Source organism: Telopea speciosissima, chromosome 1 (genome assembly GCF_018873765.1).
Source record: "Telopea speciosissima isolate NSW1024214 ecotype Mountain lineage chromosome 1, Tspe_v1, whole genome shotgun sequence".
In the NCBI taxonomy this organism is placed as follows: domain Eukaryota; kingdom Viridiplantae; phylum Streptophyta; class Magnoliopsida; order Proteales; family Proteaceae; genus Telopea; species Telopea speciosissima.
This window is the reverse complement of record NC_057916.1, coordinates 11345955-11455853: the sequence shown is the minus strand read 5'-3', so window position 1 is coordinate 11455853 and position 109899 is coordinate 11345955. Positions and strand designations below refer to the sequence as shown.

The 109899-nt window shown below is 38.8% G+C and overlaps 7 protein-coding genes and 1 pseudogene across 11 annotated transcripts; 7 read left to right on the top strand and 1 right to left on the bottom strand.

Annotated features, from left to right (window-relative positions):
• The first annotated feature begins 1330 nt into the window (after positions 1–1330).
• On the top strand, positions 1331–20356 carry LOC122648617 (protein RETARDED ROOT GROWTH-LIKE). Of its 2 annotated transcripts, none has more exons than XR_006331105.1 (7): positions 1331–1816; positions 1895–2006; positions 13686–13845; positions 14468–14616; positions 14711–14862; positions 19882–20006; positions 20124–20356. XR_006331105.1 is itself a non-coding variant. In XM_043841828.1 (7 exons), exons 1-7 carry the CDS (start codon positions 1398–1400, stop codon positions 20262–20264), a joined length of 1248 nt encoding a protein of 415 aa, XP_043697763.1. In that variant the 5' UTR covers positions 1332–1397; the 3' UTR covers positions 20265–20356. The 2 variants fall into 2 exon arrangements, 1 of the variants encoding a protein (XP_043697763.1); XM_043841828.1 differs by having other exon boundaries at positions 1332–1816; positions 19892–20006.
• A 10583-nt stretch (positions 20357–30939) lies between these two features.
• On the top strand, positions 30940–34327 carry LOC122648778 (L-ascorbate peroxidase, cytosolic-like). 2 transcript variants are annotated; one of them, XM_043841999.1, is made up of 10 exons: positions 30940–31003; positions 31252–31382; positions 31485–31659; positions 31757–31822; positions 33405–33453; positions 33535–33617; positions 33718–33797; positions 33876–33978; positions 34083–34141; positions 34281–34327. In XM_043841999.1, the coding sequence occupies exons 2-10, from the start codon at positions 31264–31266 to the stop codon at positions 34294–34296; spliced, it is 750 nt and encodes a 249-aa protein (XP_043697934.1). In that variant the 5' UTR covers positions 30940–31003; positions 31252–31263; the 3' UTR covers positions 34297–34327. The 2 variants fall into 2 exon arrangements, with proteins under 2 accessions (XP_043697934.1, XP_043697935.1); XM_043842000.1 differs by having other exon boundaries at positions 31249–31382.
• A 5030-nt stretch (positions 34328–39357) lies between these two features.
• On the top strand, positions 39358–46993 carry LOC122659887 (mitogen-activated protein kinase 3-like). 2 transcript variants are annotated; one of them, XM_043855045.1, is made up of 6 exons: positions 39358–39582; positions 39679–39808; positions 41511–41648; positions 41781–42113; positions 42934–43117; positions 46737–46993. In XM_043855045.1, exons 1-6 carry the CDS (start codon positions 39365–39367, stop codon positions 46910–46912), a joined length of 1179 nt encoding a protein of 392 aa, XP_043710980.1. In that variant the 5' UTR covers positions 39358–39364; the 3' UTR covers positions 46913–46993. The 2 variants fall into 2 exon arrangements, with proteins under 2 accessions (XP_043710980.1, XP_043710988.1); XM_043855053.1 differs by lacking the exon at positions 42934–43117.
• Positions 46994–50786: 3793 nt separating this feature from the next.
• LOC122659901 (mitogen-activated protein kinase 3-like) lies at positions 50787–60538 on the top strand. The gene is made up of 6 exons (XM_043855065.1): positions 50787–51112; positions 51237–51366; positions 52900–53037; positions 53166–53498; positions 54115–54298; positions 59807–60538. Exons 1-6 carry the CDS (start codon positions 50913–50915, stop codon positions 59980–59982), a joined length of 1161 nt encoding a protein of 386 aa, XP_043711000.1. The 5' UTR covers positions 50787–50912; the 3' UTR covers positions 59983–60538.
• Positions 60539–64169: 3631 nt separating this feature from the next.
• Positions 64170–79170, top strand: LOC122659907 (probable LRR receptor-like serine/threonine-protein kinase At1g67720). The gene is made up of 15 exons (XM_043855076.1): positions 64170–64350; positions 66963–67494; positions 67671–68176; positions 68377–68509; positions 68636–68707; positions 68790–68858; positions 68941–69012; positions 69636–69695; positions 73277–73431; positions 73529–73770; positions 74285–74411; positions 74683–74751; positions 74854–75040; positions 78283–78418; positions 78715–79170. The coding sequence occupies exons 1-15, from the start codon at positions 64272–64274 to the stop codon at positions 79048–79050; spliced, it is 2775 nt and encodes a 924-aa protein (XP_043711011.1). The 5' UTR covers positions 64170–64271; the 3' UTR covers positions 79051–79170.
• Positions 79171–80825: 1655 nt separating this feature from the next.
• On the top strand, positions 80826–83105 carry LOC122659355 (annotated as a pseudogene).
• A 4348-nt stretch (positions 83106–87453) lies between these two features.
• Positions 87454–88080, bottom strand: LOC122659287 (F-box/kelch-repeat protein At3g06240-like). The gene has a single exon (XM_043854436.1). It carries the CDS (start codon positions 88078–88080, stop codon positions 87454–87456), a length of 627 nt encoding a protein of 208 aa, XP_043710371.1.
• A 7010-nt stretch (positions 88081–95090) lies between these two features.
• On the top strand, positions 95091–108598 carry LOC122648975 (nuclear transcription factor Y subunit B-10-like). 2 transcript variants are annotated; one of them, XM_043842307.1, is made up of 6 exons: positions 95091–95384; positions 95473–95602; positions 95798–95803; positions 95939–96013; positions 96145–96195; positions 108161–108598. In XM_043842307.1, the coding sequence occupies exons 1-6, from the start codon at positions 95170–95172 to the stop codon at positions 108197–108199; spliced, it is 516 nt and encodes a 171-aa protein (XP_043698242.1). In that variant the 5' UTR covers positions 95091–95169; the 3' UTR covers positions 108200–108598. The 2 variants fall into 2 exon arrangements, with proteins under 2 accessions (XP_043698242.1, XP_043698241.1); XM_043842306.1 differs by having other exon boundaries at positions 95093–95384; positions 108155–108598.
• Positions 108599–109899: the final 1301 nt, after the last annotated feature.

Genomic DNA, 109899 nt, shown 5'->3' with positions numbered 1-109899 from the left:
CATGAAACTTGGATGAAACTTTTGATAACACTCCCAATATCCCAATGTATTTGAAAGAAACGTGGTTGACTACCTTTTCAACCATATGATTAGGCCTGTCCCATTATAGGGTCCACCATGTATGGAGCTTGTTTATATTGAAGAACAAAAACTTATTGGATTTCAATAAAATAAATATACAATCTAATTGAAGAAGAAGAAAAAAAAAGTATGATATACAATCCTATTAAGGAAAAAATATCCTTAAAGCATTATAATTATTTATACGAAACTTATCAATTTGGATTTCAATCAGTGACTAGATTATAATTATGGGAAAGGGTTTCCTACACGGACAATGTGTGCAGTTTCATGCCTTGGGGAGGAATATTATGGGACAACATTAAAAATAAGGGGTATATTTTACATTTTACAACTATTGGTGCTATAATAGTCTACGTTTTATGAGCGGTGCCCACATGTAATTTTGAAATCAAGCTAGCGTTGTGCAAATCTTTTACTCTATAATTATTTATTCAAAACTTATCAATTTGGATATCAGTCAACAACTAGATGACGACATGAATAATCAAAAAACTTGAAATATTTTTTTGCTTGGAAATTGCAATCAATCATTAGTCTCAATTTCTATTTCATGGATTAACAATATAGATGATCAAATGCATACACATGAAAATATTGCTTGAGACGGGGGAATCAAGCACATTAAATGTTTTATTTATTCTTTTATATGTGGATGTATTTTATTATCACTAACTGGGTAAGTTTTAATCTTACCTTTTTGCCCCTTGTCTTATTCCCAAAAATTGTTTAACACAAAATCCGGGTTCTTGGGTCTATCGATGGATGGCCAAATGCTCCAGGCCTCCAATCACCTTTGGATCCTTGGGTCAATGGCTGAAAAAACTCCGATTCTATCAAGTCTATACTTTATACTCCAGAGTAGTAAGGTTGTCAACTTAGGGCTGGAACTGAAACATGTCATTTAAATTTGAATCTAAAATAATTTCGTGTGGGAAGTGAAATTTCATTCGATTCAATTTTAGCTTACACTGAACCAAACCAAATGAAGTGTAACTCGTATAAATCGAATCCGAATTGCACATAAGCCATACAAAACATTACAATTAAACCGAATCCAACTAACCAAAAATCCAAAGCGAACCGATTATCACCCTAAAGCGATTAAAGGGTTCAGTCCTTCAGGATAATAAGGTAGCTTGACCGCTTGATTTCATTGGGCTCCACCAATGAATCCCTGTCCGTCCGTCCTTCCCGCTATGCGCAATCCTCCCTGTTCTACGCACCTCCCGCTTCTTTTTTTCTCGATTGTTAAATGTTACTCTCGTAGCAGAGAAGAGAAGAGAAGAGGTGGAAGCGGAAGCTAAGATGTTTGAATGAAAATGTGGCGAAGCCGTTCGATCGACCAGCATTTGAGGACAATGGTGTTTCGATTATCTTCTCCTTCTTTCTCATCAACGGCTTCGGCTCTCACTAGACAATTCTCCTGCGCAAACCCTTGTTTTGTAGCTCCAAGCTCTCTTCACTGTCTATCCCTTACAAAAACCCTAAATTTCCAGCGAAGTGTTCTTTCTTTGATACTAAAGCATAGAAATCGTAGTTTCAGTTCCAATCGCCTCGGTGTCCTTGTCGTTCGATGCCTCTCCTCGACTTCTTCCACGCACTCATTGGACTGGAACGAACCAGTTTCCTGCTCGGAGGTTGGCGATGGATACGACAGTAATGTAAACGAGGACGTAAACGAGGTGGATACGAGGTCATCCATTCCTGTTAGAGCTTATTTCTTCTCCACAAGGTTGATCTTTTTCCCATCTTGATGATTAGCTTTTATATGCTATTATTCTCTTCAAGCTTTATGGTGATGTTGATGCAGTGTTGATCTAAGAAGACTTGTTGACCAGAACAAAGCTAATTTCATTCCACCTACTTCCCGTATGACCAATTATGTGGTCCTTAGATTTCGAGGCACTAAACTCGATACAAATGTGAGTCTTCCGTCTTCTTATTTTAAAGTTTAAACCCCTTCTTGCAACTCCTTAGAAAGATTCTGTTGTTGTTTATATCATTTGGAAACAGTTACCTGATGAATTGCCATCGAGTTATGTCAGGTTCTCTATGAAAATCTCGAAGGAATTTGTCTATTTTGCTTGATCTTGTGTTGTTTACTCAAAAAATTCTTGTATAAGAGGGAGCAGGAAACATATTGTGCTCTCATAAGATAGGAGGACAACATATGAATGGTGGTAATGGTATGCGTAATAATAATGTTAGAAATTATGGAGACAAGAGTTTGATACAGAAAGAAGCAAAATCCAGATGAGTTCCTGTCTGGTCCCTGGTGTGGGAGAAGGAAATAACAAAAAGAGAAGGGGACGACGGATACACAATAGTAGGAAGGTCTTACTATTGCTATCATGCATATGTCGCCTCCTACATTATAAATGGAAAGAGTTTGACTCTTCAATGAAGCAAAATATAGATGTGTTGCTATGTTGCTTGGGAGGAAAGAAATAAGAAAGAGAGAGAATGTGGGAAGGGATCAAACACTACCAGGAAGGTCTTACCATTGCCAACATTCATATTTCATCCCCCTATATCATGGAAGAAAAGAATTTGACACTGAAATGAATCAAAACACAGATGTGTTGCTATCTGGTTTGGGGGAAAGAAATAACAAAGAGAGAGGAGGGAGGGGGGTTGAATGAAACACTGGTATGTGCTCTTTCGATTCAAGACCTGGTTTGTGAGGGATCAGTTATATTTGTTTAAGCTGAAAATTTCAATTATAATCAGGATATACATCCCTAGTTGCAACTTTTATACCTTGAACAGCTTGTTGAACATTCTAATAAGCTAAAAAGTTATCTTTTCAGTAGACAAGTTTGACCATTGACTCTCACGATTCCATGTTCAACACCTCTAAGCATTTAGTGGTTACCACATAGATAACAGGAGAGACAGTTGGCCACCTTGATCTCTAAGCATTTAGTGGTTACCCTTTTAGATCTTTATAGCCTAATTCAAGGGTGCCTCTTTGGGATCTTTTTCCCAAGGGCTTGTATTATGTGGAACTTGGTTCATTTTCTATATGCCAGACCATTTTGAAGGCCTAAAATATGTATTTCTTAGGAGATTAAGAACAACTAAATGTGCCAAGTGCCAACTCAAAAGCCAGCAGACAAAGAAAAATGTTTTTCTAAGGTAAGGGAAGAATTCAGCTCCATTTTTTTGATTGTGATGTCATGATGACCCCTTCTCATTTTCCCTACATTGCACTTTGTGTTGTAAGTTGTGCAAGTATGTGGTGTTCAGGGTTCGAGTAATCGAAATTGGAATTGGAATCGCATTGGTTGAATTGATATTGGTTGAGGCTGTTTGCTATTCTGTCTGATACATCAATACCAAGAAATTAGCTGAGGGAACCCAAGTCTTTCATGTGAAAATGTTGATGTAGAAAAGATTTTACCTCTGCAATACTTGATGCATCATCACCAGATACAATGATGTCATCAACATAAACCACTAACACAATTGCCTTAAACCCGACGATGAACAAAGACCAAGCGATCGGAATAACATTATGAGAAACCATATTTAGTAACAATTGAGCTAAATTTGTCAAACCAAGCTCTAGGTAACTGTTTCAACCCATAAATAGCTTTGTGTAGCTTGCATACTTTATATGAATCCTCTCCCTTAGCAACATACCCTGGAGGTTGCTCCATGTACACTTCCTCATGCTGATCACCATATAGAAAGACATTATTGATATCCAACTGATAAAGAGGTCAGTCATGATTGACAACTAAGGATATAAGAATGCGGACCGAATAAAGGCGAGCAATTGGTGAAAAGTCCACACCATATGTCTGAGTAACCCTTGGCAACCAAACGAGCCTTGAGCCGTTCTATTGAGCTATCTGGATTGTACTTAATCGTGTACACCCAACGACACCGTACATTGTCCTTGCTGGGAGGTAAATCTACCAGAGTCCATGTATGTCGAGAAAGTAAAGCATCCATTTCTGTTTCCATAGTCACTCTACACCCAAAATGAGATAAAGCTTCTTGATAAGTCTGAGAAGTGGAGTTAGTAGATATGGATAAGGCAAGACTATGTTGAGGCGATGGAAAGTGAGAAATAAAAGCATAATTTTCAATTAGGATAAGCAATCAAGGACTTTTGTGTGCAAGAAGTAAGAACGAGTACCTTTGCGAAGAGCCAATGGTAAGTCAGGTGGAACCTTGGTTGGAGGAGCAGATTGAGGGGAGGGCTGACACAGTAGATGACATTGTTTTTTTACGCCGCTGATACACCTACAAAGGTGGAGGAGCAGATACACCTGGAACGTTAGCAAAAGGCACATGAACTGGCAGAGGTGGGGCACAAATACTATCATTCTTAATAGAAGAAGCAGGGATGTGAGGAACAAAATGTGGAGTATTTTCAAAAAAGGTAACATTAGCGCTAACAAATTGCCAATGAATAAGAAGGTCATAACATTTATACCCTTTCTGGGTCCTAGAATAACCAGGAAAAATGCATTTTACAGCCTTGGGAGACAACTTATTTACTTGGAGTTGTAAAATAAGAGCAAAACAGACACACCCAAAAACCCCAGGGTGACAAAGAAAATAACGGGGTTTGGGGAAACACGATAGAGAAAGGAGAATGGTTATCTAGGACAGAGGAAGGCATCCAAATATCCAATTGATCAGTAACATGCAATGAGAATGGTATTACACCAAAAATGTTTTGAAACATTCATATGAATAAGCATAGGGTGGGCAATCTCCAATAAGTGCCTATTTTTTTGTTCAACAACCCCATTTTGTTGTGGGGTATATGAATAACTTGTTTGGTGAATCATATCGTGATCAAAACAAAATTCTGAAATCTCACGTTGAGTGTACTCAAGTGCATTATCAGAATGGAATACCTTATAGAAACATCAAATTGGGTCTTTATTTCATATAATGCTCTTTAAAAACAGACGAATACTTGGATTGATCTTTCAACAAATACACCCAAGTGAGCCTGGGATGATTATCCACATATGTAACAAAATAAGTAAAACCTAGTCTGTTTCGGACACGACACGGACCCAGATTTCCGAATGAACTAAAGAAAATAAAGGCTGACTTCTAGTTACACAACGAGTAGGAAAAGATTACTGATGATGTTTGCCAAGTGCACAGGCTTGATACTCCAGACGAGACGCATATTTACAACTGGGAACCATATGCTGAAGCTTCAATAGAGATAGATGTGTCCCAACGGAAAATGCCATTGTCGAGGAGACAGGACACCAATAGTCGTAGCAGCAATGGTAGAAGGCCAGTGCCTTTGAGATAGTAAAGTCCAACCTGTTCAATCCTGCCACCAATCGCCCTCCTTGTCTGAAGATCCTGTAAAACACAATTGGAAGGAAAAAAGGTGACTGAGCAATTAAGAGATTTGGTCAGTTGACTAATAGATAACAAACTTGACGGTAACTGGGGTACGTAAAGAACTAAGGATAAAGTCATGGATGAGGTAGGGGAAACCGTACCATGACCAGTGACATTGGTAGAGGATCCATTAGCTAGGATGATAGGAGAAGAGTTAGAAACTGTTGATAAGGAAGAAAATAATTTGAGTTTATCAATCATAGTAGAGGCACCAAAATTAATGATCCATGAAGTGGTATTAGTGGATGTAAGTAGAGATGATATACCTGTGTGGGCCAGACTTGTTGTGGATGAAGAGTTATTGGTAGATGGCTGAAGATTTTGTAAAAGGTTTACTAAGTGATTGTAGTCATCTCGAGACATGGAGCTTGAAGAAGTACCTCTAGATGAAGATGTAGGATTGGAGTTGCTAGAAGACACTTCCGTAATACTGCCATCAGGTACAACAAAATTAGCTAATGGTGGAACCCACTTTGGTCAGCCATGTTTAGCCCAGCATGTCTAGTGTGATTGGGCTTCCTACAAATGTACAGAGTCTGAAAGGACGGTCACTCTGCTGACCACCTATACCTCTGCCTCCATGTCCACGTCCCTCAGGAGCCACGCCTTCTCCCTCAGCCATGGCCAACAACAATGGCTGAGTTCTCTCTAGGAGAGGGAGATATATCAGTGCATGAAGGGGTAATAATGCGTTAAATGCGTGCAAAAGGCTCATTAAGGGAGGGCACCTTTTCCCCCAGCTAGTAACTGACTCTTAAATGACTGATAATCAGGACTCAATCCAGCCATAGACTTAACTTAGAACTCTTCTCGCTGGAGTTGTATCTGTTCTAGATTGGTAGTAAGGGGCTGATGTATATTGAGTTCCTCTCAGATACCTGTAAGAGCATTAAAATATTCATTCAAAGACCTATCCCCCTATTTGAGATTGTTAATGTATATGGTAGGACCAACTCAATATTAGTGTATATGGTTGTTAGGCACCGACTTTGACTTTTGTGTAGAGTTATTTATTATCTCTTGTACTGAACTCTTGTATATATACCCTACAATACAATGAATGAAATACGTAAAGTTTTCACAATCGAACATGGTATCAGAGCCATGGTTACCCTCTGTGTCCAGAGAGCTCCAGCCCCTCTCTGCCCCTTCTACCTCAACTGTCGTCTCAACCATCTTCAAGCCCCTCTCTGCCACTTCCACCTTCAATATCGTCTCAACCATTTTCTCTTTCCACATGCAGTCTCGTCCACCAAGCACTTCCACTACCAACACCTGCCACTGCCATCCTTCAACCCATTGTCTATTATCATCGTCTTGCCTTCGACTGTCCATTGAGTCCCGATTTGGGATTTGTCTTGTCTTGATGCCATCCTTGTTTGGCATCCGCCTACCAACTGTCTGTCCTTTGAATCCCTGTCTTGGGATTCCTTGTTTGGGATCCTTCTGCCCGTCATCTTGTCGTCAAAGCTCTGCTTCCATAAAGCGGTCTTTCTGCCATCCCTGTTTGGGATCGCCTGTTCATCGTCTGCCATTATCGGCCATGCTCCTTTGGAGTTGCACCACCATCCTGCAGGGATCTGAATTTTGCACGGTTCTAGCTGCTGCCCCTACACGGATCTTAGTCTTGCACGGCTCTGTCCGTTGCTGTCTCCAACGCCGTCATCAGCAGTTATCCTGATGCTCTGTCCTGTCCAAAGCCATGAATATAGCAATCCAACGTCCACCGCTGAGCACCACCACCTACACCAACGTCCACTTTTCAAACAACCTGAAACCTTTGTCAAGCCCATCTGTTCTCAGTCGAACCACTGTCTTCATTAAAAAAAAAAAAAAAAATGTCGCCGCTGGCCTGTCCTTCCCGCTGCCCCTTTGTGCTTCAAGCCCACACACATCATCCCTGTGTATCCGCCGCTCCTCAGTCTTGCCTGGACCCTTGCACTACCCATGTTCGAGCACAACCTCTTTCTCTTCCCACTAGTCGCTGCCCTTGCATCTTGTTTTCTGCCCACCCACCTTACGGCCGCTGCTTGTACTCTGCTCACAAGTCCCATTTGTTCGTCGTTAAACCACTGTCTCTCATATCCACATCATCCTTCATTAAATAAATAAATAATAAATAAATCAGTTGCACCCTGCTACTCCACCATCAAATACCATCCTTGCCATCACCATTTGCACCGTCATAAACCACCGATGCCTCGAATCAATCTTTAGCTTCACCACAAGGCATCATCCGCCCCGTTGTGTCCATCTCGCCGTTTCTCCGCCTCGTATCGACCCCAACAATGCGATTCTCACCTTCATCTCGCATCCCTACCCCATCGCCAAACCCAAAATTGCACTCCTCCTATCCACCTCAATCCTGGTGCCATTAATTGAAGACAGCTCCACCGCCCACTACTGCAACCTCGTGCAACACCTGTGAATTAATTCTTCCATATTAAATGTGACATCAAGTCTTCCCCATCCCACTTAGTCAACAAGGCACCAAATTCAACCATACCTATTAAATCTCCCATCATCCATTTTGTCTTATTGTTTGTTAATTCAGCTAAATGGCCCACATCCTCTCATTCCCCATTTTTGTTGTCAACAAGGGCGCCGCTTTAGATTGTCTTCCATCTACTGCTTTTATTCCCACCTCCTTCCCCTGTCGACTCACGTTCTTTAAGTCTCGTTTTTTCCCCCCATGAAAGCATTGCATCTTTTCTCATCTGTCCTTCATCTTGATTGTCTCTTCTTCTTTAGTATTCCACCCACCCTGTTTCTTTTCTCTATTTTTTTTGCCGCTCATGTTTATTCGATGGCACTGCTCTGTTTCACACGGCCTATGCCTCTCCTGCAGCTCTTGTTAAACAACCACGGTCTCATGGTCTCTCTGTCCATTCTCGCGTTCTGCTTTCTCTATTAAAAAAAAAAATTCATCTGAAATAGGGGGTTATACTGGCAACCACCACCTGCATCAGCAACTTTTATTCGGTCTCCAGTCCATCAACATTATTTTTCGTCAAGGCACACGTCATTTGTGGATGGTCACCATTTGTCAATTCTTTTTCCAAATCTCGCCTATGCGTCTTCAGTTTCTATTATCGAAACTTCACATGGTTTTCAACCATGTTGAGTTTGAGGGGGGGGGGTGTTAATGTATATGGTAGGACCAACTCAATATTAGTGTATATGGTTGTTAGGCACCGACTTTGACTTTTGTATAGAGTTATTTATTATCTATTGTACTGAACTCTTGTATATATACCCTACACTATAATGAATGAAATACGCAGAGTTTTCACAATCTAACAAAGATTAAACAACTTATCATATAAGTCATAGACAGAAGAGATATTCTTTTCTTGAGAGAAGGTATGCTTCAAATCATCCCATACTCCTATAGCAATAGGATGAAACATGACGTTGGTTGCAATAGATGGATCCATGTTATTCCATAACCATGTAAGAACAATATCATTCTCCTGCATCCATTCCTCATATGCTATGCTCTATCGCTGGACTCTTTGCTTTATTTATAAACAAATAGTCATAGATACAACCAAATAAGGAAACATAACAGAAGTAGGAAACTACCTAAGCAAAGCAATCTAGCTAAACTACTCTCACGATAAGGACACTCCCCCTATTGTGGGTATGGTCTATCACAACTACCATTAACAAGGTGAAAGGGCCCAACAGTGGTCTACGCCTCCTATAGGACCACAATTTAACAGGCTACTCTAGCCGATTCAAACAACTCTGGGGTGGGTGGGAGACGCAGAGGAAGGGGAAGCCAAGGAAGAGGGAGATGGTTGGGCGGGAGACACAGGGGGAAAAAGGGGGAGCTGAGGGTAGTGGTAGGTTTAAGGGTCAGACTATTGCTGAGGAGAGCCTAAGAGACCAAAAAGGAAGTGGGGAAGAGGAATTAAAGAATCTCATAGAGTTGCAGAGATTTGCAGTTGGAGAGTTGACAAGATTTGCGGCTGGATTACTTCACCCTCCTAGACTCCGATTAGCCTCCTTGGTGTGCGGAGAGTTTCAGAGACTGCGACCATGGCTGACATAGAGTTGCGTACGGGTCTTTTGGTTGTACCGAGTTTTTCTGAAGAGGTTTGGAGCTGCAGAGGCTGGTTCCGGCTGTCGAACGAAGGAGGAGCTACGATGGTCGGTGGTGGGTTGACAATAAAGTCGGAGGAGCCTATGGGGAGAAAATGTCATTGTAGTGGTACTCTCTCTCTTTGGGTTTTGTAACTGTATTTTTTTATTTGTTTCTTTCACTAATTCATATGTGATCCAATTAAGTGGATCGTTGGAGGCATAATTTGCTGATCCAGACCGAACTGGATCGGAATCAGATTAGAATTGCCGGAGCTGGATCCCGACGCTGATTCCAGTTTTTTAAACCCTGGTGGTGTTATAATATTGACGAGTTGATAGGGTTGGAATGCGGTTAAGGAAGTGTGGTTGGGGGCTGATGCTTTTTCCCTTTCAAGGATTCAAAATTATGAATGGAAAGAAAAACTACAACTCAACTAGGGTTACTGCAAGCAACAACTAGCACTAGAAACTCAAAAGGATCAACCACAAGGAAAACTAAGGTCTAAACAAAGGGGGGGGAATGGACAGATGGGAAAAGAGGGATGGGGGATAAGATGAGTAATGAGAAAAAAAAAGGGAAAAAGACAAATGAAAGGTGGAAAGTAAAAGAGAAATGAAGGATGAAAGTAAGAGGAAAGAGGCACAGCCCAGTAACTCAAGGAGAATCTCAGCTAGATAGGGTCTGCTACATGGATTCTTGCCCTCCAGTAGGCTTTATTCAAGGTCATATTAGGTACAAGACCTAAACTATGCATGTCCCTCTGCACAACTTCTCCTATGGTCATATTAGGCCTGCCCTAGTTCTTTTAGCTCCTTCAATCGAGATTATATCACTCCTCCTTACTAGGGCGTCTGTGGGCCTCCTTTGAACATGATCATACTACTTCAAACAACTCTCTCGGAGCTTGTCATTGATCAGGGCAACTCCCAAGTCAGCTCTAATATGATCATTCCTTACTTTATTCTTCCTAGTTTTTCTGCACATCCATCTTAACATCCTCACCTCAGCTACATATGTCTTCTCAATATGACACTTCTTAACTCCCCAACATTTTGCCGCATACATCATAGCCGGTCGAACAACTGTCCTATAGAACTTTCCTTTAAGCTTTAAAGGAATGCGATGGTCATATAACACTCCGGACACACCTCTCCACTTCATCCATCCCACTTTAATTCTCTGTGATACATCATTGTCTATATCACCGTCTTTAGATTGACCCCAGATATCTAAAATAGTTGCTTTGCGGTATCTCCCTTTCCTCAATTCGTACTATGTCAGTGTCAATCATAGTATGACTAAAATTACACATCATATACTCCATCTTCGTTCTGCTAATCTTAAAGCCTCTTGTTTCCACGGTTGATCTCCATCGCTCTAACTTAGCGTTAATCTTTGCTTTTGTCTTATGCACCAAAACAATTTCATCGGTGAAGAGCATACACCACGGGACCTCGTCTTCAATGCTCTTAGTTAGGTTGTCCATGATAAGTGCAGATAGATGGGGGCTTAAGGTTGATCCCTGATGTAACTCAATCGTAATTTGGGATTCCTTGCCCTGACCTCCCACAGATCTCACAATAGTCACCACGCCCTCGTTCATATCTTTAATAACACCCACATATTTACTCGATACCCCTCTCTTCACTAGAACATGCTGGATTAAATCTCTAGGGACTCAGTCATAGGCTTTTTCTAGGTCAATAAAGACCATATGGAGGTCTTGCTTGCTTCTCAATAGGTATATAGCCTCTGTCGTGGATCTACCTGATATAAAACCAAATTGGTTCACCGAGATATGAGTCTATCTCCTCAAACGGGCTTCAATAACCTTCTCCTAAAGTTTCATAGTGTGACTTGTTAGCTTTATGCTTCTATAGTTATTGCAGCTTTGGATATCACCTTTATTTTTGTAGATTGGGACTACGATGCTTCTCCATTCATCTGGAATCTTCCTTATGCTCATAATCCTGTTAAACAGATGATGTCAAAACCAAACCGAAATCGAATACTGAACCCGAGCCAAATTAAACGAACCGAATAAATTCGGTTTGTTTCGGTTATGGTATATGAGCATTTAATTCGGTTTGGTTCGGTTATGGTTTTAGTTTAAAAATCATCGGTTTGAACCGAAATCGAACCAAATACCACACTTAAATCCATAACCCTATATATATATATTTTTAATGGTGTTGCCTTTCCTTTTGGAACTATAATTTTGATGTGTTTCTTTGACTTTATTGATTGGTAAGCTGAAAGATAAGATCTGACAGTGAAGAACTCACTTGGGATTCTTATTTATTTATTAATATTTCTGGTTCCTATAAGGTTTTGTGAGCATTTTATTTATACAAATGAAGTTTCTTGAGTAACATAGCAAGGCGGCAACAATTGACAGCCTAGCAGAATGGAACCGTATTGAAGAACCGAATTGGAATCGTATTGGAGAACCGAATTAGACTCGAATTGAAATACCGAGCAGGTTCGGATTCAGTTTCCACTCGGTTCTTGGTTCGGTTTTGGAGCACATCATCAACGTATGGAACCAAGTCGAATGACTGACACCGAACCGATTGACACCCTTAATATTACCCCACAACCTCCTAGGGTTTTCCACACTTCTATTGGGATCTCATCTGGAGCTGGTGTCTTGCATGCATTCATTTTTCTTAAGGCTTCTTTAACTTCCGCTGCACTAACCTTTCACACATATCTATCAACCACTAGTACAAGAACTTAATTTCAACTCTCTAAAAAGCAATCTCTGTACTCCATTTACCCTTTTTAGCTGTTCCCATTCTGTTATATAGGCTTCAACTCTTTGAGATTTAGATATCCTTCACTTACTGATTTCTAAGTACAGTATGACTTGCTAACACTATAAAACATAATTTGGGAACTAAGAAATCCAGTAAGTTGCTGAAAGCCAAATTTTAAGCGAAGTCTGAATCTCACAATTTTGACTCCAAGGTTGAGAATTAGATCTGTGGATGATAATTACTTGTACATTGTCTTAAAGAACTAACCTCTCAGACTGATGAGGGAATTGAATCTAAGGCTCTGCAAGAGAGAGAGATGTTATGCTTTAATAGAATCACCTTTGTCTACAGACTCTACATTCTGGAGAACACATATAGGACATCTCGTCTCCAGATTCTCCACTATTCCAGAAGTTCTAGATATTCAACTGAGCCACCATAAAGGTGCAGCTTGATGAATTTGAAACCTGGAATTTGAGGGATCTAGGTATGGATAACTACCAGAATAGAGAAATTCAAATAGGTGATCAGATTCCAATCTTTTATATTGCTATTAAAGGAAAAGTTTCAAAGCTCCTCAATGGATGTCCAGTGGGCAATTCTAATTGTGACTAGCTCGATAAGGTAATGTATGGAGTGATCAGTGAGAAGCAGTCCGAAAAATTATATACTCTCCTCGCGATCCATAAGACTTCAACGTGAGTGCTACTCCAGTGGATTTTGCCCCTCTTTCCCTAAGAGGATTGATGAACATTATTATTTTTTACAGTAAATTGGAGCTCTCATAATTTTGTTCTTAGTACTTAAAAAATAACTGATAATATTTTGGAAGATGGTGAAGAAATGAGAAAATAAAAAAATGACATAGGATTAAGTTTTGGTTAGATTCTTAGGATGCTTCTGCAGGTTTGGATGTCCTTCAGTTCCTTTGAGTGCATGGCATGATTTTAATATGTTGACTAATTAGCTGATACATTGGTATTAGAATGTAGAAACTATAACAATTAAAAATCCATACACAACTTTTTTCTTGCAACATTTCAGGCTTTCTTCAGCTTGTCATATTTGTGTTATCTTTGAACAGAACATAGCCGACCCCATTTAGTTGGGATAAGGCTGAGTTGAGTTTTGTTCATATAGAGCATCACATCTGGGTAGATTTTCCTTTGATTTCTGATATCAATGCTGAATGCTATGGTTATGCATTTAATTTTGTTGCAATATTATCTAGAAGCATACAATATCACATACTGGCTTCCTATTAATTTTAAGTACAATGTAGTTGACTGTATACCATGAACCTGCTGATTTTGCCCATGCCATCCGAAATGCCTACTTTATTCGCATTTGAGTTCCTATTTCAGGGATCAGAGGCTAGCTTAAGTGGGAGTGACTGCTGCTACATGGTGGTTTTTCAGTATGGATCTATAGTGTTATTTAATGTTTTTGATCATGATGTTGATGGGTATCTGAAGATCGTAGAAAGGCATGCTTCAGGATTGCTTCCAGAAATGCGAAAGGATGGTGAGCTCTTATATTAGATGGTTTAATTAACTGACATGTTTTCTTGACTTGACTTTCAGTTTACATTTTTAAGGGGGTGAAGTTGTACATATGGTTTTGCATGATCTTGTGGTCAGACTGTGGAGTTGGCTACAGCTCCTGTTGGCATATATTTTCCCCTTGTACTGGTCTTGACATTTGCATCTAACAATTAATCTTTGCAACTGGCCGTGGTGGCATTCTTTTCTTTCCTTATATATATTACCTCCATCATGCAGTGTATTCATGATCTTATCTATGAGGAAAATCTGATATCCATATTCTTGACATGTATGTGTTATATAACAGTAGTATTACGTGTTTAACTATTTATAACTTCTGGGTGAATAGGTCAGTTTCTTTCTAATTTTTTTTGTTAAGCATTGGAGGTACTAGAATAAAATCCTGCTGACCTTTTTTCTGTCAGAAATCCAGGACTTTTGGATGCTCTTGGTTGAATCAAAATGTCGTTTATCGTCTCAATAATATTATCATCCATGGATTTGTTTGAGTGTCTTTACTTCCATAACAAGCATGAAGCCCACAACTGACACATTCTTGAAGTGACTGTGTATTAACTTGGTTTTCATCCTTGAAATTGTAGAGTATGAGGTGAGGGAGAAGCCAACTTTAAAAACATGGATGCAAGGTGGGTTGGACTACATAATGTTGCAGCATTTGAACATTGATGGAATTCGTACTATTGGTAGTGTGCTTGGTCAAAGTATTGCACTTGATTACTATGTTCGCCAGGTATATACCTATTTGATCTTTTTGTTTTTAATCAGCAAAATATTTCTTTTATTCAAGTGTCTAAACCTGTTTGTAACCTTGTTTCCTTTTTTAGGTTGATGGAATAGTTGCTGAGTTTACTGACATAAATCGTGGGATGGAAAAAACTGGCACCTTTACAATGGAAAGGAAAAAACTTTTTCAACTAGTGGGAAAGGCAAATTCGAACCTAGCTGATGTGATTCTTAAACTTGGGCTTTTCGAGAGGTACCCTCCGTTGTACTGGTGTTGTCTAAAGACTTATTATCACATGTTTCCTAGACTTAGTGAAACCCTAGTTGGATAAGTACGAATAAAAACTAGAATTTCTTGTGCTTGGTTATTTCTGGTGTGGAGTTTTCTTCGTTGTGTATGGTGATCTGCCCTTGCTGTTGCTGGTCTGCGCGTGGCTGCTATACCCCTTACTGTTGCTATTCGTGGGTGTTTTCTTGTCCGGTTTTCTTTGTACAAGCTATTAATATTACTGCTGTTTCGGTTGATGAAGATTGATCATCTCTTTTGTTATTGCTACTGCTGCTGCTATTATTGAAGGATTTTCATAAAGTATCTGGTGTTGCTTGGGTTATTGAACCGATCTATGCCCTCAAAATTGTTTTCTTGCTCGCTGCCTGGATGATTCTTTGATTTGGAGATAAGTTTCTATTCATTCATTGTTTTTAAAGGTTGAATCTTTACTGCATATTTGGGATTGATCTGTTCAATACTGACTTGGATTGGAGGGTTTTTTTTTTCCTTTCTGTGATCTGATATTCTGGTCATCATAAAGATCCATTAGTTGTAGTTTTTTATTCATTATTTTCTTGAATTAGTTATTTTTCCATTGGCACGCGAATATGTTTTTAGCCTGATCAGAGAGCTGGTTGTTAAGATATCTTGATTCTTCCCTGCGGTACTGCTATATTGGAGGTTCACTCCCTGCAGTTGTTGCTGGATTGCAGTTTCATTCTCTATACTTGACTTGCGGTTGTTGAGTAGGGTTTATTTTTTGGTGTACAATTGATTTTCTGCTCATTGTTAATCGTAGTTGCTGATCTGCCAGTGGATTCTAGTTTCTACCAAACCTTGTGGATATCTTCTACTGCTTGCAAGGCTGCAACATGATCAGATTGCTGTCTGTGATATCCTTGGAGACTATTTTTTTTATCAGCTGATGTTAGTAATATATGTGTGATCAGATTTGACTTTTGAGACTACTTCTCTGCAATTGGATATTCTGGCTTGATATTGTTCTTCCACTGCTGGTTTTCTTGGTGTTCATTAGCCTCCAATATGGTATGGTTTATTTGAGTTGGTGTTGGTCGTTGCTTCAATATTGGGATTCCACAAGTTCTTTGGATGATTCATCCCTTGAATTATTTGTCCAAGTGTAGTGCTACACATAGGGGGGAGAATATGGTTATGCTGGAAGAATTTTTTTCCTGTTGCATTGGTCTGCCTGTCTTCTTATGAAAAATTTACCCCGTGTCTTCCTCGTGAAGATTAGTTGTTTGCCTCCTCTTTGGAGATTATTTCTGTCTTCTTATTGAAGATGATATGTTTTTGTGGATTTCTTCTTATCGAAGATTTCTTATCTGCTTGGAGTTCTTCTTGTTGAAGATTTCTCTCTAATGTTTTGTTTGTCTGAAGTTCTTCTAAGATTTCAGATTTCTGGCCTGTAGCTATGATTTGTTCATCTTTCACTGTTGCTATTTTCTGGCTTACAACGCTGATTTGTTCATCTCCTACTGCTGCTGATTTCTGGCCTACGACTGATATTTTTTGCCGCTTATTTTGTGATCTGGATTTCTTCACGAAGATTAGTTCTTTGTTGCTGCTGCTGGTGGCTGGTATGTTTATGAAGTGTTGCGATTGGAAGAAGAGTTCTCATGTTGTTTTGTTATTTGATGTCCACTGACTTCTATGATGTTAAAGTTTGGCTCTGAAGTTGCTTGAGGGGGAGTAATACGAAATTGGTCTCGAACCCGGGGAAGAACCAGTGGGAGATTAATTGCAACAAGATTGGTGATATAGGGATGAACAAAATGAATATCATAACTCTTTTTTCTTTTTACACATGGAAGCAAAAATAAGAAGCATATGACTTGGGCATCCCACCTAAGCCTTGATCAGCATCATACTGACCTACAACAACAACAAATCAGCCTTATCCCAACTAAATGGGGTTGGCTACATGGATTCTTGCCCTCCAATCAGCTCTACTTGAGATCATACTTGATACAAGGCTTAAGCTATGCATGCCTTTCCTCACTTCTCCTAAGGTCATTTTAGGTCTGCCCCTGCTCTTTTAGTTCTTTCAATCTGAATCACAACACTCCTCCGTATTAGAGCATCCAAAGGCCTCCGTTGAACATGGCCATGCCACCTTAAACGACTTTCTCGTAGCTTATCATGTAACGGAGCTACTCCCCAATTAGCTCTAATATGATTATTCCTTAGTTTATCCTTCCTAGTTTTGCCACTCATCCATCTCGACATCCTCATCTTTGCTACTTTGAGTTTATCTATATGATGCTTCTTAACTACTGAACATTTTGCACCATACATCATAGCCAATCATCTGACTGTCCTATAAAATTTTCCTTTTTAAGTTTTAAAGTAATACACCGATCACACAATACTCCGGACACACTTCGCACTTCACCCATCCTATTTTAATTCTTTGTGAAACATCATCCTCTACATCACCTTCTTTATTTATGATTGAGCCCAAATACCTAAAATAATCACTTTGCAGAATATCTCTCTCATCAATTTTCACCACCTCATTATCCGTTTTAGTGTAACCAAAGTTATGCACCATATACTCCATCTTTGTTCTACTTATCTTAAAACCTTTTGATTCCAAGGTTGACCTCCATAACTCCAACTTGGCGTTACTCCTTGCTCTTGTCTCATCCACCAAAAGAAAGTCATCAACTAAAAGCATACACCAAAGAACCTCATTTTGAATGTCTCTAGTTAAATCATCCATGATAAGCGCAAATAAATAAGGGCTTAAAATTGGTCCTTCTTGTAACCCAATTGTAATTGGGAATTTACTACCTTGGCCCCTCACAGTTTTTACACTTGTCACCCTACCATCATACATATCTTTAGTTTTGTCCACATATTTACTTGAAACACTTCTCTTCTCTAATACTTGCTAGATTAACTCTCTAGGGACTCTGTCATAAGCTTTTTTTAGGTTAAAGACCATATGGAAATCCTTCTTGCAATCTCTAAATCTTTCCATAGGTCTCCTAAGTAAGTAAATAGCTTCTGTCGTGGATCTCTCTAGAATAAAACCAAATTGGTTCTCCGTAATAGTTGTTTCTTGTCTCAGGTGGGCTTTAATAACCCTCTCCCATAATTTCATTGTATGACTCATTAGTTTTATACCTCTATAATTATTGCAGCTCTGAATATCACCTTTATTTTGTAAATTGGAACCATGATGGTTCTCCTCCATTCATCTGGCATTTTCCTTGTCTTCATAACCATATTAAACAGCTTGGTTAGCCAAAATAATCAGAGATTCCTAAGCTCTCCCATACTTCTATTGGGACCTCATTTGGGCCTTCGGCCTTGCCTATTTTCATCCTCCTTAAAGCTTCATTAACTTCAAACACCCTAATTTTTCGTATATATCTACGACATGTGGAGTCTTGATGGGTAATGTAGTCTTCTGGAACACTATTACTCGAGGTGTCTTCGTTTAGTAGGCTGCAAAAATAACCTTCCCTTCTCTTCTTAATGTCCCCATCTCTTATTAGTACATTACCATCTTTTTATTTAATACATCTAACATGGTTGAGATCTCTACTCTTCCTTTCGCTCACTTTTACTATCTATAATCCCACAATCTTCTTAGCTTCATTTCTAGCAAATTTATACCTTTGTAGATTCTCTACATCCTTAGTCCTTTGCCATGTCTTAAAACTAGTTTTCTTAGTCTTAATGGCTACTTGAACCTCATCATCCCATCACCAAGTCTCTCTAGAGGAATGATGTTTTCCTTTCGATTTGGCTAGGACATCTTTAGCGACCACAAGTAGTCATCCAATTCCACATCGTATTAGTGTCTCTCTCAAGTCTCAAGTCCCACTTTCCTTGTTTAACCACTTCATTAGTAAAAGATTTCAAAGTACCTCCTTTTAAGCTCCACCACCTTATCCTATGGCAAATAAGCTAATCTTTCTTACGATTTTGTGTAGTGAAGCACATATCCATAACCACTAACTTATGTTATGTAGTTAGGTTCTCCCCTGGTAGAACCTTACAGTCCTTACATAACAATCTATCGGACTTCCTAGTTAGGAAGAAATCCATTTGGCTATTATGATGTCCACTTTTGGAGGTAACTAAATGCTCATCTCTTTTTTCGAAGCAAGTGTTTGCAATGGTAAATCATAAGCCACATCAAAATCTAAAATTGAGATCCCCTCCTCATTCTTCTCTCCACACCTTCATAGCTTCTACGATTTTTCCCAACATGTCCATTCAGATCTCCCCCTATAATAATCTTTTCTCCTTGACTAAAACCTTGCACTGATCCATCCATGTGTTCCCAAAATTGTAACTTGCTACTTTCATCCAATCTTACTTGAGTTGCATAAGCGCTAATTATATTGACAAACTCTTTCTCCAACACAAACTTGATGGATATAATCCCATCTCCGAATCTTTTAACATTCACCACATCATTCTTTAAATCTTTATCCACTACTATGTCCACTCTACTTCTATTGCTTTTATCCTCCTTATACCAAAGTTTAAAGTCGTCCAACTCCTTTGATTTCTTACCCTTCCATCTAGTCTCTTGTATATAGGCTATGTTAATCCTTCTTCTCCTCATAACATCCATCATTCTAGACTCGTACTTGTTAAAGATCCAATGTTCCAAGATACTAATCTAATCTTACGCTTTTGGACTAGCTTCTTTACCCACATTCATCCACGGTGCGAGAACCACTGCTTACTTGTCACCTCATCTGGGCACCGACACAGCGCGTCGCTTAGAGGCTACACCCTAGCTAACCCTTGCTCACTTTTCACTACACCCAGGTCATAGTGTAGCACATCGCTTTTTCAGCATCACACCGACCTGAAAAAACATGTATTTAGATCATGTGTGTTAAATTAGTAACATCCCAACAAGATATTGTTCCAGCTAATTTAATCAAACTTTTATGTGCTTTCAATATTTCATTGGTTTATGTGGCCTTTTAACTAACATATAAACTTTTGGCTTTTGCAGATCAGACATCGCTTGGAAAGATGCTAAGTATGCTCAAATATGGGAGTATCTTCGAGATGAATTTGAATTAACTCAGAGATTTGCAAGCCTTGATTTTAAGTTGAAATTTGTGGAGGTAACATGGTGTTTAAAGCTATTTTTTTGCTTGCTTCTATTCAATTAGACGGTTTACTGTACACAATATTTTCTAATAATGCTTATTCTGTTGAAATTATTTGATATTTCTTTGCAGCATAATATTCGTTTTTTGCAAGAAATTCTTCAAAACAGGAAATCAGATTTTCTGGAGTGGCTTATCATCATATTGATTGGTGCTGAGATTCTCATCTCTGTTTATGATATTGCACATAAATCAGCAATTACTTCGCTTTAGCGCTTCAAGATGCTTAAAAGCAAATTGAATACTGAATTGGATTAAAGGTTAGAAGTGCAGCATTTTCACTTTGTATCAGATTTTTGCTTCTTTTTGCAGCTTCCTTTGCATGTCTTTTTTACACTTTGTCAATGTAGTGAAACCAGGACCTGAAACCAGTACCTGCGATAAAATGGAGAGAGAGAGAGAGAACGATGGGAGAAATCTGAACCACGATAGATTCAGTACGTCTGTTGTGGTCCTCTTGATTTATTTATAGGGGGAATTTCCTAGATCTACTAGATTAAAAAAATATTTACAAAATCAGAAGCTGTAAATTATGTTTTACATTTATAAGTTACTTAATTTAAAAAGATTTACCAAACCTCCATTTGAGTAAAAAAAGTTAAATGAATAACCCGAAATGCCCCCAACATCCTTCTCTCTCTCCTTCTTCTTCTCCGATGGAACCAACCACTCTCTCCTGCAACCACTCCCTTGATCCCCCTCCCCTGCAATCCCGCCCCACCCTTCTCCTTGCAAACCCGCCCTGTACCACCACCTCCACCGCCAGCCACCCCTAAGATTTCATCTTCGTCTTCATCCTCCTCTCCTTCTCCTTCTACTTGGAGCTCTGCTTCTGCAACAGAGAAGACAAAATCATCTGCACTACTGATCAGAGCTTTAGTCTCTTCAAAGTCACTTCATTTTAATTTCTAGAGCAAGCTAAGGTTTTGATGTTATCAGGAGAGAAGGCCAAGATTAGAAGAGAAAGGAAGGAAGAAATGAAGAGTGGAGAGAGAGAGAGAGAGGAGAGATGAAGATAGAGGAAGAAATGAAGAGTGGGAATTGATTGGTTTGTATGATAGCTGAGCAGCTGTGAATAAGAAGGAAGAAAAAAGTTAGTCTTCTCTCTCTCTCTCTCTCTCTTTCTCTCACACACACCCACACAAGAGATACACAAGTGACAAGTCTATGCTACAGAGGTATTTGGTTCATCGGTGACTCTTCTAAATGGGTCCGGAGTTTTGTTTGTGAGTGGAGACAGTAAGATAGAGGAAGACCCTATTTGGATTGACTTAAAATGTGAGCCATTGGTTGTGGAGGATGGATTTGTGGTTGGCGTGGATTTGGTTTTACATTTTTTTGTTGGAAGGGCACGTCAGAAATCACGGTGATGTCTTCTGCAACAGAGAAGACAAAATCAACTGCACTAATGAAGACAAAGATGAAATCTTAGGGGTGGCTGGCGGTAGAGGTGGTGGTACAGGGCGGGTTTGCAAGGAGAAGGGTGGGGCGGGATTGCAGGGGAGGGGGATCAAGGGAGTGGTTGCAGGAGAGAGTGGTTGGTTCCATCGGAGAAGAATAAGAAGGAGAGAGAGAAGGATGTTGGGGGCATTTTTGGTTATTCATTTAACTTCTTTTACTCACATGGGGGTTTGGTAAATCTTTTTAAATCAAGTAACTTATAAATGTAAAACATAATTTACAGCTACTGGTTTTGCAAATCTTTTTTTAATCTAGTAGATCTAGGAAATTCCCCCTTATTTATAATGTCAGCTACTAGACTCTTAGTAGGTTTCGGAAACCTACCAAGAGTCAATGTCTAATTGCAAGCAATACAACTAAAGGAGCTAAACCAACAATAAAAGACTAACTAAACTATATGTATAAATACATATCATGATAGGGACACTCCCCTTAATGTGACTAATTACAGAAGATGAAACGAAGATACTGCAGTAAATCTTAAGACTCCCCCATCAAGCTGGAGTATATATCAAAGGCTCCAGCTTGGAACAACAAGAATAAATATTAACTGCAGAACCTGTCGTGAACATGTGTAGCAGTTGTAGACGCCGGTGTGCACAAAGAGAACTTCATTCTGGTAGCAATATCAACTCAAACACACAAATAATCAGCAAGAATAGTAGAGAAATTTTGTGTCAAATAAACGCAGTTAGCAACAAACTAAATAAGCGGTAGTGAACACCAACCGCAATCCAAAATTTCATAGCAGTAGCAACAACATCTTTAGCCCTTCTCCAGGAAGGTAGGTAGTAAGTAGTAATCTCCATAAAAAAGACAGACAAAACTATAAATACTAAGGTATTCAAAAGAATACCAAAAACCCAAAAATAGGGTAGCAATGATGTGATTAGTAAAGATCACATGATTAGTGATCTGATTGGTAAAGATCGTATGTTCTTATGAGCCCCAAATAGAGGTCACAGATAAAATTGCAACAGAGATTGTTGCGAACCACTGGTAAAAGTGTAGTATAGGTTACTGCGAACCAAGTAGCAGCATAAGGTTGTTGGGAACCACAAGTAGCAGTATAAGGTTGCTGGGAACCAGAAGTAGCGGCATAAGATTGGTGGGAACCAAATAACACATAAGGTTGTTGGGAACCAGAACTAGCAACATAAGATTGCCTAGAACCAAATAACACATCTTAAGGTTGTTGGGACCAAATAATACAGCATAAGGTTGATGGTATCAGAAGTAAGAATCTTGTTGCTGAATGCCACAAATAACGATCTTCATAAGACAAAATTGTTGTTGAGGACACAATTGATGATACAACAACAACAACAACTCAGCCTTGTCCTAACAGGGTTGGTTACATGGAACCTCGCAACGACAAAAGATTAATAAAAGAAGAAAGAAAAGAACATAACAGCAATAGCGGCACAACTCAGCATTATTCTAACTAAATGGGATTAGCTACATGGTTCTTTACCCTCCAATCAGCTCTATTCGAGATCATACTTGAAACAAGACCTAAGCTATGCCTATCTTTTCTCCCAGAGTCCCAAGGTCATTTTGGGCTTGCCCCTAGCTCTTTTAGTACCTTCAATCTGAATCAAGTCACTCCTCCGAACTGTAGCATCCGAAGGCCTCCATTGAATCCAAGGTACCGCAGGCACCTCAGACAACTCTCTCGAATCCTATCTTGAATCGAGACAATTCCCCCTATCATGACTAATTACAAAGATGAAACCAAGGTACCGCAGGGCATCTTAACAGTCAATTATCAGTATCCTCTTGTAGACTCTTATACAGAGAATGTTTTGGTGCTCAAAGCCTCAAAGTTTCATTTTAATTTATTAATTTGTAAATATTTGAGATTTTAAAGAATAAAAACCCAAGGAGAGGGGGGAAAAGCACTTGCATTAAACATTCCTTGTAGTAATGGGAGGTATGTTTCTTTCTTTAGATCTTTTTTGCTTCTTTTTTTTGGGGGGGGGGGGGGGTAAGGGTGGGGAGTGGGGCATAATGAAGAAAATGACCTGACATTCAAGTAATATTCGTCCCCTCCCCCACCCCCCCCCCAAAAAAAAAAAAAAAAGACTTGACATTCAAGTAATATTAACTTGCCAAGGCCCCTCCCCCCGAAAAAAAAAAAGAGAGAATGAGCCATCCAGTAAGTATGCATCAATAATAGTTGGATTTTTTTTTTGGTTTCATAAGCTTTGTAGCATATTAAAAGGAAAAAGAATTGTGTCTGGGAGCGTGGCCTACGCCAGCACTCCCATGTGTCTCTCTTTCCTCAGTCCTCACCATGTAAAAAGACATCTCTGTCCTTTGTTTGGGGGAGGAGAGAGATAGACACAGGGAGCCATGCTCTCGGATAGAACCACTTCGCATATTAAAATTACCATAGCCAATTTCAATGGCTACAAGAGATCTTGACTTACCAGATTCCCTTTTTTTTTGGGTTAAATTACATATGGAAAAGTTATGGATGACCCAGGTAATTGATGTTTTGAAATTGCACCTGACAGCAAATGCCTTTAGTTTCAAGATGGTGCTGTCAATTCTGGCCATTGGATGGACAGGTCAAGGTCCGGCTAGGGCTTGTGTCAAATTTCAGCTCAAATTCAACCATTACCCTCCCTTGTGATGGGATTATATCCGCCATTAGGTATGTCCATGCTCCTTTATAGTCATGGATTTTTTGGTGGTTTAATTTTCCCTGGTTTACTCGAATTGAGCTGAAAGTTGAAATGTGGGAAAGGGACTTTGGGGTCAACTCATCCATAAAATTTGGGCCCATCGGAGTTGTCACATGACAGGTATTTGATTTCAGGTATGATTTCGTAGATCACTTAAGGTGCCCCATAACAATTCCGGATAGATAGTATTTCTCAGTTGCTGTTGCTTGCTCTATTTATTGGGGGGTGTTGTTATTATTAATGTCTTTTCCGTCACTACTTTTTGAGTAGACTATAAAGTATTCCTTTTCTCTTTTGGCTTGATGGAATTCCTGTTTCCATCTTGTTTCTCCATTTGTACAGTTTTTAGTTCTCTGATAATAATACGTTTGGTATTGCCTATGAAAATTACGTACAATTTTACCTCTAGAATGACCATTTTTTGTGGATAAATTGGTGAATGTTGCAGAGAGAGTTATTGGAAGGCGTTTGACTTGGAGAGTAGCTTCTGGGTATTTTGTGATCAATGTATTCCAATAGCGTTGAAAAGTAAAATTTAGTTTGATAATTATGCCAAAAGGTGAATTTTATGCGAGTTGTCAGACCAACTATGCTTTGTGTAAGTAAATCCTGGGTAAGAAAGAAACAGCATATAATATAGGGCAAAGGTTCCTTGAACAGTCCGTTTAGACTTTAGATATGCTTATATGAACAAAAATCTGCCACAGCATTTTGGATGGGCCCTCAATTTTGTAGCCAGATTGATTCTAAGTCCTCTGCATACAAGTCAAGTTTTGGAACAAATGAATATAGCTGTTACTTCTAGGGGCCATGGTTATAGTAAGGGATTTTTTAGCCTATGTATTTTGTCCATTAGAAAATTTAGAATGAAATTTAAGCTTTATGGACTTAAGGGTCCATTAAAACATGAATATGCTTGGCCTAAGAGAGTGAAGATTGGTGAAGTCCATTAAAACATGAATGTGCTTGGCCCAAGAGAGTGAAGATTGTTGAAAAACCGAAGTCCCCAAATCAAAGTCTTCCACATTGGAATCTAGTTGTTTTTATGGTTTGATTCGAATTCGGCTCTAAAAACAATTAAGGGAAAGATTTCCTTAGCTTTGCGGCAAAGGAATCGTACAACCATCAATGTTTGTCGAATGATCGAAAAATATCTTCCACTGTTAGCATGATATCCTATGGACAACATTTGAACCCATTGGTTAAGGGATACTCCTTTTTCCATGGGTGTGGCGAAACTTTGTCAGATACATATATTCTTCATAGCTGAGACCAAAATTGGACCAATAAGTGATCAGTCTTGTCAATTGTTTTTGGGAAAGATAATGCCATTTGATCACGTTGTCGCACCTGAAACCCTAGAAATGAATAGGGGTGTGGTGGTCATTTTGTGTGCCCTATGTGTCAGGAGTTTAATTATTGTCAATCTTGTCAATTGTTTTTGGGAAAGATAATGCCATTTGATCACGTTGTCGCACCCCTGAAACCCTAGAAATGGATAGGGGTGTGGTGGTCATTTTGTGTGTCCTATGTGTCAGGAGTTTAATTATTGATTGGGGTTCTCAATTGACATCTTTGTATTAAGGATATAAGAAGTGCTAGCACCATACATATGTTATGGAGTGGATGGCTGCGATCCTGTATTGGGCCCACCATCCAAGGTGTGATCTGCGCATCCTGTAATGCAAAGGTTTCTTTTTTAGATTTGATAGGTATAATGCAAAGGTTACTAGCCAGGAAATGGAATTGTAGACACCATAGCTAGGGAAAAGTTCTCTTACCCAAAAAGGAGAAAAAAAAAAAAGTGGAAAGTTTTCTCTTTCCCAAAAAAGAAAAAAAGTGAAGTTTTCCATCACTCTTGTAGAAGGAAGAATCCCTACTTTCAAGTGATTCCTTTTTATCCATTTTCAACCAATGATAGTTCTGACATTGATACACAAAAATGTTCTTAGCAAACTTTCCAATTGACATCAATTAGGATTTCCGAGATTATAGTGGGACCCTAAATTGTGTGTGTTTTTTCTCCAACACCAAACCTATATACAAGAATTCCATAAAACACTTCCCAGGGAATGCTTCATAGATTTGTTACAACTACCAACTGAGATATATTTCTTAAACTGGCATGGAAGCACCTCATAAGCTGTGAAATAAATGATAACAACACGTTACACCTTGGCCCAACTATTGGAGTAAGCTAATTACATATAAGAATAAAAAATTTAAACTTGTAATGTAATTATTGAGGTTAAATATCTATTAACATATAGGGCTCATGTTCTCTGTGCTGCAGCGCAGGCTGCGCTCAGACACATGGGCCTGCCACTCAAGGGGGCAGGGTGGTCATTGCGCCATCCCCATGTGTCTGGGAGCAGCCTGCCCCCCCCGCAGAGAACATTCTCCCTAACATATATATTCACTTTCTTGCCTTCTCGTCATTTTTTTTTTTCCTTGATTCAAAATATATTGAATGAAAATCCTTAATTAGGTAGTATATTTATTGAATTTATTCTTAATAAATTAAAGCAAATCCTTGGAGAACACCTTGCTTTTCTTCATTCCCCAATGTTTCTAATTTAAACATTAAAAATTAATGGTGTTTAAATGGAATCAATAGAAAAAAATTATAAAATCTAACATATATGTATTGGATTCCACCAAAAAGAGGGAAAACAAAATGAGGGAAAGAAGATGCAATCGCCTTAACTTAATTTTAACTTGATTTTATATTAAAGATGACAATTGGTTTTCAAAATGCTGTACCAGGCAACAAAATCCAATGGTTAATAAAGTTTTCATCCTCACCCTAAGTGGGTCCACCTTTTAATGGGTTGTTTAATTTCACTACTTTTATAATTTCCTTGCAACCATATAGAGCCTACGTGAAAACTCCATTTCTCTTAGCCTTAGAAAGGCGCAATTATTAATAATGAATTTCACTCGTTGATCACCCACAAGTCCATAAATGATATAATGATTAAGATTAGGGGTGTCAATAATGCCCGGTTGGCCCGAACCTGCCCTGAGCCCGGCCCGAACCCGACCCTGATTTATTAGTCTGAAGGGCGGGTTAGGGTTGAGTTTTAGTCTGACCCTGGCAAGGTCGGGTCGGGTTCGGGATAAGACCTCGGGTTTGGCCCGGCCCGGCCCTGTATTAGTTATAGGTATATATATTATTAATGAAAAGACAAAAAAACCATGGCTAAGCCCTACATCGTATTTCATTTTTTCACTTTTCCTCTAGATCCCTTAACTCCGTAAGGGAGAAAAGCTGCCGCTCCTGCGACTCCTGCCTTCCTCTTCCTCCTTCCCTCTCTCTCGTTATCTCGTCGAGCCTTCAAGTGCCGTCACTCCTTTGCAACCTGCAAATCATTAAACAAGGTATGGCTTCTTCTTTGTCCCTCTATCTCTCTCGTTATCTGGTCTCTCTCCCACTCTCTATGATTTAGGGTTTTTTTTCAACAAGTTATGGCTTCTTCTCTGTCCCTCTATCTCTTTCGTTATCTCGTCTCTCTCCCACTCTTAATTTTTGACTTTTTGCGCTCTCATGATTAACCGGAGTTGTGTTTGATTGCTTCTTTGTAGTGATTTTTTTTTTCTTTGGGTGGGTATTGCCTGTAGTGATTGAAATCCGAAGTTTATTCTCTGTTTTGATGTTTATATATTTTGCATTTGTTTCTATTAAGTTTTTGGGTTAAACGTGTGGCGGAACAAGGTTGATCTATAGGAAGAAGCTGCTTGGCTTTGGTGATGGTTGTTGCCTTTAGTTTTTTCATTTTTTGGATTTTCTTTTTCTTTATCATGTGATTTTTGTTTTGCAGGTTTTGCCGTTTGAATGGAGATTTATTTAATGAAGAGCAAGCTTTGGATTCCTATTATGGCTTCAGATCGAATTCTGATCTATCCCCTGGAACAATTTGGCGTTGCTCTTGTGAATCTTTCCAACGCTGGATGAGTGGAGACGGTTGATGGTGGTGGAGTTTTTTTACTAGGTATATTTTTCATCGGTTGCGCAACATTGTAACCCTTGGTTGTGTGATCTGCTGTTTTTGGGTTGATTCTTCCATGTTGCTTTGCTTTTTATTTTTGTATGAATTAGGCCTAGTATGAATATCAATAGTTGAATCAAATGTTGCAGTGTTGTAATTTGGTCTTCTTCTTACTCTGTTCAATCATTGAAGTGATGTTTACAATCTGATCAACTTTGGCATAGTAAAAATTACAGGCATAAGAAAAACCATTTCCAAAAAAAAACAAATTAAAGTCAAGGTCAGTTCAGGGACAGGGTCAATCAGGGCCAACCCGACCCTGCCCGACCCTACCAGGGTCAATCTGGGCAGGGCCGGGTTAGGTAAAACCCTGGCAGGGTCGGGTCAGGGTTGAGGGTTTCTTGGCCCTGCCAAGGTTAGGTCAGGGCCAGGGTTTAGGCAGGCCCGGCCCAACCCGACCCATTGACACCCCTAATTAAGATAGTGGATCTATGTGTCATTCGCATGCAATGATATCTCCTATACTGATCTAGTAGATGCACAGGAGGAGGTGCCTCAAGATTCGTACATGTGGGCTCACATGGTCAAGGGGAAGGAGAGTGTCATGAGGAAAGAGAGTGTGAAAACGATACACATCGCATGTATATTATTTCCCCTAGTAAATATGACTATATTCTCTCATCGCAAAAAGATGTATAAAAGATAAATGACGACATTGAATACAGTCCTCCTGAGTTCTGAACCATTGGAATTGAACTTAATTCAATCCAACCTCCCCCCCCCTGGTTGTTCTAAAAGCCCTCATGATCTCAATCCAGATGAAATTTGTTGATATTAAAATTATTTCCATATTTAGTAATTACAAAATAAAATAAATTTTAGTAATCACATTTAAAATGATTTGGAACTAATGCACAATAATTCAGGTAATGATTACAAATTTTGTTTTTATGGATATATTAATTTCATTTCTTTTTTTTTTATTTTTTATTCTCTTTTGTTAACTAGACAGCGTACGTTTCTCTCACCTTAATAATACCTAGTTTTTCCATTAATAATATATTTCACTTGTTGATCACCCACATGTTCATGAATGATAAAATAATTAGGGTAGGAGATCTACATCCCACTCACACGCAATGACGTCTCCCCCGCCAAGCCAATAGACGCATAAAGGGGTGTCTCATGATTTGTTTATATAGGGCACACATGTTCTGGGAGGAAAGAGAGTGTCTGCAAACTATGCATATTACATGTATTCGTTCTTCTTAATAATCATAACTATATTCTTTCATCACTTAAGAAATATAAAAGAGAAATGACAACATTGAGTACGATACTTTGGAGTTTTGAACCATTGTATTCAAACTTAATTCAATCTCTTCCCTCCATTTGTTGACTTACAAGCTCTCATGGTCCCAATCCAATGGATGAAATTTGTTGATATTAAAATTCTTGACATATTTAATAATTAGATCTTCCAACGTAATTTTTATTTTATTTTTAAATTTAAAGTCAATTGATTGTAAAATAAAATAAAATATAATAATCAAATTTAAGATGATATAGAATTAATGCACAATCATTTAGGTAATGATTAAAAAAATCCCTTTTTTTTTTTATGAATTATTTAATTTCTTTTCCTTCTTATTTTCCTTGGTTGATCACTCACAAATCCATGAATGATATAATAATTAAGAAATGAAATCTATATTCCACTCATATAAAATTACGTCTCACATTTGAACCAATAGATGCACAAGAGAGGAGTGTCCCATGATTCGTATACATGAGATATACACAATAAAAAATAAAAAAGAGTGTCAAGAAGAAAGAGAATGTAAAAAACATAAAAGAGATATAACGACATTGAATATGATCGTTGTAAGTTTTGACTATCATATTTTAATTCAATTTAATCTTTCCCCTCCATTAGTTAATCCATAAGCCATCATGATCCCAATCCAACGGATGAAATTTCTGGACAGCAACCGTCATTGTTCGTACTAAAAACAATATTTCCAAATAAAAATAATTTTCTTTCCATCCCTTTTGTTTATCTTTTAGTAATAAGTGTATCTTTCTTCCTTTAATTATGAGTATAATTTTCAAATGAAGTGTATCTTTCTGCCTTTAACTATGCCATTAAAGGACGTATTTTTCTCTCCTCATCTAAGCATTTGTTTCTCAGATAAATACATGCGCGGCCGCCTCTGATGTTGACGTGGACAAATGACCACTTCTTAGCCACTGGTTCCCCGCCTTTGGTGATACCCTTTACCAAGCCCTCCAATATCTGTTCCCCACGTGTCCTTCTTACAGTCTTTGGCTCTAAGCGCCGGTCATGGAAGGAATCATTCCAAAGTCCCACGCGTTCACACCTAAGAATACGATTACCACAAATCGTGAAAAGACATAAATACCTTCTCTAGACGGGCACGAAAAAATATCGTATTCTTAAAATAGTCACTTGATGCTTTTCTTCGTCTGGTGATTGGTGCAATAGGGATTTCTCTGCGGTTCATACCGTTTAGGATTTTTTCAGTAATGGAATTAAATTTCATCGCCACCAAACACGAGGAATGCTAACCACAGATCCGATAGTCAAGCAAGATCTGAACCGTTCAATGACCGAGAAATTAATATGATCCAACGGATCATATGCAGTTCCTAGAAACTTCTCAACCCAAAACCCTTTATATACTCCTCGCCATTTGCAAAGCAGGAGAGCTTGTGTTCTACTCGTGCCATTCGCTTTTACATTTGAGTGCTCTGGGTTCGTTTTCTGTCTGTTCTTCTTCAAGTCTCGAAGGTCTGCAACTCTCACCATTTGCGCATTTTCAGATTTCGTATAACTTGTCTTAGCTCTATTTATAGCTTTATTTCTTTTCCTGAAAAAAAGATACAGATCTGTATTTTAGATCGTTGTTTTATGTAATTCGTTTTCGTTTCTTCTCATTTCGATCGACCGATGCAGATGTTGATCGTGTTTTTTTGGCTGATTTGCTTACTATTGATTGATTTTTCTACCTCATTTCCTGTTTTTTTGATAAATGGTAGGAAATCGACGCTATGGGAAAGGCATACCCAACAGTGAGTGAGGAATACAAGAAGGCCGTTGAGAAATGCAGGAGGAAGCTCAGAGGAGTCATCGCTGAGAAGAACTGTGCTCCGATTGTTGTTCGATTGGCGTAAGTGACTTCACGTTGATCTGTAAACCTTTTGCGTGTGAGTTTGCGCACAGAGTTTCTTCGGGGAAGAGAGTAGTGGTTTATTATGTTCTGATGTTTCAGATGGCACTCCGCTGGGACCTTTGATGTTAAAACAAAGACGGGAGGTCCATTTGGAACCATCAAGCACGCACAGGAGCTTGCTCACGGGGCGAACAACGGTCTTGACATTGCTGTCAGGCTTCTTGAACCTATTGAGAAGCAGTTCCCGATCCTCTCGTATGCAGATTTCGTTCAGGTACTGCTGTTGTTGTTGTTCTTAGTATTGTTTCCTTTATTCACCTTCTGTCCCTTACTCTGGTTTGTTTTTTCCCCCTGCACTTAACTACTCGTAGTTGGCTGGAGTTGTTGCTGTGGAAGTGACTGGAGGACCTGAGATTCCTTTCCATCCCGGGAGAGAGGTGAGGGATGCTTCCTTCTGAAATTCCCATTTTCTGATTTGTGATCCCTAATTATGTCGATTCATCTTGATTTAAATAGTTTTAACATTAACTATAAAAAATTATATCATTGATCTCATTTTGCTTAAATCGTATCATTGATGTCGTTATGCTTAGATCGTATCGTTGATTATATTATTATTGCATTTGATTTTTCGTTTTATCATGAGTGGTTCTTGATGATATTGAACTTGATTCCCTACTCTGTCTCAATGAAAAACGTAGCAGAATGGACGTTCTGCCAGAGATTGCAAGCGTCCCTAATCTGTAGCCGACTGTTTGAGTCGAGTTTAAATTCGATTGTGTTATTCTTAAGGATATTGAACGAAATGAGCTCAGTAGGTCTTTGTGATTTATGTTTTGTAATTTTAAGAGAGAAGAGCGGAGCCCATGCCCACATGCTTTTCATGATTATAGTGACCGCAGACCATTTCAAATGCTACCTATATTGGCGGCGTGGGCACTCTAAGATACAAGTGGGTCATATTGCCTCTCTGGTAGGGAATTGGGTTTGATATCACTCGATAGCGCCTCTCTCTCTCCCCTAATGGTGATACAGATCCAGGGGATGCTTAACTGCTCTACAATAGATTATTGTAATGCCTGAAAAGTTTTACCGTTTTATAATGATGCGTATGATGACAAACCTCTTATTCTCCAAAATTGAATGAATGTATGTGATCTCTTCTCTGTCAGAATTTTTCTTTTCTCCCAACTCCTTCAAAAGCATTGTACTGTTTATATGTTCTACAGGTATCTTATTTCTTTTAAAATTTGTTTTATGAGTGGACTAAAATTCATTTGTATGGGATGGAAAGTATAAGCTTCTTCTACAGACCATCACATGGTAGATTTACATAGGCAGTTAAGGAAGCATCCGCAGAGGAAACAGTAGGCCTTGTCCTTGATATATCCAAAAGAAACATAAAATATTGTTCTACGGTACATGAAAAATAGTAGTTAAGATGGGGTGAAATTTTATGGTTGTTCTCAGCACAAATGAAGTTAGTGTACTGGCAAAATAGAGCATTGAAATCCAGGACCACATACTTGCAGCTACAGAGAAGCTGAATGGTATTCATGTAGGGCTTATATGATTGATTCTGAAATTTAAGACTTTTGAGATTTTTATATTTGGAACATCCATATTATCTTTTCGATGCCTGCACTAGATAGATGGACCATGAATTCCCATTTGGACTGGCAGTTCGGAAAACCTTATGGGTTGAGCTCATTGATCTTGGGTTTTGGCTGGTGTATTGTGCCTCAGAGATTTTGGATTGGGCTCAAGTAGAGAGTTTACTCCTCCCTCTTGTCTTAGTTATTTGCCTGACCTCAAATAGATTTTATAGAATCTACGTTGAAGATTGGACGTTGTTAATTTGGAGATTTTTATAAGATGCCTTGCCTGTACCTTTTGGCCTTTGCAGTGCTCTTTTTTGTGGTTAATATTTTATTTTGAGATACTTGTTGAGATGCTGGCAGTAATGTTATTATTGGTTTTTGTATTATAATAAGCATTATTTTGTTTTCCAAATTCCAGGACAAGCCTGAGCCACCCCCAGAAGGGCGTCTGCCTGATGCTACAAAGGGTTGGTTTGAATTTTATAAAGAGTTCTCTGAATTCAGATATTGAGGTTGGTTTGTTTCTAAGGCTTTTGTAACCATTTCAGGTGCGGACCATTTGAGGGATGTCTTTGGACACATGGGTCTTGGCGACAAGGAGATTGTTGCTCTTTCTGGTGCCCATACTCTGGTTAGGCCAAAAATATTTGGTTATTTCTCTCGTTGTTGCTGTTCACTTAGTTGTTTTCTCTGGGAGTTTGAATCTCTAAAGTGGTTCTGGTGTGCTGTAGGGAAGATGCCACAAGGAGCGCTCTGGGTTCGAAGGACCTTGGACTGCTAACCCGCTTGTATTTGACAACTCCTACTTCACGTAAGCTATACCCATTCATCCGCATCTCTTGAATTTTTTTTCTTTTTCCAATTGAATTCATGTTTTGGGTTTCCCCAGGGAACTGATTACTGGGGAGAAGGCAGGCCTTCTGCAGTTGCCAACAGATAAGGTCCTTGTAGAAGATCCATCCTTCCGCCCCTATGTTGAAAAATATGCTAAGGTACGTTCTTTAATGGATTTGTGTGTTTTAATAAGTTAATTTAAAAGATGACTGAATTTGTGGGAATGAATTAAAAAGTTTGTGTTGATTTGGAATGAGTGCAGGATGAGGATGCATTCTTTGCTGACTATACCGAAGCCCATCTTAATCTTTCTGAGCTTGGGTGAGGCTGAGTTACTATGCTTTTTCTTTGTTTAATTAATTATGTTCTTGTTTCATGGAAGGTTCTTGTATTTTTTATGCTCCTCCATTAGTCTTATAAGTCGCTGTGACTAATTGATGTTTTCTGTCCATGTTTCCAGATTTGCTGATGCGTAGTCAGAGAAAGCTTCGGTTTAATCCTGGATTAGCTAGATTAGGTAGTTGGGTGAAAATGTTGGGTGTTTTGGATCATTTGGTACTATCTTTTTTGAGGATGTTGGTGAATCAGATATTTGCTGTATCTTCGCAATTATCACTTTAAACAGTGACAGTATTATCGTATTATCATAGTATCATATTAGTCTGTTTTTTTCTGAAATACTATGAATCCTCGTTTTGATGATCCAAAGTCTCTTAACGAATTTGAAACCGATTGGTGTTTTGTCAAATAATTTAGGTTCTATTTTCTGTCCCTGTTTAATCTTTTACTAAAGGTTCGTCATGTTGGTGCAAATGTGTGAGACATCCATTCAAACCTTAAAAGACTTGTGCACCACCAGTGTTTCTATCATTGGTGGACTTAGTTTTTATGGTTTCTTTTCTTTTCGGTAGGCAGTCTGTCATCGACAGCCTGGATGATTATAAATCTTTGAAACCATAGATCGGCTGGCTTTTAATCTCTCTTGGTAGGGTACGAAATTGAAGATACATGATTCAAAGTTTGACAAGAAGAGTACAAAATCCTCAAGAATGAATAATGTAGATGAGTTGTTGTCGTGATGAAGAATAGGCAACAAAATCCTCAGTCTCGGATTTAACGATAGTTTTTTCATGCCCTTCGGAGATTATCTCTAACAGTAATTCCCGAATCACTAAAAAGCTTCACTGATTCCTACCAAAAAAAAAAAAAAAGGGCTTAGTTGATTGGTGATTCAAAAGCTACTGTAGTAAAGATAGCAAGCAAAGGATGTTTCACAATCGGATTTTTATTGTCTACGGTTCTGACACCCAATGGTTCCTATGATTCTCTCATCCGACACGTGTATCCAATGGTGGATTTTAAAAAAGGTAAAACGATTCCCAAAACCTTTTCAGTAACCCCTTCCCTCTCGCCTTCTCTCTCCATTCCTCCCAAACCGGTGAAATCGAACCCCTTTTGAACCATTGTGTTTAAGGCTCTTCTTGGTCAGCAACCTCCTGCGAAGGCGGTACTTGGTCTGAAACCTCTGGCAAAGTCCAAGGTCGTTGATGGTCTGCAACCACGATTCAAATTATTGAACCACTTGTGATATAACTGAAATTGGACAGCAACCTTTAACACAGCAATGAGTTTCAAGAGATATCAAAGTGATGATGGGGCTGAGTTGTGTAACAGTTAGCTGTTTTGGTATGATTCCTCCTATCTCAATTTCTATTGAATCATAAATGAAATTATGTTGTTTGGTATGATAATTTCACGTTATTTATGAGAAATTGAAATATTGAAATAGCTAAGGATCTGTTTCAATATTGAGATATTGAAATCAAGGTCAAGTCTATTCAAGGGTTTTTTGAACTGTATCGATCGGTTTTCAAAACTAAGGGGCATATTCTAAGGTTTTTGGGACTGGTTACAATCAATTCCAATTCCAATTCCAATTCCAATCCATCCTCAATTTTGATTTTAAAATCTTTGGTGGGGGAGTGAGGATGTAGTAGTCAAAAATTAAATCACCCGAAATCAAGGTTAAAGTAAATGATATTGACAATGAGATCAGAATTTGGTTAAATTGCAATTGACCGGAATTGGTTAAAAAACCAAGCAGTTGATTCGATTCCAATTTATGGAAATCAACGTCGCTGAAAACAAAAAGTTATCACATTTCTAATCTGTCTTGGCATGCTTAAATTTTTGAATTTTCTCCTGGTCACTACTGTCTCTTCATCCCACTCTTCCACAATAGAGATTAACGATGGAAGTCAAGCTCAAGTCTTCAGCGTAGGATTTGGCTCAATTGTGTGTGGTGTAAGCGTTCTTTAGACGCTGCCAAAAGAAGGCCCTTCCTTCCCTGCCTCGTACGTAATATTGCCTTTGCGGTTGTTGAAGTGAGATTATTGACTTTCTGTCTGCCTCTGGGGGAGGTGAGGAGGGATGTGTTACATTCACATGAAAGGGTTTGGCATTACATGGGTGACAAATGTTACTTAGATAGACACTGTAGATTCCCCTAAATGATTGCAACAAAAATTTGGGAGACCGTGTGGCACCTGCGCATGTACGGCCAATGAGAGAAGGCACAAAGGCATCTTGGGGGTGAGATTTTTGGTTTTCACATGGGACGGAGTGGTCATTTTGCTCCCCCATTGTATCTGGACGTGAACAATACATTCCCAAACAGATTTTTCTCCCAAAAATTTTATCTAAAAAAAAATAAAAATAGAAGATTACAATCTAATTTTCCCATTTTAAATCGCCTAGCGCACATCTTTTCCCCTTGTCTTTATCATTGCTCTACGCTGAATTTTGCTCGTCAATTTCCTTTTTGGAATTGAAAATCTTTTTTATCCTTTGAATTAAAAGACTTTTGAAAATAAAACGAGAGCAATCAAAAGACAATTACAACTTCTCAGATCATCACTTTAGGTACAACAAGATAGTAAGATACACCATAAAATCAAAGATTAACAAGAAAAAGCTGGTAAAAAAAAATTTGACCACCATTTTTCATGTACAAATACTACTTCAAGTAATTGTTCAAAAAAGCAGTAACTAGTGCAAATTTCCACTTTCATAATATCTTAAGAGGGATGGATTGGGAGTCTGTTCTAACCTTTGGTATTTTTTGCACAAAGTGGCTGTCCTCTTATTTGAACCCATGTCTTCATGCCTCAAGTTAGCAGCTTTAACTATCATACCTTGCAATGGTTCTTACAAGTTGCTAATGAATCTAGAGGTATTTTTTTTTAATAGAAACAATCATAAAGTTATTGTTGGTGGGTCCAATCTAAAACCTTAAGGTATTAGTTAGTGGAGAGTACACTTCAAATATATGAAACTATAATTCTATAACTCTTAACATCTCAACACTTCCGTTCATGTGAACTTCGACATTCCTAACTTTACATGTGAATAAACAACTTATAAATGATAACAAATGACATGAGCTTTGGTATCATGCAGGAGAGTTTAACCAAAAACCTCAAGGTATTAAATGGAAAAAGCTCTTTAAGTAAATAAAAGCACCAAGAACTTGAAACTGCCTCCTGGTTCTCATCTTCCCTCCCTCCCTCATACAATAGATACCTAAAAAAAAATAAAAAAATCCAACATCTCATTACTTAGGAATAAATATTTTGATCAAAAGAGAGCAAAAAACTTTTTAAGATGTTAATCAATTAATTCACTGTTTTCAATATATAAAGAAAATGGAAAAGAAAAAAACATATTTTTTTTTTTTTTTTTTTTTTTTTTTTGTATTATCCATTCTTTAAAAAATAATGAACTTTCATCAAAGATCTATGATATATCTTTTTATTTTTTCCTTTTAGTAGAATATCCATCATATGATATTATGCCATATCGGGTCTAAGGTGACATGGATTTTATTCCTTTACATGTTTTGCTTTTTTACTATTATTTTTTTTAATATTCTTTACTTTTTCTGTTACTTATTATTTTTAGTACTATTAAGATATTAAGTCATGGCAACTGCCTAGCTGGTATAAAACAAAAAAAGTAAAAGCTATCATGGAGAGTACCCTGTGGATGAATTGGTCACTGAGTTAATTATATCTTTCACTACTTTTAAGATTTGACACTAATAGAAGAATGAGAGGCTATCTTTATTTTCTTGACCAGTGACTTGTGGATCTCTTTTGTCAAAGACAACAAGAACATATAATACATCACAACTTCAAGTTATTTATTTATGGAGAAATTTTTCCTCCACCCTCTCCCATCCTAGAGTTTACAATCTCATCCTAGGGTTTTGGCATTTTCCAAAATATCCTTTGGATGCTTTCTCCCGTTCATTCCACACCCACGGTAGATAGATTCTCATACACTGTGGGTGGAGGAAAACTTTGTCCTTTATTTATAATAAACAAATGAAAACATTTATTTTAGGATCGAGTTTTTCTCCACCCACAATAAATGGGAATCCATTCACTGCGGGTGTGGAGTGGCAGGAGAAGGCATCGCGAAGGTGTTTTAAAAAAATACCAAAACCCTAGAGGGATTTGTGAACCCTAGGATGGTGTTGTGAATGTTGCATACAAAAAATTAATAGGGTCTTGTTTGATGTAATCAAGATTGGATTCATCAAACTGGCATCAAGACGAATTTGCCCTTTGACTCAAATCTTTGAGGCTCCCATGTTCACTAGGGAGTTTCCTCTGGACGGGTAGCCCCACGGGGGGAAACGGAGTTGAACTCAGGACCTTTAGCTTCCTTAGGCCTCGTCCCTTGCCAACTGCGCTGCCCCTTGGGGTTACCTATAACATATCTTTTTGTTTCCAATAAGGTAAATCCTATCATTTCACATGCTTAATTGAAATCAATATTGATTTGGTTTTGATTCATGGACGGAAAATGCAGAATATTCAAAAAAACTGTTGACGAAGCTGACTATTGATCACCTGGTCACTGCGGACCGTCGGGTTAGAGGTGGCTATAGCATCAACTGTCCAATCTCATTCTTTCTTTGTTTTCTCTAAAAGATAAGGGGCGCTTTCTCTGTGCCGCAGCGTAGGCTGCGCCTAGGCACATGGGGGTGGGCGCAATGACCACCCTGCCCCTTAAGTGGCAAACCCATGGGCCTCAGCGCAGCATGCACTACTGTACAGAGAACATTCCCCCGTAAGATTTTCAGAAATAATTTGAAAGTAACTAATATTATGTCAAGTAGTATAAATTATTTAAGACAATAAGAAAGAAAAGGGGAAAATCCCTTTAAATAAAGTAATGAGCGAATACTGGTGTGTAGATATGATTTTGATACATTGAGGGAAATGCAGAATATTCCGAAAAACCGTTGACAAAGATGACCGTTGATCATTCAATAATTGTGAACCGTCGGATTAGAGGCGGCTGTAGCGTCAACCGTCCAATCTCATTCCTACGCGGTCCGTGCTTACTTTGTAACAGTTGCTCGTAACTACCCTGAAAGAAAACGGTCTCCGTTTCGACTTTCTTCTATATAAAGAAAACAACAAAACCCCCAAAATCTCTTCTTCTGTGGATCTTCGACTTACAGAGAGGAGAGAGATGCAACAAGGAGCTGCCTCTGCCACTGTTGCAACTAATTCTGCGATGCCTAATGCTTCTAGGAACACGAACGCCGGTCAGTTGTCAGACTTTCTGGCCGTTTATACACACGGAGGACGCTATATACAATACAACATCGCCGGTAATCTGTTCGAGATCACCTCCAAGTATCGGCCTCCAATAATGCAAATCGGAGGTGGCGCTTACGGAAGAGTCTGGTACTCTGAAGCATTTCTACAGTTTGTCTTGCTTCTTCCGTACGTCTGTAATTAGGGAAGAATATTTACTCATTGGTCTGCTTTAGTTTCTTTCAGCTCTGTATTGGATTCGGAGACAAATGAAATGGTTGCTATCAAGAAAATACCCAATGCTTTCGATAACCAAACGAATGCCAAACGGACACTACGCGAGATTAAGCTCCTCCGACGTTTAGACCACGAGAATGTATGTGGAAGCTCCCTTTCTGCAAACTTTTACACTTGATTTCCCAAGCATCAGAATTATTTTTATCTTATTCTTGCAGTATGCCTGAATAATGGGGTTTCTGAGCTTCCTTTTTTATGTAATTTTATATAAGTATCGCTTATTGAGCTAAAATGGTTGCTTTGGTCTCTAATCCATACATAGTTCTCTACTCCGCCTTCTTAAGTAGAGCTTAGAGGAAGCAACTTCGCTTCCTGAGTAGCTTCATGCGAAACAATTTACTTTGATGATTCATGGGGCAGAGTACTCTTGGGGGTCTAAAAGCAAGAGTCAGTAAGAGATGGGTCTTCAAGGATTTCACAATTACATTAATTTACGGATGGTTACTGAGTTTCACTCTTTGAACTTATATTCTCAAAGTAGAATGCTTTGACACACGTATTGAAAATTTTTGAAAAAGAAATTCAATTTGATTAACTCACAATGAAGAGAAAAGGTATAGATTACCATAAACTACCATGGATGGTACCCCTTCCTTTCTATATTTAGGCCTGATTTGGTATGATTTCTATTTCAATTTTGGATTGATTTCTTGAAATAGTCAACAAGTAGATTTTTGGTCAAAAAATTGAAATTGTTTTGGTTGTATCAATATGAAATATTTCAAGAATAAAAAAATCCATTTGATAGTTCAAATTCTAAGAATAGATTCTCTATATTTCTTTGGGAAGGATGGTGGTGGTGGCGGCGGGGTAGTGGTGGTGGTGACGGTGGTGGCAGGGTAGTGGTGACATGGAAGTAGTGGGGGTGGTGGTGGTGGCGGCGGTAGCGGCAGTGGTGGCGGTGGTAGCCGGGTAGTAGCGGGGTAGTGGCGGTGGTGGTAACAGGGTAGTAGTGGTGGTAGTGGTGGTGGTGGCGGTGGCAATGGTGGGAGTGGGGTGGTGATGGTGAGACCATTAGGAGAAGGGTGGCAATGGTAGGAGTGGGGTGGTGATGGTGAGACCATTAGGAGAAGAAGGGTGGTGTTTTATTTTTAACATGAAATTACTACTTTGCCCATGAAATTAACCATGTGTTCATTCAAGAGCAAGAGTGCTAAATCAAATGAAATAGAAATTCTGAAACAGCTCCTCAGCTATTTCAGAATTTCTATTTCACTGAAATAAGGTGCAAAAATCAAACCAAACAATTTCAGAAATAGAAATCACCCCCTGAAATTGAAATAGAAATCATTACCAAATCAGGCCTAAGTCTAATTTATAATTTTAGTTTTGAGACTTTAACGGTCATCCATAATCATATATAATATGTACATTTAAGCACCTTTTGATGTTTGAACACCAGCTGCCCTCCTGCATTATTACTGGTATGTTTAAGTTCTTGTTCTTATTTTATATATGTTTGAAGAACATCAACTGTCCTGCCTTATCACTGTTATGGATGAGGAAGTTTTACTTTGCACCAAGCTCTTCTTTATTGATATTATTCCTTTTTCATATTTTTCCTGAATTTTGATAGGTTGGATAGCTCTCGACTAGAAACTCTGTTTTGTTTGAGACTAATGAGTTAAAGACTCTACCCATCACATCCTTGTAGTTTGTTTCCAGGGTTAGACCTCGAACTATTCATGTCAAGTGGAACAAATCATTGATTTGGACATTTTTGAGGTTTTTGATCTTGGTTCTTGCCTTTGTCAAGTCTAATAATGATTTATGTAGAACAGGTCATTGGTATAAGAGATGTAATTCCGCCACCTGTACGAAGTGCATTTTGTGATGTCTATATTGCCACTGAACTTATGGATATCGATCTTCACAAAATAATTCACTCCCATCAAGAGTTATCAGAAGATCACCGCCAGGTAAATACTTTTTCTCATACTTTTCTCTCAGTCCAATGTTTGGTTGATGATTCAATATTTTTTTCATTAAGATACATTAGGCCTTTAGTTTTTAAAAATTGATATTTACTTCGTAATTGGCCTTCTTTACAGTATTTCTTGTATCAAATCCTTCGAGCACTGAAGTATATACATTCTGCAAATGTTATCCACAGAGACTTAAAACCCAGCAACTTCTTGCTGAATGAAGATTGTGAACTGAAGATTTGTGACTTTGGTCTTGCTCGGCTAACCTCGGAGAATGATTTTATGACAGAATATGTTGTCACCAGATGGTACAGGGCACCAGAACTGTTGCTGAACTCATCATGTTATACCGCTGCAATTGATGTGTGGTCTGTGGGTTGCATCTTAATGGAGCTGGTGAATAGGAAAACATTATTTCCGGGTAGAGATCATATGCATCAGATGCATTTGCTGATAGAGGTAAGAAAACATTCAGAACAAATAGAGTGTAATTGGTGATCATGTAGTTATGCTTCGTACACACAGCATGGTTAGGCTTGGACTTAGACTTTCCCTTAGGAAAGAAAAGAAGAGAGAGAAAAAGAAAGCAAGTAGTGATGTAATTGGAAAACCTTTTCTTATCCACGACAACATGCCTCACCCTTATTTAGTTGTGATGGAACCCCAAACTTCTATCTTCTGTTTGAATTTATGTTGATGGCAAAGCACTTGGTCTTGCGGCATTTACTGTTCCATTATATGCTACACACTGTTGGGAGAATAGTCCCACATCAGTTACCCCTGAGACGTTCTGTCCCCTCATATACCTGTGAGTCCATCCACCCAATAGTTCGAGTTTTTGGGTTGGATATTTACATGGTATCAGAGCATGTGAGGGGGAGTGTACTCCTAGGACCCTATGTTCCCTCATATTCCTATGAGTCCCTCCACCCAATAGTTCGAGCTTTTGGGTTGAATATTTACACATACTTGACTCGAATGCCTCAATATATGATGACTTTGCGAAGCATCCTTTATGATGGTGCATTGTGGTTTTATATTTCTTTACATTAATTTTTTTATTATTTTAAACTCATTTTATGATGGTGCTTTTATGATTGTAAGTCCCTCCACATATTAGTTCGAGCTTTAGGGTTGGATATTTACACATACTTAATTCGATTGCCTAAATGTATGATGGAACTTTGTGAAGCATCTTTTATGATGGTGCTTTTATGGTTTTCTATTTTCTTTACATTTATTTTATGATTGATGCTTACTTTTGGTTTTCAACTTTTAGCTTCTTGGCACACCAAATGAATCTGAGCTTGGGTTTATTCGGAATGAAGATGCAAGGAGGTATATTTGGCAACTCCCCCCTCATCCTCGCCAGCCATTTTCCAAAAAATTCCCTCATGTTCATCCAGATGCTATTGACCTTGTTGAGAAAATGTTGACATTTGATCCCACCAGAAGAATCACAGGTAATTTGTCTTGTAAGTAGTTGTTTTGATGTTCCATGTGCAGAATTTGGCTAATTAATATCTATCTGGCACTAACATAGTTTGTCTATGACAAAGCTTTGCTCATCAAAATGTATGTGAAAGCTGTGAGTACTAAGATTTAAGATCACAATATTTTCAAAAACAATCATAATTTGACATCCTTTAAATAAACCACTTTTTGCCCTTTGCCCCACCCCCCCTTTCCTTTCCCTTGTGGGAAGAGAGAACGAAAAGAAAAAAGAAAACATACATACCAACCTATTGAAAGAGTATTTTTTGAGTGTTGAAGAAACCTACTGTCTAATTGATTTGTCCAGTAAAGTGTAGAATTATAATGTTGAGGGGCTATTGATATCTTGCCAATTGACTAATAAGCAGGGAACAGGAAAATGGAGGAAACCAAAAATGGTTTCTCCTAGGAATTCTGAACCAAATTAGTGAACCATAATAAAAGGCAAAAACATATTAGTCTTTCGAATACGTCCTTGAAAAACTATACATGATGGGATATTTGATCAGAAAAACGAATATAAACATCTATAAACCATAAAAGCATACTATCTAGTATTTATGATGTCTCACATCCATTCCAGGAATAGTGATAGTCATGAAGATCCTTCAGTAATGTGAATTAGAAAGTCCCTGGTGAAGTTTCCATCAGCTAGCTAATGGATACAACTTTCATGTTTTCAAGCTCAGCTGTTATATATACTTTAGTCTTTTGTTTATACTGAAGAGAAAAGTTGCATTTGTGCTTTCGTTTGAATATCTTTGTTTCCTCTTTATATGTTACTTCTTATGCATAAGTTGGTTCCATTTGGATTGGAGATTTGTTTTGTGGCGTGCGCCATACTCATACTCTATGGGGGGCCACAGCCTATCATGTGGATGGCCTCAGTTTGGGTGCATGCTACTCCATGTCATTTTTTTCAAGGCAATTCAGTGTAGACTTTGATAGCCTTCTCCACTAGAAGGATCTCTTTAGTTGAGGAGTGGTAGTGTATCGAATTAAAAGAAAGTGAACACTGCATGAGCTTAGCCATATAGTATATTAGTAAAGTCCAGGGTGTATTTTATGTAAAACTCAACTCCCAAATCATTGTATTGAGTACTTGGGGCCAACTACATATCATTTATATTCAAGGCCATATTTGCTTAAGCACTCATTCCCCTCTCCACTGCAACCATATCAATTTCAACCTTTCCCTACCAGACCTCCAGTTTGTATAATATAATCCCTTCTTGCTGGTAATTTGCTTTCCTTGTACATGTTGGAATCATCTTGGTCAAATTTCCCTCACCTGTCCCTATTGGTTCTAGTCCCAAGTTCTCTTCACAGTCATTTCAATTCTTTCCTAGTCTAGCAACTCACCCATCTTACTATTGCAGCTCCTTAAAACTTTCTTGCTCTTAATGCCTTTCTATAAATTTAACTTGAAGTTTTAATGGAATGCATTGATTCATTGCATCCACTCTGCTGGAATTCTACATGCAACAGCTTCCTCAATTTCTTCCCCCTCCCTCCTTACTGATAATTCAACCAAGGTAACAACAACAGTCACTTTGACATATCTCATGGTCATCATCTTAGTAATCCCTGGATCTATACACCTCTTCTTAATAAAATGCACTTCATATTTTCTGTTTCAATCCATTATACCTTAAGAATTGATTCTAAAGCTTTGGTTCATAATTCTAATTTGGCATTTGAGCCCTCAATAGAGAAAAACTTAAACATCAGCAAATATATACACAATGAGACTTAATCCTGTAATCAGCGTGATGGACTTTGTTAGTTAGTCAACACCCTGTATCAAAATTAAAGAACTATAGAATTCTTAATGTCCTTATCCTCTGGTTATGAAAACAATGGCGATGCTCAAAATAAAGGAGGAAAGAAGCAGCCATTAGTGAACTGCGGAAGGGGAGATTGCGTACCCAAAGTTTGTTTGTGAAATAAACATAAACGAGAGGATAAGTTTGCAGCAGAGGTCTCATATTACATCAGTTAGTGGGATACAGCCCTCTTTGTTTGCACCATTTATGTGAGTGCAGAATTCTGATCAACAGTCCAGTTTGAGGAGATTAGAGCGGGACTCAGGAGAGCATGTCTCTCTTTCCATGGCATGGTTCATGCTTTATCAGATTTACACTTCTCAGATATGAAGAGCTTTGCCTCTAGGAAGGGCCATGTAAACCAAGTGCCATGTGCATGAAACTGTCTAAAGAGAGACGTCCCCTCTTTAGATGCCTGAGCATTACTCACAGATCTCGTTTAGGCAGGGACCTTCCTTCTATCTTCACTAATCAATCTTTGTTTTGATTGGTGGAAAATTGAAACAAAATAAGAAGAATGAAAACAAGTTACTCTAATGTTGGCTCCAAACTGTTAATCAAGCTAGCTTTTTATCCAAGTAAATTGTTTTTAAAAGCGGAAAACAAGCAGTTCCAAGTGGTGGTATAGCCATCAGAGTCTGGAAATTGATGATCTAAAGTATCCAAGCTGAGGTTCCATCAGAACAATTGGGTGGGGGCCCAGCCACTTTTCTTGTCTCTGGGCCTAGATATGGCTTATTGCCTATGAACCAAAGCCTGGGCCACAATGAGCCCTTTACAGCTGTGTGGACCTTTGTTGTATGTTGGGCAAGCTTTAGGACCCTTTATGTAATCATTTTCCCTTACTTGCCCTTTTGTTATCCTTATTCATAATTGGGGTTTACAAGGTAAATGTTGAAAAAAAAAAAAGAACACTATACAAGAACCAGAAGAAAGATGTTTTACACAAGGATAACATCATTTTGTTTGTAAATGCAAAGGAAAGCTGCTGAAGGATAACTGCTGTTCCAACTTCCTAGGAAGGCGGAATATGAATTGATTACTGTACACATGGCACAATAGAGCTTTGTTCTTGACTTTGAAATGTTATTGGCATCTAAATCTGGTGGGGGGGGGGCATTCAACAACATAAAAGATTTTGTTGATTTTGGCATCCCTCATAGTACGTGTTGAGGGGTAGTTAGTGAGATTACACAATTATTCCATTTATAACCATTTATAAATGGTGATAACAAGGCGAGACTAGTACACTGGTTTAGGGGATATGAACTTAGTATTTTCACATCCCAGTCTTCCACTAACCATTTTTGGTCGGTCAGAGGAATTATCTGTCATCAATGAACATGATTTTGCTGCATAATTCTTGTTTTGCCATTTTTTGATAAAGAATCCATGGCCAATTATGCTGTATGACACTTGGTTTATCAATGTGTTGTATAATTAATATTTTGTTCAATTACCCAACTGAGTTGATGATGGTAGTCTTGATGATTATTTCTTTTGTTCTTGGGAGAGTGAAGAGGAAGCTCTTCAGTAGCTTTACTGGATTGCTATGTTTGCTGTTTTTTATTTGATCAACAAACTAATGATGTTAATCAATTGGGCATTAAACACCACCACAACACTGACATATATGGAAGCAGGATAATTATATTAAAAATGCATACTCTATGAAAACATTGAATGATATATTCTTTTTAATGTTTCAAATCTTCTGTGTACTTTTATCGTATCTGAATGTGAAGTTTGTCTTTGGCTGCAGTTGAGGAAGCGCTTGCTCATCCTTACCTAGCAAGATTTCATGATATTGCTGATGAACCTGTCTGCTCTGAGCCCTTCTCGTTTGAGTTTGAGAGACAGTCCTTGACGGAGGAGCAGATGAAGGAGATGATATACAGAGAAGCCTTAGCATTTAATCCTGACCATGTTATTTTATAGGCCTTTGGTCTTGGCATTGTAGATGGATGAATGCGCATCTATACACAATATCAGAATACATGATGCCTCATGAAGGGACTATTGACTTGCCATTTAACCTTCAATGTTTAATCACATATCAGTGATATTGGAGGCTGATCCCACATCGGTTCCATAAGGAACTTGGTGGGGATTGATAAGATCTTCAGCTCCCTCACCTTATGAGCCGGATTTTAGGGGCGAGTTCTCCTGAGATTTTTATCATTCAACATGTACCATCTAGCAGGAATTATGTCAAATGTTTGGAAGATTGCAAATGGCATAATCCAGTGAGCAACTTTGCAGATCTTTATGGTTTCTGGTTGCCTTTGTTTGGCCATGATGTCTCTTTGGGGGAAATGCTGATTTTCTGGTGCTTGTGTTCTTGGTGTGTGACTGCAGCTTGTGATGCCCATTTATGGGACTCAGCCTACAGATTTACTGATTGTAGAGCAATCAGTCACTCTTACATGTGAGTGTTCCTGGTTTTCCATGTGCCATATTTTATTTAGCTTTGGTGTATCTTTGTTATTTAGTAGAGTGTAAAATATGTGGTCATAAAAATTGTTTGATTGTATCTGTCTGGAGAGTATGCTAAAGAGAAATAATAAGTATCCGCCAAAAAAAAATTTTGAGAAATAAAAAGCACTTCAATTTTTATTTTTTGGAGAAATCTACCATAGTTGCCCTTACCAGCTCTCTTGTTTTTTTTTGGGTAGAAAAGAAGGCTATTCATTCATGCGTGCTCAACGCCAAACAAAGGAAAACAAAATACATAAGATAGATAGAGAGCATGATAAATACAAGGTATGGATATATAGTATCCAAAACCAAGGAGTGGAAAGTGACCCGGTCTCACATGCCATTGACTGACTGGGTCATCCAGAGTAGGGGATGGATTACAACCATATCCCTAGAGAAAAAACTGTAGACATAGCTAAAGATAAGCGCATGTACATACGTTTCAATAGAGGGGGGCCCATACGTGCCGAACAAACCAAAAACACCGGACTTCCCACACTGCCATAGTCTACTTTCAAACAGACTTGCTAGAGAGACAAAGTTCTACTGGATCGACAAGTGGAGCTTCGATAGACAGTTAAAAAACCATTTGAAATGTTGCCACAGCCTACTTTCGAACAGATCTGCAAGGATCTGTTGGATCGGCGAGTGAAGATTCGTCCGACGACAGGAGAGGTATGGTGAAGGTTGAACAGCGGCTAGAGTTTCTGAGTCGACGATAAACTCAGTGCCACCAACACCTAGGTCAGCAACACCTGCAAACAAACAAACAAAGAAAACGGAAAAGGCGGGGCGGTGATGAACCGTGAAAAAAGGGGTGAGTTTGTCATCATCGTCGTCGGCATCATCGGTATCGTCACCAATGGTTCCAAGGATCATGGTGAACGGAGTAGAGAAGGAGAAGAGAAGTAGTACACGCACAAAAAGGCGGAGAAGAGACACGCCCAAACGGTTGAGAAATGGCACGCACAAACGGTGGAGAAAAACACGCACAAAAGGCGGAGAAGGGGTTCCGTCAAAAAATCGGATGATGCAAACTTTGTAAAATTGAGAAAAGTTTTCGGATGAGAAACCAGGAACTCGGCAGATGACACCGATCAGAAGAGGTTTCTACCAGCTCTCTTATCGTTCTTAAATAGAAGGGCATTCAACGGATTAACTTGTACTATTCCCTCTCATATGGGATTCTCTATTATTTTCTCTGTGTTTGTTGGACCATGTGGGTCTCATGTAGATGATACCGTTTCCTTCACCACCATTGGTGTGACATGCAGATTCCTCTCACTGGCGTTGTGGTGGAACAATCTCCCAAATGAAATATTCAATTTCCTGACCAACCGAACCAACAATAATAAAGTTAGAGTCTATTTTTATGTCCTTCATAAGTGATTCATAGATCTCTTGTGTCCAACCGAAGCAACAATAACATATGATGCATCACATATTTGTATTATTTATAATAAAAATGACATGTTATTTTATAAAATAATATTATGAAAAAAGAAGACTGTCAAGCTGCGTAGGCCAATGCCATGTGCCAAGAAGAGAGAAATGACCACCCCTACTCCCATGGAAAGAAAAATTACACAACCTATTGAATTCCCTTATGCGTGCCCTTATTGGCTCCCACGTTAATGTAGGAACCACACAACCTGACAACAACCCCCTCCTAAAAGGATATCATATAATAAGGGAAAGGATTTTCTAATCTATTGACCAGAGATGGATGCGGTGCTCTGCAGCCATCCACTATGGACTGAGCATTAATACTCCCTTATTTAATGAATGAAGATATTGTAATATTTTTCTCAATTCCTATCATTAGTCCTCTCTATTTAAACTGTCAAAAATCTATTCCGGTTAGATAATTATTGTTTTTTTTTTTTTGGTTAAAGATAAGATAATTATTGTTAGGATAAAGTTCTTTGCAACTGGGGTGCAGGATGCGCCCAGAGACAGAGGGGTGGGTCAAATGATCGGCTGTCCCCTGGATGACCTAAACCCCTCCCTTGTCTTGTCTCATGTGCCTGGATGCAGTCTGCATTCCTATACAAAGAACGTGCACCTCTATTGTTAATATCATTTATATGTAACTCACATGGCCTGATTGAATTAATTGAAATTGAACGATCAAATTCCTTATTGGTTCGATATTGATTTTGGTTTTTACAAACTATTAAAAGGCTGAAACTAACTCGACCGTCTGAAAAGACTTACTACAATTGATCATTTGACTTACTGCTGTGTGTTTTCTCACTAGTGAAGCATGCATTTACTTCACTGCTTGGATCTTGAGGCATTAAAAAGAAGCCACAAGCAACATGCACTGGGTAAACCGGAAAAGATGGGCGTTGCCAATCGTTAATCACAGACCAAACCATACTTTAAAAATTTAGGGCTTAAACAATTTAGAAAGAGGATAGCCCGTTTAAAGCCCGTTTAGATTTATACAGGCTAATAATTCGGCTAAGACCTGGTTAAGGCTCGATTATAGCATGAGTCCGATCGAACCCGTCCATGCCCAGCCCAATTATCTAAACAGGCGGTCACGGTTTAGGCTTCAAGCTTGGTTAAGCTTGATTAAGCCGACCGAGACCGAATGGTTGACACCCCTACACCAATGAGCCCAGATCAACTCACCATTCACATACTATTTCGTGACAACACATATCCTTTTTTCCACAAATGCTCCTCTAAACACTTGTAATGACAGCATGGAGGAGTATTTTTATGAAAACAAAAGAATACAAGTCATCACATTTATCCGTGAATGTGATTAGATTTTTCCAATCATCCTTTCATGGAGCACATTACATTAGATGGTTATTGCATAGAAACTTCCATGGACCGAACCTCAGAAACTATATTAATATGGATTAGAAAAATCGGAGAATCGGATTGGTAATCGGCCGGGACTGATCTTAATTTCTGTCGCTCTAGATTGAAATGTTCACGCAAAAAATCGGTGAGTTTCAGATCAAATGGCCGATTCCAGCCAATTCCAATCTTATTTAGATCAGAATCGGCAATGACCGATTCCTAGTTTTAAAACCCTGATATTAGGATCTAGCCTGCTTTTCAATTAAGATAATTTAAAGATTACGTATATGATCTGGTTTTGATTCCCTAATAAAAGGGATATGCAACAAAATTCCAAAACCCGTTGACCAAGATGGCCGCCAGTCAATGTCAATCGTCGGATTGGAGGCGGCCGACGCGTCAACCGTCCAATCTCATTTCCGACGCGGTTCTCCGTTCTCCTGTTTTCCCTATTTCCTATTTGTTTCCATCGGATTGGAGCACTTGCTCGGAACTACCTGAAAGAAAACTCTCTCCATTTCGGACTTTCTTCCACATAAAGCAGAACAGACACCACCATTACCAATTCTCTTCTTCTCTGGATTTTCGGAACATTTAAGATTCAGATCAGACAGAGAGAAGAGAGAGAGAGAGAGAGAAAATGCAACAAGGAGCTGTTGATTCGGCGATGCCTGATTCTTCTCAGAACCCGAACGCCGGTCAGGTGGGAGATTTTCCGGTCGTTCCCACACATGGAGGACGTTATAATGAATACAACATCTTCGGTAATCTGTTCGAGATCACCTCCAAGTATCGGCCTCCTATAATGCCCATCGGACGTGGCGCTTACGGAATAGTCTGGTAAACTAAAGCCCTTTTTCAGTTTATCTTGCTTTCTCTATGCACTTGGTTGGATAATAATATCTATCCTGGCCTGTAATTAAGGGAGAATCTGTACTTGTTGATCTGATTTTGTCTATTTCAGTTCTGTATTGAATTCGGAGACGAATGAAATGGTTGCTATCAAGAAAATAGCCAATGCTTTCGATAATCACATGGATGCCAAACGGACACTCCGTGAGATTAAGCTTCTTCGACATTTAGATCACGAGAATGTATGTCAAATCTCCCTTTCTGCACAACTTTACACTTGATTTCTCAAGCATCATACTTCTTTAACCTTATTCTTGCGGTATGCCTGAGTAATGGGGTTTTGTGAGGGTTTTTTTTTAATATTTATTTATTATTTTTCCTTAGATTTATTGAGCTACAATGGTTGCTTTCACCTCTTCTCAAGTAGAGCTTAGAGGAAGCAATTTCCCTCCGCTTTAATGATTCATGACTTCTGAGGCAGGGTGATATTGGGAGGTTAAAAAAAACAGTCAAATAAGAAATGGGTTTTTAAGGATTTCACAATTACATCAATTTACGGTTCGTTACTGAATTTCAGTCTTTAAACTTATATTCTTTCTGCTTTGAGATGGATGAGTGGCAAAACTAAGAAGGATAAAGTAAGGAATGATAATTGATGATATTGGAGTTGGTTGGGAGTAGCTCCGAGATACATGATAAGCTACGAGAAAGTTGTTTGAGGTGGCATGGCCATGTTCAATGGAGGCCTATGGATGCTCCAATACGTTGGACTGATTTGATTCAGATTGAAGGAACTAAAAGAGCCAGGGGCAGATCTAAAATGACCTTAGGAGAAGTGGTGAGGAAAATCATGCATAGCTTAGGCCTTGTATCAAGTATGACCTCGAATAAAGCTGATTGGAGGACAAGGGTCCGTGTAGTTGATCCCATTTAGTTGGGATAAGGCTGAGTTGTTGTTGTTGTAGAATGCTTTGAAATATTTAAAACAAAAATCAAAAAAGAAATTCAATTTGACTGACTTACATTGAAGAAGAAGAGTATAGATTGGAATACACTACCATGGGTCGGTGCCCCTCATAGTTGTCTAGGTGTCCAGGTGCCTTTGTCACGCCTTGATTTCTGGTGTCACCTTGGTCGCCTAGCCGGCGCCTTGTCCCCTTGTTGGCGTTGACTTGCTTTTTGACCCCCTTAATTGCCTTGGTTCGCCTAGGCGCCTTGACAACTATGGTGCCCCCTCTATATTTAGTCTAATTAAAATTTTAGCTTTGAAATGTTAATGGTCATCCTTAATTCAATATAATATGTTCAACTAAGCACCTTTGTCTAGTGTCAAAGTATGAGTTGTTTACCTGTTTGATTTTATTTTCTGTGTTTGAGTTGATAAGTATGTTTAAGTTGTTTCTAGCTGTATTTATGTTTGAACATCAGCTGTCCGTCTTCATTATCACTCTTGTGGAAGAGGAAGTTTTACTTTATGCCAAGCACTTCTTTATTTTTAGGTTCTTCCATCTTCATATTTCCTCAATCTTAATAGGTTGGATACTTTTGCATGAATTAGGTTGCGACTAGCAACTCTGTTTAAGTCTAATGAGTTAAAAGCTGTACCCTTCACGTCAATGTAGTTTGCTTGGGGTCAGTCCTTGACATATTCATGCCTAATGAAATAAAGCATTGATTTGAACTTTTTTGAGGTTGATCTTTATTCTGGTCACATAGTGGTAAACAGAGTGTTGCTTCTCATCCTGTCAAGCCTTATAATGGTGTACGTTGAACAGGTCATCGGTATAAAAGATGTAACTCCGCCACCTGTTCGAAGTGCGTTTTGTGATGTCTATATCGCCACTGAACTCATGGACACTGATCTTCACCAAATAATTCGCTCCAATCAACAATTATCAGAAGAGCACAGCCAGGTGAGTACTTCTCATACTTTTCCTTCAGTCCAATGGTATTTTGATGATTCAATCCTTTCAACTAAGGAGCATTGGGCCTTTTGTTCTTTAACAAATGATGTTTCCTTCGTAATTGGCCGCCTTTGCAGTATTTCTTGTATCAGATCCTTCGAGGGCTGAAGTATATACATTCTGCAAATGTAATTCACAGAGATCTAAAACCCAGCAACCTCTTGCTGAATGCAAATTGTGATTTGAAAATTTGTGACTTTGGTCTTGCTCGGCCAACCTCGGAGAATGAGTTTATGACAGAATATGTTGTCACCAGATGGTATAGGGCACCCGAACTGTTGCTGAACTCTTCAGATTACACTGCTGCAATTGATGTGTGGTCCGTGGGTTGCATCTTTATGGAGCTAATGAATAGGAGACCATTATTTCCTGGTAGAGATCACGTGCATCAGATGCGTTTGCTGACAGAGGTAAGACAACATTCAGAACAAACAGAGTGTAATTGGTGATTAGGAAGTTCTGCTTCTGAATCTCAGCATGGTTGGGCTTGGATTTAGACTTCCCTTTAGGAAAGCGAAAAGAAAAAAGAAAGCAAGTCACGATGTAATTGGCAAAGTTTTTTTTACCCCAGCAGCAGGCCTCACCCTTATTTAGTGATGCCTGGACTAAACAAAGACATATATATTTACCGAGTTACAATATGGGTACGTTCACTCGCACCACACACACAGGCACAGTGTTTGAGATTTCGCCCCGGGGGTGATTTTGACACCAGGGGAAGCACACAAATTTCACTCGGGATTTAAAACATTTGACACACTTGTACATGCTTGTTTAGTTGTGACGGATTCCCAAATTTCTATTCACCTGTTTGAATTTATGTTAATGACAAAGCACTTGGCTTTGGGGCTTTTTACTGTTCCATTATATGGTACATACTTGGCTAAAATTCCTAAATGTATGAAGGAGCTTGTGAAGCATCCTTTCTGATGATGCTTTTTATGGTTTTGTATTTTCTTCACATTAAAATTTTTTATATTACGTTTATTTTTTGAATTGATGCTTAACCTTAATTTTCAACTTTAGCTTCTTGGCACACCAAATGAATCTGAGCTTGGGTTTGTTCGGAATGAAGATGCAAGGAGGTTTATTCGGCAACTCTCCCCTCATCCTCGCCAGCCATTTGCACAGATTTTTTCCCACGTTCATCCAGATGCCATTGACCTTATTGAGAAAATGTTGACGTTTGACCCCACCAGAAGAATCACAGGTAGTTTTTCTTTTAAGTAGTTGTTTTAATGTCCATGTGCAGAATGTGACCAATTAATGGCTAGCTATGACTAACATGGTCTGTCTATGACGAAGCTTCACTCATTATAATGCATGCGAAAAATTGAAAGCTGTGATTACTAAGGTTTAGGACCCCAAGAAATATTTAAATTCTTCATCTTAATTTCACGTCCTTTAAATAAAACACTTTTTGCACTTTGTTTCTCTCCCTTTCCTTTCCCTTGTGGGAGGAAAGAAAGAAAAGAAATAAGCAGGAACAAAAAACTGGAGAACTGTCTAGTTGATTTTTCCAGCAAAGTGGCAAGAGCATTATAATGTTGATGGGCTATGGACAACTTTCCAATTACCTAATAAGAAGGAACAAAAAACTGGATGGAACCAAAAACGATTAGTCCTAAGAGGTCTAAACCAAATTAGTGAAAAATAATAAAAGGGAAGCACACCAATTAGTCTGTTGACTATGCCCTTGCAAACTATACATGATGGAATCTTTTATCAACGAGATTAATATAAACACATAAAATCCCTAAAAGCATACTGTATAGTATGTGTAATGTCTCACATCCATTCCGGGAATAGCAATACTCATGAAGACTTTCAGTAATAAGAATTAAGAAGTCACTGGTGAAGTTCCATCAACTGGTTAGTTGATACAAGTTTTCATGTTTTCAAGTTCACGGGTTATGTATACTTTACCATTTTGCTTATGTTGATGAGAATGGTGTATTTTGTTCTTTTGATTTACAATATCTTTTCCCCCTTTCTTTTTTACTTACTACGTAATTTGGTGCCGTTTCCCCTCAATGTTTTTTTATTAGATTTTTTTTGAATTTTTATACCTGGAGTGTGCATGTTATTTGAAGTCTATGGATGAGTATGCAAACCAATGCTGAATGGTTGTTTCTGTTTTGATTTAGAATCTTTAATAATAAAAGCCATATTTATAATGGAAGGACAAGGTTTCTAATAAACGGTGATGATAATGTTGGTGAGCAAGCGAATGGGGATGTCTTATGAAGTAAAGCACCTTACATGTTAAAAAATGTCAAACCAATAGATTTTCCAGAGCAAATAGAGGGTGTCAATAAATACTCTGATCGGGAGGAGGTTTGAAATAAGGGAAATAAGATTGGACCATTTAAAACATGCATATAAGCTAAACACTGGTCGGGTAGGATGAGCAATCCAAGTTAGACAGATGCATATATGAAAGTTGGAGATGAGTTAGCAGATATAGGTCCGGACTTTTCAATGTGCAGATTGCTGTTTTAAATTTTAGTCAAAACCTAAATAAACTTATTTTTTTCAAGAGGATTCAAAATCCCATTTTGATTTCAATCCCATCTTTCCTTCCTTTTCTTACTTTATTTTAAGTCCACTAGGAATAGTTGTAAGACTTCCATGGGGTAACTTCTTTGTTCATATTGGGTTGGAGATCCATTTGGTGGTGTGCACCATGCTCACAATCTAATTGGGGAGGTGTGGGGTGGGGGGTGGGGAGGGGGGAGGGGGGGGGGGGGATGCAGCCTAACATGTGGATTGCATCATTTTGGGCATAATTGTCAAGGCGGAAAGCCAGCAAGGTGGCCTAAGGCCGTGGAGGGGTGCCTAAGCGCTTAGGCGACAAGGTGCCCGCCTAGGCGCCCAAGTGTTATTTTATATTTTCCCTCTTTTCTAACATTATTTAGCATGCTACAATATGTACCTTATATCATCAAAAAATCAACATTAAGCTACATCAAGTCATAAAAAATCAATATTAAGTAACATCAAGTCATCAAAAATCAACATTAAGTCACATTGAGTAATCAAAAGTCAATATTAAGCTACATAAAGTCATCAAAAATCAAAATAGAACTAGAAGACAGCAGAATTGAAGAAGCAAGCTACTGGAAGCTTGAAACAATCAAAACATACATTTGGTTTATACTGTTCTTAGAAAATATGATCTTATCAATAAGTAATTAAACTGTTCTCAATTTAGAGAAATGTTCTTGTTCTCTAAGAAGTTTGACCGATCAAATGATTTTATTTTTACATGAGACTTTTTGTATTAGGTAGAATACAGAACCAGCTTTCCAACAAATCCAAGTTGCTTAAATCTGATTTATATTGAAGGAGTTATGTTTCGGTCAAACCTTATTTGGTGTGCGTGAATGCTGTCAAAATCGTTCTGAATGAAAATATTTTTTTAAATATCAAAACAAATGAATATTTTACCGCCCTTTGGGTTTTTAGCAATGTTGTACCATATTAAGATTTATGAAATTTTTAGATTTGAGAAAAAACCCAACATTAGAAAGTTGAAAATTTCACATACCGCCAAAAATCTAGTTCTTGTTCTTGAATTGGGGGGTTGATTTTTTATTCTTTTGGAATTTTATTTTTTAACTATTTTTATTGGATTCAAATAAGGGGTTTTTGCTTATTTATGAATAATATCTTAATTAAATACAAATAGAAAAACATTTACTTAAATAAATAAGTGCCAGAACCTGGTCTGATTCCAATTAAACCAGTACAAGGCGCCCTGCACTATGACAGCAGTCACCTAGGCCCCTAGAGATCCGCCTGGACTCCTAGGCGCTTGGTCCGATACCAATTAAACCAGTGCAAGGCGCCCTGCACTATGGCGGCAGTCACATAGGCCCCTAGAGATCCACATGGATGCCTAGGTGGTGCCTTGACAACTATGGTTTTGAGTTCATGCTACACCATATCATTTCTTTTTCGTTTGCGGTGGAAGTTAGGGATGGACTTAACTGATTGTTGTGCTAGAGAAAACTTCTAGTTGTAGGGACTAGGGACACAATATGCAGACATGGGCAAGTCCTGACTTCTCTATATGTACTTGCATAGAAAATTTCCCATTTCACTAAGACTTGTCTTAACTACTTGGGGTCAACTACATATCATTTCCTGCCATTCCAGTCTATTCAAGGCCGTATCTGCTAAAGTGCTTATGTCCCTCACCACTTCAACTATGTCACTTTCAACCTTCCCTTTCCACACCTCCAATTTGCACAATGTAATCCCTTCTTTATGGTGCATTTGCTTTTCATTGTACATGTTGTAATCAGCTTGTCAAATTTCCCTCATCTGTCCCCTATTGGTTCTATTCCAAGTTCTCTTGCACACATTCTTTTCAATTCTACCGTTTCCTAGTCATCCATCTTTATATCCTCATCTCATCTAAACTCATTCTATGAGTATGTTGTTTTCTTTATTGCTGTTCCTTAACTTCCTTCTTCTCAAAGCCTTCTTAATTCTTATAAATTTAATTTGAAGTTTTAATGGAATGCAGTGATCCACTGCATTCAACAGATTCTTTAATCTCTCCCTCTCCTTACTGATGATTCAGCCAAGATAATAACAACAGTCACTTTGACGTATTCTGTGGTCATCATCTTAGTAATCCCTCGATCTATACTCCTATTCATACTAAAATGCACTCCATAATTTCTGTTTCAATCCATTATAACTTAAGATTTGATTCTAAAGCTTCGCTTCATAATTCTGATTTTGCATTTGCCCCCCTCAATTGATCAAAACTTTATCATCAGCAAATAGATACACAATGGTTTCATTAAAAAATAAATACACGAGGGGACTTAATCCTTCATACATGTCTTTGCCATGGTTTATTTTATGTATGGGATGGATATTTTTAGTTAGTCAAAACCTTGCATCAAAATTAAAGGACTAGAATTCTTAATTATCATCTGGTAATGAAAACGAAGGTGATACTCAAAATAAGGTAGGAAAGAAGCAGCCATTAGTGAACTGTGGAAGGGGTGATTCCGTGATTGTGTACCCAACCTTTGTGTGTGGAATAAATATGAACGAGATGACAAGTTTGCAGCAGAGGTCTCGTATTACTTCAGTTGGTGGGATACAGCCCCCTTCATTTGCACCCTTTATGGAAGTGCAGAATTCTGATCAACAGTCAAGTTTGTGGAGATTAGGGCAGGACTTGGGAGGCATTTCTCTCTTTCCACGGCTGGGTTCATGCTTTATCAGCCATACACTTGTCAGATATGAAGTGCTTTGCCTCTAGGAAGGGCCATGTAAACCAAGTACCCTGTGCATGAATCTGTCTAAAGAGAGATCTCCCCTCTTTAGATGCCAGAGCATTACTCACAGACCTCGTTTAGGTGGGGAACTTCCTTCTATCCTCACTAAGCAACTCTTTGTTTTGATTGGTGGAAAAGCATAACAAAATCGCAAAATGAAAATGAGTTTCTCTAATGTTGGCTCCGAACTGTGAATCAAGCAATCTTTTTGTCCAAGTAAATAATTTTTTAAAGCGGAAGCCATTAAGCAGTTCCCTGTGGCGGTATAACCATCAGAGTCTAGACATCGATGGTTCAAAATATCTAATCTGAGGTTCCACCAGAACAATAAGGTGGGGGCCTAGACATGGGTTCTTGTCTATGAACCAACGCCTGAGCCACATGAGCCTTTACAGTTCTGTGGATCCAATTTTTTGTCATATGTTGGGAAAGCTTTAGGAACCTTCATGTAATCATATGCCCTTACTTGTACTTGTGTTATCCTTATTAACAATTGGGGTTTACAAATGAAAGGACGAAGAAAACACGATACAAGAGCCAGAAGAAAAATGTTTTACACAAGGAGAACATCATTTTGTTTGTAAATGCAAAGGAAAGTGGCTAAAAGATAAACTGCTGGTCTAACTTTCCTAGGATATCAATGGAGGAATATGCATTGATTACAGTGCACATGACACAATGTAGCTTTGTTCTTGACTTTGAAGCATTATGGGCTACTAATTCTGGGGGATGGCATTCAACAACATAAAAGGTTGCGTTGACTTTGGCATCTCTCACAGTATGGCGTTGAGGGGTAGTTACTGAGATTTCACAATTAATTCATTTATAAGTTATAACTGGTGATAACAAGGTAAAGATTAATACACTGGTTTTGGGGATATGAACATAACATCTTTACATCCAAGACTTCCGCTAATTATTTTTGGTTGGTCGGAGGAATTATCTATCATTAATATGCATTTTTTTGCTTTGTAGTTCTTATTTTGCTAATCTGTGATAAAGAATCAATGGCCAATTATGCAGTATGGCTCTTGGTCTATCAATGTGTAGTCTCATTAATATTTTGTTCGGTTACAGAACTTGGTTGATGATAGTAGTCTTGAAGATTTTTTCTTTTGTTATTTGGAGAGAGAAAATACAGACACTATATCATGTATGACAGTATGAAGTGGAAAGGTCTTCGGTAGCTTTAGTGGATTGCTATGTTTTCTGTTTTTCATTTCATCAATAAATTAATGGCATTAACCAAGAAAATAAACACCACCACTATAGCACTGACATAGTTGGAAGCAGGATAATTATATGAAAATTTTAAACTCCATGAAAACATTGAATGATGGATATTCTTTTCAAATGTTTTAAAATTTCTTTGTACTTTCATCAAATCTGAATGTCAAGTTTGTCTTTGGCTGCAGTTGAAGAAGCGCTTGCTCATCCTTACCTGGCAAGATTACATGATATCGCTGATGAACCCGTCTGCCCTGAGCCCTTCTCTTTCGAGTTTGAGAGACAGGCCTTGACAGAGGATCAGATGAAGGAGATGATATACAGAGAAGCCTTAGCATTTAATCCGGAGTATATTGTTTGGTAGTCCTATGGTCTTGGTATTGTGGATGAATTGAGTGCATATATATATATATATACAGAGATGCATCAGGGAGGGACTACTGACATGCCATTTAACCATCAACTTGTCCCATCTTGAGAAATTATGTCAAGGGTTGATGCATCAGAAGATTGCACACCACATACTCCAGTGAGCAACATTTGCAGATCTTTGTTGTTTCTGATTGCCTTTTTGTTCGGCGATGATGTCTCTTTAGGAAGTGCTGATTTCTTACTTCTAGTGTTCTTGTTTTATGACTACAGATTGTGACGCCCATCAATGGGATTCATTCTATAGATTTACAGACTGTAGAGCTATCAGTCACCTTACAAGGTTTGTAAAACTGATAGCTCTTCTATACTTGTGAGAGTTCCTGGTTTTTCTTGTGCCAATTTTTATTTCCTGGATTATTTTGATCCTCAAGAGTTTCTGTTGTATCTTTGGTGTAAAATAGTATGTAGACAGAAGAATTTATTTGATTGTATTTGTTTGGAGGGTATGCTAATGAGAAATAAAAAGCCCTTCAAATTATTTTTTTTGGGGAAAATCTTCATGAAATGGCCTCTCAGCCCTTCTATTTATGAAACCATTCCATCGCCCCTCGTTGGAGTAATGGTGTGTTCCCCTATGAAATGGCCTCTCTGCCCTGCTAGTTATGTTTTTACCTTTTGCATGCTTTTCAGAAGAAATAAAGTCTTTTTTTATTGGACAAAGTTTTCTTCACCCACAGAGGACGGTGGATGGTCATCCATCATCCTAGGGTTCACAAACCCCTCTTAGTGTTTTAGTATGTTCCAAAACATCCTCCCGATATCCATTCCCGTTCTCTCCCGGGGTTGAGGGAAACTTGATCCTTTGATATTCTTTTAATGGAATAAGATTCTGAAGCCAAATAACAAAAAAAAAAAGGAAAGGCAATAAAGCTGTTAAGACTTCAGATAAAGATTTCAAAGAAAAAATATTGTAAGCAGTCCCTTCCTTGGCCTCGGGTGTAGAAAGTAAAGCTGCCCAAAAGGAATGGGAAATCAGTTCTCTTTATGCAAAGTTTCCCTTTTTTTTGTTTTTTCTTTTCTATTTTGTGTGATAAAAAAATATAAAGTACTTTTAAAAAAGTTACTCAGAACTTTGAGAAGGGGCAAACCCTTGAATAAATCCAACAAAAAAGTTGATTTTTTCCATCAAATTTTTCTTTGGGGGAAGTGTTCATATACGGCCGTGTAAGCATGCATGGTCGTATCTTCTTTCACAAAGAGTTGGAAAAGTTATAAACCCCCACTCATTAATTAATGCCTTGAAACTCCCACCCTCTCACATACACGGTTTACACACACCGTGTATGAAAATTTTCCCCTTTTTTGTTTTGTGGAATTCCCACCTATTTAAGTTTTATTTTTTTTATTATGTTGAAAGAAAATATTATTCAACTGGAGAATGAGAATTACATCAAGAGATGTCGGAGCAGCTGGACTTGATATCAGGAAACAACATTGTGGTCTTCTGAACATGTTATCTATGTCATCATATATATATGAACAATATTTACTAAAAAAATGTAGATATATGAACAATCTAAAAGAGCATGCTCCCAATAAATTGATTTCTCTATATATCAATATAATGCTTTGAAAATTATCTTCATAAGTCAAATTTGTTAGAAATTGTTCGAAGTATGGTCCGACTATTGAAGAGAAACAAGAACAAATAAGCTTCATTTATGGTAGCTCATATGAGATGCGTCGCTAAATTTTTTATGTGGCCTATTTAAGAGGTTAACACAATAACACAACTATTACAAAAGCTTAACATAATCAAACTATCATCCCATGTCGTAGAAATAGGCAATGGTCTGGGAGGGAAATCCGCTTAAGAGAATCTTTAACTCATCAACATGTATCACAACCATTGATATAAAATCAATCCTATACTTATTTTTTGATATAATATCCCAAACCTATACCTTATTCAGTTATTATTTACCAAAAATAAAAACCTATACTTTATCAAATACTTAAATTTGGACTCAAGCTTTAATAATTGAGGCTAAGCTTACCAAGTATTGAGTGTACTTAAGTCACCCTAAATGGAACAACAAAATTTTATGGGTAAAAACTAAAAGGTTTTCTATGCGTTCAAGAGAGGGTACACAAGCACCCTCTCTCTGTCTCTTTTCTCCTCACATGAAATGACTTCGCTACCCTCTTGTATAAGAAACTATTTCATCACATCTCATTTGTTTTTTGAGCAAATGACACGTGAGAACACATCAATGAGGGGTAATTGAATAATTTCATGTATAGAGAATAAGAGAAATCATGTCAGGTGGTAAAATGGGAGTGCTATTCTCTGTGCCACAGCACAGGCTACGCCCCAGGCACATGGGAGTGGGTGCAATGACCACCCTGTCTCCTTAGTGGCAGGCCCATGTGCCTGGGCACAGCCTGCACTGCGGCACAGAAAACATTCTCCCAAAAAAGGTACAAGTAAATTTTGGAACTATCAATTCAAGAGGGTGGTGAAGTTTGCTGCTTGGTGTCAGGCCGCGTGGCCCTGCTCTAGTGCTTGTCCCAATCCACTATCCACACATAGTGAAAGACTTAAAAAAGGTGGTTTTTTCAGGTGATCATGTGTTGGGCGTAGGGGGCGCAACCGGGCAGCGAACTTTCAAAAAATAAATGTTCGGAGAAGTTGGTGGAGACTGGCATATGCTTACATGGACCATGTGCGGAGGTGGTACTAGTTGCTGCATGACAGTGGCAGGTAGGCCTGGTTGCAATACCACATGAGGTAATGCTTCAATGAGTGGAGCTGAAAGTCTATTTCATTAGCTCATATTAATTTATGGTACCAATAATAATCGGTATCGGACCAGTCAAAATACGATACCGATATGAATCGGATGAAACGGATAAAAAATGATACAATTTTGAAACTAGGCTCAATACAGTCTGATTCTAGCCAATCTAAATTTGTTTTATGTCGATATGAACATCAATACCTTTAACCTAGGTTCATATCGAAAGGAATCCTTGCATGGAATTTGAAATATGCATATTATCATTAGATCTGAATCCGATGATTTCATAAAAAATGGAAAGCATAGAAAAGAGAATAAATGGAATTAGGAAAGGGAGAGAGAGAGAGAGAGAGAAGTGCATGGTTTGAAGTATCACTATTGGGTGATATCGATATCTAGCCGAACAAGGGACAAGAGGTAAAATAGTTAAAAAACAAACTCATTTTTAAAAGAAAACCAGAGGGACAACCCACAAGATTCGTCCGCCAAATCTTGGATAGCCGTCTAAGATGCATCCATTCTTATTCCGAAGTCATCACTGATCTCTAAGCTGGGATTCTACAAGCTCTAAGACCATTGACTTTGTCATATGAGCTTGGTCTTTAGGCATTAAGAGCCTTCTTTTGACCTCTTGTCGGGATTACCCTAAAGGCTTAAAGTCCAATACGGTTGATCCATGCCGATACTATATCAGTATCATATCGGATTAGAAGGTGTCTGATATCCGATACTGGAATAAGTGGTGCTAACCTGCCAAGGGAATCTTGAATATCGTCACTGGCTGGCTTGCCTTTCTCCCTTTAGGAGCTTTACACCAGGGAAGGGGTAAGAATCCAGACTGGTTACTGTGAACAAAAGAGGAAATTCCCCTATAAATAAGGGAAAAGCTGCTTCGGACTTCGGAGTGGGCCGACTTCTTAATTCCTTATTACCAAACATCCCCATTCACCACCACCCACCACCCCCAAAAAAAAACAGGAAAAAGGTCTCTGTCCGGGAATGCGGTCTATGCCAGCACTCCCATGAGTGTATCTCTCTTTCTCATGTGAAAAGACATTTCTGCCCCGTTATTTTAAGGAGGAAAGACACATGAAAATACTGACGTAGGTCACACTTCCGTACAGAAAACTGCTTCCCAAAACATAATATCTTAATTGCTTAGTGGCAGTGGGCCACTGGGAGACTCATTCTTCCCACTTCTGTCCTTCGCTTCGCTGCATCGCCACTCACGTCTCTCTCTCTTTCTTTGAAGCAGAAACAGCAGCAATTTTATTCTTTTCTCGAATTTATGATTATAATGAAAAATAATTGTTAAAGTTACGAGCAAAACCTCTTTCTCTTTGTCTTTCACTCTCAGAAAACACTCCTATTCTCTGTTTCTCAGTTCTCTCAGATTAGTTTCTGCCATTGCTGAACTGTGAACATTTTCAGTTATCTCTCACTCACTCTAATCTACGCAAGAGCTACGCACACTGTAGAGATGGAGGCGAGGAGGCCTTTCCTCTTGCTTTCTCTTTCACTCCTTTTCTTCATCTACCCGACCAATGCTCAGATGCCCGGTATGTTAGCTTCCATCCACCCTCTCTCTTAATTTTTTCTTCTTCGTTTCTTGAATGCTTAAAAAGATCACGACACTAACTTACTCTCCACGAAAGTTGTAACGTAAGAATTGATTCACGCTCAGATTTCTCCAGTAAATCTAAGGCATTTCTAAGTGTGGCTTTATGTTTTTTTTTATTATAAATTTTTACGTTTTTATTGATATTTCTGTTTGAAATTTCATATTGCACTGTTCTGCATGAGCCTTAAAATATTTGCTAGGTTCCAGTTCTGTTCTTGTTTTGATATTTACTCGTCGAAGAATTACTTATTTTTTTTTTCCTTTCAGTTTGGAACAACTGATTACTCTTGATAGAAAGAGCAGTAACGACTAACGACCTGTTTCCTTATATTCCATGTTCAGTTTAACTGAGTTAAGATTGTTGTAAAGCCTATGGTTCTTTTTTCTTTTTGGCTGCAATTTGTTGAAGAACAGCCAGAGGGAACGAAAATTTGAGGATTCATGTGGGTTAAGTGATGTTGATGGAATACATGGGATTGACTGTAAACTGAAGGTTTTATGAAAGTCATGCCTAACGGTAATATTTGATCCCCAATAAAAGTTGATAGGAAAATTACCTACACTCAATTGACTTCTGAAAATGAAATAAAGACAACCAAAAAGTTTGGACTTAAAACTGGGAACCCAAAGAGACTGGAATTACATTCAAATTGGCTACATGACTACACTCAAAACCTACTCCAAGAAAATGTTAAGCTCAAAACACCAAAACTGCCCTAGTGTCAGGAGTTGGAGGCATTGAATAAGTTCAAATTGATATGTTAATACTTCAACAAATCCAGCCAGACCCCCCCCTCCCATTTCATGCTCTTTTCACATTGATGTGGTCAACTGGACCCACTGTTGGCTCTTTAGATGATCAATGGTTAATAGAATTGTCTTATGTGACTATTATGTAGAATTCTCGGCAGCTGATCCTTGGACTGTTCTGTTTTCAGTACCCCAGTGGTTCCCAAGCACCAACTTCTTGTTTGTTGGTTCTATTCTTTAGTGATTCTCTGTGTAAGCTACCTGTAGGGTGTTTGGCATGGCTGCATGGGTAAGGGTACAAATACTAGATTTGCTTGATCCATCATCTTTCAAGTCACAGGATATGAGGACATGAGCATGGGAGTTTTGAAGGGTCTGGATAGAATTAGTTTTGTAAATGCTAAGTAGGTTGCAAAAAGTTTGAACCAGTATGTTAGTTGTTCCGGACACTATGGTCCTAAAGTGAGTTTGTTTAATAGCTTTTATTTCAATCCCTTGTTGAATTGCTTGGACAACTTTTTCACGTGCTACATTATGTTTTAAATGTTCCGGTAAGCTGCATTTTCTTTTTCCAAAAGGCTGAGTTGTGGTGACTGTCGGATATTCCAAGTGGAAGTGTTAAAATTTTCTCCTCCCAGTTCTTTTGATTGAAATGCTTCGTGGATACTGTGGTGACTGTCGGATACTCCTTTAAAGCCACATCTGTCTCTTAAGATCTTTTGCAGAAGTTTGTTTAACTGTTGCTACCAGGAAAAAAGTCTAATTTCTTGCTCACTTCTGGTACTGATGAGGCCATTTCTTCTACGCTAAGTTTAAGATTATGTTCTTAGTTTATAATTATATTATGCGAGTGATATCTTCACTTGGATGAGGAAATATTGGCCTTTTATCAGTTTACATACATTAGGCGAGGTGGGTTTGTGAATTTAGCTCTCCTTGCTCAACTGACCAAGGAAACCATATCTACTGCATTATGCACATATAGGGAAATGGTTTCTTTGGTTGAGTCACTAAAAGCATGTCGGAAAAGCGATATTGAGTATTGTTAAGATATGTACCACAGTACATTAGTTGTTAGTAGTTAGTCAAGATAGGGGGAGTGTCCCATCGTGATATAGGTTAGCTTAGTTAGTAGTTTGCTGTTAGTTTAAGTCTTAATTTTATTCCTCTTGTAATTAGACTATCATGGATAGACACAAGCTGAGTCTATCATGGGTTCAGAAACTCTCTTCTCTTCTTTTTCTCTCTCTTTCTTCCACTTGCAGGTACTGGTTCCAGGTTCTGGGTTTGTCACAAGTATAACCTTACTAAAACCAATCACAGCAGCATATTGGTACAGAGAGATACATAGCAGTACATAAAGTATAAGATACTTCTAACCAAAAGATCCACCAAAGAAACCCCCAACCAATGAAAGGAAGACTCTCACAACTCAATCAAAAAGAATAGAATTCCCAAAACAGATCTGGGGTCTAACAACCCCTTCCTTAGCTAACTCATCTGCAACCTCATTAGCACTTCTAGCTCTCGGATGCCAACAGAACTGTATACTGACTTGAGTTGCTAAATGATTTATTGGCCATAAATGAGCATAACGCCATGGTTCACCCCTAACATCTGTCATCCTTAATAACAAATTTGTACGAGTCTTTAGAGCCATAAACTCTGCTCGTGTAGAATCTCCTAAGTTGGTTGAATTATTTGACCCAGAGTTTTTGTGCAAAAACACTCTCTGAATGGCCTGTTTTTCTTTTCACCTATTTGGTTTGCTGTACTAACACATTTGATCATGCGAAGCAGGTTTTGTAAGCATAGACTGTGGAGGGAAGGAGAATTTCACGGATGATATTGGTCTTGAGTGGATTCCTGATGATCAATTTAATTATGGTGAAACAGCTAATATATTTGTTGCAAATGCGACTCAAAAGCAATATATGACACTGCGGCACTTCCCAGCAGATAACAGAAAGTATTGTTATACTCTCAATGTTGTGACTAGAACACGTTACCTTGTAAGGACAACATTCTTGTATGGTAACTTTGACAACAATAATGTGTACCCAAAATTTGATTTATCATTGGGGGCTACTCATTGGTCGACAATTGTGATTTCGGATGCTAATACTATTGAGGTTCGAGAGTTGATATTCTTGGCTTCTTTTCCCACAATTAGTGTGTGTTTATCCAATGCTACAACTGGGAAGCCATTTGTCTCTACACTTGAGCTTCGGCAATTTAATGGTTCAGTTTACTATACAGATTTCGAAAATCAGTTTTTCCTTAGCACATCTGCAAGAATTAACTTTGGTGCAGAGAGTGATGCTCCAGTGAGGTATATCTCAAACCTATGCTTAAAAGTGCTTACTGCCTTTTTCTTTTGTGCTCTGTCTAATTATGATTGCTTGTTTGGTTATTTGGCTCTCCAATTGCATCAGAAGGTAAACTATATTTCTTTTGTGCTGTGTCTTTTTATTTTGGCTTTTTCTGTAAGAAAATTCTCTTTTTCAGGTATCCAGATGATCCATTTGATAGAATATGGGAGTCTGATTCTTTGAAGAAGGCAAACTATCTTGTAGATGTTGCTGCAGGCACTAAGAAAATCTCGACCATCATGCCTATTGATGTTAATAGAAATGACAGACCACCTGAAAAAGTGATGCAGACAGCTGTTGTTGGTACAAGTGGACTGTTGACATACCGCTTGAACTTGGATGGCTTCCCAGGTTTTGGGTGGGCATGCACATACTTCGCTGAAATTGAAGATTTGAGTCCAAATGAGACTAGGAAATTTAGGCTTATCCTCCCTGGCGCACCTGACATCACCAAAGCTGCAGTCAATATTCAAGAAAATGCCCAGGGGAAAGATCGACTGTACCAACCAGGAATACCCAACATATCACTTCCCTTTATATTGAGTTTTCAATTCCAAAAAACGTCTGACTCATCCAGGGGACCGCTCTTGAATGCTATGGAGATAAATAAGTACTTGCGGATAAATGATGGTTCTCTTGATGGTATAGATTTGGCTCCTTGTATGCTATGGCCTCTTGTGAATTATATTCTTTTGCCAGAAGTACTGCTACAGCATTTTTGAATGTACAGTTATTACTAGTGATTGGATGGATTTGTATCCTTGAGGGAATCTTTTTGAATGGAATTCTTTGGTCCCAGTGTTAATCTAGGCATTACTGATGGAATGCTTCATTCCCTACAGGAACAGTTATTGCCGATCTAGTTTCACACTACTCAGCTGCAGATTGGGCCCAAGAGGGTGGTGATCCATGCTTGCCAGTTCCATGGTCATGGGTGCAATGTAACTCGGATCCACAGCCAAGGATAGTTTCAATGTATATCTGTTCTCCTCACTTCCAATACATTCATCTTACTTTCTGTTGAGATCTAGTTCTGCACCTAACTATCAAAACTATTGCCACTGATTTATGTACCATTTTCCCTTTCTGATATCTTGGCAGTTTTTTGTCGAGGAAGAATTTGACAGGAAATATTCCTTTGGAGCTGACAAAATTGACAGGCTTAGTTGAGTTGTAAGTTTCAAAATTGGTGAACAGTTTCCTAACATATAATTGGTTTCCTTGGTATCAATGACTACTAATCATATGACTGCAGATGGCTTGATGGAAACTCGCTCACAGGTCCAATACCTGCTTTTACTGGATGCATAAACTTGAAAATAATGTAAAAACCAACTATGTTTTTCCTTTTTAGTTTTTTACCGCCCAAAATTTATCCTGGTCATGGTTTTATTTCTGTTTGTCAGTCATCTTGAGAACAATCAGTTGAGTGGTGAGCTGCCTTCGTCTTTAGCAGACCTACAGGAGTTGAAGGAATTGTAAGTATTACCTGAATTGTCAGTTACTATGAGTTCCCAAACAGTTTGAGGGGACTTTCACATGATGATACTTTATGGTAGCACTGGGTGATATATCTATGACTAGATTTTGTGAGCATTTTGTTGCAGCTGCATGTTCTATCCTATTGCTTATAGGAAATAACATTTATGCAGTTGGGTTGTACCAGCCTCCAACCCTTCACAAGCCTGCATAAGGCCCACCGTTATATGCCTGTATAATAAAGGAAATGTGAATGGTAGCTCACATGGAATCTATCAATGATCCAAGCATAATCCTGAATATTTTTTTGTATTTTCTTTTTATAATTTTTTCATTTAAGTTGCTTTCATGACTAGTTAGTGTTTCTTTCCCTAATATAAACCTAACCCTACAATTAGGGGTTATCTATCCTCTTCTTTCTATTAGCAAAAAAAAAAAAAATCCTCTTCTTTCCTTTTTTGATTAAATATCAAAGAGTTTCTCGACAACTAGTTAGGGTTCCTTTCCCTAAAGGAACTTAACTATGCTCACATCCCCTTTTTGGGTTGAGCTGCACCAAATAACTCATCTATTTGACTTATTGAAGAAGGTCTTTTTTACTTGCTGATTCTGATGGTTGCAGATATAATAGTTTATCTGGAACAGTTCCGAGCAGTCTTCTTGAAAAGAATCTGATTTTGAAGTGAGCATTTCTTCTGTTCCTGTGCAATTAAATGCATGTAATCTAGTTAATATACTGGAATCTCATCTGTATACTAAAAGACCAGATGCAACTGATGCTTACTTCTTATCATTTACAAGAGACTGTTTAAGCTGTTTAAATTTATTTAATTTTACATATGTGGTAATCTGTGGCATTGCTTTTAGGGTCATTTTAGGTGATCAGTTTCACATCAATAAATTAAATTCATTTTAGGTAATTGTAAATGGAGAAGATCGGCATTCTTGCTGGGTAACTTCAGACCATTGAAAACTTGGGTCGTAGGATTATTCTGATCCTTCTGCATACCAGTTTTTGGTAACCAAAGACTTGAGTGAGTGTTCTCATAATACTTTGGGGATTCACGAGTACAAAATTTGGAAATTTTGACCATTCATTGTATAACTTGGGTTACAAGGGATACATTAGGATACATTGTCTTCTTATTTGGGGAAACCGTAGTACAATGAAATAACATCCTATATATGGGCATACCGATCTATGGGGAAACACAACTATAGTGAAAGATGTTTGGTAAGAAGAACAACTCATGCACTGCATGCACTAGTCACAATGGGACCTTCAGTCTGTCATAATGTCCTCCATCTAGATTGGTTTCAAAACCCTATGTATTACTCCTTGAGCTACAGTGTGAAGGATGGAGAAGACCCTTTTTGGCTGTCAATTGGTGAAAAAATATTGTTGGTTATAGGCTTAATGAAGAACTGCAGTCACCTGATCAGAAGAATGTATATCTAGTAACAAGAAAGCTTTATGCAACCTGTTCTTGAACAAAATGATATTAAAGTTTAATGTGCTATGCCTGCTCATAAGTAGCAGAACTATAGATGTACATAATGCATTCAAATTATTCCAGAACAGTGTGGCAGGAGTAATAGTGTAATATTACTCCTATAGTGTGAAGAACGAAGGATATCCAATTCATTTGTGCAGTGGCATGAGCACATGGAATTGGAACAGCATTTGACGGTGCAACAGTTTGTTGCTTCTTTCATTCCCAATACATCAGATATGAGTCATATTACTGCAAAAAAAGGAACAATAGCCAATAGCAGATGGCACCCGGTCCAATCAGCACTGGAGGAGGAATGCAACCCAAATTTGTGTCCAGGATTCTGTCACAAGCAGATTTTCTAAAATGTCTAATAATGCACTTTATAGGCTGAAAATGAGAAGTGGAGCATGCCTGAACTAGGAGGAGAGTTTATCATCAAAAGAGGGGACTGGATGGGTAAGTCAAACTATGAAGACTGTCAACAATACTAAGAAGCGCCATCAGAAGAGGGGAACAGAGTAGATGATGAAGACTATTTAGCAACAGGATGGCAAATTCATAATCAGATATATCAGTACAGTCAAGGATATATTTACCTTTTTTTCTTTGTGGAAAGCCGTCGAATGTATGAGAAATTTCAATTCTAAAAGAGTTGAGAGGATTAAGGGTTTCACAGAAAACTCAGAGACAATTCGGGAAGTGAAATGATGAACATAGGCATAGTTTCCGTAAGAATGATATCATCATCATAAATAAATAAATATGCCAGTTTGACACCATAATGAAGTTAGAGAATTTAACAGTCTAATAGACATCAGGAGTTTGCTTTAATCCATGAAGGAGTGAATGATGCAATTGCTATATGCTGGTTAAATGAGCATCAGCGTTTTTGGAGGCTTAAACCAAAGCTTGTGACCCTAGCCACCTACCTTTTATACTTGGCCTCATTCTGGGTGCCCTTGGGCTCCATGTGGGTGTTTGTCTTGCATTTAACCATTAAAACCAAGCTGCTGCAATAGTCTATCTCTTTTTACTGTAGCCATAAAAAAATAATAATAATAAACAAAACCATAAAATTGTCAAGTAAAAACTTTACATCCATATATGTTGTCCATAATATCACGTATTTAGCCATCCCTGATTGACTTTGATGATTACTTATCCTTAATAAATCAATTAACACTAATCTTATCCCACAGATGGACTAATCTGCCCTTTGTACCTAAAGAAACTAAAAATGTTCCTTCTATAATATTTTTTTGTTGGGTATGAAGTCCCTTCTATAATTTCAATTTACATAACCAACAGACTGTTCATTGTTAAAAAACAGTGATTGCAAAATAAAGCTTGGGCCCAATCTACAGATAAACTTAAAACTAAAAAAAAATAAGAGGAGAAATTCTAAACGTACAACTCCACAGAAGCTCCCACACGATTGCCTTTTCAATGAAGGAAGCTCTAGGTTTTTCAGGCTGTGACTTGCCAAATGACTCTCCCTAGTACTTGTTACGTAATTATCTTAGATTAAGGTTTTCATAAGATGATCTACCTTCTGCACCATGTAAAAGGATTTTCCACTGTTTCCATCTTGTGAGGTTGCCTACTGCTTTGGTTCACCAGCCTCCCTCACATATCCAGAGAGATAAATTTTTAGCAGCAAGCTTAATAAAGACCGAGGCTGAAAGGTGAGCCAAGGTTGTGTAGTTCAGTGGAGTGGAAGTTGAAGATGGCATGTTTGGGAAGGGATTAAATGATCTAGTACTGGTCTGATAGAAGCTCTGATTCCATGGGCTTTCTCACAATATGATGCATTTCTTCCTTATTTTGGGAATTGTATTGCAAAGAAATGACTAACTTTCTATATACATGTGTATAATTACAAGGAAACACATTGTGAAAGGAGGCTACATGAAATGAACAACTAATCCATCATATAACAGTCACATCTAGACCTTATGGCTGCTCCCAAATCCTTTTTAGAGTAAGCTACACAGAGACTGGGTTGAGAACTGTTGGAGGTTATGGTGAAGAGCTTACATTGTTTTGGAAAGTTCCCATGCGTAGAAGTCAACTGTTATGGAGCAGTCTCCTATTCTTCGTCTCTTCCCCCCCCCCCCCTTTTGACAAGTCCTCTTCGTTTTTCTTCTGCATATCCTGACTTTCAGATATTGAGTTGCCTAGGGAGAATATTCTTCGAATAAATATCTGCTATGTGATGTTCGACCTATTTCTGTTTCTACCAATCTATCAAATGTGATCTTGTGGGGTTGGTAGGATTCAAATTGAGCCTCTTCCCCCCCTGGTTTTAGGTTCCTCTCATCCTCTGTGTCACAAGATAGACTCAGGAGATGATTAATTATGTGGTCACGTCAATAAATTAAGTTGGGATAAGGTTCTGTTGACTCAACTTTGTGTCCTTGAGATTGATAGATGTGGAAGCTAGTGAGAAGGTCAAAGATTATGGCAAACGTGGAGTGGCAAGTTCAGAGTGAAATGATTTGGTAACATGACCGTATTACTAGATGTAAAGGAAGGGGCAAAAAATACCATTTGAGTAAACCTGCAATTCTTTTTAATCATGGAAGTAAAATAGAGAAAATAAGTTAGGGACTTCCAGTGTAACACTGATTGGATCAGATAATGTGATAAAATCACGATGTACCTGGAGTAGTTTGATATATCATATTTGCAATTATAATGGATTGCTGCTTCTATTTTGAAATCATAATATAACTTCTTTTTTATTTTCTATTTTGGTGCTTCACAGTTATTCAGGAAATATCAATCTTCATAAAGGAGGGAATCAAAGGAGCCACATGAAAGTAGTTATTGGATCATCCGTTGGTGCTGCCGTGCTGTTTATTGCTGCCATAATATCTTATATATTTATGCGTAAGGGAGCGGAGAAATATTATAAGGAAGGTCCGATTGAACATGCCTAAGTTTCCGTATCCCTCTTCTGTCCATTAAGTTTGTAAATGGAGTCAGAATATGGGTTTCTGCTTTCTTTTTATTGCAGAGAAGCTTCCTCCTCCGCTGCCTGGCCAGAGACTAATATCTTCCTTGAGTGATGTTGCTACTGAAGCTGCACATTGCTTTGCATTTTCTGAAATCGAAGATGCCACCAAGAAATTTGAGAAGAAAATTGGTTCAGGGGGCTTTGGAGAGGTTTACCATGGGAAGATGAAAGATGGAAAGGAAATTGCAGTCAAAGTTCTAACCAGTAATTCCTATCAGGGGAAGCGTGAATTTTCAAATGAGGTAACTTGAAATGTTATTGATTATGTTTGTGCTTTTATATGCTCATCTCTATAGCCATTCTTCTGGAATTAATCATCTAAGTTCATAGAATCATATGCTGAAAATATGGAACCACAATTCAAAACAGTGATGTTGCTGATGACCTTGTGTCAAGAAATTGTGAACATGTCATTATGTTTTTAAAATGAACAAAAGAGACAGATCAACTGTGGAAATCAGTGGAAATATGGGGGTCGGGTAAGAGAACTCATCAATGTAATTCCAGGGATGTATAAATGAGCATAATTCGAAGTTGAAACTGAAATAGGGATTAGAATGGGGCTGAAATATGGTCATCGATTGCCTGAAAGTATAATTTAACTGAAAATTAAGACTATGTGTGGCAAAAGCACTATAGTTTATGACAGCTGGTTTCAAGGGTACTGTTGGGATTACAGGCTAAAAAAAGTTAGGGAGATGTTCCTTTTGTAAGTTTTGGTTCCTGTAAAGTGACTAAAGCTTCTATTTGATCCAGGTAACTCTACTTTCTAGAATACATCACCGGAACCTGGTTCAATTTCTCGGGTACTGTCAAGAACAAGGGAAGAGTATCCTTGTTTATGAGTACATGCATAATGGAACTCTGAAAGAACATCTTTATGGTAATGTCATTTGTCCCTTTGATCAGAAGCAGCTTAATTTTGCATCTTACCCTGGTTATAAAACTTGGTGTTGGATTGTCTGGATTATCCGATCCAGATCACTATCGGGCAAGGCTATCCTGATCTGGGACAGTATACGATCCCAATCCTTTTAATTTTATTAATCTTTCTGTCTGGACTGGCCTATCCTTGATCCAGTATCGCCCAGGACTGATCTGGACTGAGACTGAACTCTGAATTCTTGATCTTTCATCTGATGTAAATCATCCAGGACCTTTAACATGTGAGAAAAGCATCAGTTGGCTCAAGCGCCTAGAGATTGCTGAAGATGCTGCAAAAGGTTAATAGCCATGGGAATATTAAACTTCCAAGTTTATTGGAGAAATCATAACTGTCACCCATGGAAATCAATTTGATTGCTGTATAATTGAATTTCTTTCAGGGATTGAGTATCTTCATACAGGCTGTATTCCGACCATCATCCATAGGGATCTGAAAAGCAGTAACATCCTTCTTGACAAGCACATGAGAGCAAAGGTCTCAGACTTTGGCCTATCGAAACTTGCAGTAGATGGAGCTTCTCATGTCTCGAGCATTGTTCGGGGAACCGTAGGATATCTAGATCCTGAGTAAGGCTCTTCACTCCAGTCATCACTATTAATTCGTGATTTTGTAACACTATGTGAAAACTCAAGTTGAAGATGACCTCTTGCAGTATAATTATTTATTAATGAAATTGGAGATGTCTTTGTTCGACAGAGATTGACATTTCCAGGATCTGCCGATCCGTATGAGGTGGATTGTCTGGTTCACTTGGAGAGTCGGATTGATCCACAATAAATTGTCCAATCTTGTCAATGGATAGGGCAATATGATGCCAATCGGGAACAGGATTGGCTGGGACTGACCCATTCCTCCATTGTGTTCCATGAAACCCTAGTGTATCAGATTGATCCACAGTGAGTTGTCCAATCTTGCCAATGGATAAGGAAATCTGATGCTAAGTTTTCCATCGTGTACACTGAAGCCCTAGCATAGATCCTTTGACATCTTTACTTGCACAAAGTTAAAGTTTGGGACACAATTGATGAAGTTCCCCCACCGGGTCACCCCCACTCTCACTATTTATTAGCCAGCGTTGGGTACACATACAACCGTGCATGCATAAGTGATGTATAGGAGCATATAAATAAGAGTAATTAAAACATAGTGGCAGGTTTTTTTTTTTTTATATATATATATGTAAACCGATGCCACACTTAGTAATGTAGATCCTTTTCCTGGTTCAACTATGGGACTTTGAGGCTTAAATTATCAACTATTGTTACTATGACTGTGATCCCACTTTTGATGCCAGTTATCATATGAAATAGGGTTCTGAGGTCCAGCCTGGCCCTGCTGGTTGAACTTGTTGATTGTCTGATGCAGATAAACCACATAAATGGGCTTATGTTATTAGAAATAAGCTTTGGGTTGGGTTATGTATATGTTGGGCCTTCGATCCCATGGGTTTTCATTGTAATGGGCCACTTTAATGAGCCTAAAACATGGGTAGAAGGTAGGCATATGGGATTAGGCTTTGATATTTAGATTTTAATTTAAGTATTTTAAATAAATTAGAACTCCCTAACTTGCGTGCGAGGTTTTCCTATTAGGATTATGTTTCCTTTTTCAATTATGTTTTGTTATTGGCAATAGGATTTGATTTCATAGTCAGAATTGGATTCTGTTTAGTTGTCTTTACAAAGCTTGTAAGAGCCATTGGCTCACGTACGATTTATGAAATTAGAGTTTGAAGTTTCTTCATGTTGCTGTGTGATTCAGTCATGGGTGTGAAGCCTTGGACAGTGGGATTCTGATCCATTTGGTGGGAAGCCATTGTAATCTCTCTTCTCTTTCTATACTCTGTTTTACTGTTAAAAATGTACTGATCTGAATCCTCTGTCCATTGATCCTGATTGATTCCCTGGGTCAAGTGGTTTTAATCTTAGTTTTCAATTAGTAATCATAAGTATTGGTACTAGTTGGATTTCCACAGGATATTTGATTTTTGAACCTGCGGCTACCCTGTTTTACGGTTTATCCCTATTTTCAGCCAAGTTTGTTTGATCATGTGAATCTGATATACCCATCAGAATAGGTGAGACTTGGGGGCTTCAAGGCCACCCTAGGACTCTCCTTCGACCAGGGTTTGGGAGGAATCTGAACTTTTGTTTTACCGTTATTGAAATTCTCGTGTTTCAGCTTATGTTCAACTTCAGACCTGAAGTTCTTCAGATTAATCTTAATCTGACTTTCGGATTTGATCTATATTTTGGGAACTGACTGAATCCCCCAAGATTGAAAGTTGAAACTCGACTTGAATCTCATACTGGTCTGAGTTCTTGATTTTGGTTAATTGAAAATCTCTTGTTTCTGAGTTTCAAGTTCCACATTTATTAAATTTCTAAAGTTCACTTATTCTATTCATCTGTGAGTGCTTGTTAAAGTCTCACCTTCATCTGAGATGGTTGAACTTTTGTGATTTTTCTATTTGGGTTTGCTTGGGATCTTGTAAGGGAGGTGTTTAGCCTCAACCTAGGGTTCATCCTCCCTACCCCTCATCACTGTCATGCAGTCACAGTATAATGGTTTAGGAAACCCAAACCCCTGTTATAAAAAAAAAAACTGATAAAAAGAAAAACAAAAAACTGCTGGCTTGCCCATCCAACCTAGATGGTCGAACAGTCAAACTGAGTGCCTAGACTGTCAATGGACCTGTGGATCTTCATACTGTATGTGTATACCTTGCATAAATGTAAAAGTTTATTTTTCTACGATCAGCAGCAAGAAAAGGTTGGTTGTAGATCACTAACGTGCAACGGTGCTCTACAATCAGCTTACTCCGGCACCTATTGATTTTGCACCTTCTAACATCTTTTTCTTGTTTCCGAAGCTTTGAAGCCTTAACCTTTCTTAAAACATATTTAACCACCGTGACATGGCTTTAATTATATCAAAAGTGATTTTTTTTATTGTATATCGAAATGTCTTATTGTACCATAATTCAAAACAGAACTGTTGATACTTATCTAATTAGAAAAAGTGTGTTTTATTAGTACAACTTGGACTTTCAAGTATTAATGCATCCTTGTTCCCCTCCTGATTCCTGAATATACAAGTGCTCCCGCTTCATGCAACTATGGTTTAAAATCCTATGCAACATTGAACCTGTTGGCTAGTTGCTCTCCTGTGCACTTATAGTCTGTACTATAACAGTTGTTTGGTAGATGATGGTTCTTTGGGTTGGCTGTGCTGGTGATCCTTGATTGTGTGGTTGGAAGGGAAAGTCTGCTGCTTATGTGGTTGGGGTTTGTGGATGGTATGCGAGTTGCAGGTGGTTGACTTTTGTCCCTGTACTCTGCTTTCCCCTTTTCCTTTTCTTCCGCTACCTTGGCTTCCTGCCAATATACGTCTCTCTTTATTTTTTATTTCGATTATTTTTACTGCTCTGTAAAAGGGGATGAAAAACTACCCCCTCATCCATCCGTCCCAAAAAAGAAAGAAAAAAAGCACACATGAAGCTGTCAAGTACAATGGAACTTGTGTTATGGTGACTATTTTGATGTACTTCTCCCTTATGGTAGATGCCATCTCTGTTTTCATCTTTATTTTGATGCATCTTCTCCCTTATGGTAGATGTCATCTCTGTTGTAAGATGAATGGATGAGTTGGTGGCCACAAGTAGTTAGTGTGAGGTAGGCTGCAGTGTAAGGCCACTTGAACCATATACAGTCTAGTCTATGTATTTGTCTAACATTGTGTTCAGTATCAGTTTTTCTCGTCTTTATTCTCTCTTTCCAACACTCTGATTTTGTCTCTCAACATGCAGGTATTACGTCTCTCAGCAGTTGACAGACAAGAGTGATGTATATAGTTTTGGTGTTATTCTTCTTGAGCTCATATCTGGTCAAGAAGCAATATCGAATGAGAACTTTGGTGTTAACTGCCGTAACATTGTCCAGTGGGTCAGTTGAAAACTTCTGTTTTCCCATCTAGATGCCTTGCTTAACTTTTGCATCCAGCAACGTGGTCCAATTGTTAGGGATGACCTGGTATCTGGGTTATCTTGGTTCAGCTGCCTTTCTTATGTCAATTCTTTTACTGTCATTTTCATTTTATATACTTTGTCACAAGATTTTGATGGATAGAATTGGGACAGCTGAACCTTACATTTGAACATCTCAACAATTTTTTATAACCTGGGTAAGGTAGTTGTATCTGTTTTTGTTTGTCCCTGAAACTGTACCCCATTGAATTGCAGGCAAAAACACACATTGAGAGTGGGGACATTCAAGGAATCATTGACCCCTCGCTACAGAATGAATTTGAGATCCAATCAGTGTGGAAGATTGCTGAGAAAGCAATGATGTGTGTTCAATCCCACGGGAGTATGAGACCTTCGATATCAGAAGTGCTGAAGGAAGTTCAGGATGCAATCTTGATTGAAAGGGGAGCAGAAGTGAGAAGAGAAGGTAACTCTGATGATATGTCAAGAGGCTCTATGCACTCTTCCATCAACATTGGATCCATTAATCTGAGAATGGCTGAGCCATTAGTTTCCTTCGATGAGTCCATTGGTCATCCAACAGCTCGATAAGTCGCTTTATCCATCTAAGTGTGTAATTTCTTATTATTTTCTCCCTCAGTCCTGGTTTTGAAGTATGGGCTGGAGTAATAGAAGCAGCTTAATGCACTTCATACGCTTGAGATAGGTAGAACAGAAAAATGACATTGAAATATATTTGAAAGTCAGTAGCTTCATTTTTAGCTGAAAAATATTTGGTAATAGTGAATTAAATTTCCATGGAAATTTGTATTGTGATTCACCAGAAGATTAAAATTTTTAAGTTGTATTATGATCTATAGAGATTTTAAAAATTAAAATGGGTCTTTTCCAGTTTTGGCCAGTCAAACCAAAATTAGAAACAAATTGAATAAATGAAAATAATGTATCATTATGTGACAGTCCATTAGCATAGGTTTGGAGTTCCCAAGTCTCCTTTCATAAGCATTTGATTTGTATAAAACAAAATGTTGAACTGAACCTGACTGTTTACCCAAAAAAAATCACAATTTTAAAAGCTGCCTGGTTTGGTTCTGGTTTCCAGTCATTTGATTTTATACTTAGACCAAACTGAGGTGCTTTTGGTTTTTCTCTTTGACTGTTAGTCCGGATTGATCCGCAAGGGAAGAAATCCTTCTCGAACATGTCTCGAGTAAAGTTTATAGTCTTGCTTCGGAATGTTTTTGAGATCCAATTCTATTTAGAGAATACATACGAAACGCATTCTAGGTCGATTTAAACATTTTAAGAAATCATACCAAATGCAACCTTAATTTCAAAAGGTCCATTATACGATTTTAAACACTTTGAACGTATAGTTGTATAATTCATTCTTTTTAATCACAATTTAGAGTTGAGATCATTAGGGGGTGGGTTGCCCAGGACCCAAAAAATCTTGAGATTGCAAATGTGAGATAGACAAATATACGTTAAATATAGAATGGGTTCAGATGTTTAAGATCATGTGTGGAAGACTACTAGGCTACTTTTGGTTTACATTCCTGGAATGCATTCTAAATCGATGATGCATTCCAAAAAATCATACCAAATGCAATCTTTGTTTTCCACCCATAATCTTGAACACTTGGACCAATTGTTTATTTAACATTTTTTTGTCATCTCATCTTCTCAACATCAGCATTTTGTAGGACTTGAACACCTCACTTGAAGATCTAGACTCTGAATATTGGTTACAGAGAATGAACTATACAATTATATTTTCAAAGCGTTTTGGAATCGTATTGTGGTTTGCTTTTTTTAATTAAAGTTGCGACTAGTATGATTCTTTGGAATGCATTATTGGCCTAGAATGCGTTCCAAGAATACATACCAAACATACCATAAGATTGTATTTAGTATGCATTCTAGGTCGATAATGCATTTTAAGATGATAAAAACAATTTCTCGTCATTTCTTTCTTCTTGGCTCGTCAAGATGACACCGACGAAATTATTATAAACGTAAGGAGGTGACCAAAGAGAAAAATATATATGAGAACGAATTGAGTTAACAATTTTAGGTTTAATTGAGAACGATTTTATTTTTGTTGAACTTGAACCACGATATTTAGGTTTAAATTGTGAACTTAAAAAATAAAAACAGATTAAATTAATTTACATGGTTTAAACACTAGAAAACGTATATAGAATGCTATGACTAATAAGTATGGGTCAGTCTTTGTAAATATATGCATAGTTTAGGGGCAGAAAATTTACATTTACACTTGAGCGCGGTGCGCACTTTGCGCAGCGAATCCTTCCCCTTCGCTCTCTTCTAGTTCTCGTCCTCCCGCCAGTCCATACTGTAAAATGATCAATGACAGGTTTCTGGTCATTAATGGCGTTCTTCCAGTCTCTTCCGTCCTCGAAAGCCATCCAGGTAATCTTTGGTACTTCGACTAATCGACTTTCAAATTTCTCACTATCTCATTCATGAATGTCTCTGTTTTCTTGTTGTAACAAAAAATAAAATCAAACCAGGTGCAAATACCACCTCTCGCACGCACGGCAATCCGTCATTTCTTTTTTGTTTTGGCAAAGATATTTGCACAGACTTTCAGATTCCTCAAGAATTCTCTATGAATCGAGACCAGAGCTTCTGTTCGTGCGGCAGATAACTAAGTTCTCTTCGCCAACGTCGTCGTCGTCGTCTTCATCATGTGAATCCACAATTCCATCGCTTGGAAACAATTCGACGAGTAAAGCGTAGTTAGTCGCATTGAATGAAAGGAAAAATGGAGAGGAACTGGCGGTCACCGCTTTTGTAAACGGTAATCCAGACAAATGGGATGTTGATGACAGTGATGAGGAAGAGAGGGTTGTTAGGGTTCTTTGTATATATGTACATGTAGGAATTTATATTCCTCAGTTGGCCCTCGTCGGTCGTGTAAGGGACTTCGCCAGAGCAAAGTTTTTGGACTGGGTAAGGTTAGTTTGTGCACTTGGACTTTGGGCTTATTAAAGAAATTGACAAAATTCTCTATCATCAACCGCGTCATTGCCTACTGGTATTGCAAACTGTGAATTTGTTAATTTCTTCTGTAGGCAGGCTTAGGAAGCATTTGGAAAAGCTGAGGCCCTCGGTTGGCTACTGAGCTCTTGTTGTCAAATAATGGTGACCGGACACTAGAGGGATGCATCACGAACTTCTTCGTTATTTGTCGTAGGGTGAATTCATTGGTTTATTTTTGGCTACTTTTAACTCAGCTTAATTAACTCGTTTTCAGTCAGTATTTGATACCAAGTTGATTTGTAACGTTTGGCATCAGGTAGTTCTTCACTGGTGTTGGACTTACAGGCCTGCTTATGATTAGAATGTAGAGAATCGATTGTTCTTTTTGCAACGGTTGATTCTGGCCAGTGATACACTCAGCAGAGATGGTGCGATTTCATTCTTTGTTTACCAATTTGAGTCGCCGTGTACATTTGATTTAGTCGGGATCTGTAATGCTTACCTAAAATGGATGGTGTTGGTAACATATGGTTGTACCACTTGGAAATTGGAAACGTTAACACCGTAGTTTGGTGGTTCAGCCTGGTAAGGTCATTTTTTAGGCATTGTGGGCCATATTCAGGTCATCAGATGACCTTAGAAGTAGGTCGAAACTTGCTGAGTTTCTCCAGAGATTTTATGACTTAGTGTGATATTGAACTTGACAATGAGTCCAGCAGATTTGTTTGTGCACTTTTTTTTTTTGCAAAATTTTTTTCTTTGATTGACATTCTGGGGCCATTTTCACAAGCAGAAGAAGTAATCAGACCAACAAAATTGTTTATACATATTTTTGTCAGTAATTATGCATTCAACAAAATTTGTTTTTTCTGCATATTCAGGTCACCAGATGACCTTAGAAGTAGGTCGAAACTTGCTGAGTTTCTCCAGAGATTTCATGACTTAGTGTGATATTGAACTTGACAATGAGTCCATCAGATTTGTTTGTGCACTTTTTTTTTTTTTGCAAATTTGTTTCTTTGGTCGATTGATCGACATTCTGGGGCCATTTTCTCAAGCAGAAGAAGTAATCAGACCAACAAAATTGTTTATACATATTTTTGTCAGTAGTTATGCATTCAAACATTCATTCAGTAAATTTTTGAATGAAATGATTCCTCTTCTTCATTGCCTTATTGGCTTAACCTCTCATGTTTCTTTAGCTGCAAGTCAACACCCATTCCCCATATTCGACTTGCTGCCTTTTTTTTGTAATATAAAGTAGTCATGGGTTGGGTTATTCTCTCTATCTCTATTTGTGTCTCATGCTTAATTGTAGTCTCTGCAGAGAAACTCTTCAAAGTGAGCTGGAATTGGTGTTTTCACTTGGTTTTCATGGTATGAGCCAGCTTTGAGATGAATCATAACAAGTCACGACTTAACTGAACCTCTGCACTTTCGCTTGTGAGTTAATACTTTTAAGGCTGTAAAATAAAATTTCTAGATCTTTATCCTGTAGGACATGTAACCAGGAGAGCAATGGAGCTGTGGGGAAGTTCCTGTGTGGTCAAAGAAGTACATGTTCTTTTGAAGTACGGACGTCTCCTATCAGTGATGGTCTACTTCCAGGTGTTATATGATAGTTAATGCTAGAGTAAGTTATTATATTGCATCTTTTCTTTTAAACATTTATGTATATTAGCTGTTGCATTTGAGTTCTAAGTCTCTATCAGGAAAATTCTGGGTTTTCTTATTTGGAAGGCTACACATGAGTGTACACTTCCTTTTTTAATTCCCATTCCCCTCTCTCTGTCTTCTTATGTAAGGGAACTCTAAGCTCTCTTTTATGATTATGAGTGGTAGACAGCATAACTCTCAAAGTGCATTAGTTAATATTGTAACCAAATATAACTTCACAAACAACCAGTCAGAAACCAGAACAAGAGAAGAAAGAGAGAGAAAGAGGAAGAACAGAAAAGAAAGTAGGAAGAAACTGATCCAGCGACAGAATCAGTACGTGATTGCTGCTGCTGGACTCTATTGCATATATAGATAATGTCATTGAATTACAATCTAACAAGGAAAATAAAAACCAACTAGGAAACTATTACGTAATATAAGTCAAAATAAGAAACTAAATAACTTATCACGATGGGGATTCTCCATCTATCGGGAATACACCAAGCACACTAAATACCGCCAACTTAACACTCCCCCTCAAGCTGGAGCATACAAGTCTCCCATGCCCAGTTTGGAACAACACTTCCAAAAGGCAGGACCAAAAAGAGGCTTGGTAAACAGATGCCAACTGGGGTACCGATCAGCTTCTTCATAACAACATCCTGCACAAAATGGCAATCAACCTCAATGTGTTTAGTTCGTTCGTGAAAACACTGGATTGCTGGCAATGTAGTTAGCAGCCTGATTATCACAAAGAATTTTCATATGATGAGTAATGGGAAAGCTCAATTCTTAAAGAAGTGACTTCAACCTCATTAACCCAGCTACGGTATGAGCCTCTATAATCAGCCTCAGCACTGGACCAGACCACAGTAGTCTGCTTCTTGCTACCCGGAGACAAGATTGCCACCAACAAAGGTGCAATAACCAAGTAGACCGTCAATCACAGTCAGCACTGGCTCGATCAGCATCAGAAAATCCAACTAGAGCAACATTTTGGTGTGGACGATAAATAAGCCCCTTACCTGGAGCCCCCTTTAGGTACTGATGAGGACATCGCAATAGGATTTAGGACATATCAGAGGAGATGCCAACTTACACAACAACATTTCACTTTATTGTGGCTAAATGTCCCTTATTAACTTGTGTGGATGTTACTTATGTGTAGCTTGTTTTATTTAGTTGTATTTATTTTATTGGTGTCAAAACAGTTATGTACCAATGTTGTAAAGGAGTTGTTGCTGGAAAAGTAGTTATTTCCTTTTTTTTTTCTTTTCTTTTCTTTTCATTTTGGGTTTAAAAGACTGTATTTTGACACAGAAGACAAGGAATGATGTTGGAATTTGTGAGATTTTCTCCCATTCTCTACAACATGAGTGATTCCCTACAAACCTTGAAGTGAATCCAAGTTGGTGTGAACCCCCTTTCCCTTCAATAACTCTTCTTTCTTAGGCTACCACCCTCTTCATCTCCCCTATTCCTTTTCCTTCAGTCACAATTTTCCCACTTTTGCCTTAAATTATAGCCTCAAACACAATGGAGATTCATCAATTAACAACAAGTAGATACTAAGGATGCATTCTTGGAGTTTGGTAGTGACTAAGCACTTGATCACAACATTCCAACTCGCGGGACAGCAAAGGAAGGTACTGCCTATCATGTATCTTTTATTAAAGGGAAAATTCCATGTACACCCCCTGTACTTTGCCTAAAACATTAATAAACCTGAGGTTTCCAATAACCACCTTGCACAACCCCTCGATGGAAAAAAAATAAAAATAACAGTCTGTTAGGAACTCAACGTTAAGTGATGACGTGGAGTATACTTTGGACATGAAATGACCATTATATCCTCATGTGTCTAAGTCTCCTCCCCCACCTCGGCAACCGACCTTCTTCTCCCTCTCCGGCTCTGCAACTCTCTCCTCTTCCCCCTGCCCCCTCTCAGTTTGGTTTCCGTTGGAATCGGAATTTCCGAGGTAGTTTCTGCTGCAGATTCGGACTCTTCCATCTAGGGCGCAACGCTGCACAGCCTTCGATCATCAAGAACAGAAGCAGCCAATGTTGGCAGATCAGGTAAATGAAGGAAATTGAAGAGGAAATCAGGGATTTTACCAAATTTCAGAAGCCTTATGATGAGACAGAAAGACCCAGAAGCCAATTTCAAAACTGAAACCTTGTTTATGGATTCAAATGGTTTGCATTCAATTTCTAGATCCACCACGTACTTTGAACCAATGCCTTTGTGATGCAGACACGACTTGGGATGGAGCTCCAATCAGTTATGGTTTTTTAGCCCATATTTTGGGTTTAATTAAATCCATCGAACCAGCCTAGTTTGGTTCAACTTCTGATCGAGTTGATCAGCCCATTTTTTAGGGAGAAATTCTAGCTATTTGCCACCTGACTACATGGAGGATATTTCCCTGAATTGGTGGACATCGAACAACTGTATTCCCCCCCCCCCAAATCGATCCAGCAAATATTGTGGGAGATTTTTCATATTTGTTAGTTATTAAATTGCTGATTTATAGGGGAATTAACAGATTTCGTGGGAACCTAGGAGGACAGCTATCGATCAGCACTAGAGGAGATAATGATCAAGATTGTGTGGGCCCCATGGCCAATACGAAGAGAATAATCTATGGAAATATTCCCCAGATCTTGTGGGACCCAAGCTAGTTTGTGTTAGAGAAGGATGATGCCAAGGAGCCATATTTTGTGAGAGATTTTCTAGTGGGGCCCAGCCATATTAATAACTTAGGCAAGCTTACACATATGTGGATGATCCCATGGATACTTCTGAAGATTTTGAAGTTGAGCATGTGGAATTTATTATTCCACCCAAGTACACTGAAGAACGGATGCCACATCTCGTAGACTTCATCCGTATCTCCAAAGAACTGCCTGAATTTTTCTATGGACTAAGACGGATTTACACAACACGAAGATCAATTCCACTCCTTCCAAAGAGGGGGAGAGCTGATGTAGATTCTGGCCAGAGGAAGAAGCAAAAGACCCATCAAACTAGGTCCCTTTTTGGACCAGCTCAAGCCAGCCCAGCAGGGCCAACTCAAGCCAGCCAAGCAGGGACCAAAGATGCCCCACGATTTTGATAAGATCCTCCTTCGACCAATCAATTAGGATTGGTGCACTTTAGTAGTTACTATATTTATTAGTTTCTAATTTGTTCCTTGCATGTGGCTGAATTATAAAGCCTAGTAGTTTCTGATTTAGTTACCTTCTATTTTAGTTAGGATTTAGTAGTTTCTATTTTCTAAGTTAGACTAATTTCTATTTTGGAAGTTTCTATTATTATTGTAAGCTTGCCTAAGTTATTAATAGGCCTTTTATTGTAATAAATAAATAAATAAATAAATAAAGGGATATAGAAGGGGCATAGGATCAGCTCTCTCACCCAGGCTCTCACCAACCCTTCATCCTCTCACCTAGGGCCTCTCACCTACGGTCTGTCACCATTGCCGCATCTCACAGCTTCAACCATAACTCTTTTCTCTTCAATCTTTGTCCTCTTCTGCTCAACCACTTATATGTATTTATAATAAAGCAACCCAATCCTATTCTAAGCAAGAAATTAAAGTGTCCTAAAAATAGAACTACCCATTACATAATAAATCTAATAAAAAAAAAAACAACCTTAAAGCTACTAAGCCCCCCACGCAAGGACTAGATAGAATTCTATATTATAGGAAACTAACACATCACAAAGCAGCTGGGCCCCACTAGAAAATCTCTCAAGAAATATGGCTCCTTTGCAGCATCATTCTCTAATGCAAATTGGCATGGGTCCCACAAGATCTGGGGAATATTTCCACAGATTATTCTCTTCATATTGGCCATGGGGCCCACACAATCTTGATCATTATCTCCTTCAGTGCTGATCGATAGCTGTCCTCCTAGGTTCCCATGAATCTACTAATTCCCCTATAAATCAGCAAATTGATAACTAATAAATATGAAAAATCTCCCACAATATTTGCTGGATCGATGGGGGGGAAAATACAGCTGTCCGATGTCCACCAATTTTGGAAAATATCCTCCACATAGCAGGTTGGCTGATAGCTAGAATTTCTCTCCTAAAAAAGGACTGGTTGACTGGGTCAGAAGTTGAACCAAACTAGGCTGGTTCGATGGATTTATTAAACCCAGAATATGGGCTAAAAAACCATAACCGATTGGAGCTCCATCCCAGGTCGTGTTTGCATCACTTTGCCAATGTATGATCAGAGCTCTTCAATGCCTGCCCTTAAAGCGATTTCTGTGTCTACTACTCTGGGCTTGACTTTGATGCCCTGTACCTTAACTTCAAGGTGTCCAATCATCTTCAAGAAGCAAAGCGAAGCTCACAAGGGAGTCAGAGAATAGGTTTGGGGAAGACGATTCCTTCATCACCCATATCTCAGTTGAGTCATGACCTCCTTCATAGAAAACAGAAAGGCATCCTCCCATCACTGCAATATCTCTATAACAACCATGTTCAGGAGGTTGCGGTAACTCTCTAAACACCTCATCTACTACTTCAAGAGAAAAGATCGAGGACGATAAAGAACCTAAACTGTTCTTCCGAGATATCATCCAATGAATAGTAGCATTTACAACTGGCGTTGATGAATCAAGAAAATATAGGTCTGGGATTGGGATATCTCCAAATTTTCTCCAATTATTTGAATTCAACGAGTACAACCAGACATCGGTTTGCAAAATTGTGGGTTTATCTCCAAGCCTATTATAGTATCCAATCTTAAAAAATTTGTAGTCTTTACTCATGGGATCAAACCCTAGTCCGACCAGAGGAGCATTGTAATTACTGCAGGGAGCATATGAAAGTTCCTTGAATTCTCTAGTGCCTCTATTCAACAGGTATATGTGGTCTCTGTAACGAATCTTAAACCTTGACTGCGAAAAACATAACAACCCATTGCACGAACCCATGACGTTGATCTTATGCCCGTAATTCCACAATTCGGTAGAAGTTAAGAAAGGCATATCAAGTTTATGACATGTATTGTCCTCTACTGTGCAGAAGGTTTTTCTATCATCAATTATGAAACGAGAGAAGGGTTTTTCTCCTTGTATCGATTGAGGTGCAGAGTAATGAAGAAAGAATCACTAATCAAACATTGCCAATCTTGGGATATACGAAAAGCTTCCGTCCTCCAATTTTTTTCACCTTTTCGCTTTCCCTTCCCCTTTGAATCTACTAAAATATCACCTGAATATCTGGGTTTGGGTTAGAAATAGGGTTAGGGTAAAACAGAGAATAGGTTTGGGGAAGACGATGGCTGTAGGATTTGTTAAGGGTGTTATGCAAGGGTATAAGGGTCATTTCATGTCCAAAGTATACTCCACATCATCGCTTAAAGTTGAGTTCCTAGCGGACTGTTATTTTGTGTGTGTGTGTGTGTTTTTTTTAAATCGAGGGGGGTGTACAAGGTGGTTATTGGAAACCTCGGATTTATTAATGTTTTAGGCAAAGTACAGGGGGTGTACACCAATTATAGGGGATCTGGCCAGCTGATTACCCCCATATTTTGAGGTGTCAAAGGTCCTCCTAAGAGGCTCCTTCGACTGGAGTTTAAGCCAGATCGGACCTGCTCATCTGTTGTTATAAGAAATCACCTGATTTTGGCTTAGGCTTTTCAAACCTTCACTGTTTTGACCATTGATATAAATCTGAATGTTATAACATCACAATACTTTCGGGTTTACTTGTCCTAATAGTTGTCAGAATCTGACCTTCATCTGATAAGGTTGACTTTAACCTCTTCGTTGATCTACATTCTATTTTAGGGTTTGCTGAGGTCCTATTAAAAACGGTGTGTAATCTGAACATAGGGTTCTTCCTATCTACCCTCACCAAGTTTGATAAAATTCTGCTTACATATAAATCTCACTTCATGTTTCAGTGATTCATGGTTTCAAAATTTCATTTTGAGCTGGTTTCAAAGAATCCTTTTCTTAGTAGGGTTCTTCTGAAACTCAAGATCAGACCCTTGAATCAGGTTCAGTTTTTTATTTTCTGTTCCTATATTTGAATTTAGTGATCCATTGAAATTGATTCAAATCTAAAATCCGGATCACTGTTTTATCACTTAACCTTTTATTCTGGTCCTTATTTGTTCACTGCGTGTCTGGTTTAGTCTGAGTTTCTGAAACCTAGTTCCTTGGGTCTTCTAGAATCCCATCACTTCTTCTCTGTTATTCTTATTTTCTAATATCTTCTTCTAGCTCCTCTACTTTCTTCTATTTTTTTATTCTAATTCTCCTATCTTTATATATCAATACCTATTTCTGGTTATTTAGTTAATCCCTGATTAAACGCTACTAGCAATTGCCATCGATTTGCTTGGTGAAGTATTATAATGAGATTATATTTTTATTCAGTTTTCTCATTAATTTCTGAAATTGTACTTCAACTCAACTTCAAATCTGAGTTTCTGAATCAGGTTTTTGCCTGGGATTTTCTGGTTTCTGTCATTTATTTAATCTCTTAACTAAATCTTGTTTTGAATCCTTTACAGTCCATCGATTCTGCAGCTCAAGTTTTCCTACTCCTAGTAGGTTTCCTCCATATCTTTTGAATCCAACCATCAGATTTCCATCTAATTTTACTGGTTTATAGCAACTAATTGGCCAGAATTTCTTACTTATCTGTCTGTTTCGACTGAGTTATTTGGTTTTCTGTAATCAGGTTGTGTTCTTTTCCTGCGATCCTGTCGCTAGCTAATCTCCCACTGGTTTCCCTGGTTCAGGACTACTTCTGCATGTGTGTGTGTGTGTGTGTGTGTGAGAGAGAGAGAGAGAGAGAGAGAGATGTCCAAGCTGCTTTGGAAAATCAGACCCCATAGTTTTACCCATATTTATATTAGGTTGGGAAAATCACAGACCCCATAGTTTACCCATATTTATATTAGGTTGAATTACATTGTTCTAACATGTCATGAATTTCCATGATAAATATCTATCTAAAAAAAAAAAAAACCTTCTGCAAGTATGTAATTCTGATAAATTGACTTTAATCTTCATTCCACTGCAAAGCTTGAACAGCATCAACATAAGAAACCCTAGTTTTCACGTTCTCGCAACGAGGGTTTCATTGCGCACAGGGCAGTATTGGTTGCTGCGAACCACAGGAAGAAGGAAATGCTAGAAGAGTCTCCAAACCGTGATCCTCCACTTATTTATAAAGCATTAAAGTATATTTACAATAAAGGACAGACTTAGGTAATATATTGCACTTAAGTCCATCAATAATAAATAAAAGACTAAAACACCCCTTAGCCTGCGGTTCACATTATTAACAATTTTAATAACTAATATCATGCTCGATATCAAAATAATCACTAATTTGTAGATCTTAGAGGTTAGGACATAGACGGACTCCATCCACCCCTTCTGGAATCCTGCAATTAAGGGGACTTGTATTGGGTTATGGCCCTTGTAGATATTAAAGGTTGTGAATTATGTGCTATGGTAGCAAAGTGGTTCCTTCTGAAATTATTTGCTATTGGAGAATATTACTTTGTTGAATATTCATTATGAGAGGCCTGACTGAACTTTTATGGATCTAAGGTTACAGGGATTCTTTACATGAACTGTTCTAGAAGTAACTTGAGAGAGGCTTGTCCCAACTCCCAACTACTTGGGGCCTGCAAACTATCATAAATATCATATCTGAAAAATGATGACACAAAATCACATTATTCTGGCAGTCCAGGTGTCTGATCAATGGATACTGTTTAATTGGAGCTATAAGTCCCTTCTTAAAAGAAAGGCTGTGAATGCCAGATCATCCATCCAAGGGGTGGGTCAGCATATTTCAGTCCATGAACAGTTTCCTTCTCTGATCATCTATTAGATTGGGTGATTTTATTTTGTTCTTTACCTAAATAAATGTTTGTTTTCTTATGGAAACAGGCTTCAACATTCTTTTATACAAAGGAACAACTTCTTGTCACCAAAGTGGTGAACTAAGAAGTTGTAACCTTACTTTTTGTGTATGGTAACTCAGGCTGGAAGGTCATTTTCTGTCTGCCCTAGCAAATTTCAGCACAATGTTCTTGTGCCATTTGGGCATATACACATTTGCTTGAACTATGCTGGTTCTATTTTTTTAATAGAAGGAAAGTGACAAAGGAGAAATGCCTTTTAATTTCTGGAAGAACAAGTTAACGCTTTTTCACTTGAGCTACAAGGAGTTTAAAAGCCATTCTGAAGATTTTTTTTCTGCTGCTTTACCTTATTGAAATTCTTCATAGAACTATGATGTGTTGAGAATTTAATGCTACATAGAACTATGGTGTGTTGAGAATTTTGTCTTGATTGTGAAATAGAAATATATTGAAAAGCTAGGGCAGCAATGTAATCAAACTTTACCACACTTAGATAAGCTCCAATGTAATGTGGTTGACTATGGAGACCCAGCTATCATTCACCTAATTTCTTCCAGTTGTTGACCTTATCTGATGGCTTGGGGTGCCACTACTGTCACATGACATACCGGATTATTATTACAGTTTAAGCTAAAGCGGGCCTTAGTGCAACGGTAAGGTTGTTCTATTGTGGCCAAGTGGTCACGGGTTCGAGTCTGGAAATAGCCTCTCTGTGAAAGCAGGGGTTGGCTGCGTACATTACGACTCTCTCCAGACCCTGCAGTGGCAGGAGCCTCGTGCTCTGGGTTCGCCCTTTCTTGCTGGTAATATATGCTAAATAATCAAGCAGATAAAGAGTTCAGAAAAGCACTATTGTCTTGCAGGTAGCTTGAGACTTGCATAGCATGCACAAACAATTCATGTTCCCAGCTCATGGAACTGTTAGAATCAAAATCCTGGAAGGTGTTATGGGAGGAGAAGCAGTTTCAGGTGTATGACCTTGTGTTAGTTTATTTTGCTGACAGATACAGAGGGATATGAACTAATATCAACTGTGGTATTTCGTCACTATCTTCTCCATTTGAATGAAAATGGGAGACTCCTGGAGTAATCACTGCAGAAATTCAGGTAAGCAATTAGTTACTCCTTGATTATAGTTTGAAGTCTGCAGTTTTCGTGGCACAAGGCATCTGCTTTTTTTTTATGGGTTAGATAGAACATAGAAGTGAATGGTTTTGAATGGGTCATTTCTTCCTCATGGTTGGAGGAAAAGATCAAATGTATTTTATTTCATTGCTTGCATTATAGTTTGAACCAGGCTTTACTGAATTGCCGAGGTGAAAATGAATTTTTTTTTTTTTTGGGTTAAGTAAATGTTTCTTATGAATCTTATTATTTGTATAATGGGAAAAAGAATGCTCACGGGTCACGTGTTTCCTGTGCCAGAACCCAGGATTGAGTGAAATTATATCACTCAGTCCCGAGTGAAATAAAATATCCCATTCAAGCAGATCCCTCTACGTGCGTTCTTATTGGTCTTCATGGTGTAGGTGCTACATGACTTGACAACGATCTCTTGCCCATCTATATTGTAGCCATTTAGGAGGCAATTTTATTTTATTTTTTTTAATCAAAGCTGCTGTTTCAAAAATTTGAATTGGATGGGAATTGATTGTGACCTATCACCTATCCCGACTCTTGATGTTTTGGAGTGTTTGATTCTAGAGTTTTTGGTACCGGCTCATTGGATCTAAATTGGAATCGGTCATTTTGGCCCCAATTTCGAGTTTAACATCCTTGACCAAAACTAATGATGAGGTATAAATTGAAGAGTAACAATTTTCCTTTGTTCGAATATCTCTTCACTCATAATGAGGAAATAACCTCTTAAGCCATGGGATCTGACCTTCCAATTGAATTGAGGGTATTTCGGATTTTACAAATAATTGATGGGAATTAATGATGGAAAAAAGAATGTTACCTGGTTACTTGGCTCTTACTCTTAGACATATGAGCTCGCGTAAGTATTGTCCTATTCCCATGAAATCAAAATATACATCTATATTGATGCTCCTTTTGTATGCTTTCATTAGCCTTGTGTTGAAGCGCTACTTACATAACCAGACAATCTTCTAGTCAAAAAAAAATTCACTATTTTAGAATTTTATTTTTTTTTTTTCTGGTAGAATTTTAGGGTTTCAACCATAACATCAAATCACCTGGATGAAGAGACAATGGGGGTGTTTGAAGATTTAACTTTTATATTTATTTTAACTGGGAAAAGGGTGAAGTGGATTCTCACCATTGGGATTTCGACTTTAAATTGAAAAGTCTTACTATCTTAAAGCCAATAATCAGACTTGGTGCAGTGATAGCCAGAGCAGGTGAGTCCATGGCAGCATATTCCCTTCCTGTGTCTCTGACCACCGTTCCACAATATTCCAAATGTTGATAATCATTCCGTCACCGTGGTTGGGTGACCTATCGAACCAATTCCCAATAGAAAAAAAAAGTAATTAAAGGTTATTTTAGTAATTTGACTATTGATATGCCTAATTACATTACATAAATACAGATGCAAGCCTTCAGCGTTCGATTTGATCGGACGGACTACGGAAAAGGCTGGTGCGAGTGGATTCCTAGTAGATGAGAAATTGACTATTTGAGACCCAGTACCATTGGCACAGTCATAGAGCACTTAAACGGTAAAATCCCATTTGAGAGTTGAGAGTTGAGAGTTGAGAGTTGAGAGTTGAGACCCAGTACCATTGGTACAGTCACAGAGCACTTAAACAAACAGTAAAATCCAAACGAAATGTGGGACCCATTGAACCAAAAGGATAAGATTACGCTACTTTCTCGACCGTTCGATCTGGTATTGCCTTGTACCCTATACAACTCCTTATCCCTCTTTTATCCTGATCTCTCTCTGATGAGGCCATAAAACTCCTTTTCCTCGTGCTTTCACTTCTGTTTTTTACTTTCTTACCTTTTAGTCAAAGACTCTAAAAAGGAATATGGAATCTATTGTGCGGTTGTTGCTTTGGCCTTAGACCGTACATGTTTCGAAAACTCAAGAAAAGTTCCAAAGAAAGGCCTGGCCGCTGGCCCTAGCCGTGTGCGCTCACAAGTGTGTGATTAGACATTAATGGCAAGGAGAGAGCCGTACCTCTGAGTTCTATGCTGCGAACCTGTACAGTGCATGTTTGTTGTCCCATCTTATCTTTGCTTTCTGGTGGGACCCTTCTCTTGTAGAGCCCATGGTTGGTACCAGAGACTCTTCTTATTTTAATGGTGTGAGATTCATGAATCCTCAACAAACCAGGCCAGACCGGTTTGTAATTATTGTCCTCCATTCGTGTTTTGACACTTTTGCCCTTTCCTTCAATTTCCTCTCTCTACCTACCGTCCCCACCAAATGGCCGCACTCGTGACACGTGAGTCAAAATCCTCTTTAATACAGAGTACAGAGTACAGGAAACGACAGACGAGCTGGAGACTCGGGAGAGACGACGGCTTTGATAATTTTCTTCGATAAAAGTGTGGCCCACCGATTTAACGGTGAAAGATTGATCAACTTAGCCGATGGACGGAATGACGGAGTTCCTTCAGCCGTATCGGGTATAACAGTACGGGGGAGTTGCAGACGAGCGACGCGCTGTTTGCGACGTGTCAATCGGTAAGGGCAAGACCGCATAAGAGCGCAGGAGAAACACCCAAGCAGAGAGAATCCGAGTCACATGGAACTGGAAATAACAGAAACTGCAAAGGGAGAGAGAGAGAGGGGTTTGGGGCATATAAAAAGGAGTGAATAACGGACGGTGCAGATAAAGAAAACTAAAGCTTAAGGTCTCATCTTGAACGTCTCCTTCTTCCTTTCTTCTCCAGCGTCCGATCTCCTCTTTGGGAAAAAAAAAAGCCATCGATTCTCTTCTCCGCGCGCGCGAAATACAAAGCGTTGCTGACTCTTCCCTCTGAGGTATGTTGTCTTGCTTCCTTCTCCCTCCCTGAGAGTCTCTCTTTCTCCTTTCCTTCTCTCCTTCCCTCTGTTTAAGTCTCTTCTGTTCCCTGTATCTTTTCATCTATCGCTCAAACCTGCTATTATGGCATTGCTGGGATTAGGTTTTCTCCTCCTAGGATTTCTACGGTCATGGCAGAAGCTCCGACTAGCCCTGGTGGCGGCAGTCACGGGAGTGGTGATCAGAGTCCCCGTTCGAACGTTCGAGAGCAGGACAGGTACCTGCCGATCGCGAATATCAGCCGGATCATGAAGAAAGCTCTCCCTGTTAACGGGAAAATTGCCAAGGATGCAAAGGAAACGGTGCAGGAATGCGTCTCCGAGTTCATCAGTTTCATCACCAGCGAGTACGGCATGATGAGTCCTTTTTGATTAATTCATTGATTAGGGTTTTTTATGATTATTTTTAATTTAATTGTTTTGTCGGTGGTGTAGGGCAAGCGATAAGTGTCAGAGAGAGAAGAGAAAGACGATTAATGGTGACGATCTGCTTTGGGCGATGGCGACGTTAGGGTTTGAAGATTATATTGATCCCCTTAAGGTGTACCTGAATAGGTACAGAGAGGTATTTGCCTACTTCCTTCTGCATCTGTTTTTGCTTTCCTTTTTATTTCAAAATTTTATCTAATGGTCTCCTATTTTATTTTATTCTTACATCGATCTCTAGTAGTATAATCTTTGTCTAGTTCGGTAAGTTTGAACTGACTAATTTATCTTTTTGTTCCCTGATTGATTTTCGTGGATGGACGTTTTGCGGCAGATGGAGGTATTTTACATTTCCGCTTTGTGTCGCACTATTGCTCTTTTTAGTTTTTGTACTTACGTCAGGCGTCTGTTCCTTGTGTATTTTATTTTTCTGGAATGTTTGCTCATCTTTTTGTCTAATTATGGTTTCTGATAGGGTGATACCAAGGGATCCGCTAAGGGTGGTGATAAAAGGGATGTTGTTGGAGTTCAACCTGGTCCAAGTGCACAGGTAATAGGTCGTTCACTTCAAGTTTGTCTCTTTATTTCTAACCATGCGTCATCCTGCTTTTGTGGAACGAATTTACTTGTCAATCCTTACAATGGTGCCTTTACTCTGTATTTGGTAAATAAATTTCACAGGTTGCTCCTCAGGGATCCTTTACGCAGGGCATGAACTATATGAATTCTCAAGTAATGTTTTCACATCTCTTTCTTTCTTTCTTTCTCTCTCTTAGAATTTAGAGCAACGTAATAGTGCTCTCAATCTCTTAAGTGAGGAGCTTGAGATCTTGTTGATTGAACATTTGGATTTATAATTATCTTGATCCAATTCTCATCCATTTAGTTTTTATGACAAATGGGGTAAATGTTTTCAGGGCAACATCATGGGAAAATGCTATGAGAAAGTTGCATTAAACTTTTTCTGTTATACACTTTATCCTCCTGTAAAACTGGTCGGTTCTGGGTATGGAACATGCATTTACTGTGTGCTAGAAATTGGAAATATATTCATGCTCCTTATACTAGAAATATGGAAATATATCCATGCACCTATTTGAGGTAACTTTTTATGTGGATCCACATTGTGTATAAGATATAGGGGTGTCAACGGATAGTTAAAAATTTGTATTCGTATCCGTTTAGTAGAATCCATCTGAAAACTAATCAGATTCAAATACGGATATCCTAGTTTCTGGCGATAAATATCCGATTCGTTTAGCATCCGATTATAAAAAACAAATTAAATACCATTTTTTATTAAGAAAAATATCTTATAATACTATAACTAAAATAGTAAAAGTAGAACAGCTAATGTGCTTTATATATATCTATATCACATTATATAAAGCCCACTTTATATTACAAATTACTAAGATAGTAGAAGAGTAGAACAGCTGGTGGACATTTATTCTAATATCATATCACACTTCGTCCTTTAACGCTGATTTCACAGTTTTAGGTTTTATCTTTTCATCTTCTCGAGTGTTCCATCTTCAATCTAGATCTGAGTCTGCCGCTCAAGCTTGCCGTTCAGGCTCAACGCAATTTATCTTCTGAAATGTTCCATCTTCAATCTTCTCTTCAATCTAGATCTGAGTCTGCCGTTCTAGCTCGCCGTTCAGGCTCAATGCAAACACGACTTTGAGGCTTTTCGTTCAGGCTCAATGCAAACATGACTTTGAGGCTTTTCATCTTAAGGACTGCCGAGGCTTTCCATCTTCAGGACTTCAGGGTTTTTTCATCTCATCTGCTGATCCAAAGGAAAACACAAAGGAAAACACAAAGGAGGCCTATAATCTCTCTCTCTCTTTTTTATTCCCTTTGGGTTTTATGCTTCAGAGGCTGATTTTATCTTGTCTGGTTCTTGATTGTTTTCTGTGGTTCAGACTTCAGCCAATTGAATTTTCAAAAACTTACTATTATTTAATAGTAATAATACACTGGGTGGATGGAAAAGTGAACATGCTCTACCATTTAAAATTCTTAAATGGTGTTAAAACATAATGGCCTGTCAAACTGAATAATATTCGAAATCTGTTTATTCAATCGAATTCGAATTCGATAATAGCTTTTAAATATCCGGCAGATAAACGTACCAAATTCAAATTTGGTATTGGCAAATGAATTCAAATATGGAATTGCTATATCTGATTTGAATTCAATCCGTTTACATCCCTAATAAGTTACTTCTTTACTATAAAAATGAATTTTGAAATTCTGTTTGATATGTAATTTATTTCACTTAAACATAGGTCATACACTATTGATGTTAGTGCTTGATGAGCAGAATGTGCTGGTCTTCACAACTATTTGCCTTATTGTATGTCCATATGGTTTTGTCTTTCTGTGATTCTCGTTTACTGTTGATTTCTTTGATATTTTTAATAAAATGATTTCTTTATTTTGTTTCTATTGTACTAAAGTGTTTTATGTCATGAACGAACAAGGCTACAATCCTCTTTCTGATTAACATCTTGTGAACAAATAATCTAGGGCCAACTAGAAATTTTGTAAAAGAACTTCAGCTGTTATCTAGGTTTTTTGCTTATGAAAGCTGCTGGTGAAAGACCTTTGGATTTATTCCTAGCACCATGGTGTGATTGTTCTGTTGTGCATTATGATCAAGGTTGGTGAATATTATTTCATATTGTTCTTTTATTGATGCAGGACAAACCCTAGAAGCTAGGGAATCCCACAATAGGACAGGTTCACAGGTGTAACACCCTAGTGGGGACTTAGGCAAGGGCTGGAATTCACATAAACGCCACATTCAACATGAGACATAAAAGAGCAGAATTTACTAATGGCAATCATCAATAGAAATCACATGAATGCACACCAATAGGTCTTAGGAATCAAGTCTAGCAACCTATATGGTTAAATCCACAAGGCTAGGCAAGTAAATTCATGGCATTACATTCAAGGATTCAGTAGGCATTCATGGCAGTCCATATAAGATAAGAAGCCATTAATAATGAGCATTAGAAACATACACAATACCAAAACAGTACAACTAGGGTAAAATAAATACTGTTTCAGGTCTGAAATTAATGAGAAGTCATGCAAACATTATCAAAAATAAAGTTCTGTTTCTAGGTTTAAAGAAAGGGTGGGTTGCAGAGGTTAGGTTGGGGTTAGGGTTTCAAGGAGAAGTCTGGAAATGGGGAAGGGTTGGTTAGGGACTGGTTTAGGAAGGGGATTCAAAGAGTTTTGGCTAATAGAGAGGGAGGGGAATGGAGGGAATAATTTTTTTAAATGGGCTGGGAATGCTCAGTTACAAAGACAGGGAAGGAAAGAGGGGACTACGACTGTGGGAATGGAAGGGGAGTGGTGGAGATGGTGGTTGGGTTGTCTCGGTTGCAAAGGGACAGGAAGGGATGGGGGGTTTTGACAGCAGCAGGGAGGGGAAGAAAGTAACAACGACAGCAGCAGGGGGAAATAGGGATTCACGACAGCAGCAGTAGGGGGGGGGGAAGGGAGAAGAGAGACGAGAGCCGTAGGGGAGAAGGGAAGAGAAAGAAAGAAGGAGGAAGAGATGAGAGGGAGATAGTTCGTACCTTTTAGAGGGAGAGAAATCGCAAGAGGAGAAGGAGGGAGTCGCAGCAACTGCTTGCAATCTTTCTTTTCTTCATTCATTCGTTGCCTCCAAACAGAGTCTCAATACAACTTAAATAAAAACTGAATAATTTAAATACCAGAAATACCCCTAATCTAAGTAAAACCCACATACATAACCAAAGTACCTAAAGTGCCCTCACATAAGTTATAAGGCTGAAACAAAAACTGCAGAAATAAATAAATAAAAATACCAAAACACCCTTCACTTATTTAACATAAGTCCTAAGGTAAAAAGACCAAAATAACCCTAGAAGTCTAAACAGCCTTCTAGAAGTCTCTGAAAGCATCGTCGAACCATAGTAACTGGCCCCATGGTAGTCTCCTGCGCCTCTGGTAGTGGTGCACAAAGGGCCTCCGGTAATGGTGCGGCATGATGTCCCCATCAATCCTCCCCGCCCGCGAAGAGTTCACCTCTGGTGAATGAAAACTCTAGTAGAGCTCAAGGAGGTCGGGGTCAATGCTCTGGAAGTCATCAAATGGAATCCAAGAATTGTCGCTCGCCGGTCTTCCGCTCCACTTTACAAGGAACTCTCTTCTCCCCCCTTGGGTGGTGGATATAACTCTCTCATCAAGTACATCCTCAATCTCTTCGGGCCTGGTGGCAAAATGAGGTAAAGGAGGGGGGGTAGTGGCAGGTAGAGTAGGGCTATTCTGGCTAATGTCAAAAGGGGAGTCGTCCAATGCATCTGGGTAAGGTGAAGGTGTGGTGTCTGGGCCATGATAGGGAGCAAGGTCTTCAACATTGAATATGTTACTAATCCCCGTATCAGCTGGCAAATCAATCACATACGCACTGGCACCAAGCCTTTTGATTACCTTGAATGGGCCTACCCCACGAGGGTGAAGCTTGCTCGCTCTTCCTCTAACAAACCTAGCCGGATGGATCCGGACCATTACCAAGTTGCTGCCTTCGAACTCCTGCAACCGACGGTGAACATCTGCATAAGATTTATACTGATCATTGCTAGAAGCAATCCGTTGTCTTATCTCTGCATGCAAATCATGTAAGTGCTGTGCAAAAGACTCGGCTGACTCGCTAACTCTAGAGCTGACTAGTATAGGGGTAAGATCTATGGGTGCTTTAGGCTGTGTGCCCAAGCATATCTCAAAGGGAGACAGACCAGTCGACCGGTTCTTGGACCTGTTATAGGCAAACTCAGCATGAGATAGGACATGATCCCAAGTACCTAGACTCCCACCTACGAGACATCGAAGAAGTTTACCAAGACTCCTATTGACAACCTTAGTCTGACCATCAGTTTGAGGGTGGAATGCAGACGAAAACTGGAGTTTAGTACCTAACATGTGCCATAAGGTTCGCCAAAAATGGTTAGTGAACTTGACATCTCTGTCAGACACTATAGTGAGAGGGAGCCCATGATATTTGAAGACATTATGAAAGAATAATTTTGCCACCGCAGAAGCATGAGATGTCTTCGAACATGGAATGAAATGGGCCATCTTAGAGAATTGATCTACAACCACAAAGATCGAGTCATTGCCTCTCGCAGTCTTGGGCATACCAAGCACGAAATCCATGCTAAGGTCCTGCCATGGGGCATGGGGCACAGGCAAAGGAGTGTAAACACCAGTGTTATGTTTTTGTTGTTTTGCAGTCTGACAAGCATGATACTGGCGAACAACTCTTGCCACATCTCTCTGTAGGCCAGGCCAATAGAATCGGTCCTCAACAAGGGGAATGGTCTTGTCTCGACCAAAATGGCCAGCAGCTCCCCCGCTATGCAATTCCTAGATCAGATGATCCCTCAGTGAAGTCCTGGGAATGCAAAGGCGGCTCCCTTTGAACAGGAACCCGTCCCTTAGAACATAATCAAGATGAGGCACCGGCGGGTCCCAGTTGAGGGAAGTAAAAACTACTCCAAAATCAGGACAAGTGGGGTACTGGTCCTTCAACTAATCAAAACCGACAACTTGCACACTCAAATTGTGCAGGAGGGACTTCACATGACCAGATGCACTGTAAAGCTTTAATAAAGCATTGACTCGACTCAGGGCATCGACGGCTTTGTTATCCACCCCAGGCTTGTGCTTAAGCACAGAAGTATACTCCTGCAGAAATTCAACCCACTTGGCATGTCTGGGGTTAAGTTTCTTTTGGGAGTTCAAATATCGTAGGGCCTGATGATCGGAAAACAGGACGAATTCCTGCGGTAGCAAATAGTGTCGCCAATAGCGTAAAGCTTGGACTACCGCATAGAATTCCTTATCGTACTTCGAGTATCGTTGCTTGGCTTCATTCAGTTTCTCACTGAAGTAAGCAACGGGGTGTGCTTCTTGACTAAGGACACCTCCTATTCCGACCCTTTATGCATCACAGACTACTTCAAAAACCTTGAAGAAATCAGGTAAACGCAGAACTGGGGATTCTGTCATTGATTTCTTAATTTCCTGGAAGGCTAATGAAGCACTCTTGGTCCACTTGAACTCCCCTTTTCTGATGCAATTTGTAATGGGAGCCATGATGGAACTAAACCTATAGATGAACCGCCTATAGAAAGTGGCTAAACCATGAAAACTTCTCACCTCATGAATAGTTGTTGGTTCTGGCCACTCTACTATTGCCTTAACTTTTTCGGGGTTGGTTGACACTCCATTTGCGATACGACAAAGCCCAAGAAAATCACCTTGTCGCTCAGAAAGGCACATTTCTTAAGATTAGCATAAAGCTTCTCTTTCAGAAGGGTTTGAAAAATCTGACTTAGGTGATCAAGGTGAGCTTCCTTGGTCTTGCTGTAGATAAGAATATCATCGAAGTAGACCACAAGAAACTTCCCCATGAATGGTCACAACACCTCCGTCATGATCCTCATGAAAGTACTGGGGGCGTTTGACAGACCAAATGGCATGGTTAGCCATTCATAAAGGCCATCTTTTGTTTTAAAGGCGGTCTTCCACTCATCCCCCGGCCTAAGCCGTATCTGGTGGTACCCACTCTTCAAGTCAATCTTGGAAAAGATTGTAGTGCCAGCCATCATGTCAAGCATGTCGTCAAGCCTAGGTATGGGAAACCTATACTTGACAGTAATCTTACTAATGGCCCTACTATCCACACACATGCCACATACCATCTTTCTTTGGCGTGAGCAAGGCGGGTACCGCACATGGGCTAAGAGTCTCTCAAATGAAGCCCTTTTGGAGCATCTCATCTACTTGCCTTTTTAGTTCGACATGCTCCTTGGGGTTCAGACGGTAGTGAGGTAAATTTGGCAGGGAGGAGCCCGGCACTAGATCGATAGCGTGTTGAATGTCACGCATAGGTGGTAACTCGTCCGGTAACTCCTCAGGGAACAACTGCTCAAATTCCCTCAACGGTTGTACGTCTTTGGGTGCCTCAGTGAGTAAGCATGATACATCTGTATTACTCTGTATGGCAACCAAAGCATAGACAACCTTTGATTCTTTACACTCATTTTCAAATTACTTCTGACTTAAGATGTTGAGTGTCTTCTTGGGGGTTTGTTTGGAAGTACTACCTTTATTCTCTGGAGCTTTCACATCCTTAGGGGCATTAGGGTTCAGTCGAATTCTCTTCCCGTTGAACTCGAACACACAGGTGTTGGACCTTCCATAATTAGTGACATCTCTAACATATAGCCAAGGTCTCCATAGGATGATATGGGCGACATCCATGTCTAGGACATCACACCATACTCTATCCTCATAGCCTGCAAAGTGTAAGGGGACTAAACACCTCAATGTAACGGGAATAGTGGACTGATCAACCCACGTAACCTTATAAGGCTTTGGGTGAGCCTCAGGTTTAAGCCCCATTCTGGACACAGCATTTTGCGCAACCACATTCATGCAGCTCCCATTGTCGATGGCAACACGGCAGTTTTTACCCCGGTGGCAAGTATAGGTGATGAAAATATTAGTCCGCCACCAGTCATCGCTGCCCTTGGGTTGTGAGACCATGCAATGCACAACACCCAGACGAGAGATATCAACTACCTCAAGCTCATTGTCGGGTAGGGTCTGTGGTACCCTACATCGCACAACTCCTAACCTAGAAGTGTCGGTCTCCTCATCAGAAATAAACTCAGTGGGATTATGATCATCGTAGTCACCATCTTGATCATCACCCTGATCATAATCCTCAAGATTCCCCGCATAGAGATTTCGGGAGGGGCACTCTCTAGCTGTGTGTCCAATACCTTGATACTTAAAACCCCGCATTTGACCTCCAACTGATGGTTTTACTCCCAAAATACCCTTATCTTTGCTGTCAAAATTTCTTGGTGGGTTATTGGGAGGCTTTGAGGGGTTTGTGGAAGACTGTGGAGGTCTTCTGAAGCTTGAGTCTCTAGTCGAGAAACTCTTCTTCAGGGGAAAGGATCTCATGGATTTTTCAATCTCTAAAGCTGTTCTAAAGGCTTGGGGAACATCACGCACCAGGTGGGGTGCCATGTGTAACTGGATCTCGGAATGGAGTCCAGTCAAGAATCTAGACAATGTCTGCTCCCGATCCTCACGGGTACACCTCCTAATCTTTAATTCATTGAATTTAGCCATGTACTCCGTCACGGACAGCTTACCTTGCTTCAAGGAATTCATGTCATTTAGGAGTTGCAGCCTATAGGTGATAGGCAAGAACTCCCCTTTGAGCCTTTCCTGCATTTCAGCCCAAGTAGACACTGGCTCCAGACCTTGATCATGTTCCTGGTACTCAAGTTCAGTCCAAAAGTCCCGTGCGGCTCCAGTTAGCTTCATCTTAGCAAACCTGAAACGGACTTCTTCGGACATTACCATAAAAATCAAAGTAGCGATCCATTTGCCTGATCCAGTCAAGCAGGACTTTGGCATCGATCTAGCCATCGTAGGAGGGTGCGACCTTCACCAGCCTCCTGACATCGAATCCTCTATCATATGGCTCAAAGTCTTCATCATCCTTGTGTGGGGGATAGTTTCTTTGAGCACGATGCCCACGGGGAGCATGACCTCTACCCCTACCTCTACCACGACCATTTCCTAGGATGGGAACCTCTAATCTGCCTTCAGCCTCAGAGTAGGCATCATCATGTTCATCAGGGTTCGGCTGCCTATCGATGCGTGGGACTGATGTTTCCACAACAGTAAGCCTCTCGGTAAGGGTATGGATGTTCCGCTCGAGGGTACGAAGATTATCAGTGTGAGTTTCTCGAGCCTCTCTGCTGGCACGTAACTCAGCTTGAAGTTCCCTAACTAGTGCTTCAAAGTTGGGGGGTGGATCCATAGGTTGATATAACCTACCACTACGAGGGGTCATGCAAGGGAAGACATGGGAGGTCCTAAGACACTCTGTTCCTAGAATGAAATAAAAGAAAGCTAGACTTCTAGACCATGCTCTAATACCAGGTCGATGCAAGACAAACCCTAGAAGCCAGGGAATCCCACAATAGGACAGGTTCACAGTTGTAACACCCTAGTGGGGACTTAGGCAACGGCTGGAATTCGCACAACGCCACATTCAACATGAGGCATAAAAGAGCAGAATTTACTAATGGCAATCATCAATAGAAATCACATGAATGCACACCAATAGGTCTTAGGAATCAAGTCTAGCAACCTATATGGTTAAATCCACAAGGCTAGGCAAGTAAATTCATGGCATTACATTCGAGGATTCAGTAGGCATGCATGGCAGTCCATATAAGATAAGAAGCCATTAATAATGAGCATTAGAAACATACACAATACCAAAACAGTACAACTAGGGTAAAATAAATACTGTTTCAGGTCTGAAATTAATGAGAAGTCATGCAAACATTATCAAAAATAAAGTTCGGTTTCTAGGTTTAAAGAAAGGGTGGGTTGCAGAGGTTTGGTAGGGGTTAGGGTTTCAAGGAGAAGTCTGGAAATGGGTAAGGGATGGTTAAGGACTGGTTTAGGAAGGGGATTCAAAGAGTTTTGGCTAATAGAGAGGGAGGGGAATGGAGGGAATAATTTTTTTAAATGGGCTGGGAATGCTTCAGTTACAAGGACAGGGAAGGAAAGAGGGGACTACGACTGTGGGAATGGAAGGGGAGTGGTGGAGATGGTGGTTGGGTTGTCTCGGTTGCAAAGGGACAGGAAGGGATGGGGGGTTTTGACAGCAGCAGGGAGGGGAAGAAAGTAACGACGACAGCAGCAGGGGGAAATAGGGATTCACGACAGCAGCAGTAGGGGAGGGGGGAAAGGAGAAGAGAAAGGAGAGCCGTAGGGGAGAAGGGAAGAGAAAGAAAGGAGGAAGAGATGAGAGGGAGATAGTTCGTACCTTTTAGAGGGAGAGAAATCGCAAGAGGAGAAGGAGGGAGTCGCAGCAACTGCTTGCAATCTTTCTTTTCTTCATTCATTCGTTGGCTCCAAACAGAGTCTCAATACAACTTAAATAAAAACTGAATAATTTAAATACCAGAAATACCCCTAATCTAAGTAAAACCCACATACATAACCAAAGTACCTAAAGTGCCCTCACATGAGTTATAAGGCTGAAACAAAAACTGCAGAAATAAATAAATAAAAATACCAAAACACCCTTCACTTATTTAACATAAGTCCTAAGGTAAAAAGACCAAAATAACCCTAGAAGTCTAAACAGCCGTCTAGAAGTCTCTGAAAGCATCGTCAAACCATAGTAACTGGCCCCATGGTAGTCTCCTGCGCCTCTGGTAGTGGTGCACAAAGGGCCTCCGGTAATGGTGCGGCATGATGTCCCCATCATTTATTTTTCTGTATTATCTTTTTTGACACTAATTGAGGAACAGATAACTTGGGTAATAAATTGCTAATCTAGTCTCTAGATCATCCTTGAAATTTTTAACTTCTTAAATGATCTTGTTTGAAGGATAAAAATAAGTCTAATGCTGATTGGTATTCTGATTTGCTTTTTTTTTTTCAAGCCCAATGCTTGATATTTCACCAGAGGTGAATTCTAACCCATTCGCCAATTTTGACTGGTTTTGCTCCAAGTTTTGCCAATTTCAGAAATTTCCATATTTCAAACCCTGGGGAAGCAGAAATATTTTGCCAATTTGAACGATTTCACTTGAAATTGCAAATATTTACCCAGGTGTGGCCTAGGAAGAACCAGGTAAACTACATGTGTAGGTGAGCCCATCCTAGGTAAGGTTGGGCTAGGCACTTGCATATATTTCTAGAAGGTGGATACCATTTGTCCGCCAGTCCACCTAGGCAGAATTTCCTACATACCAGTTTCATTGCCCATCTCAGGTGTGTGGCCAACCATCTAATGGTTTTTCTCCCCTTGTTCTTGTAGCCATCAAATTACTGAGTGCTGATGTGGTCAATTTAACTTTTTAATAGATAGGAGGCACTTCGATTGGCTGTCTGCCAAATTTTAAAGCCAAAATCATATGTCCTGCCATGAATAAGACCCTTCCAATTTGTATATTACTTGTTATTCTGTTAATCGTACCACAGTAGTGCTTTTGATTGGTACTTACCACGTGAGTCAAGGATGATGTGGATACTGTGTTCACATATTTTTTTTGTACAGAGCTGCCTTATGTCCAGATAAAAGTGATTGAGGGCACATTAAGAGGTTCCTTTTAAGGCATGGTTAGCTAGTCCCTTTTGGGATTCCGAAGTTTCAGAGGCATATATATTTCTGACTCCCCACAAGAATGCCATTGGTTTCACCTAAAAGCTAGTTTTTCATGTTTCCTTAGCAGTTGGGATCCTTCTTATTTCATAGTTCTTTTGTATCTTATTGGGTTTTTTTTTAATGCTGGGATGTGGGAGGAGTATGACTTCAGGTTATGAGGGGTCAGGAGTTTGTGTAGTAAGTGTTCTTACAGGCACAAGAGGCACAAGGCAAGGAGAAGCAAGGTGCATCTCTTGTGCTTTGCCTCAATGTCAGCTGCAGGGCTTCATGCGGATGCAAACTATCCATGCTCATTGTTGCTATTATTCTAGGTGTGCCCTGAGTGAAGACCTGCAAATGACTCTTAGTCATGTGTATTATGTATTGACAAAAGGTTTTTTACGCAGTACAGATAGGAAAAGCCATTGTGTGGTCCATCTAATCTTCCATGTGGAAGAGTAATATGGAAATTCTACTGGTTGGATAGATATGGCATTGTTTGGATTTGTCACATGTCAATTTCCATAACCAAATTCAATCTCCATAACCAAATTCAATCATATACGCTTCCATGTGTTTCAGCTTTCCATTTGTTTCCAACCGTATTTCTAAAATTTCATTTCATAGTGAATTTTCCGAGCTTTATTTTGTCAGAGTGCCAACTCCATGAATTTTTAATTTTTTGGTTAGGTTTTTTTATTTTTTTATTTTTATTTTTTGTGGGGTGGGGGGTGGGTTTTGATTTTTGAAAATATTAAATTGGAAGTTATTTTACTACTATTGTTTAAAGGAGATTAAGGATATTAATATCAGTAGATGTTTTACTCATTTTTTAATGATTTCAAACTGAAGAAAACCCTAGTCCATTTTTTCCCCATGAAGAAAAACTTAGTCCGTTTGCTCAAGTAAAGCTGATTATTGCTCGTCACTGGAAATCTAGGTTTAGCTTTTGTTACACTTTTCTCAGTTTTGTTTAGATTGTACTTGTTATTTATATTCTTGTGTTGGATGTGGTCTATGATATCAGTCTCCTCCTTCCCTCTCTGTGGATTTGGAAGATAAAGCGTCAGGGTAAGCATGTTAATCACATGCTTATGAGGATCCATTAATCACTTTTATGATCTTGGTAACCGTAAATCATGGAGTGTGTCCTAAATTTTGATAGGTTGGCATAATTTGCTCCCATATCTGCAGCCATGTTCACTGAAATCTTGTGCTGCTAACTATTTTAGAAACCCCATCAAGTCATCAACAATGCTTAGTAGATAAGCTTATGGTAGCCCATTTGAGTTTTTCAGGGACACTATGGGTTGGATGGGTTAAGGAACTTTCTAGCTTCAATATTTTGTAGTTGTTAATCTTGAAGCCAACCCTTGTGTCTACTTGTGCAAAACTGTGACGCTTCCAACTCTGTTCTGATAGTAGACGTTTTATCTTGCATTGATGCAGTCACAGGGACAGCATCTTATGGTTCCCATGCGAGGCACGGAATAATAAGGTGTCTAATGCATTGTGACCAAATCATGCTGAATTCAATTACTAGTAGATCTTATTTCGCACCCAGATTGTAAGTGTTATAATTTTTCTGATCCGAGCAGCAGTTTAGGTGGTGGTGGTGTTCATTTCAAGGCAGAGAGAACAGGTTAATTCTTTGAAGTTTCTGTATATTTTGGGTGCTTCAAGTAGACTGACCTGTCGAAGACGCACATTTGAAGGATTTATTATAAATTTATATGCTTCTTTTCTCAAGCTGTATAGCGGAAATTGCCCTGTTAATCTGATATTGATTCTGGTTGGGTTTGTTTTGGTGCTCAAGACGGGGGAGCTGTTGTGCCGGTGATTTTTAAAGCTGCATGGCTTCATGTATGTTCATATGCACCCTCGCTTGGTCTATTTGCAGATTCATTACTCTCAGGTTTTTCTAATGTTTTGTTTTGCCATTTGTCAAACTTTTATTTGGATTGAAATTTAACATGTGACAAGGAACTTTGGGTTTAATCGTACACCAAATTCTTTTCCAACTTGACATGCCTCGGTGAGGCACCCAGAACTTAGGTGGGTGGGTACTTTAGCTAACCTTCGCCAGAAGTGCATCGTTGATTAGATTTCAATAGTTGCCCTTGAATCTTTGAATCGGTCGGAGATTGATATCGATTCCTATCCAATTCCTAGTTGATCCTGTATTGGTGTATTGGTGGATCGGTATGAACTAGGACAAAATGTTAAATTTTTTTTTTTTTTTTTAAGCAAACATGATCGATCTAAACTGATACAGATCTATCTGGATAAGTATTGGCATTTGGCAGAGACCGATACCCTCGATACCGATTACTAGATTTAGCTTAGGATATATGTTGGTACTAGGTTTTTAAGGTTGGGGTATATTTTGACCGATCCGATCCTCTTCCAATTTGGATCGGAATTGACCGGGATCGATTTGGATGTGTGTGTGGCAAATTCAGAGATTTGGGGATGATTCATAAAGGAGAGTAATTTAGGTTTGAAATGTTTATAGTCTATATTTCATTTAGAAATGAAGACTGGTAGAATTGGCTGATGATGTTCTTAATACTAGATAATGTACTAAAAATAAATTTTTATTGAATATTTTTTTAAAGTTTTGAGTTTTGACTTCTTGTTGAAAAATTGCAAAATATTTTAATTTCTTAAAGGTTTAAATATGTTCGAAATTATTTCAAATTATTCATGAATTTTTTAAGGGTATCTCTATATGTAACTAAGAAGAGTAAAGTAATTATTGTATTATGTCTGATCTATTTAAACGAATAATAATCACCTCCAATTCCTCTAATAGGGGAAGTGGATCGTACCTTGGGTAGTGTTTATGGGCAAGGGGTAGGGTGGTCATTTTTGCCTTCATGTGAGGAATTAGAAGAATTGGAGGGGATAACAATTCCTATTTAAACATGAACTCATACGTGGTTACAATAGCTTGATATCATTATATCTTGTCACCTAAATTGCTAAATTAGGGCTCGGTATTGTATCCTTCTCAGATCCCTCCGACCATTTCCTCTATGTCTTTATTATCACTGTTTGCTCATCCTCCATCACCACCACTGTATACAATCATGGTTTTAGTGCATGGTATCAAAATGGCTTTCAGTCAACTCAAAAAACAATACGGTATCAGATTGGTATCGATAAGGATCAGCCGTATCAGACAAATTTGC

Coding starts and splice junctions, on each gene's coding strand:
- LOC122659887 (XM_043855045.1), top strand. CDS start 39,365: ATGCAACAAGGAGCTGCCTCTGCCACTGTTGCAACTAATTCTGCGATG. Junction 39,583..39,678: donor GGCGCTTACGGAAGAGTCTG/GTACTCTGAAGC, acceptor AGTTTCTTTCAG/CTCTGTATTGGATTCGGAGA. Junction 43,118..46,736: donor TCCCACCAGAAGAATCACAG/GTAATTTGTCTT, acceptor CTTTGGCTGCAG/TTGAGGAAGCGCTTGCTCAT.
- LOC122659907 (XM_043855076.1), top strand. CDS start 64,272: ATGGAGGCGAGGAGGCCTTTCCTCTTGCTTTCTCTTTCACTCCTTTTC. Junction 68,510..68,635: donor CAGCCAAGGATAGTTTCAAT/GTATATCTGTTC, acceptor ATATCTTGGCAG/TTTTTTGTCGAGGAAGAATT. Junction 75,041..78,282: donor GTAGGATATCTAGATCCTGA/GTAAGGCTCTTC, acceptor CTCAACATGCAG/GTATTACGTCTCTCAGCAGT.
- LOC122648975 (XM_043842306.1), top strand. CDS start 95,170: ATGGCAGAAGCTCCGACTAGCCCTGGTGGCGGCAGTCACGGGAGTGGT. Junction 95,385..95,472: donor ATCAGTTTCATCACCAGCGA/GTACGGCATGAT, acceptor TCGGTGGTGTAG/GGCAAGCGATAAGTGTCAGA. Junction 96,014..96,144: donor AACCTGGTCCAAGTGCACAG/GTAATAGGTCGT, acceptor TAAATTTCACAG/GTTGCTCCTCAGGGATCCTT.
- LOC122659901 (XM_043855065.1), top strand. CDS start 50,913: ATGCAACAAGGAGCTGTTGATTCGGCGATGCCTGATTCTTCTCAGAAC. Junction 53,038..53,165: donor TATCAGAAGAGCACAGCCAG/GTGAGTACTTCT, acceptor CCGCCTTTGCAG/TATTTCTTGTATCAGATCCT. Junction 54,299..59,806: donor CCCCACCAGAAGAATCACAG/GTAGTTTTTCTT, acceptor CTTTGGCTGCAG/TTGAAGAAGCGCTTGCTCAT.
- LOC122648617 (XM_043841828.1), top strand. CDS start 1,398: ATGAAAATGTGGCGAAGCCGTTCGATCGACCAGCATTTGAGGACAATG. Junction 2,007..13,685: donor GCACTAAACTCGATACAAAT/GTGAGTCTTCCG, acceptor TTCCTATTTCAG/GGATCAGAGGCTAGCTTAAG. Junction 14,863..19,891: donor AAACTTGGGCTTTTCGAGAG/GTACCCTCCGTT, acceptor TGGCTTTTGCAG/ATCAGACATCGCTTGGAAAG.
- LOC122659287 (XM_043854436.1), bottom strand. CDS start 88,080: ATGGGTTCGTGCAATGGGTTGTTATGTTTTTCGCAGTCAAGGTTTAAG.
- LOC122648778 (XM_043841999.1), top strand. CDS start 31,264: ATGGGAAAGGCATACCCAACAGTGAGTGAGGAATACAAGAAGGCCGTT. Junction 31,383..31,484: donor CCGATTGTTGTTCGATTGGC/GTAAGTGACTTC, acceptor CTGATGTTTCAG/ATGGCACTCCGCTGGGACCT. Junction 33,979..34,082: donor ATGTTGAAAAATATGCTAAG/GTACGTTCTTTA, acceptor GAATGAGTGCAG/GATGAGGATGCATTCTTTGC.